General features: G+C 35.2%; 1 pseudogene; it reads right to left on the bottom strand.

Moving 5' to 3' along the window:
• Window positions 1–120,835: 120,835 nt before the first annotated feature.
• LOC118537375 (mth938 domain-containing protein pseudogene) lies at window positions 120,836–121,205 on the bottom strand (annotated as a pseudogene).
• Window positions 121,206–144,179: the final 22,974 nt, after the last annotated feature.

Below are 144,179 nucleotides of genomic sequence, written 5' to 3'. Positions count from 1 at the left end.
ACAAAACTAAGTTTTCCGATATATTTATAACACATTTCTTCATTTGTATAGGTCCTATTCAATTTCTCTTGGTATTTTTTTTTTTATATTTTCATGTAACAATGTTAAAAATAATTTTTTTACATTTATTCCTAAGTATTTTATTTTTTGATAGTATTGTAAATGGTACAATTCTTAAGTCTTTCTTTTCAAATCTTTGATTTTTGTATATTGGCCCTGTATCCAGCGAGAAAGGTAAAGTTCACTTTTTAACAGTTTTATACTATATTTCTTAGGAGTTTTCTACACAAACATGTCTGTCACTTGCCAATAGTAACAATGTTATTTACTCTTTTCTGGTTCTTTTGCCTTTTATTTTCTTTTTTTGCTCTAAGGCACAGTCTAGGACCTCCAGTGTAATGCGGAATAGAAGGTATGAGAATAAGCAAACTTGCCTTTTACCCAATTTAACAGTAAAAGAATTAAATATTTCACAACTAGTAAAAGGATAGCTATACAAGTTTCATTGCTACCATTTATCAGATGGAGAAAGCTACCATCCATTCCCAGTTGTCTGAGTGATTTTCCTATTAAATAATCATTTATTGTGTAATGAATTTAAGAATAAAGAAAAAAATATTATTATTTTTTTGTATTTAACCCACTACTTACTGTTTGGGTGACACTTCTTTCTATAGATCTGATGTTTCATTTTATGTCATTCCCCTTCATACTGAAAGATCCTCCCTTAGCATTTTTTATAGTGTAAGTCTGCTGGCTAAAATTCATTAATTTTTTATTTATTTAGAATGTCTAATGAATAATGGAACACTACATCAAAAACTAATGATGTAATGTATGGTGATTAACATAATAATAAAAAAGTAAAAAAAATAAATAAAATGCCTTTGTTTTGCTTTATGATTTAAAATATATTGCTACATGTAAAATTCTAAACTGATAGTTTTTTTAAAGAATCTTAAAGTTGTTATTCTATGTTCTTTTCTCCATTGTTTTGCTGAGAAGTCATCTTTTATATCATTGTCTTCCTTTATGTAATGTCTTTATTTTCCCCCTCTGTCTACATTCAAGATTTTTTTTTCTATTTTCATGGTTAGCATTTTGATTATGTCTAGATATAATTTTCTTTGTATTTATTCTGCTTGCATTTTGCAAAAAAAAAAAAAAACAATATTTGGTCATCGTTTCTTTATTTTTTTTAAAGATCTTATTTATTTATTTGAAAGAGAGAGCAGGAGCAGGGAGAGGGGGAGGGACAGAGGGAGAAGCCGACTCCACTCCTGCTCCATCCCAGGACCCCAAGATCAGGACCTGAGCCTAAGGCAGATGCTTAACTGACTGAGACACTCGGGCATCCCTGGCCATTGTTTCTTTAAAAGCTTTTAGCTATTCTCAGCTCATTCCAGTTAATTAATAACTGCATTGAAATTAGACTGAGAAAAATCACCAATAATTGTCTGGATGCTGTATCTATCTAATGCTCTTTTTTCCCCTTATTTTCTGAATCTTTGTGTGATAATTGCCACTGTTTCTTTCTTTCTGAAATCCCTTTTTACCTCTATGACTTGTGAGGGATCACTTTTTCCTGGTCCTCTTCCAACTGAACTCAGTCTCCACTATTTGATATGTTCTCACTATTAGCTTTAAATGACTGTGTTTCCTAAACATCATGCCTTTAGTAATCTTCATTTCTTATTACATACCTTTCCTAGATAATTTCTGTTAAATTTTGTCTTTGATCCTGACTTCTCCTTAAGATTTACTATCATATCCAACCTGCACTGAAATACTATAAGCAAATAAAAGCTGAACCTATTATTTGCACTTTCCATCTTTCTTCCTTTCTTTCTTTCTTTCTTTTTTTTTTTTTTTTGATGGCACTTCCATTTACCCAATCACCCAAGCCAATTATTTAGTGATCCTTCTAAATATATTCTCTTTCTCATTACTAACCCTACTCATCAACCATCAAGACCTGCCAATTCTAACCCCCATCCCTATTGCTATAATTGAATTCAGGTCCTCATTATTGTGACCTTAACCACTGTAAAAGAATTGGATTTCTATTTCTCTATTCTAGTTCTATTAATCAGCCTTCAAGAAAATGCACATATTCCAAAATACAAATTAAATCTTCTCTTTTCACATTTTTAAACCATTACATATTTCTGCATAATCTGAAAGATACTATCCAAGCTCTGGATAAATGTCCTTCCTAATATGCCCTTGTATATCTCTCCACTTTTGACTCTTAATGGTCTTACCACAACTTTATTATTGTCATATACCCCTAAACATGCTGTACTATCTTTCCCTTGTTTCCAGAATCTGCTTTCTTTACTTGTTTACCCAGTGACTTCCTATTCCTCCACCAAAGGAAGATGTCATATCACCCATTCTATGAAGCACCTTTGAACAAGTTATCACTCTCTTTTCTGTTTTACTTCACATTTGCATAGGATAGCACATATGTATTTACCAACCTGATAATATTAGTTCATTATATGTGCTCCTGTGTGTGCTCCTGTATTTTCTTCTTTTTATATGTGTCAACAGTGCTTTGTAGAATGCTTGGTTTATGATAAAAACTTCCATTGTTTCTGTAGTGTAGTGGTTATCACATTTGCTTCAAGATTAAAACTTGTATTGTTTTTCTTTTTTAACTTTCATTTACTCCTTTTTTTCTTTTTATTATTTTATTTATTTTAATTAATTAATTAATTAATTAATTTTGCTTTGCTTTGCTTTCCCTCCCACTATAATATTCCGATGGTAAGAAATTATTGAAAGATGTAAGAAATTACTGAAAGATATATTTACTTATATATGAAAATTACACATTCTAACTGAGTATTCTTTTATTTCTAAATTTGTAATTAGGTTAAGTTAAAATAGCTCTGGTTAATGGCCTAAATACTACCAAACAAACCACAGTATGGGATGTCTGTTATCACTTAATGCCCTTTTATTCAAGTGCCCCCTAATTTAATCTTGAAAATTTAATAAGAATTTGGTATTTTTATTCTTTGTCATTTTCAAAACTATTTCCAAAAATTTATGTTGAAGAAATAATGAACTTTTGTAAACCTACTGATTTTAGGATATTCAATGTGGTAAAAGTAGCTAATTAGCTAAAATATTATCAATATTCAGTATTTTCTATAGTATATATCTCAAAATTCTTCAGTTCTAAATTTATTATTTTAATTCATTGCTTCCTATAAAAATATTACAAAGGAATTAAAAGCTAATGGTAAGTATTACTACTCCACTGCCACCATTCAATATGAACAATGACTATTTATTTAAATGATGTGGAGTTTTAAAAGATATGCTAAAAATTAACCCAAACACCTGTATCTTAACAGTTTAGATAAGGATCAAGTTCTTGCAAAGAACATGACTTATTTTTTTCTTTAGAAAGGAAATACTCATTTTTCTCTATACTTCAGTTACTAAAAATATTTAAGCTTTAAAATTATAATGTTGTGGTACTTTTTCTTATCCACTTCCATAATAAGTGAAGATATAAATATACTCAATAAAATTTCATAAAGCTTTTATAAATACCATGTACATTTTTCTGATTAATCATTTTCCTTTCTGCATATGACATTTACATTAAGAAATATAGTTTTTCTACATATTTCCTTCAAGTCATAAAAATCTCAGTGATGACGCATTTTTTTTTGCCTTGTTCCAGTATTCTTTTTTTTAAGATTTTATTTATTTCTTGACAGAGAGAGAGACAGCGAGAGAGGGAACACAAGCAAGGGGAGTAAGAGGGAGAGAGGGAGAAGCAGACTTCCCGCAAAGCAGGGAGCCCAATGCAGGGCTTGATCCCAGGACCCTGGGATCATGACCTGAGCCGAAGGCAGGCACTTAAGGACTGAGCCACCCATGCACCCCTTGTTCCGGTATTCTTATGGAGATTTTTCTCCTCCAGACATAACTGAGTTAGTCAACAAAATGCTGCTTACGAATAAGCAAATCTTTTTCAGAAGGGAGATAGAAAAATATTAACAAAACTTATTATTTCCTGGAGGTAAGCACCTGACTCTTGGCTTTGGTTCAGCGCAGAATTTGCTTGAGATTCCCTCTCTCCCTCTCTCTTTCTGCCCCTCCCACTCATGTGCACACACTCTCTCTCTCTCTCAAATAAATAAATAAATCTTTAAAAAATATGATTTCCCAGAAAATTAAATGGATGAAAATCTGCTTCTTGTCAAAAAACATAAGGTTTATGGTTTTCTCCAATGTTTATTTCAAAAGGATGCTTCACAATTAAACTTATTAAAATTATTTCAAACTCATACAACTCAAAACTAAAAATGCAATAATCCAATTAAAAAATGGGCAGAGGACCTGAATAGACATTTGTTGTTCAAAGACATACAGACGGCCAACAGACATGTGAAAAGGAGATCAGCATCACCAATCACCAGGGAAATGCAAATCAAAAGCACAAAGAAATATCACCCACACCTGTCAGGTTGGCTAGTATCAAAAGGCAAGAAAGAGTAAGTGTTGGTGAGGATATGGATAAAGGGACCTTTATGCACTATTAGGGAGAATTTAAATTGGTACAGTCATTATGGAAAATAGTATGGAAGTTCCTCAAAAATTAAAAATAGACATACCATAAGATTTAGCCATTCCACTTCTGGGTATTACTCAAATAAATAAAGAAAACTAATTTGAATTCATTCATTGCAGCATTATTTATAATGGCCAAGATACGGAAACAACCTAAATGTTCATCAACAGATGAAGAGATAAAGAAGATATGGTGTATATATACAATGGAATATTATTCAGCCATAACAAAGAATGAAATAGTGCCATATTATGCCATATTATGTTAAGCGAACCCAAAGGGTATTATACTAAGTGACATAAGACAGAGAAAGATAAATACCATATGATTTCACTTATATGTGGAATCTAAAAAACAAAACATACAAACAAACAAAATAAAACAAAACCAGATTCTGGTTGCCAGAGGGGAGGTGTTAGGGGAATGGGCAAAATAGGTAAAGGAGATGAAGAGGTACAGACTTCCAGTTATAAAATAGGTAAGTCACAGGAATGGAAGTACAGCATAGGGAATAGTTAATAATACTGTAGCAACTCTGTATGATGACAAATAGTAACTACACTTACCATGGTGAGCATTTCATATTGTATATAAATGTCAAGTCACTCTTGTACACCTGAAACTAATGTAATATTGTATGTCAACTATACTTCAGTAAAAAATAAAGCAAAGAATCAAACAAAAACAAAAACAAAGTCATTTCAAACTTAATGATTATGAAAAGTAAGCCACAAACCTAGCAATATATTTCACATGAAATTACTGACATGTTTGTCAATAGGAATTTCTTGGAAATATACATTTAAAACTTCTCTCTAAATTCCTAGACAAATAACATATAGAAAATATTTCTAAAAGGAATAATGGTAAATATTTTCTATCAAGAAAGTAATAGACTATTATTGTAATTGACTATCTTTTAACAGATAAAATTATGTTACTGCAGAAAATCAAAATTATCTTTTCAGTAACTTCTAGAGGCTCAGCAAGAAGTAAGAACAGATAGCTTCGAAATTGGGATAAAAAATAAATACATATCCTTGTAAATGCAGAATAACTAACAGAAGACACAAACTCCATTTACTCAGCTTGAATACAAGTTTTCCCTCATACCTTTACAGGAAATTAATGAAAATCAATAAATATTATATTTTCCTATATCTGATTTGGTTTCTAAAACAAATATGGAATTTCTTAGGATAAATAAAAATTACTACAAGTCAGGTAAAATAAATTTTCAAGGAATGAAAATATCTTTTAACATCTTAATATTCAACTATGGAGTAAGTATTCCATTTCTTCATTATAATTCCTAGTATGTTAAAAATGAGAAGAAATGCTATTTGTTGTATTTCTCATGAAAACAATGCAACTGCATTGTTGCTAAGTCCTTAAAGTGAACCACTTTCAAAATCTTAGAAGGCTATAAATTCCCTGTTGAACACCTGCATTGTTTTCAAGGCCATCAATAGATCTTTGTGTATATCATTTACTAGAACGTGCAGTCATCAGTATTTTGATTAGTGTTGCCCTAGCTGACTGACATACTTCTGATTGATTAATTTCTAAGAAAGATTATTTAACTACTTTTGAACAGAGACAAGATAGACCATCTATGGGAATAATTTAAGAATTATTATATATAATGTGATGGTGAATTTATGTGTCAACATGGCTGGACCACAGTACCCAGGTATTTGGCTAAATATTATTCTAGACGTTTCTGTGAAGTTATATTTTTTTTTAGATTAAATTGACATTTACATCAGTAGACTCTCAATAAAGCAAATTATACCCCATTATATGGGTGGGCCTCAATCAATTTGGTGATAATAGTAAAAAAACTGACATTCCCCAAAGGAAAGGGATTCTGCCAAGCAGACTGCCTTTGGCTTTGAGCTGCAATTCAATTCTTCCATGGGTCTTCTGCCTGCCAACCTACTTTGCAGATCTTGGACGTGCCAGCCTCCATAGTCATGGAAGCCAATACCTTAAAATCTCTCTCTCTCTCTTTCTTGGTATATACAAATTTTATATACAAACATATAACATACAGTGTTGCTGAAATAACTGTAATATCAGGATTCTGAAATATATATATATATATGTACAAATATACAGATATATATGCACACAAACAATATACAATTATCATTATATCTGAATCATATATATATGTGTATATATATATATATACACATATCATATATATATATATATATATACAGAGAGAGGTGGTAGGGGAGGAGCGAAGGAGGGAGCGTGGAAGAGAGAGACAGAGAGAGAGAGATCTGTTTCTCTGGAGATCTGTTTCCCCAACTAATACACACGGTATATTTAGACTTGAAAAACTGCAATTGATTTTAAAATTAATGTTATTTGAATATGTCAAGGGTTTTATTTTTTATTGATACTTAACTTCAGTACCAATCATCCAGAATAAACATGGGGAAATGTGTGATTTTAACATTAGGCATATTTTCAGCTATGTTAATTGTCTAAACTCTATCACTGTCATAAAATTAGGGATATCTCAGTCTTTGAAAGTATTTGTTGGCAGTAATATTACTGGGAAATAATATTAATAACTTCCCTCCCTAAAGCTGTCATCTAATTTGGCTTCGCTTAAGACTTAATTGGGAGAGGGGAGCAAAAATTTATTTGCATTCTTTCCAATACGGAATTAACATTTATCTATTTCATAGTGAAAAAAAAAATAACATTTATTTAACCCAATTCTATTCTAGACGTGTATAAGTTAAAAGTAAAATCTATAGGTAATTATATTTCCAACACTTCTTCTCTCTGAATAGGAAAGGATACGTTTAATTTCAGATGTGAGGGCTGTTTGTTTTTTTTATATACCAAGGTTCTATGTTTATACTACTCCCATTATTTTCCCAGTTAAAGTTAGTTAAACAACAGAAATTTAGATCTCACAGCTTTGGATTCTGGAAGTCTGAGATCAGGTGCCAGCATGGCCGGTGAGGGCTCTCCTGCAGGTCACAGACTTCCCTTGGTGTCTGCACATAGTAGAAAAGCTAAGGAGCTTAGGTTGACTCTTTTATTAGAGAACTAATCCCATTCGTCAGGGCTCCACCCTCATGACCTAACCACCTCTTAAAGATCCCACGTACTAATATCATCACTTTGGGGGTGAGGATTTCAATATATGAATGTTGGAGGAGATACAAACACTCAGACCATAGCAAATGAGACTGGACAAACTTTTGCAGATTTCCTGTATGAATAACACTGGTTAAAGTCTTGTCTTTAGTACTTACTAGTTATGCAAACTTGGACCCTTTCGTAACTTCTCTAGTTCAATTCCTTCCTCTTTAACTATGGGCTTAAAGGTATCTAACACATGAACTGGTAAAGAATAAATGTGAAATGTTTAAAAGGCTCTTTGTAAATAAAGAAAGGCTCTATCAATATATTCAGTATTTTTTTGTGTGTGTGTATTTTTCTGGGGAGAGTGATGCTTTGAGACGACAATCTATTTCAATTTTTTTTTCAATTTCTTTTTCTTTTTCTCCTAAAACATCACCACTCACTAGCAGCTAGTTCTAAAAGTTGTCTACATGCAACAAAGTCCTACTTCAAGACTATTACATAAAGCCTACAACTTTGCCTCTTTCAGATGTTCCAAATTAGCTCTTCTCCCATACAGCAGAAAAAAAAAAAAATCTAACCTAAATTACACATATATGTAGTCTTTTCCCACCACAGAAATTTTAACATATTAAATACATTAAATGATTCCAGTTTTTAGTGGTTTCATTTTTAAGATATGCATTACTACTGGTGTCTACTTATAATCAACTTAACAAACTGTTTTCAACACTTGTTTACTGTCCCCTGCAATTTAGAACAACTCTGGGTCTAAACTGATGGTGAATTCATCTACCTTAAGAGCCCTAAACTAAACCGACTGACTCAGCTACTCAGTAGTAGCAGTATCTCACCTGATTTTTCCTTTTTGCCATACTCAGGATGCAAAAAATAAAAATAAAACATAATTCATATACACTGGCAGAATCATTTCCTAAAAACTGCTGTGCCTTTTTCCTTTCTTAAGCAGCACTAGCCTGGGCTGAGATCTTTCACTCTAAAATTCATATCAATTGCAAAGTATATTTTTGAAGATTGAATAAACTAGCACATGTAAAAATATTTAACACATGACCAAGAATGCACTATTTTCACGAAATTTGAATCTCTTCATTATTTCCCACTTTTCATCTCCAAGTCAAGGGATGTTTTTTTTAAGATTTTATTTATTTATTTGACAGAGACAGACACAGCGAGAGAGGGAACACAAGCTGGGGGAGTGGGAGAGGGAGAAGCAGGCTTCCCATGAGCAGGAAGCCCAGTGCGGGTCTCGATCCCAGGACTTTGGGATGAGGGCCACCCAGGCACCCTGTCAAGGGATTTTTCTTACCGATACCATTATTTCATATTTTCTTCATACATGTGCTATTCTGTTTAGATTATTTCAGTTAAATTGGAAAATTGTTGAGTTCTGCTAAAGGTAACTCTTTATTTATAATATACAGTATAATTCTTTTTTTTAAAGATTTTATTTATTTGTCAGAGAGAGAGACAGACAGCACAAGAAGGGAGAGGGGCAGAGAGAGAGTGAGAAGCAGACTCCCCACTGAGCAGGGAACCCAATGTGGGACTTGATCCCAGGACCCTGAGATCATGACCTGAGCAGAAGCAGCCACTTAACTGACTGAGCCACCCAGATGTCCCTATATAGTGTAATTCTATAACATTTATTTTTTACCTTTGTTATAGAAATGCCTGTGTTAAATAATGCACATTTTCACCTTAGTATATTCACTTCCCATAATTTGTCATGTAAGCCAATTGCCAAGGAAACAAGGACAGTGAAGAACTGAGATATGTCACCTGCCAGAGTTCTACTGGAAGTTGGTGACAGAGAATTAAAATTCACAACCTCAGAAATTCAATGTGGAGTTGAGCACATTCTCTTACAACCTCCATTCCACACCAGAATGGAGGATAGAAAGGAAAAAAAAAAAAGAACAAAAAATCTGTTGATTGTTTGCTGAGATCTAAATCATAGATTGCAGACTGCCACAATAAACTGCCCAACTCTGTCAATCCGAATGATGGAAGCTGATACTCTCAGAGTGGTTTTTCTGCCTCATGCCTCTTGGGAGAACCTCTTCTTCATCTCACCAGTGAGATCTACAGATGCCAAGAAAACATGTTGTCTGGAGGCATATCCTAATCCAGAGGAGTGACTTAGCCACTACTTTAGCTCAAAGCCTACTACCATGAAGCTTCCTTTGGGTAGGTTTCTGTCCTGGGACATAGGATTGGAGAAAACAAATAACAAGACAAATTTAGTTTCTCAGTTATGTGGCCACCACCCAGAGGACTGTATGGTTAAGATTAGAAAACCTAAGCAATACACCAAAGAAAAATTGAGGGAAGGAAAAAAATCAACCAAAGAGAAACCAGAAAAAGGTAGTATTCATTTTCTGTAGTTTAGACAAAAGCTACATTTTAAATAATATATCAGTAATGTAATAAAATCAATATTGGTTAGTAACCATTCCATGCTAGCCAGAAAAATGGGTGTCTCACATTGTCATTGAAAGGTACATTTCTTTATGTGTGAATATTACAGTTGAAAAGATAAGGTAAGGAAAGAATATGAAAAACTGTCATGTCTTTAAGTATATTGTACAATTCTCAGAAAACATCAACATACTATAAATCATAAGAAAAATAGTTTAAAATATAACTCAATTAACAAAAACAAACAAGCAAAGCCCTCTGCTATAAGGATTAGGACTCACTAATATAAACATTTGAACTCTTTCCAGCCAGATTGGTTTTCACTGAGTTTCCTAGGAGACAGGGAAGGAAAAGGGAAGAAAAATACTATGTTTTTGAGGAATGGTAAATTGCATAAGGGCAGCACCAGAGAGCAGTCTAAAAGATATTCATGTGAAGCAGCAGAGTCAGTGACCGAAACAATCTAATTAGAATGTAGGAACTCTCTCTCAATCACTTGGGTAGAGTTGACACAACTCATACTATGTAGCCTGTAACATATTAAATGAAAAGTGATAAACAATAAAAACAAATAGTATGTTTAATAGTGTTTTTAGGAAGTTCTATGTCATTATCAGCTTCTCTGTGACAGAGGAATTACTTTTAAAGTGGATCCAAAGCAAATCATTATTTAAACCCATACTAGAGCACAAGAACAAAAAAGCAGAAGCAGAAATTAGGGTTCTCAGAGAATGAAAATAAAAAACCACTTAGAGAAGTAAGATTTTTTTTAGTAACTATAAACACACATTTGAAAAAAATCACATCAGTGGAAAACAAATTACCACAGGAATTGGTTAATTATGTAAGCTATTATATATATAAATTTGAGTAAAGGTACATATAGCATGGAGGCAATATTTTCAAGAAGTAAGTTCCCTGACAAAAGGAAGTATAAAGACGCTATAATAGACAAATAGTATGGAACCCAGACCAGAATTTCAGCTGAAAAGAAAGCAAAATCTAAATGCAATCTGGACCAAAACTGCAACAATTTCCTCAGATAAATTTGGCCAAAGGTATGCTCAATCCCTAGAGATGAGCTATTACTAGTTTACTAACAGAACACTGTGAGTTTTTACTGTTTGATACATCCTTCCATTACTGTGTAACTCTTACTATTATGATTATTTTTCAGATAATCCTCCCACTGTTTTATCAAAGTTTCCATTTAGTTATGCAGTGATTGAATTAATCTTTACATTTTCTATTTCTACTAAGTCAGTAGGATCTGGTGATGGAGCATGCACATGAAAACTAAAAAAATTTCGGGCGCCTGGGTGGCTCAGTTGGTTAAGCGGCTGCCTTCGGCTCAGGTCATGATCCTGGAGTCCCGGGATCGAGTCCCGCATCGGGCTCCCTGCTCGGCAGGGAGTCTGCTTCTCCCTCTGACCCTCCTCCCTCTCATGCTCTCTGTCTCTCATTCTCTCTCTCTCAAATAAATAAATAAATAAAATAAAATAAAATAAAAAAAAAGAAAACTAAAAAAAAATTGAATTGGACACTGGCACATATTACAATTTGGGGCTTTTCTTCCTTTTGGAAATGAATACTTTTTTTGTAGAGGAAAACTTTTTCTTAAATAATACTACAGAAAAGAATAACCATTGTTTTTACATTTGCTTGACTTTCTCGGTACTAATCACTATCTTTCTTCAGGGTTCTTCAAAGAAATAGTAAAACCCTTGTTTCATGAGGCATACACATGAGGTAATAGTTTTGTCTTTGTTTTTTGGTATGGTGGTTAAGTAGGAAAACACACCTCCTGAGCCCCACTCTAGCTCCAATCTGTACTGATTATCCATTATACTGGAAATGATTTCTTACCATTTCCAGGATACATTGTTTCTTCCTCTTTTTTCCTTTCCTTTTCTTCTTTCTTTTTCTTTTTCTTTTTCTTTCTTTCTTTCTTTTCTATGAGCTTGCATTAATGTAAATGCTTTATTCTACCCTCATACTTGATGGATAATGTAGAAAGTTTGTGAACAATTATGTTAGAAATAAATATTCTTTAGATTTTGAAGGGTTTTCTTCACCTTTAGATTTTGAAGGTTGTTTTGATAAACTGACACCATTATTTAACATGATTTTCTTGGCATACACTAACTCTCACTGTTTCTTTCTGGAAGCTCTTTTTTTTTTTTTAATTTATTTATTTGAGAGAGAGAGAGAATGAGAGAGAGCACATGGGGGGGTGGTCAGAGGGAGAAGCAGACTCCCTGCCTAGCAGGGAGCCTGATGTGGGACTCCATCCAGGGACTCCAGGATCATGACCTGAGCTGAAGGCAGTCGCTTAACCAACTGAGCCACCCAGGCGCCCTTTCTGGAAGCTTTTAAGGTCATTAATTTTTCTCAGGATTTTCAAAACTGTGTGGCAATTATACCTTAATATGGGTAATTTAAAAATTCTTTGTCCAGGTATTCGGCGTGCTCTTTGAACTGGCAATTCCATGTCCCTCAAATTTTCTTCAATCATTATTTTATAATTTCCTCCTGACCAGGCTTGCAATCACCCTGGAACTCTCATCAGGAGGATTTTTAGATTCCCAGGATCTATCCTCAAGTTTCTTGAATAATTTTTTTCTTATTTTTATATCACCATTTATTTCTTTCTACTTTCAATGATTTCCCAAAATGTCTTTTTCACTATTTATATTTATATTTTAGCTAACAAACTTCAAATTTCAAAAAAAAAATACCTTCCCATATTCTGATTGTTTCTTTATCACTATTCTTGTTTTAAGAATTAGAGATTTCTGGGCGCCTGGGTGGCTCAGTCGTTAAGCGTCTGCCTTCGGCTCAGGTCATCATCCCAGGGTCCTGGGATCGAGCCCCACATCGGTCTCTCTGCTCCGCGGGAAGCCTGCTTCTCCCTCTCCCACTCCCCCTGCTTGTGTTCCTGCTCTCGCTGTGTCTCTCTCTGTCAAATAAATAAATAAAATCTTAAAAAAAAAAAAAAAAAGAATTAGAGATTTCTTCTGTTCTTTGTAGTCTTTGTTCCCTTCATATTCATTTCTGTTTGGTGTAGATTTCCTCAAATGTGTCATAATTCTTGGCTGTATTTTCATGATACACTGTGAGGCATAAAAACTGCTATCTGGAAGCTCTGTGAGCCTGTATGGGCATTGTGAGTGAATGACATTTGTTGCACAAAAGTTGAGTAGAGACCTCCAAATTTCAATGCTTATAAGTCTTTTCTCTTATAGCCTGCCATTGTCTCCAGAGAAGAATCCAGCATTCTCCTTCCTTGGGGATATAAGCTTATATACACTAGTGAACTGGGAGCTGAATATGCGGCAACAGGCTGCCCAGCTTTTTTATATATAGAATTTGACTTGATCTCTCTCCATCTTTAGTACACCCACCCTACAATGCCTTCATTGGGCTTGGAAGGCTCTAATCCACAGTCTCTCAGATTCATATCTCAAGAGCATACAACTATCATTTGTTCAAGGTGGACTGAGGTAGGGCTGATTTTCAACAGATCCTTGCTCTTCTGTTGCCTCACGCTCACACTCTGAAATTCTCCACATCTCCATTCCATGCACTTGTAAAAGTTCTGAGTGAGAGACTGACTTGTTCCACCGGGCTTCCTGGCCAACACTCAGGCTTCAGTGTAATTTGCACCAATAGGCCAATTACCAATGATCTGTTTTTGATTTTTTGTAATTTATTGACTTTCATGTTTTAGTATTTCTTAAGTTCACCTGCCCCTTCTCTCCTTCATCTTTATGGATTTATACCATTGTAAAATCTAGTTCAGTCATTTTAGTGTGTTTCTGTTTATTTTGCTTTTTTGTAGGAAACTGAGATAATCTCCTATGTTTAGTAAAAAATCCTGGTGATATATTTGAAATGGAAGAAAGTTTCAAGAAAATAAAATACAAAGGGTTGGGCAGGAAGTCAGCAATGGAAGAAATGTCCTTGAGTGGGAAGATGTAACACAAAGCAGTACAGCAATGAGGGTATGGATAAGGACACTTAAGGGGCTTTTAATTTGATTGGTGTTCTAGATAAGGGACATGACTGAACTAACCAACCCCATAAGTACAGGTCACCCCAAGATAAAGTCCCAATATCAAAAGCTCAATAATGAAAGTAGATTTCAATCTTTGAGCAGTATTCAAATACTACACTACTGAGGATAATTTTTGATACTTTTTTGACAACTTTGTCCTCAGATCAAGGTGACTGGATTGCTCAAGCTTTGTATGATGTAAAGCAGAAGTCCTGGGATGGCATTGGAGAAGTAGGTATTGGGGTTTTATGACCTCACTGTTAAAAAGCAATATATTAGGTATTGCTTTGATATTGATCTTAAAACTTCAAGTTTTCATAATAGCTAACTAGATAATCACCAACCTGGATGAATGTATCAGTCCTTTATTGGTCTTTGAATTCAACATTTTCCACTTTATCTTGTATTCTTTTTTTTTTTTTTTTTTTTTTTTATTTATTTATTTGACAGAGAGAGACACAGCGAGAGAGGGAACACAAGCAGGGGGAGTGGGAGAGGGAGAAGCAGGCTTGCCGCTGAGCAGAGAGCCCGATGCGGGGCTCGATCCCAGGACCCTGGGACCATGACCTGAGCTGAAGGCAGACGCTTAACGACTGAGCCACCCAGGCACCCAACATTTTCCACTTTAAATTATTCTATACTCTATAAGCTAGATCATCACCAATAAAGCAATGGTCCCCCCAAATTTAGAAAAATATGTAAACAGCCTCAATAAATGCATACTTTATTTCCTGAGCTGTAAACTGGGGAATAATTATAGTTCCGCTGGCTTCATGTGCATGTGACTTAAGCAATTACACAGAGCCCTACACGTAGAAGATTCTTGATTTAATGTTCAGTTTTTGCCATATTGAAATTATTAATAGTTTTTGGACAAAGGGCCCCACCTTTTCACTTTGCACTTGGACTTGCAAATTATGTAACTGGTTCTGTTCCCACCTCATACAGCTGTTATAAGAACTAAATGAAGCAGCACAGTGCCCTGCAGATATTAATCCTTCAATAATGCCAGCTGCCAGCCTTATTAGAATAATTGTTGTTGTTATTATTATTATTATTAGCAATAGTGTAGTAGTATTAAAAATAGCACTTTATTCAGTAGTACTCAATTACACCATACTCATTATTCACTCATTCTTCAACATAGAAGCATTCGTTATTTCTTATGTGTTAGATGCTGTTCTAAGGAATATATTAAAATCACCAGTTTATCTATATTCTCAATTAGACCATAACATTCTTTAAAAAAAAGAGAACGTATCGTGTTCATTTTAATAGCTCCATGCCTACCAAATATAGTTGCTCCACAATTATTTGTTGGAAAAATAAATGGCTAAGTGTTTTGAAAGTACCTTATAAGTTATTAAGCCATATACAATGAAAACTATTTTTATTATATCCATTCATTTTAACAATTTTATATTAGGTGCCTTCCAATTTAACTTTTAACTGGGTTCTGCCCACCTACTCACTCCCCTTGGCAAATATTGCTAAAAGCATGGTCCTTTTAAATATTATAAAGCATCACGCATACTACATCCATTAGGAACAAGGCAAAATTCTCAAAATTTGACACACTTAAAAGTCAAAGATTATAATGGAATAGGTCATTGATGCAACTGCATTGTCTTACAACATTCAAATCCCTTAATCATCATACTAGGAACACATCACTTCTACCAATAGCATGATGGTATGATGTCCAATGATATATAGTATTTAACTAATTATAAAACCCTTGCCACTACCATACAAATACCAAATCACAATTTTGTTCAGTCTTTTAAGAAGATGGTTCCTGTCACAGCAGGCAAAAAATAAGTCATTTGGCTATAAAGGCATTTTCTATTCAGAAGCTCAGTACTTATCTCCAAATACCTCCACTTAAAAAAAGAAAGGTCCAATTAAACTCAGTTCTTTTGAAAATCAGCCTAATTAGAGATACCGGGGGATTACTGCCAAGAAATCAGATTGTTTTACTTTCAAGTTTTATAGACTCCACATGCTTGATAGGTTATACAGTGCTGACATGTTTATAAGGTATTTCAGTTCTCTGAATTGCGTAAAAGATTGTAGCTTCATCATGTGGACTTTGCCACTTAAGTAATTCTAGTTTTCATGAAGATATCAATTACATGTTGCTGCACATGAACTGGTCTACTTGAAATGCTTGTTTCCTGCACAATTATGCCACAGGTTTAGTGATAATGTTGGTATAATGAAAATAACCATTGTTAAGTTCCACCTCTGTGGAAAGCCACTGAAAGTTCTGAAGCTAAGAAAACAAAGATAGTACAGTTGACCTTTGAACAATGTTGGGGTTAAAGCACTTACTCCATGCAGTCAAAAACCTGTGCATAACTTTTGAGTCCCCCCAAATTTAACTACTAATGGTCTACTGTTGACCAGAAGCCTTACCAATACCATTAAGTTGATTAACACATATTTTGTATATGTATTATATACTGTATCCTTACAATAAACCAAAGTAGAGAAAAGAAAACATTATTAAGAAAATCATAAGGAAAAGAAAATACATTTACAGCACTGTGCTATATTTATAAAAAAATTCAGGTATAAAAAAAATCGGGGAGAAGTAGACCTATGCAGTTCAAACCTGTGTTGTTCAAGGGTCAACTGTACATGCAAAGAATGTAACAACTGTTCTGAATCTATTTGACACATTTATAGATAAAAGGGTTAGAGATTTATAGGCACCATCTGACTGAGGTAAATAATAATTAATAATAATATTAACAGCTACCATTTACAAATGTCATGCTATGTACTCAGTGTTATATTCATTGTCAGTTGATTTTCACAATAGCTTTAAGAGACAACATGAATGTGCTTATAAAGATAGAGATGCTCTAAGATAGTTCGGACTTAAAGGCCATCCTGAGAAATGCCAGAATGAATGGAAGTTGCAGTCAAGTTACCAATCTGGTGAAACTGGATTGACATCTAAGAGAAGTGTGGCACATCTGTGATCATAATTTATTTGGCAAAGGATGCAAAGGGTAGATTTAGAAGAAAAGTCCATTTTATCTGTCTGGGGTTATAACGTGATAATACTTAGTTTATAGAGTTTTAACATTTTGTCCCCTTTTCAGTGAACCACAGTAAAAATATTCACTGACCATAAAAAAAATAACATGATAATACTAAAATTATTATAAATATTGTAGTCAAATGGTCAAGAAAATATAGAGGAAAATTGAACTGAGAATGTTAAACTCTTATTAATTCCAACATTTAATTATTAATGTTAATAGAGTATTTTTTTACTCATTTAAGATACATAACAGAATTGAAAACCATGAACTGTCTAAAAAGGTACATGTAAAAGAATAGTGGTAGCTAGTTATATTTTGTTTTTTAGGGTGGCAAGACCTAAATGTAGTGGCAGAAAAATTTACTGAGACTTTGAGCTACCAGTAGTGGTTAGCACTGACTTCATCTGTTGTCAACAGTGTATTGTAAGCGTATTAGTGTTTTGTAGGCATGTATTTATATATGTGTGTAAAAGATCATTTAATTCAAAACATATTTTACATAGTTTTTTCAATACTGACTGTTCTGATAATACAAGCTTCCCTATTTCTTCCTCATATTTCAGAAGTCAGTAACCCAATTTGAACTTCCTGCAAAGAACATGAGATGCTGAATTTCCAAAGAAAAACAGCAATTCTGGACTATTCACAGACTTCCATTTTGTATGAAATGAAAGATTTTCAATAACAATGAAATTCATTTCCTTGCAAAGAAAAATGGATGCAAGTATGAATTCATGAAGGAACACCACGGATGTCTCTATATAGGCCAAGCCACACAGTGTGTTTTCAGGGAAGTCTGTGACTATAAACTTCTTAATACCTTGGTTGATAATTTGTAAATACTATATTTTTAAAGTCAGTTTTGCTTTGAGTTACTACTTCAAATATAATCACAAAAAAATTTTAAGGGGTTGGGGGAGGGGCAGAAGGTGAGGGAGAGAGAGAAACCCAAGCAGGTTCCATGCCCAGTGTGGAGCCCAACACGGGGCATGATCTCACAACCTCGAGGTCCTGACGTGAGCAAAAACCAAGAGTCAGAGGCTTAACCAACTGAGCAACCCAGGCACCCACAAAATTCTTTTATTACTATCCAATTTGAACAATGCTAAAAATACCTGAACCAAAATATTCTCTTATATTTTGTCTGACCATGTGAGTAATAATGAAATAGCTGTTTCAGTTAGCTTTAGGGACAGGTAAAAAGTGTACATCATTTCCTCCTGAAGCAAACATCTCATCAGCAAAATGTACTAGTGGTAGCTTTCCATCTACAAAGGAAGAGAGGAATAATAATTTCCCATAATGACATGTCTTCAAACTCCAAATTACCAAAGTATTATAAAATGGCAATGATGTAATTCAGTGATATATATATAAATCAACTGTAAATTTATTTGTAGAAAGGTCTTCCTCGGAAAACAACTATGATATTTGTTCTAAAAGAATGACTAACATAACACAATAAAATTAAATTAAAAAAATAAAATAAAAGAATGACTAATTTCCTAATTAGTTAGCTCCATTTTAAAAGTACTTGTTTTGACATGTATACTGACCATATTTCTAAATTTCATGTGTCATTATTTTTTTTATTCTTAAATTATCAAGCAAATATTAGTTGAAAAACTCTAAACTGTGTATAAAATGTAAGGAAGTAACAATGAGTAAGACTTTGCTTCCTTCAATGGGCTTACTTTTGAAAGGAAAAATGCAGACTTGAAATACAGGTCAAGTACAACATGATAAAACCTTTAACAAAAAGCACACAGGTTTTGTCTCAATGGCACCAAGCAGTCAAGACTTAGTTGTGGATATTTTGCCTTTTCAGTTAAGCCCATGAATGGGCAGAAGAAAATATCAAGTAAATAGATATGACTCAGAAGGCTATTACAAGCAAGTAAATCATTCAGTAATCAGTTCAAGAGGGAAATATATGCCGTATTATGCTAAAAATTCATCTGTAATTTTCTTTTTTTTCAGTTTATTCAATCCATATTTATTATTATTTTTTTATTTAAATTTTTTATTGTTATGTTAATCCCCATACATTACATCATTAGTTTTAGATATAGTGTTCCATGATTCATTGTTTGTGCATAACACCCAGTGCTCCATGCAGAACGTGCCCTCCTCAATACCCATCACCAGGCTAACCCATCCTCCCAACCCCCTCCCCTCTAGAACCCTCAGTTTGTTTTTCAGAGTCTATTGTCTCTCATGGTTCTTCTCCCCCTCCGATTTCCCCCCCTTCATTCTTCCCCTCCTGCTACATTCTTCTTCTTCTTCTTTTCTTTCTTAACATATATTGCATTATTTGTTTCAGAGGTACAGATCTGAGATTCAACAGTCTTGCACAATTCACAGCGCTTACCAGAGGACATACCCTCCCCAGTGTCCATCATGTAATTTTCAATTAAAGTCATATTTTACTTAATTTATTTTGATTGAAATCCCTAGTTACCTTTGCTATCTCACAGCCTGTACCATGTAGGTATACACCTGTGCCTACCACATAGTTTTCCAAACAAATATCTGTTGAAAAATCTGTCATTGATACAATAGAATACCCCACTTTGAGAAAATATTTTCCCAAATGTTTCTTCATACTAAGGTTAACTATATGTACCAATATATTTTTGACAAGTTAGCATGGATAATCAAGAAAAGAAATATGATGCATTTATCTCATCCTATTAAATAAATACAACATATTAAGAGAAAAATCACTTTAAAAATAACACAAATGTTTAAGAAAAGCAATGTACAAATGAAAAATTATCTATTTGGCATGCTCACTTAGGAAACCATCTTTTCTAAAAGTATAGACCTATATATATAACCATTTTTGTTCTATTTATTGGTTTTAAATGGAACTTTTAAGAGGAAGACTAAAAGACACCTGCTATAGGGAAATACAGATTGGTTACTAATAATCATTAGTATCATTACTCTTATGTTCATAGAGAATATATAAAAATAACAAAAGTCTGATTGTCTTCTTATATAAATAGTATTTCTTGTTATAAATAGTATTTTAATGGCCATGGAATACTAATTTCCTCTCTCACAAGAAATAATAGTAAACATCCATTATCCCTTAGCACATTAGAAATACATTTCAGTTTGGAATATAATGTGAAGTTTTAAGTATAGATTGAAATATAATTGAAAGTATAAACTAAAATATTAAACTGGATGTAGTAAAGAATCATCATGTACCTGATGTAGTCCTTACAAACTGTAATTAGATAACTAGCATGCATGTTTATTTTGCTGAAAAAAAAAAATGAACCTCCCTATATAGGTATAACCTTGATAACAGAAAATAGATGGATAATATATTAACAATTACATAAAGTCTAAAGTAATAAGCTTGAAATATTATTTGCTTGAGCCTAATGAGTACAATTATTGGTGTAATCATTAAAATAGCTTTATGTTACACATTTTGGTTTATTCAATTTTTTAAGTGCAAATTACATGTCAGAAATTGCCATTATACTAAACTTCTCAAAAGTCCAATAATATGTGTTTATTCAGAATAAATAAGATTTCTAAAGTCAGAGAGAGAAAAACAAATACCAGATGATTTCACTTAGATGTGAAATCTAAAAAACAAAGCAAATGAAGCAGGAACAGACCCATAAATAGAAAACAAACTGATGTTTGCTAGATTATGGAGGGGTGAGGGGAATAAACAAAATGGGTGAAAGGAGTGGGAGGTACAGGATTCCAATTATGGAATGAATAAGTCATGGGGATAAAAGGTACAGTATAAGGAATATGGTATTATAATAGCATTGTATAGTGACAGATGGTAGCTACACTTGTGAGCATAGCATAGAGTTTTCAAATCACTATGATGTACACCTGAAACTAATGTAACATTGTATGTCAACTATACTTCCATTAAAAAAACAAAGTTTCCAAAATCATATATTAGATATCAGATCTTAGCATTATTAGTTGTAAATGCCAACAACACAATATTGTCATAACTGGGATTTTAATTTGGTGATTTATTCAGTGTTTCTTATACTAGGCATTAACAACAATCAGTTACAAGGTCTATCTAATTCTTCAGCAGTATTTACCTATTATCAAAGCATAACTGTGAACTGGAATATAGGGATTTAATCAAAGGGAAATGAGATTCTCCGCTTTTATGAGCTCTAATATGATGCTAGAAGCACAAATAAATTCAATAGGATTTAATTCACAAAACAGAATCACAAAGACTTACAGAAACAATACTCCTTTCTTCAATTAGCTAAAAATTAATACCCAGGAAGGACAGTGGCCTAACTCCTATGGTTCCCTTACAGTGTCAGAGTCCTGATTATATTAGGGCATTTTCATCCTGTCTTTTCATTCTCAAATCCCCCAAAGTAAAAGGAGGTCACTTAAAAACACCTTTCTTCATAGATTTAGCTTAGCATGCATTTTTCTAATGAGTTTAGCCATCATCTCAGCTACTTGAAATTGTATAGCCTAAACAATTGAGTTCGTTGGCACATACTTTGTGTATATTTTATATTCTGTAAATTGACACAAATAAAAAGATATAGAATTACATTTATTAACTCTAAAAACATAATGATATTATAAACATACAATCAAGTAATTACAATTAAGTCATCATACAATCAAGTAATCAAAAAATAAATGAACATTTTGGTAAAAATTTTAAAATAATAAGCAAGAAAAAAATCTGGTCATGGTCATAACAAAAGAAAAAAAAAGAACAAATCTTGACAAAATTTTCTGTATACTAATATACCTACAAGTAAGTCATTTATAAACTCACTAGACTTGCAAAATTTCACTGTCAGGTTTACATTTACCTTCCCTATCTTTTACTTTCCTATCTCCACTTCCCCACTCCCATTAACATTAGACAAATACCTATCTGCCTCAAATGATGTTTGACAAAGTCCATTCCTAAGCCCAAACTCTCTTAAAAAAATTTTAGAAAAATGAAAGAAAGAAAGAAAGAAAGAATTGATTCTGAAGAAATTATTGAATAGATTTCATTTCTTTTAGACCTTTATTTGAGTCTTATTAATGTTGACTCTTCTCTTCTAAGAGCACCTTAGTCAGCCACTGAAAAGATCTGGCTGATGCTTCAATAAAATGCATAAAAGTTCACTGTCACTTTCATCTGCAGGCAAAGAATCATGATATCCTGGGACACATGGGTGATAGCTTTCCTTATATAATTCTGATGAACTGCATCAAAGTTCCATTCAGTTTTGGTTGCCTCAGCAGCAGAGAAATGTAGACAGATTGGAAGTTCAGAGAAAAAAGCTCAAAATGACTAACGGAATCAAGTGGCATTATAAATAGATTAGATTAAAAGAAAAAAAAAAAAAAGGATGAATAGCTTGGTCCAGTGATAACTAAAAAGTTACATGAAAATATCCAGAAACATGGGGTGCCTAGCTGGCTCAGTTGTTAAGTGTCTGCCTTCGGCTCAGGTCATGATCCCAGGGTCCTGGGATCAAGTCCCTCATCGGACTCCCTGCTTGGCGGGAAGCCTGCTTCTCCCTCTCCCACTCCCCCTGCTTGTGTTCCCTCTCTCACTGTGTGTCTCCCTCTGTCAAATAAATAAATAAAATCTTAAAAAAAAAGAAAATATCCAGAAACTTGATATAAATATTATTTAAGAAAATAATAAAATAATTTGGTACTGAGATAAATAGTATAAATAGATATCAAAATTTTAACAAGTGATTTTATATATAGCCAGTTCTGAGAAGTTACTCAGCCTTACAAATATGTACAAAAGAACTTGCACACATTTTGCTAAACAAGAATATATTGACCCAAGAAACTGTTATTATGTTGAAATGCATTCAATCAATAATTATTCCAAACTGATTTTTAACAGTAAAAAGTAAATGACAGAAATGAGAGAATTTCCATATAGTAAATTGCGTAAAACAAGTATACTTACAACAATTATTTTAATGTACCATGCACTATACTAAGGACTTTATATACCCTGAATAACCTATTCTGTGAGATGATGATGATGATGATGATGATGACAATGATGATGATGATGATGACGATTCCTAGTTTACTGTTGATGGAACCAAGTAAATTAGGAGGAAAGATAACGTGCCAAGGTCACACAGCTTGTTAATGGGAGACTCAGCTGCTGTAGGTTCCGGTGTCTATGCTTGCATCCTGTGACTCTGCTGCATCTCTGAAGTCCTGTACCTATTTAAATGCATCGTCCACATCAACTCACTTCAAAGCAAGTATCCTCACACCTGAATATCAAGGTAGCGGGGTGCTGCAGATCTATGCCATACAGCATTGGAGGCCATAGCAACATGTGATTATTGAGTGCTTGAAATGTTTATTTCAAATTGAGATGTGCTGGAAATGTAAAATACATAATGATCAAAGATTTAGAAAAAAATACAAAATATCTCAGTTTTGATACTGTTATATGTTAAATGAAAAATTTTTTGATATATTGGGTTCAATGAAATATATTATTAATTGCACGTGTTCTCTTTGCTTTTTTAATGTAGCTATGGAAAATTTTAAATGTATATGTGATTCACCTGTGTGACTCATTATATTTCTATTGGACAGCACTCTGGATGAATTCCATGGTCTGTGCTATTTCAAGTGTCTACAATCCGGTGCAAATGCTGTAAAATAGGTTTTGGAAAACCTTTTAAACCAGGATTTTAATTATTATGACTGGTTCTGTTAATAAACTTGAAGAAAAAATGGGTTAATAAATGAATATCTATTTTAATTATCATAGCATTTCTTTTGTTAGTGTTCAGTATATTGCTATAAAAATTAAGTGAATTTTCTTTTAAAATTGACATGTTTTGAAATTTCATGTTCTAAAATGTAACAACAAAAGCTTTTTTTTATTTGCTATGCTAATTTTTGACCTAGCAATTAAAATACAATGTAAAATGAGTGTAATCCAAGAAAGCAGTTTAGAAATAAAGGCAAAAAGCCCAACAAAAGCCTAGTTAGGGTCTTCATGTAGCCTTGAATTTCTCCCACCTATTTTTATACTGATATTTACAATTGGAAAATGCCTCAAACTTAAAATCTGCAATATTTTAATATAATAATTTTACTCTGCAATGGTCAGTTTATGAATACCAAAGGATAACAGGAAATTGAACTTGTCAACCTAAAAACCATATCTAAACTTCATTAATTCTAGAAAATTGAGGATCAGGTTGAATCTATTTGTAATTGTCAGTGAATCTGACTTAAGGTGATGAATTTAAATATGTTGTTTTTGTTTCTAATCAACATACTATTTTACTTACCCTTAACTCTGAAATGCATCCTAATGTACCTTCAAAAACATCCTAGAACGCATATTAAGTACTATGTTTATGTTTACAAGTAAATCCCAACTTAAATTGGTATTTATGAGCCTTGAACAATGCAGTAATTGAGTTCTGTTTAATTTTTAAAGTCATATTTTCTATTAGATATTTTCTCATATGATGATATTTTAATCATGAACACTAAAACAATTATTTTTATTACAATGTTAAAGGAAAATAAAAGCCCAAGCTTAAACATAATGAAAATGAATACTACCAATAAATTATGTAGTGTGCTCTCTTTTTACTCATTTCACATATTAAATCAAAATTTATTCACGTCTAGCTATTCACCTTACAAAAGAAAATAAATCAAACATCATCAAAGTGACATAATGTTTTGATGAATATGACAGATGACATCTGATTCACTGTAGTTTATATCTAACAAGGGCACCCTACCTGTCAGTTATCTTTCATTCATGAGATATAATAATTTTCCATGGTTGCACTATGAAAAAAAAGAAAAGGGAATATTTGTTTGTTAGCAAAAATTACATTAAAGGTTTTATTTAATGTCGGCTAGATTTAAATTCAGCCAATCTTTGAAATATATTCTTTATTAGTTTGCCTAGATATGTAAAGTGAAATATAATAGAATTTTGGATTTAGTGTCAGAAACAGTATTACTTATATGTTTTTTAAACCTTAATTAAAAACTGGAAATACCGGGTGCCTGGGTGGCTCAGTCGTTAAGCGTCTGCCTTCGGCTCAGGTCATGGTCCCAGGGTCCTGGGATCGAGCCCCGCATCGGGCTCCTTGCTCAGCGGGGAGCTTGCTTCTCCCTCTCCCACTCCCCCTGCTTGTGTTCCCTCTCTCACTGTCTCTCTCTCTGTCAAATAAATAAATAAAATCTTTAAAAAAAAAAAAAACTGGAAATACCCTTGATGGTTGCCAAAGGAATGAGCGTGGGGGGGGGGGAGGCAAAATGGGTGAAGGGGAGTAGGAGACACAGGCTTCTATTTCTAGGATGATAACTTCCAACGACCTGAGAAGTTTTGGACTAGTGTTTGGTCTTTAAAAGGTTTTAAAAAACAGGAAATATACACGGACAATTTTAACACATTAAATTTTATCTTTAACCCCAATTACATTTATTGCTAGATCCTTTAATGTATAGATTTTCCTTTCTTTTTTCTCTTCATTACCAATTTATTTGTTGGTGACCTTGGGTCACTTTCTCACAGCATATTCTAAGGTCTGAATTTTGTTTTAAAATATCTTCATGGTGTTCTTATTATTTTGTTTTATATCTCCTTAAAAATGCGTGTTGAATCTAGATATTTGTTCAGATTCAGGTTTGAGATTTGGGACAAGAATACTTCATATGTATTGTTTTGTTATAAAAGTTTATCTTAAACTTTCTTTACTTCCTATGTTTAAATAATTATTCAGATCTCCAAAAGAAGTTAATATCCTGGTGATACTGGAATATCCTCTTAACATAAATAGGGACACTCTAAATACTATTTGTATCTACTTATTAAAATATGTACTACCAAGAATCCTATGAATAGGTGTACTTTTACCTTTATAAGATATGAAAGGCATTGATTACTTTAAACCAAGTTATTGTGATATAGTTTATGATATAGTTTCTGATAGTAGTTTGGGTGGTAGTTCCTGGTAAATAGAGGTCAGAGAAGAAAAAAAAAATGTATGGGAATAGACCACAAGTGGTATTTGATTAAAATACCTAGAAGCCTAGTATATTCATTTATATATTTGCTATGTTATTGGAATATTCCTTTTCATTTAACAGATATTAAATCTCTACAATGTTCAAGAGACAGTTCTGTGTATATAGGATACACCAGTGAACAGAATGATAAAAACCCCTAACATTAGTTAGACAATATATATATATATCTTTAAATTTAATCAGCAGGTTCTTCTAAATATTCTTCATTTATGGCTATGACCCTATTTCTAACAATATGGAAAATACTCGTATCTTAATTTATGCTTTTCTTTCATTCTTCTCAACCCTAACAGAGACACCAAGATGTATATGTGGGAAAAAAAAGCGGACCAATGAGACAGAAATCTTTTTTAGTCCCTTTGGTCAGAAAGAAGCTCTTAGGAGCTCTTAGGAGCCTGGGTGGCTCAGTTGGTTAAGCATCTGCCTTCGGCTTAGGTCATGATCTCAGGGTCCTGGGATTGAGCCCCACATGGTGTTCCCTGCTCAGCAGGGAGCCTGCTTCTCCCTCTCCTCCCCACTTGTGCTCTCTCTCGCTATCTCTATCTCTCAAATAAATAAACAAAATCTTGAAAAAAAAAAAAAAAGAAGGAAAGGAAGAAAGAAGCTCTTAGTAACTGGAAATATTTCTCCCATAGCATTGGTCTCCCAAGTAGAGGATTAACTAATTTTAAGAAATTATTCAAATTTTCAAAGTACATTAGTCTGGGCAAAACTTTAGCATATTCTAAAATACTTGCAATCTACAAATTTTTCCTAATGCTCTTATGAATGAAATGCAATAGAATCTATTAGAGGGTGAAGATGATAGATGTATTGAAATTGAACATGTTATGGACTTTCTTGTTTGGTGAATAATTTATATTTCAATTTTTAACTAAATTTTAATGGCTTGGAACCATCTTTCATGAGGTTTCATGATATATTGATTTAATATACTTGACTTTCACCTTTAGAGGTTTGGGTTTAATCTGGCTTTGACCTCAAACTGAATGAATTTAATGGCTTCAATTTAGCCCATTTGTCCACATCACTGGACTACAAATTTCTGGTAATAACACAAACTTGGAAGCCTTTGCTTAGGAGAACCCTGGGATTTGTACAGGGTTGCTAAACAGCAGGCTAATATTTGGCGGCCAACAGTACTATTAATTTCTTATTTTCATAAACAATTTTCCACAAAATTTACTATGAAAAAGAGGAAATATGTTTCTGTCAAAAATACTACTCATAAATCTAATGAAAGGAAGATCAGGATTATCCTGCCCATGTAGAGTAAGAAAATTACAATCTTACAAATAATTCAGACACAAAATGAGTCCAGGATAAACTTGCATGTAACTGAGATACCTGGGTTTTGCTTACATCATCTGGGTAATTTCTTCAGTTCTTCTCTTGAAAAAATTATAGTCATGGCCAACTGATCTTGAGGATACTTTTACATACCTGTTCATAATCATAGAGGTACTACTCAAAATTGTGTTACATCTTTCCTTCCTGTGCAACACCTCACTACAAATGAGTATAAAGAATATACATCTCATATGCAAAACATACTTCCATATAAAAAGGCAAAATCTGGCTTTTATTTTGGCAAAAAATGTTTTGCATATATTTGAAAATCTGGCCTTTATGACAAAAGGTTCTTATTTGTTACTCTTTTTTTTTTTTTAATCTGGAGCCATAAGAGAAAGAAAAAAATTCTCTAGAAGGTAACAAAAATGGAGATTTCTTGGAAGGAAAATTTCCAAACTCATTCTATGAGACCAGCATTACCTTGATTACAAAACCAGACAAAGACCCCACTAAAAAGGAGAATTATAGGCTGATATCTCTGATGAACATGGATGTAAAATTTTTCAAAAAGATACTAGCAAATCAAATCCAACAGTACATTAGAAAAATTATTCACCACAATCAAGTGGGATCTATTCCTGGGCTGCAAGGGTGATTCAATATTTACAAATCAATCAACATGATACACAATATTAATTAAAAAAATGATATGAAGCATATGATCCTTTCAACAAATGCAGACAAATACATTGACAAAGTACAGCATTCACTCACGATAAAAACCCTCAACAAAGTAGGGAAGAGGGGGAAATACTTCAACATCATAAAGGCCATATATGAAAGACCCACAGCTAATGTCATCTTCAATGGGGAAAAACTGAGAGCTTTCCTCTATGGTCAGAAACAAGATAAGGATGTCCACTCTCACCATTGTTATTTAACATAGTACTGGAAATCGTAGCCACAACAATCAGACAACAAAAAGAAATAAAAGGCATCCATACCAGCAAGGAATAAGTCAAACTTCCACTATTTGCAGATGACATGATACTCTATGTAGAAAACCAGAAAGACTACACCAAAAAAAGGCTAGAACTAATACACAAATTCAGCAGTTACAGGATACAAAATCAATGTAAAGAAATCTGTTGCATTTCTATTCAGCAATAATGAAGCAGCAGAAAGAGAAATCAAGGAATCAATCCCATTTACAACTGCACCAAAAACCATAAGATACCTAGGAATAAGCCTAACCAAAGAGGTAAAAGATCTCTACTCTGAAAACTATAAAACACTTTTGAAAGAAATTGAAGAGGACACAAAGAAATGGAAAAACATTCCATGCTCATGGGTTGGAAGAATAAATATTGTTAAAATGTCTATACCACCCAAAGCAATCTACACATTTAATGCAATCCTTATTAAAATACCACCAGCATTTTTCACAGAGCTAGAACAAACACTCCTAAAATTTGTATGGAACCACAAAAGACCCCAAATAGCCAAAGCAATCTCGAAAAAGAAAAGCAAAGCTAGAGGCGTCACAATCCCGGTCTTCAAGCTATTTTACAAAGTTGTAGTCATCCAGGCAGTCTGGTACTGGCATAAGAACAGACACAAATGGTGCTGGGAAAACTGGACAACCACATGCAGAAGAATGAAACTGGACCTCTTTCTTATACCATACACAAAAATAAATTCAAAATGGATGAAAGACCTTAATGTGAGACAGGAAACCATTAAAATCCTAGAGGAGAACACAGGCAGCAACCTCTTTGACATTGGCCACAGCAGCTTCTTACTAGACATGTCTCCAAAGGCCGGGAAACAAAAGCAAAAATGAACTATTGGGATTTTATCAAGATAAAAAGCTTTTGCACAATGAAGGAAACAATCAACAAAACTAAAAGGCAACCTACAGAAGGGGAGAAGGTATTTGCAAATGACATATCTGATAAAGGGTTAGTATACAAAATCCATAAAGAACTTATCAAACTCAACACCCAAAAAACAAACAATCCAGTTAAGAAATAGGCAGAAGACATGAATAGGCATTTTCCCAAAGAAGACATCCAAATGACCAACAGACACATGAAAAGATGCTCAATTTCACTCATCATCAGGGAACTACAAATCAAAACTATGATGAGATACCACCTCACAACTGTGAGAATGGCTAAAATTAACAACATAGGAAACAACAGATGCTGGCGAGGATGCAGAGAAAGGGGAACCCTTTTACACTGTTGGTGGGAATGCACACTGGTACGCCTCTTTGGAAATCAGTATGGAGTTTCCTCAAAAAGTTGAAAATGGAACTACACTACAACTCAGCAACTGCACTACTAAGTATTTACCCAAAGGATACAAACATACTGATTCAAAGGGGCACCTGCACCCCAATGTTTATAGTAGCATTATATACAATAGCCAAATTATGGAAAGAACCCAAACGTCCATCAACTGATGAATGGCTAAAAAGATGTGGTATGTACACACACACACACACACACACACACACACACACACACACACACAGGAATATTACTCAGCCACCAAAAAGAATGAATGAAATCTTGCCATTTGTGACCATGAGGATGGAGCTAGAGTGAATCATGCTAAGAGAAATAAGTCAGTCAGAGAAAGACAAATACCATATGATTTCATTCATATGTAGAATTTAAGAAATAAAACAGATGAACATAGGGGAATGAAAAAAAAAAAGAGAGAGAGAGAGGCAAACCATAAGAGACTCTTAACTATAGAGAACAAATTGAGACTTGCCAGAGGGGAGGTGAGTGGGGGAATGGGATAAATGGGTGATGGGTATTAAGGAGGGCACTTGTGATGAGCACTGGGTGCTATATTTAAGTAACGAATTACTAAATTCTACTCCTGAAAGCAGTATTACAGTAAATGTTAACTAACTAGAATCTAAATAAAAACTTGATAAAAAAATAAAATAAAACCAATGCAGGAAAAAAAAAACAAACAGAGATTTCTATGTAGCCTTGTTACAGTACCATTGCAAAAAAATCACATTGAATAACAATTTAGTATATTTTAATTGCCCATTTCATAATCAATTTTCTCTTTACAATAAATTATGTATGCATTTAAGATTTTTTTAGTGCTTAGAGTATGTGTCTTATAGACAGCTTAAAAATAATGAGCTGACCATACTTAAAATAACCATGTTATAATAAACAACTTGTGGGCCCATGGGTAGCTCAGTTGGTTAAGTGTCCTACTCTTCATTTCAGCTCACATCATATCAGGGTCGGGCTCCATGCCGGGTGTGGAGTCTGCTTAAGATTCTCTTTCTCCCTCTCCTTCTGCCCCACCCCCATCCCTGTACACTCTCTCTCTCTCTCTCAAATAAATAAATAAATTTTCAAAAATTAAAAAAAAAAATAAACTACTTGTTCCAGGATCTTAACAAGTATTAAGTTTGAATGTTATTAACAGAATGAAGACAAGGTTATGTGATGTTTAAATAATACTTAAGTACAATTTAAGATTAGATAATACATAATCTTTTCTCCATCTTTATTGATTTTCCAGTTTGAGGAAAACTGACAAGATATTTTACACCATCTTCATACCTGGTCTTATCCTATTACATGGAAATAACACCACGCACAAAGTGTTTTGTATGTAGAGTTAGACTGTCATTCTATAAGATCTATATACTGTAGATGCAGTTACTCTTTGTGTGTGCATATGTGTGTACATGTGCATGTATCTAGTTACTGTAAAGGATTCAAATAAGAAGACTCTTAGTCTAGCATAATTCTTTTATCTGTCCTCTTCAGGAATATCAGGTTGGTAATAAACAACAAAATCAGGTTAACAATATGCATTTAATTCTATTATTTCTACTATAAATCATTATCTTCTAAAACAATTATAACTTCACTTATGAATCAAAGACTTCACTTATGAAAATCTCTAGAACTATTACAGTCATTAACAAATAATCCATTAACTCAATAATATTAAGAAAGTGCTAGAAGTATTTAAGTATAATAATGATATTTTTTCATGTCATCTCTAAGAAATAAATTAGGTAACAGAAAGTATCACCACCAAAAGTTTTGTTGTAAGAAAGCAATCATCGAAGCAGAAATAAGAATTCTCTTAGAGACATTAAGCTTATCAACAACTCTAGAAGTGTACTCTGTTTTCTGAGCATCACCTAAACAATGGACCACAGTAGATCCTTGTGCTCTACAGGTAGCAGGCTCTGCCTGATTAATGATGATGCTGAACTAACATCAAGTACAATAGCCAGAAGACATTGTGTTTCAGTGTAAGATTGGCATAACTAGCAGCTGAGTGATAGCTGATGAACACAGACCTATGAGAAAGATCAAACATATCTGAAGCCTTTTACCACAACAGTGGAGCAAATATATCAGAGGGCTGATGAAACTTAGTCTTTTGTAAAGCAAACAAATTTATCAAAAATCCATAAATACATGCTCACTACATTAAAGAATATTTGTGTTCATGTGAGTTAAACTATAGCTTATATATGTCCAAACGTTCTCTATAGGTGCCATCTTTATGAAGTTTTCCATTCGAGTTACTATAATAGATTCCTTGTGTCAAATATTTCATCAGAAGAGGAAAAGACGAAGGGCAAAACAAAAAAGAAGGTAGTTAAGCAGTTATTTAAAAAGTAAACAGATAAACATTTTTTGCACAACCACTGAATGTGCCAGCAAACATCGATCAATATTTAATGGATAATATAATTGATCTAAATAATTTAAATAAGGTATGCAAGCAATTTTTATTTTCTCAGACAAAAAAATAAGCAAATACTTGAAATAAATAGCTTCGCTTTCTTTCAGTAAGAATGCTGCATATCCAGAATGGGTTCTTATAATCAACTTTTTATATGCCCTAAATATATGAACTAGAAATGCATGTGCCTCCGCTTCCTGAAATGAGGAATTCATATGTAATATATCCAGTCATAAAGACATTTTAATGAAGTTTTTTTTTCATTTCCCACAAAGATGAAACACAGTGTGTAAGAATCAGTCTTCAGTGTTGCAAATAGTAACTGCACTTAATTCACATACAAAAATGTTAATTTCAAGAAAGTTATTCTATGAATAAAAGATAGGAAACATAAACATCTATGAGTAGAAAAGCACAAAAAGTTCAAACTTCTTTATTTTATCCCAATATTCTGAATGTAGACTTTTGAAAGTGACTTCAAACTATACAATGGAGAAGACACAGAAATAAATAAAATAAGAAAATAGTGATACTTTAGAAAAATGGCATTTATTCTTCATGGGCAAATAAGACTACATTCAAGAATTTACAATTCTCTGAAATTTACTTCCTAAGTTCTAATTTTGTGGAAATCTTTAAAAATATTCTTGTGTAGTAAACATTATAAGAAAAGACAGTATTTTACTATGGTCAATATCTATGTAGCGTATACGTTGGAATTCAAAATCTCTAATAATATTTAGAGGTTAAGAAGTTCTGTCAATTCAACTCAAATATACCCCCAGGTATAGATAAAACAATACTTAAGAGTAAATACTGTAATTTTCAACTACTATGTGATCAATAATATTTGTCACATAAATGTTCCCAGATTAAATAAGATTTATCTACAGTATATGTTGAATATTCCAACATTGGACTTACATGAAAGGACAACTTAATTAGCCTTAATTATCAAGGACAGCCAGATCTGCCTGGTATTTGGACATTTGCCCAGTGGTCTGTTGAACTCAGGTGCATAACCCCAGTTGAGGGATCATGTCATGGCACCATCTGTTTCTGATTCTACCCAGATTTTTCTGTCCCTTGTGCTCAACTTGCTCAAATATTTCTGCTTGGTTTATGAATTTAGGGTCATTTTAAACAAAACTGTGAGGTGGATGATGTCTCTCCTTGGCAGTCTCACACTTCCCTCGTAACCTCCTGCAACTTCCTAAAAGTCCTATGACCCATTCCCCAGGTACTCCTAGGCTGTCCAGTCTTACGCCACAGCAAACCATCTAAAGCTTGCCACATGTAGCAGCTCCTCAACCTCAAAATTATTGCTCCAGCGCTGACTACTTCAGTCAGCATTTTTAGTTGTTAGCAAATATGACTATTCTAAGCAAAAGAATACTGAAAGGCAGGATAGTGAGTGTTCAAAACATTCAAGAGGAACTGGGAGGAGGAGTTGAGTTTTGGTTTGAATAAAAAGGCAACAAGGTAGCCAAAGGGTCTAGGCAGCAAGCTCACAGGCTGTTTTTAAAAAGTCTAAGATTGGGGCACCTGGGTGCCTCAGTTGATTAAGCGTGTGCCTTCAGCTCAGGTCATGGTCCCAGAGTCCTGGGACCAAGCCCCATGTTGGACTCTGCTCAGCGGGGAGACTGCTTCTGCCTCTCCCTCTCTCTCTCTGCTTGCTGCTCCCACTGCTTGTGCTCTCTCTCTTTCTCTGTGTCAAATAAATAAAATCTTTAAAAAAATTAAAAATTCTAAGCTCATTTCAACATAAACACTTTAGATATTTTATCTGAGGTCTGAATATCAAGAAGTCTAACAAAAAGAACTGGAAAAGACAAATACCAAAACTCTTCCCTCCAGCTACTTTTGTTGACAAATCTACTTGTTTATTATATAACATAAAGGTCATGATAGCTATTATGAAGTAACAGAATTGGAAACTTTATAAGAGAATTATCTATAAAAATCTCTGTAAAAGTGTTTCTCTGTAAAAGTGTTTCTCTTCGATTTGAGATAAGATCAAGCCTGATTCCATGGTAAATCCAGGTATCATGTGGCCAATATAATTCCAGAGTCTTTAAGTCATTCTTGACCACACAACCCACAGGATTCAAGGTTTCATGGCCAATAGCTGACAAGAGAGAAGGCCTTCAGGTATCAGTAGTGAACGTTTTTCTTGTTGTTGTTTTGTTTTTTGATTTTTTAGGACAAGAGGGAAAAAAAAGTGATAGTAATGGAGAGTTTATGGTACAAGAACATATGACAAAAAATATCAACAAAAAAAGTGGGAAAAGGAACCCTCATGCACTTTTAGTGGGAATGCAAACTGATGTAGCCACTGTGGAAAACAGTATGGAGGTTCTTCAAAAAATTAAAAATAGAACTACTCTATGATCGAGCAATTGCACTACTAGGTATTTACCCAAAGGATGCAAAAATACTAATTCAGAATGATATATGTACCCTTATATTTATTGCAGCATAATTTACAATAGACAAATTATGGAAGCAGCCCAAGTGCCCATCAATAGATGAATGGGTAAACAAGAGGTGGTGTGTGTGTGTGTGTGTGTGTGTGTGTGTGTGTGTGTGTGTGTGTATTGGAATATTATTCAGCCATAAAAAAGAATGAAATCTTGCCAGTTGCAACAATAAAGATGGAGCTAGAAAGTACACTAAGCAAAATTCAGTCAGAGAAAGACAAATACCATATGATTTCACTCATATGTGGAATTTGAGAAACAAAATAAATGAGCAAAAGGAAAAAAAAAAGAGAGAGAGACAAACCAAGAAACAGACTCTTTACTATAGAGAACAAATAGAGGGTTGCCAAAGGGGAGGTCTGTGGGGTGGTGGGTGAAATAGATGATGGGGATTAAAGAGCACACTTAGCATGATGAGCACTGAGCAGTGTATAGAATTGTTTAATAACTATACTGTACACCTGAAACTAATATAACACTATATGTTAACTATACTAGAATTAAAAATAAAAACTTAATAAAAAAAGAAAAAAGTGGTCAGTTTCCCTAATAACCACATAACTGCAAATTAGAGCACAATGAGTTTTCATTTAAACAATCAAATTTGTATAGGTTTGAAAAATAAAATTGCTCAGAGCTAACAGAATATGGAGAATTAGGCACGCCTGTGCAGGACTAAGTAGATGTACGGATGGCACAGCATTGTTGAGGATTATTTTAAAATGTAAAAATAATGAAACCCAACAACTTCTAAGTCTAGGAATTTATCAGAAAATCATCACAGATGTAAACAAAGATGTACACACAAGTTTATTATTGCAGCATCTTTTATAAAAAGGTAAAATTTGAAACACTTTAGCTATCCAACAATTGGAACACTATGTAGTTGTCAAAAGTGACAATACAGTTTGGAGGAAATGCTCAGAATGTGTTAAAGGAAAAAAGGCTGGTTATAAAAGCATAGTATATAATTTATGAAATAAACATGATACATGAGTTGTATTAGTTTTTTAGGGCTACCGGAATAAAGTACCCCAAAATGGGTGGCTTAAAGAACAGAAATTTATTTTCTCACAGTTTTGGAGGTTAGAAGTCCATGATAAGGCACCAGCAGGATCGGTTCCCTCTGAGAGTCCTGAGGGAAGTATCTGTTCCAGGCCTCTCACCATGGCTTGTTAGATGGCCATCTTTTCCCTGGTCTTCACATTGTCTTTCCTCTAGACATTTCTGTGTCCATATTCCCTCTTCTTATAAAGACACTAGTCATATTGGAAGAGCACCCACCTAATGACCTAATTTTAACATAATAACCTGTGTAACAACCCATCTCCAAACACATTCTGTGGTACTTGGGACTAGGACTTCAACAGGACTTCAACTAGGAATTGAGGGGAGTGACACAATTCAATAATATGAATATCCATATTTAAATATGTTTTTAAAGATATCAGTATGGCTATATGTGTGTAAACGTGTATATGTGGTATGTTCATGTGGGTATCTGTGGATATACATAAAACAAGAGAGAAGAGCAGGAACACATATACAATCATTTCTGCTGAAACACTATATGTGTCCCTGAAAAACCTTCATTCTACAAAATTACACACTAAAAATAATGGGATTTATGACAAAATTAGGGATAGGAGCAGTGTGCTTAAATCCTATGAAATTTTGTAACCAGAGCACCAACAAAAACAGTAAGAACCCTAATAAAAACACTTTAACAGTTAAATGTTTCTAGGCATTTTACCTAGTGTCATAGTAAGAAGATCCTTTGCAGTCTTAGAATTGGGGGTCTTGCTTCCTCTTTTGAAATAAAAATCCTGAAGGATATTTACTCTTTTTTTTTGTAACACTGGGTACATCTTTACAATTTATTTATTAGCACTTTCAGCTTCTCCAGACATCTTAACATATTTGAAAGTGTAGTATTTTTTTTTAGGTAGACTCCACACCCAGTGCAGAGTCCAATGTGGGGCTCGAACCCACGACCTGAGACCAAGACCCGAGCTGACATCAAGAGTCAGATGCTCAACCAACTGAGTCATCCAGGTGCCCCAAAAGCATAGTATTTTTTTGTCTCTAAACCAGTCACTACTTTTATGAATGGGCAGCAGTCCCATTTTATCTTTAGCTCCTATTTAAAAGTTATCTCTATATTGTTAAACCTCTGATTGTAAAATTTGCCTCTGATCTCTTCAAAACATTTAAGTGTTGGGAAATTTGGAGGCATGAACCAACAGGGCTTGATCTTTATACTATCACATCACTTCCTCTTTAAATAGATCACTTTTGAATTAATTTGAATTTTTTTAAATGTTATCTAGCACAAGGGACAGTACTTCAAGATGTTAAGAGTGTTTGTAGTAGACACCTATGGGATTTTCTTCCCCTACCACCGCTGTCTGAAACTCTTCCTCCAACTCCAGGGTTACTGTCAGCATCCGTAAGTGTGTGCAATGTGACAATGACTTGGACACAGTGTTCCAAATGCATGCATTTGAAATCTCACACTATCCCCATTCCTTGGCATTGTTGGATTTGATGACCTCATTCTTTTTCCTGTGGCTGAAACTAAAATATAACGTGTTTCCAGCCATATGAATCAGAGAAGCAGAAGTCGTCCAGTTATAGGGGGAAACACAGGGTGAAGCCATGTGTAGAAATGAGGATAAAAGACAGAGAGATCTAACTGTATTTGAGTGTCTGGTTTCATATACTCCAAAGATCCTGCGGTTTCTGATTTTGTTTCTCTAAAACATCACACCGTCTTTAAATAAATTCATTTTTTTCCCTGTGGTTATGCTGATTCAGATCAGATTTCTATCATTTACAACCAAATAATCCTAATCAATATGAGTAGTGAGATTATGTGTGACCTTGGTTTCCTCATTATATTTTTCTTTATTTTCAAAAACTCTATGATAAACATCTTTCCTTTTGTAAATAGACAAAATTATAAGTAGCTGTAAAGTGAGCAACAAATAAAAATGCTGTATATTGATCATTTTGTAATTTGTGCAGCTTTTAATAATGCAAAGTGTGGTTGACACTACACAGGGTTTTTTTAATCTTCATGATTTGCAATGACCACATTACCACCCTCTGTGACATTTACTGTCCCCCACAAATCTCCCTGAATTCAGAGGCCTTTGGTGATCTCTCACTAAAGAAAGCTATGGAATACAATTACATCTCTAATGCTTCTCTTACTTCCTTTCAGGAAGGGAAGTTACGGGATGCTTTACGTGGCAGTAAGCTTCTCCCTATTCCTCCAACCCCTTCTCTAAACTCCTCCTCCTCCTCCCCTTCTTTCTCTTAACTCCATGTGCTATGTGTTTGGTTTGTCCAAAGGAAACCCATAAGTTTTTGAAAATGTATTCATTTGTGTGAATTGCAATTAATCTTCCAAAAGGAAAAAAAAAAATCCTCTTTAGAAGATACTCATCTCCAGTGATATTTGAAAATGTTTTATACCAATAAATGAAATGTGGTGACCATAAAGGACTTAAATATTTCAAAGGAAAGTTGATATTTTGTTCAAAACAGGAACAAAGTTTCCCAGTATCTACAAAGACATAATATGCCTTTAATTAAGCTTCATGTTTAAGGTAAGGTTAAAATAAGGTGAACGTTAACTTTAATCACGGGTAAAATTCCTCTCATACTCTGATCAAGTGTAGATTTAATGACATTTCTGGTGTCTTAACATCAATATCCAAATTCAAAGGTAGGATCTAACATAATATCAAGGGCTTTTAAATGAAGATTAGACTTATATATTTTTTTTAGATTTTTATATCTTAAAGACATTTATCACATTAATCTTTATATATATTTATATAATTATAATATTTTACCTGTTGGTTTATAAATTATTTAAGGCAAAAGCTGGATCATCTCCATTTATTTATGGTTTGGTGTCTTGACCACTGTTGATGTTAAAAAAAAACAATGGAATTATCTGTGTAATCAAGGAGATTTGAAGTATAATCTGGAAGGGATCTGTTATTCCAATATACATCTAATACGTATCACTAATATGGTATACACAGTCACAAAGTTTCCTAGCTAGTCTCTACTGCTCTACTCTTTATTTGCCCTTCCTTTGTCCTCTCTCATCCACACACTGGCCCAGCTAAACAATCACCTGTTGAAATAAAAAATGTTCATCACCGTTAGCCATCAGGGAAATTCAAATCAAAATCACATTGAGATACCACCTTATACCAGTTAGAATGGCAAAAATTGACAAGGCAAGAAACAACAAATGTTGGAGAGGTTGTTGAGAAAGAGGAACCCTCTTACACTGTTGGTGGGAATGCAAGTTGGTACAGCCACTTTGGAAAACAGTGTGGAGGTTCCTCGAAAAATTAAAAATAGAGCTACCCTATAACCCAGCAATTGCACTACTGGGTATTTACCCCAAAGACACAGATGTAGTGAAAAGAAGGGCCATATGCACCCCAATGTTCATAGCAACAATGTCCACAATAGCCAAACTGTGGAAAGAGCCGAGATGCCCTTCAACAGATGAATGGATAAAGAAGTTGTGGTCCATATATACAATGGAATATTACTCAGCCATCAGAAAGGATGAATACCCAACTTTTACATCAACATGGATGGGACTGGAGGAGATTATGCTAAGTGCAATAAGTCAAGCAGAGAAAGTCATGGTTTCACTTATTTGTGGAACATAAGGAATAGCATGGAGGACATTAGGAGAAGGAAGGGAAAAATGAAGGAGGGGGAATAAAAGGGGGAGACAAACCATGAGAGACTATGGACGCTGAGAAACAAACTGAGGGTTTTAGAGGGGAGAGGGGTGGGAGGATGGGTTAGCCTGGTGATGGGTATTAAGGAGGGCACGTATTGCATGGAGCACTGGGTGTTATGTTAAAACAATGAATCATGGAACACTACATCAAAAACTAATGATGCATTGTGTGGTGACTAACATAACATAATAAAATTAAATTAAATTTAAAAAAAAGAAATATATTGCACCAAAAATCTGAATGACTCTTTCCTGGAGAATAATTTGCGTAAGAATTCTGACTGTGACCTGTTCAGATCATCAGTAAGCATTTGGTTTAGCAAGTATTGCCTCATAAAAGATAATACTTTGAGCAAGAGACAAAAACAAAAAGAAAAAAAAAGACAAAAAGAAGAAGAAAAATTTGAGAAAAAGTTTTGCTCACTTACTAATTTATCACACTAGTCCAGTGGTTGACTCTACTGCCAATATTTTTCTCTAAGCAATCTTTTTAGTCTCCACACATAGCATAGTACATATCACAAATAATGATAAATACCCCAAACAAATATTTTACAGAAACAGTTGCTAATAATTTCTTAATATCAATAATGACATGCACTGATTTGTTTTTTGCTAAAATATGAGTTTTGTGTAGTATGAACATATTCTTACCTATGAGCAAGCCTGGAGATATACACAAATTACAAAGAAATAATTGAATGCATTCCAATAATAAAGTGTTTCAGCAAATACCTGCAGCTAAATCTCTCTATTTGTAAAATGCTAACTTTACTTAAGATACTAAAATGTTTTTACTATCATTAATAACATGTAACTATAAAAATACAGAAGTGTAGCATCTATAACAGTTGAGATACACAATTGATCTAGTAGATCAATTACTTTGTGCTGAAGATTGACATAAAGAAGACTAAAAGTATGACTCTGTTAATTAAGCTAGTCACGTGCAGAAGGATGGAGTCGATTGCATTAATCTTAAAGGAGGTTGAAAAACTGATGAGACAGTAATGAACACTGTTGAATTTAAAGCTTTGGGAAGTCAGAATATGTTATAAGAATCTTCTCTTTTATTTAAAATAATATGCTCCTTGTATATAAAGGAACAATCATAATCCTCTTCTAGCTGTTGTGAACTGAGCTGAATTTTCAGGTTTCCTCTGTGTGCCAAATCAAATGCAGGGGCAGAAATAATATTGTTCAAAGTTTTGCCCAGTTTTACTAAACTTAGGGGACAGAAACGTAAGTATAATCTATTTTATTCTTTTAAAGAATAAAAGAGATTAGGACACTCTTTTTCAAGGAAAACTCAACTTGTAGCAGCATTACACTCCATTTCAATACAATCCTGCTGATCCAATTAAGAAGTGAAGTAACACAGGTGCATTATGTAGTTCACTTTGAAAGGAAAAGCAACAGACTTGATCAAAACATGTCTCCCCATGGCTGCATTGTCAGACAGGACCACTTTTAGGATACTAAGAGAAAATGTGAATGAGAATTGCTATTTCCCAGAATTGTTAAATGAGTATCTAATAATGGGTATCAGATGTTCTTTCCAATTTCTTCCTAGTCTAACTCTGTACAATTCAATAAAAGAATCAGTAATTTTGACTACAAACATATCTGGCTTCCTGCTACCACCTACCTAAGTTAATTCTGTTTGCATTTTATATATGTGTGTAGAAGCACTGAGTGTTCTCTTCCCAATGGTGCATTATGCAAAAGATTTAAAAGTATGATTTAAATAATATCTTCATTATGCCATAAAATAACTCCGACACTCTTTAAGTTGTTGCTGAATAAAGATATCTCTCCAATAAACAGAAAATGAGATATTAGTATAGTTTGCTAAAGAAACATTAATCATATTTATTTATTCAATTATTACTTATTGAGTACCTTCTATGTATCAGTCCATGTCCTGGGTGATTGAAATATAGCGATAAACAAAGAAAGACCAAAAAAATGGCCTACCCTCATTGCAGTCATATTCTAGTAGTGGTAGGAAAGCAACAGTCAAGTACGTAAGTGAATTAGTGTGTGTGGGTGGGGGTGGTGGTGATTGGTTTTGTGAAGAAAACAATGGAACACAAAAAAGTAAAGGGTATAAGATGAAAGAGTGTCATTTTTAACATATAATTATTTAAAAAGTCTGCTTTTAAAGGGTATTTGATCAGGACCAGAAAGAAGTGAGAGAGATGTGCAAGCTGACTTTTACGGGAAGAGCATTCCAGGCCCTGGAGGGAGCAAGCACAAGAGCACACAGCCTGGCGTCCATTTCAGGAACAACAGTAGGTACAACCGCAACAAATGGGTGAGGAGATGAGAGATACGGGATGAGTTCAGAGAAGTAACAGAGAAATAAATACATTGTGTAGTACCTGGTAGAGTGTTGTAAGGATTGTACTGTGATGGAGAGTTCTGAATGCGATGGGAAGCTGTTGCAGGGTTTAAAGCAGTCTTGGGGACAACTTCTCATGCTGGGTCCTGTGGAGAGAAAGGGTTGCTGGAGAACAAGCATGTAACCTGGCAGACCAGTTGCACTGTGGCCGGCTTCAAGGGGAGAGATGGTTATGCCTGGAACAGGGTAAGTCAAATGGTAAGTGGCCATAGTTTTAACATATATTGAGGACAAATCCAACAGGATTTGCTGTTGGATTGGACGTTTGGTAGAGAAAAAGAAATGTGTGAAGGGTGACTCCAAGGCTTTTTGGGAGAGGTCCTAAGTATACCAATTAAAAGAAAGTATATCAAAAAAGGAATAAGTGTAGAGAAAAAAGTGGATAGTTTAGAGAACTGAGAGTTGTGGAAGTACAATATTTAGTGGTTGAGAAGATAAAGAGAAATCAGGGGAAAAAAACTTACAAGAGTTGGTCCATGAAAAAGGAAGAAAATCACATTGTTATGATTCTTCACATTATATATATATATACATGTGATATATGTATATATATACTATACATTATCATGTGTTATTAATATATAATATTTATATATTTTAATCACTTAGTATAGTTCTTTATTCTATATTAAATACAATATTTTATACTACATATATCATGTATTGTATAATATGCAATACTATATACACTATAAATATATATATATGTATATATATATATAAAGACAATATTTTATACTGGACATTGTATATAAAAGAAACATAAAAACCAGTCCTGAAGTTGATGCTATTTCCTCGCCTTGAGAAGGCAGTGAGGGCAGGGCTGTCACCTCAGTTCAGTCAGGCATCAATCTGGACCAGCACTTGATTGCAGTTTTAGTTAGATTTAGCCAATGCTCTTTTCTAATGTCTCCATGACAAGATGTATTGTGTGTTTGCTACAGGTTATACCTGTAGTGAGACTTTGTCTCTGAAGTGCCGTCAGGCTAAAAGAGCTCAGCGTGTTTGTCTAGCCCAGCCCCCAGCCTTCCACTTCATCATCTCAGTACTTAGAAGTGTCCTACAGAGAAAACAGTCATGAATTTAGAGTTCCTCTAGATGTCAATCCAGTGTATCAGCCACATGGCCGTCATAAGTTTGGGTATTTTCTCTTCCCCCAACTGATTAATCTACCTAAATTAATCTACTTTATGCCTAAATTAAACCTAACCCTCACCATGCAACCAATGACCCTAGGTACAGAAAAGGTCTGACAATCTTAAGCTTACCTAAGAAGGGTTCTTTCCTCTGTTATTTTAGTTCATCTTGTCTTCTTCACTTCCAATGTTTTAAAAAAGAACACAAAATTTTAGTTCATCTTTTGTTTTTTCCTAGTCGTTGCTGTGGCAGCGATTTGCTCTTGATAGCTACTAAACCTCACTTCTATATAGAAGTCTAATTATTCATTATCTTTATACACATTTTGATAGTACGGGTTCCCCCCACTATCCGAAAGTACAGCATTCCTGTGAAAACTTTTGAAAAGCGAAATGGTGTTAAGCGAAGAAGCAATTAACCATTTCAAAAAAGCAAAAATCCTCTTTGATTTCTTTCAGTTAGCAAAAATAGGTACTAACATAGGTCTGTGATAAAAGCAAAGGGGTGTAAAACATAAAGTAAACTTTCAGACAGCAGGAGAAACCTGTCTTTGAGCATTTGACAAAGGCTAATGAGCGACAGGAACTTCAGCATAAGTGGTAGGAAAGTATCTATATAGTACAACAGTACATAGGACAGTGTTTTCCTAATGAGCAAGGAGATTTGGATGGGAAGAGAGGATTTTAGCAATTGCTACTGGTGTGACTTTAAGCAAGTTTAAAAGTTCTCCAAGCACCATGCCCTGATTAAAGACTCAATAAAGGGAGCTTTCCTTGGAAACAACCATTCTAACTCATTCTCAAGCCAGTCTGTATACACTTCAGTCCACCCCTGGCTTTAGGAATGGACACATCACCCAAAAAGCTGATCAGAACATGTTCTTCCCTAGCCAATAACACCCTTAACTAGGGCAAGAGGCACATTCTAATGGAAATAGCCACATTTGGCTTCATGGAGCCCAAGTCTCAGAGAACAGGAACTTAAAAAGTGCTATCAGAAAATTAATAAATTGCCACTAATCGAAATCATATTTACCATCTATGCTAACCTGTAAGAGGTTCACCATTCATCATTATTTTTAGTTTTACAACATAAATAGTGTAGTCCTCCATATCAAAAAGTTTAGGTCAAGAGTTATACTGAAAGATTTCCAAGATCTCTTTGGTGAATAAAATAACTCTTTTCACCATTTCTAGAATGAAAGACAGTATTTCTGCCAAGGGCAATTTCTTCAGTAATGTTGATTTTATGTTCTGAATATAGACATTTCATAGTTAAAGGTTGGAAACTGTAGATAAGATAGCACATCCTATTTATTATGTGCTTTTACAAAATTAGATCTGATTATACCTAACAGGTAAGAAAGCATAATGATCAAGAAGTTGGGGTCTGGAAAAAATTAAAAATATAAAAGAACTTGGGGTCTGGAGCAGGACTGCCAAAGTTCAGAGGACTTCTGCTCATTAGTAGCTGTGCAACACCAATGAGCTAATTATCTATGCCTCTGTTGTCTTTTCCATGAAATGGAGACCTAACTGCTTACTTGCACAAATGTGTGTTAATACAAAGTCCTTAGAAAATTGTGTGGCACAAAATGAGCCCTAGATAAATATTAACCTTGATTATAAGAGCTTCTTCTTTTTTTTTTTTTTTTTTCCAAATAAATAGCATTAGCTTCTCTGTCTTTTCTAGTTGTTATTTTGGTTTGACTGAGGGAAAAGCTACTCAAAAATATATTCTACACATAACACTTTTATTTTTAAATCTTATCATCTTTCCAAAGAAGTAAAATTCTTAAAAATAACTATTTTTCTTGGTTCAGAAAAAAATATTTTTAATATATTTATTCAAGCATTTCAAATATCATTCTTCTTTATCCCCCCTTAAAATACATAGTGAAGGGGTGCCTGGGTGGCTCAGTCCATTAAGTGGCTGCTTTCGGCTCAGGTCATGATCCTGGGGTCTTGGGATCGAGCCCCACATCCGGCTCCCTGCTCAGCGGAGAACCTGTTTCTCCCTCTCCATCTGCCTGTCACTCTGCCTACTTGTGCTCTCTCTCTGTCAAATAAATAAATAAAACCTTAAAAAAAAAAAAATGCATAGTGAAGTACTAACTGTCCTATAAGACACCAACAAGGTTGTAATAAGAGTCTGTATACCCTAAAATTTATGGGAGATGGGCATATGTAAATTAACTACTTATCAAGTCTATAATTCCTATAGAGTCATAGAGCTACAAAGAAAAACTACAAACTGGGCGCCTGGGTGGCTCTGTCGTTAAGCGTCTGCCTTCGGCTCAGGTCATGATCCCGGAGTCCCGGGATTGAGTCCCACATCGGGCTCGCTGCTCGGCGGGAAGCCTGCTTCTCCCTCTCCCACTCCCCCTGCTTGTGTTCCTGCTCTCGCTATCTCTCTCTCTGTCAAATAAATAAAATCTTTAAAAAAAAAAAAAAAAAAGAAAAACTACAAACTTACATGAGGAAAGGCCAGGGGGAGAAAGGCAGAGTTTAAGTATTAAGTATACATAATCTCAAATTTATAAACAAAATGAAAATGACACATAAGAATTGTACTACATTGGTACACCAAATATATATGGTTTTGCCTTCTCCTTGCAAACTGGAATTAATATATATTTTTAAATAACTCAAACTCATCGTGGCTTTTGTTTGCCCTGAGCTGATAGATGGCATCACATTACTTAAATTCATACATGTAGAAATATCCTCTGCCATTTCTTTAAACCAATTTTAGTGGTTACAAAGTCATTTAGAAATGAAAACCAGATAAGATATAAATCAATGTACATTCTGCAGAACAAAAATAATGGGAATGGATATAGAATAGTTTGTTTCTCTGGGGCACCTGGCTGGCTCAGTCACTGGAGCATGAGACTCTTGATCTCATGGTTGTGTTTGAACCACACACTGGGTGTGGAGATTACTTAAAAAAAAATAATTAAAAATTAATTTAAAAAGAATAGTTCATTTCTCATATATAATTATTTAATATAATTTTTTAATCTATATAGTCAGCTTTATTTTTTTAAATATTTCCTCATGGGGCACCTGGGTCGCTCAGTTGGTTAAGTGTCTGCCTTCAGTCAGGTCATGATCCCAGGGTACTGGGATCAAGCCCCACGTCTGGCTCCAGGGAGCCTGCTTCTCCCTCTCCCTCTGCTGCTCCCTCTGCTTGTGCTCTCTTGCTCTCTCTCTCTCTCAAATAATGAATAAATTAAAAAATCTCTAAAATATTTCCTCTTTTGGGATGCCCAGGTAGCTTAGTCTGTTAAACGTCTGACTCTTTTGATTTCAGCTCATGTCATGATCTCGGGGTTGTGAGATCAAGCCTTCCATTGGGCTCTGAGCTCAGCGCAGAGTCTGATTGAGATTCTCTCTCTCCCTCTCCTTCTGCCCCTCCCCCCCGCTTGCTTGCACTCTATAAATAAATAAATAAATAAATAATAAATAAAATCTTTAAAAAAAAAAAAAAAATATATATATATATATATATTTCCTCTTTTTGAAGATTCTCTGATTTAATGAATAATGTCTACTAAAATTGAAGGAACTAAACATTTCTACCAAGGCATAAAACTAAAATTTAGAATATAGTTTAAAAAATTAAGATGATGTAAAGAATGATAAGCCTTAATTGAGGAAGGTCATACTATTTGATGGAGGTGTCAAGTTCAAGATGGATTCACATGGAGTGGTCAGATCAAACAGGGATATAGTACCACCAGGTCCTTTGGAGCAGGATCAATTCCTGAGGGCATAACAGATGTAGGTCGATTACTCTCCAAATAATCTTTTCCTTTTTGCTTTACCCGTTTTGTGAACCCCAAATTATTTTCAAATTTCTACTATGGTTATAATGTTTTTATGAATCTTTGCCTGACTGTCCCAGAAGTTAGGTATGCCAATATTTCTTCATGATCTCCTAGGGCTCTGACCTTGCCACTGTCATCATGTTTTATTATATCTTATAATTATGTATTGCAATTTTTTAAACCAGATAAATCTTATCACCCTTGTGAACCAGTAGAATACACTGAGATCATGTTTTATTCACCATGTATCAACATAAATTAACATAGTTTAAAATACATAATATCCACTCAATACATATGTTCCTTGACTTAAATGAAACTTTCCATTTCAATTGTTTTAAATACGTAGTTCATAGTTTTTCTATAGAAATATATTTGTGTAAGAAACAGTCATCACTGTAGCTTTTTCACATCTCTGCAGGAAGTTTTTCACTCCACTTGGTCCTATTTTTCTTGTTCACCATGTTCTTCCCAGGGTCCCCTTTAGAGCACCAGCACTCATTAATCTTTTTAATATTATTATTCCTTTTTAACAGTTTTTCTAGATTTACCCAGTATCTCTCTTTTCTGTACCTTCGTCCAAAGTGCCTCTCATAGAGCTAACTAATCAAAGGTGGTTGCCTCACACAGGTAAAGCAATACATACTTTCAGTAATTTTGCTAGTGCTTTAATTAATCATACTTTAAATCATCTGTTGCAAAAACTTTTTAAATACTTAAGTTTTAAAACACATAGCTGACTTTTAAAAAATGGTTTAAACATGAAACCTTATTTCTCCTCTACAAAAATCATCAAACTTACGTTGTCATTTTCCAAGATAGTGACCACATGTTAGCATATGAAATAGATTTATTTCCCCCTTAGTCTCACCCTCTCATTCATCCCATCCATCATCGCACCTTTATATAATTCTAGAATTCAGTTCTATAAAAAAATCTGAATTCATTAATATATACTATATATATCTATATATACATTATATATATAGTCTCTATATATACTCTATATATACACTCTATTATATAGACACCCTTTTCTTTAGGGAGGAGTCTCATTGACCAAACATGAAAAGACTGATTGTTTGCACCATGTCTAAAATGTATAAGCTTATGATGAAATATAATCATAGGCCCAGCCTGGTTATATCCCTATGACAAATCTAAAATATTGAGTAGGAAATATGCAAGTGTATAATATTCTAAGTCAGTATATTCTTCCTTGTCTCTTACTGAAGGGGATACTCCCATGTCAATATTAGCTTATCTGACAACATTAATCCACAAAAACAAGATTTGATTGTTAAACAATCTACCTACCTCATTTCCAAATCTTTGAGAAGGTTTAAAGTAGACTTCTCTGCTAATTTTACAGCTTAACTTTCAGAGGAGGTTTTAAATATGTTCTATTTCAATATTATTTTAAGGAGGATAACACATAGTTTTCCCCTTATTACCACATATAATAAATATTAAATATTAAATGCATATTTTTCACAAAATTGTGAGGATAGAGAAAAGAAAACAATTTATTACCTACTAGTTCCATATGCTTTGAAAAATACCTCATAAATCTTCACAGTAACCATTTGATACACATTTATTAACTCCCTTTTTTTCAAATGAAGTAAGGCTCAAAAACATTATATAACTTATCCAGATTGCATGTAGGGCCAGGATGCAAACCTATATCTAACTCCACAGTGCACTTTCCATTATATGGCAAGCCATAATCAGAGAACCCTGCTATAAACAGCAATCCATTTTGGAGACTAAGGGACAAAGACAACAAAACAAATAAACAAACTTACTAAACCAACAAAAATTAATCTTATATGCATATAATAATATGCATAAGTGTTGCTGTCTTGCTCAGTATTTAAGATGTAAACAACTAAACATTTCAGTATATAGCTGTAGTTAATATTAAAATGTCAACTTATTTCTGAATCAGAACAATGGACACTCTTAGAACAGGAAGAAGTTCTAATGTCTTACTTAACTAATCTGAGTCCCCCTTAATCTTCTATTGAAAATGTTCTTCTGATTAAGTAGCACTTATGAAAGCAGGGTGGCCCACTAGGTAGTGTGTGTTACCCCAAAATTCTTTGTTTCAGAAAAATATCTTGCTGCTACTGAAAAATACCTCCCCTGTATTGCCAAAAATCTAAAAATGAATGGCATATATAGATCAACAAAATGGATAAAAGATCATTTCAGGTAGAAATGGCAAGGGAAAAATTATACAGTAGTTAGAGTTGGAATTGATGAAAAACAGAAGATAAAAAAGTCCAAGAAAAAGAAAACAAATTAGGCTCTCTCCAGCAGACCAAAACATAAAAGCATAAGTGTTCTCAGATTGACAACTAATAAACTGCTTTGCATAGTAGATTAATGGTAGGCAAGAAGAGAAACATAAAATCATCACCACAACTAAGAGAAGCGACATAGCCTACACCTCCCAAAGTTTCCTTGTGTCCCTGTTTTTTGCTTTCTTGGTTTTTGTTTTTGTTTTTGTTTTGTTTGTTTTTTGGCTTCTGGTTTTCTTTTGTTTTCTTTTGTCCAGAGATTCCTCAACTTCTGTAGCTGTCCACATATCAGCTGTCCTTTTTGATGTACGCAAATATTCTGCTGTTCCTGTTCTGCCAAGAGTTTGCTGATATTCAGGACAATAAGGATCTTTGTGGAGGGCTAACAAGGCTGTCTCATAACACTGCCAAACCTCCTCCACTAATATCAGAGCTGCTGCATTGCCTTCAAGAAGGTGGCGATTCATTTAGTTTAATTCTTAATTTGCTATTTTGTTGTTGTTCCTTAGGCTAAAAACTCAGGGATGAGCCTATGAAGATGGAACCAAAGCTCAATCTGAGAGACCATATCTTCTTTACCAACATTTTTGCTGACTCTTTCATTGATTTTGAATAAAATACTGGCATCGGGCTTCTCTTCTCTGTCAAAATGAGTCTTTCCCAGAAGGTTGTTCTTTATGTAAACATAAATCTAGAATGGTGATTGCCCAAACTTCCATGCCAAGACCCGCCTGATTTCTAGTGTAACTATAATTTGGGGTTAAAATACAACCCAGTTTAATCAACAAGAATTACTCAACAAAACACCTTACGGCATCATGATCCAACTGTGCCTTGCTGTTATCAAAAGTAGGTAGATTTTCCTTCCCCAAATCATAAAAGACAAGTAGGAGTCACATTAATTTTAAGATGAGAAAACTAGGGCCAAAAGGTTAAAGCAAACATTTGCTTAGGGTCTAACCAAGTACTAACAATTTTATTTAAATACAATAAACCAATTAAGAAAATGATAATGCAAAATGTCAAAATCTAATGTTTTATAAATATTATAACCAGTGAGAACTTAATCAATGTTTAGATAAACAAGATATTTCCTAACCATGAAAAAAATCAGAATAGGAGAGCTCTACTTTAATGTTGATAAAAGTATGCCCTCAAGAGAAGGATTCTAAGATATTTTCCAAAGAAGCTATCATACAAACATCATTACACCAGGGGAAATATTATAACTCTGGGTCACACTTTGTATGTTTTCTCTCAATGCTTCTGAATCCAAGGCTATAAAAAAATTTAGCTTTTACACTACCAGATTTAAATTTTGGACATAGTATAGCACTGGTATAAGAAAATGGTAACCTTATTAAACAACATGCTTAGCATTATTCAAAAAATGTTTCTTGTACAAATTTTATATACATGTAAACTTACTAGAAGAGTAAGTTAAAATAAAAGGCCCCACCAACAAATGTGAAAACAACATGATCTATGTAATCTGTCAGTAGTGTATTGGAATCTAAACTTTGGCATTTATTATCTGTGTGATAGTAGGCAAACTAATTAAATTTCATGAACTTCAGTCTCCTGATTTCTAAAATGAAGACAGATAATAGAGTAAAGATATATTTCATAGAAGTGAAATAATAATCAAAGTTTTAGCAGAATACCTGGAGCAAAGCAGATAATAAATGCCAATAACAATCTGATCTACAAAAGCCATAAAGTATTTACTGTGTTTACTATTACAGTATCTATAAAACATGTTTTTAAAATTTCTTTAATAATTATAATTTGTAGATAGTAAACTGTGTATCTAATTTCATTTGTTTTCAAAAAAATTACATAAGCAAGTCTAGAAAGTATTATAATCATTATATTGAGGAAACTGAGACCAAGAAAGGTTAAGTAACTTGCTCAGCCTCACAATATAATCAATAAGAAAGTCAAAGTAGGTCTTTTTTTATTCATTTATGTGTTCCTTTACCACCCTTTGCTGGCAGCAGAGGGAAACCCTGCCTCCCATTTCAACTCTGTGTCTCCGCACAGAGTTCCAAGCTCTCCATCTGACTTTATTCTAGATGGAGAAACTCCATTTCCTCTTTGCTCTTGAGGTACTCACAGTTCTGGTTTTCTTTTTGTTTCAAATCTCTTACAGTGGGGATTTTCTCTGACTATATATTTTACCATAGATATTGTTTTCTAAAGAGTTTCCTGCAAGTTGGTCCTACTTTAAGCCAAATTTCAAGAAGATCCACAAAGAGTAGCTAGAATAGAGAACAAGCAGTCAGGACAATCTAGCCTTAAGACAATGATTGGGGTTAAGAATGGTCACATGATATAATTCTGACCAATGAGATGTTAGAGGAAATGGGCTTATAGGGCTTCTCAGATACTGTCCTTGCTCTTAATAAATAACAAAAATGCATGCTATTCTCTTTTCCTGTCTGTATATTACTATCTAGATGTAACACTTGGATTTACAACAACCCATAAATCACCGAGATTAGCAGAGGAGCAAGGCGGAAGGACTTAATGCCACCACTAATGGGATGAATGAACTAAATCTTGAAGCACTCTATCTCTGGACTTTGTTAGGCAAAATAATAAATACCCTTATCGATCAAGTCAGTTTAAGTGCAGTTACACCTAATAGCTGCAGCATACACACCTCAAAGTGACACAGTTAAGATGAGCCTTTACTAGGATACTCTGATTCCTTGTCTGGTGCTTTTTAAAAGTTATATCGTACCGTGCCTGGGGAGACATACCTACTCATATTAATGTAAAAAACTGAGATTTTATTACTCCAAGGAAAACTCTTTTAAACAGTTTAGGGAAGATAGTATATATCAATCTAAAATGTAAATTCCTCTTAATCAGTCATCCACACTGCAGCCAAAATGATAACACATAAACTAAATTTCTTAAACTTATTTAAAATTCTTTTCAGACACCCTAAGCCTATTTCTTACAACAGTGTTTCTCACCCATGGCTGAACATTTTAGTAACTTGGAGAGATTTATAGAAATAATGATGCCTGAGTTCTCCACCTCCAGATATTCTGACATAGTAGATCTGGATATGGCCTGGGCATCATCATAATTAAATGTGAAGCCAAGGTTGAAAATCCCTGCCCTCTAGATTAAGTCAGTTGGTTTAGGGTGAGACCTGGACCATATGTCTCTAGGTGATTACAAATTAGCTAGGGTTGAGAAACACTAGCTCATGAGACAAAGCACAAATTCCTTACATGGGATACAATACATTTTATTATCTCCCTCCAAATATTTTCAAACTGCCTTCCTAAGCAAGGACTCCTCTCTTGTTCTGTGTTCCAGTTACTCTATATCAATTAAAATTTTACTTCACTCATATAACAGAAGAATTCAAAAATCAGTGGCTTAAATAGAATAAAAATGTATCCAAAAAAAAGTTTTAAGGTATACATTGATGTCTCTAAGGTGTTATGAGTCCCACACAACTGTATTTTACACCTCATTGGCTAGAACTTAACCATATGGACAAATCTAGCTACAAGGGAGACTGACCACATTGCCCTTATAAAAGTCAGTATTCTAAAATATGTGGGAAATGGAGAACAGGTATTGGTTGGCAACTAGCCTTTATGCCAAACTACATTAAATTGTTCCAAACATCATGCTTCTTTTGTCCCTATGTGCCTTTATGCAACTCTCAAGCAATTACTCATCTTTCAGGTCCCAGCTCAACTGTCAGATTTAGCGGCAGGACTCGCCATCCACCTAGTTCATGTAAAACTGATTAGTCCATCCACTTCTTTATAAAGGCATGCGTCATTTTATGACATTTCGTAGTTGGCAAATATTTCCATTTTTTACAAATTGAAGGTTCATGGCAATCCTGCATCAGGCAAATCTATCGGCACCATTTTTCTAACAGCATCTGCTCACTCGATGTCTCTGTGTCACATTGTGTTAATTTTCACAATATTCAAGCTTGTTCATTATAATTATATTTGTTATGGTGATTTGTGATCGGTGATTACAATTCACTGAAAGCTCAGATGGTGGTTAGCATTTTTTAGCAGTAAAGTATTTTTAATTAAGGTATTTACATTGTTTTTTCAAACATAATGCTATTGTACACTTAACAGACTACAGGATAGTGTAAACGTAACTTTTATGTGTACTGGGAAGCCAAAAACTCATTTCAGTCACTTTACTGCAATATTCACTTTATTGTGGCAGATTAGAACCAAACCTGCAATATCTCCATGGTATGCGTATACAGATTGATATCCTACAATCCAAGATATTGTATGGCACTTACATGTTTACATCATTCTCTCTCTTTTCAGACCTAGTAGCTCCTTGAGGACAAAGAAAGTTTTATGATATGAATATTTCTGGCATCTGAAGATATTGTATAGAATCATGGTTAAAGCACAGACCCCCATAACTATCATTTGGGCTCAAATGCTAGTTCTACAACATTTTCTCTATATGTAGAAATTAGAGAAGTCATTATATGACTCAGTACCTCAGTTTCCCTGTCTGTAATTTTACATTTGGGTTAAATAAATAGCACCCATTTGATAAAGTTATTATGAGGGTGAATGCATTAATAAACTTAAAACACTTAAGATAGTTTCTGGCACATGGTGAATGATATAGAAGGAGCAGTTAAAATTGTGGATCCATTGCCTAGCTCAAAATAATGTTACATTTATTGAATGAATGAATCATCCATGTATACTGACTTACAAGCTTTAAATTCTGAAGAGATTTATGTGAGAGGGACATAGAACCATGAGGCATTATCTTTACAATACAGAAGCAGAGACTATTGTTGAAATGAAAATGCTAGCATCTAATGTGATACTTTATATGAGTGAGGCCTCAAGTCCATGGAACACATTATAAATGATACCATTCAGAGGAAGTATAGTTCATTGACAGTAATTGAGAGTAATAAGGGGAAGCTTCATGAAGGAGGTATAGTTTGAGTTGGATTTTAAAGGATGCACAAAGAAGATGCCAGAGAAAAAGTAGTAGAGGAGATCTAGAAATGACAGTATCATCTGTTTTTGAAACAGTGTGCGTAGCATGACTGGAACAGAGCTTTCAGTCTGAGATGCAGATTTAACAAAAACAGATTTAGCAAGCATTTATTGCATCTGAGCAATGTTCCAGCCACAGTGCTACATGTTTTCCCGCAACTTTTAAGGAAAAATCTGGATAGATAGGACAAGACTATAGAAATAAGGAGTTCTAAAGAAAACTATAAAAATACAGATTTAATGTAGGTAAGGAATTTCATGAGGAACCTGGTGTATAAGAAGATTATGATGTGGTGATGTTCAGGAGCATTTGATGAAAGAATGGTCTAGAATCAAGAGGACAGCTAAGACATAATACCTTTAATAAAATGCACTAGAACACATAGCACACCAGGTGCATTTGTCCCAGAGCATTAGATTCCCTATGTAGACAAGTTCCTAAAATACAGCTGGGCTAGACAGTCTTTTCTAAGCACATTGTGGAATATCTGGGTTGGGGTAGAGGAGATACCTATTTTAATAACACATTTAGATTCATACTTTTAATTGACACGATGTGACATTATTTACTTTGAGATTATGAAGGGTGATCATGAAGGTGACAAACATCTCTTTCCCCATGTTGCTGAATATCTGAAGATTTATCTACATTGATCACCTTGTTTGAATTGAATAAAAGTGTGGGAGGAGTTCCTATTTGAGCTACCTCAGTATCAAACAGTTATTTTGTTTAAACTCATGCTTTAATACTTTGTTTTAGTAACAGTCTTTATATGGAAGCACATCCTTTTTTGGAGGCATTTTCTTTGCAATTTCCCCAAATTCCATGTAGCGGTTAAAAATATTCCAGCAACAAGAGATTAGATACAGTGATACCAGTAAGATGGGGAATAGGAAGCCCCAGACCCTCCTTGCACTCATGGAGACACTGATTCAACAATACATGCACCAATTTTCTTTGTGTGAAATCCATAAACCAGTTAAGAGTCTCTTATGCCCCAGGCAAGTGAAAAAACAGCCAAATCAAAGCTGGTAGGGAAAATTTTCTGTCCCCTCAGTACAATGCCACATGATCAGGAGAAAACTCCCAGCTCTTAGCTTCTTCCTGGGAAAGAGAAGACTGGACCATACAGCAAATGTACTGGCTTTTTCGGAAAATTCCTTGAGAGACTGGCTTCTGTCTTGTCTACCTCTGAGTACAGACAGGAACCAACATACTCTAGATGCCTGAAGGCCCCTGACAAAAGTATCAGGGGAGCATGCTGTTGTTCCTGAGGGCCCAATGAGACAAAAGCCAATATAGCTCACCGGCCTCCCCTCAGGAGAGACAGGGAAGAGTGGAGTGTACACATTCAATATTCTGGCTTTTCAGAGGGCTCTTTGAAGAATCAATCTGTGTTTAACCCAATTTTGGTTACTAAAGGAACCCACATACTCTAGATGGGAGGCTTTGAGAAGAAAAATAGTAGGGCAGCATGTTGCTGCTGCAGAGGACCCGTGGTACAGCAGATGGACACCAGAGGGAGCAAGAGATTATGATCTGTTAAAATAAAGAAACTGGCAAATCCCTCCAAGGAATCTACAGATCCAAAGAAGACACATCCATAGAAAAAGGTTTGAGGGGTGCCTGGGTGGCTCAGTTGATTAAGCATCGGATTCTTGGCTTCAGCTCAGGTCATGATCTCAGGGTCCTGAGATACAATGCTACATCAGGCTCAGCACAGAATCTGCTTGGGATTCTCTCTCTCCTTTCCCTCTGCCCCTCCCCCACCCACACTCAGTCTCTCCCTCTCTCTCTCTCTCAAATAAATAGATAAATAAATAAATAAAATCTTAAGGAAAGAAAGAGTTTGAAAGGCCCCCAGTATCTCCAGCTGGGCTGACTGGTAAAGGTCTTTCCTTTTAAGAAGTCCTTAAAGGCTAGGAAAGGTGGCTGGGATTTTTTGTTTGTTTGTTACGGGTTTTTTTTGTTTTTTTATTTTCCAAATATGTGGATACCAATACAAAGTTACAAGGAACACAAAGAAAAAAATAAATGTCTCAAAGGAACAAAATAAATACTCTAGAAACAGACCCTAAAGAAAAGAAGATATATAAATTACTAGACAAAAAGAAGATATGAATTACTGAACAAAATATTGAAAATAACAATCAAAAAGATGCTCAATGGGTTCAAGGAAGTGACACATGAACAAAATGAGAATTTCAATAAAGAGATAAAAAATATAAAAGAGAAACAAATTTGGACCTGAAAAATGAAATAAATGATCTGAAAAATTCAACAGACTTGAGCAAACAAAAGAATAAATGGTCATTTGAAATTTTCCAGTCAGAAAAGCAAAAAGAAAAAAAAAGAATGAAGAAAAAAGGATAGAAAAGCTAAAAGACTTTGTAGAATACTACCAAAAAGACCAATATACAATTTATGGGAGTTATCGAAGCAGAAGAGGGAAAAAAAGGGGAAGAAAGTTTATCTGAAGAAATAGTGGCTGAAATTTTCCCAAATCTAGGGAAGGAAATGGACATCCAGATTCAAGAAAACCAATGATCCAAACTATTGAATTGAAAGAGATTTATACTGTGTAAATCTCTTTTAATTTAGTGCAAAAATTAAAAAAACAAAAATGTTAAGAATAACTTAAATGATAAAAATTTGTTAATGGATCCATAATATAAAACAATGCAAACTATGACAAAAATAACATACAGTGTGGTGGAGCAGAGTAAAATTTTAGAGTTTTTGCATGTGATTAAACTTAAGTTGTTATCAGCTTAAAATACATTGGATAGAAATAAAAAGGATCAAAAGAGACTAGTATGAATAATTATACATCAACAAATTGATTTGTTAATGGATACCTAGCAGATATGGAAAAATTCCTAGAAACAAAAAACCTAACAAGATCGAATCATGAAGAAATAGAAAATATAAACAAATCACTAACAAAGAAAAAGATTAAATAAGTAATCCAAAATTTCCCAACAAAAAAAAGTCTAGGACCAGATGGTTGCACTGGTGAATACTACCAAACATTTAAGGAAGAATTAATTTTAATCCTTCTCAAACTCTTCAAAAAAAACTAAAGCAGAAGGAACATTTCCAAACTCATTTCAGGAGACCAGCACTACCCTGATACCAGAGCCAGATAAGGCCATTACAAGAAAAGAAAATCACAGGCCAATAACCCTGATAAATATAGATGCAAAAACCTAAACAAAGTACTAGCAAACCAAATGCACAGAGCATTAAAAGGATTATACATGACAACTGAGTCAGATTTAATCCCGGGGAGCAAAGATGGTTCAAAATACCCAAATCAATAAATGTGATATACCACATTAACACAATGAAGTTTAAAAAATCACATGATCATCTCAATATAGATGTAAAAAAGCATTTGACAAAATAAAACGTCCTTTCATGGAAAAAAAAAAAATCTCTCAACAAACAGTATAGAAGGAATGTACCTCAACATAATAAAGGCCATATATGACAAGCTTACAGTTTACATTATACTCAATGGTGCAAGAGAGCTTTTCCTCTAAGATCAGGAACAAAGTAATGATGCCCATTGTCACCACTTCTGTTCAACATATAGTACCAGAAGTCCTAATCATAGCAATTAGGGAAGAAAAAGAAATAAAAGGCATTCAAATGAGAAAGAAAGAAGTAAAATTGTCTCTATTTGTAAATGACATGATCTTATGTAGAGACAATACTAAAGACTCCACCAAAAAACTGCCAGAACTAATGAACAGATTCAGTAAAATTGCAGCATACAAAATTGGCATATAAAAAATCATTTGAAAACTGATTCCATTTATAATAGCATTAAAAAAATAACTTCAGAATAAACCTAACTAAAGAGAGGAAAGACTTGTCCACTGAAAACTATAATACATGGATGAAAGAAATTAAAGAAGACACACATAAAAGATATCCCATGTTCATGAATTGGAAGAGTTAATATTGTTAAAATGTCCATACCCAAAGAAATCTATATATTCAATACCTTACATCAAACTCCTAATGGTATATTTTACAGTAATAGAAAAAATAGTTCTAAAATTCATATGGAACCAGAGAACTATCCCAAATAGCCAAAACAATGTTGTAAAAGAACAAAGCTGGAGAAATCTCTTTCCTGATTGTAAAATACATATCAAAGCTTCCATGACTAAAACATAATGGTAATGGCATAAAAACAGACATATATACTAATGGAATAGAATAGAGAGCCTAAAATGAACTCACGTATACAGAACCAACTGATCTTCAACAAGAGTGACAAGAATACACAATGGAAAAAAGATAACCTCTTCAACAAAAGGTTTTCGAAAAACTGGACATCCACATACAAAAGAATGAAACTGGATTCTTAGCTTACACCATATAAAAATGGATTAAAGACTTAAATGTAAGTCCTGAAACTGTGAAACTTTTGATAGAAAACATAGGGAAAAACTTTCTGACATTGGTCTTAGCAATGATTTCTTGGGTATGACATCAAACACACAGACAATAAAAAGAAAATAGAAAAGTGAGGCTACATCAAACTAAATACTTCTGCACAGCAAAGGAAACAACCGACACAATGAAAAGACATTATGAGGGGCGCCTGGGTGGCTCAGTCATTAAGCATCTGCCTTTGGCTCAGGTCATGATCCCAGGGTCCTGGGATCGAGCCCCGCATCGGGCTCCCTGCTCTGCGGGAAGCCTGTTTCTCCCTCTGACTCTCCCCCTGCTTGTGATCCTGCTCTCACTGTGTCTCTCTCTGTCAAATAAATAAATAAAATCTTAAAAAAAAAAAAAAAAGAAAAGACATTATGAAAATAAACAAAGATAACAAATGTTGGCCAGGAGGTGGAGAAATTGGAAACTCTGCACACTGTTGGTGATGTAAAATGGTATAGCCATTATGGAAAACACTATGGAAATTCCTCAAAAAATTAAAACTAAGCTACTATGTGATCCAGCAACCTCATTTCTAGATATATATCCAAAAGAACTGAAATCTGAATCTCAAAGAGAAATTTGCATCCCCATGTTAACTGCATTATTCATAACAGCTATGAAGTAGAAACAACAACGTCCATCAACAGAGCAATGGATAAAGAAAATGTGCTATATGCATGCAATGGAATATTATTCAACCACAAAAAAAGGGGCGCCTGGGTGGCTCAGTCATTAAGCGTCTGCCTTCAGCTCAGGTCATGATCCCAGGGTCCTGGAATTGAGCCCCGCATCGGGCTCCCTGCTCTGCAGGAAGCCTGCTTCTCCCTCTTCTACTCCCCCTGCTTGTGTTCCCTCTCTCGCTGTGTCTCTCTCTGTCAAATAAATAAATAAAACCTTTAAAAAAAAAAAAAAAAGAAATCCTATCCCATACTACAAGAAAGATTAATCCGGAGGACACTATGCTAAGAAAGTAAGTCAGTCACTGAAAGACAAATACTATATGATTCCACTTACCTAAACTAGTCAAACTCACTGAAGCAGAAAATAGAATGTGGTTTCTAGGAGCTATGGGAAAAGGAAAATGAGAAGTTGCCATTAACAAAGTATACATTTTCAATCATTTAAGATAAAAAAAAAAGTTCTAGACATCTTCTCTACAACACTGTAATTATAATTAACAATACTTTACTATTCCCTTAAAAATTTGTTAGGCTAGATCTCATATTATGTGTTTTCTACCACAAAAAAAAAAAAAAAAAAAAAAAAGAGAGAGAGAGAAAATACTTGAGAGAAAACTAAAACCTTGAGGAAATTTATAATTGCAAATTTCCATCTCTCAAAGGCAAAAGAGCTAGTTCAACATCTTCCAGATAATATCAGTTATCCAGGTTTTAGGGTTTGGTTTGGTTTTGGTACTGCAATTCTGAACATACCGGTTTGGAATCTAGGTTGTGTCTTTAAGATTGCAGGACAGTATGACACTTTCAGGTATTAAATCCAGTTGTGGCATCTGGCTTGGGAAAGTCTCTGGTGGGTCTTTTTTATTTGAAAAGAAATCATTTTCCAGAGTGTACTCATCAGATTTCCAAAGTCTTATTTGCCAGTAGAGAACTATATGCCATATGCCTTTGCCCTAGCTTCAAGACTGGCTTGGACAGTGAGTACCTGGCAATTTCAGATTCTCTGCTGGTAGATAGTATCTTCAAGTCAATAAAATAAAATAAAATAATTAAAATTAAATAATTAATTAATTTCAAAAAGAAAAGAAAAAGGAAACAGGAGATTGGGCATAATGATTGGGTAGAATCGGCAACCAATTCTACTACATACTTCTTACCCTGTGCCATCTTCCACAAAGCAAAATTAAATATTTAGGATATACCATTTATTCTATGGGTTAAGTCTTCAAATTTACTCATACTAAAAATGTAAAAACAAAATGTGCTTTGCATATTTTTTATTAAAACATCTGATCTCTAAAGCTGCTATTGCATAAAGTAGCAAGGAAAATGAAACAAAATGTAAGATTCTGTCAACCCTGTTAAATTTAGCCTAAAGAAATAAACTTTCTTTTTAGGTGATTTCTGCTTGCTAACCTCAAGCACTTTCTCAGCATTTCAATTTTCCACCCATGCTTCATCATTTCTAAGTATATACATTCTTTAGTATATACATGGTAGAAATAATTACAAAGGTGGCTCTAGTGGGAAGGAAATGAATCTTATGGTTCTGGGACTCTCATTGCATGGACCCCAGGCAAGGATTTACAATTTTGGATTCTTTTTCTTAAAGAGTACCGCCAAAATTATATAAGTAGATCCAACACCTGGATCTCTCTCCCTCTCTCACTCTCTCTCCCTCTCAAATATATAAATAATTTAAAAAAAAAAAAGCAATGACTTTCAAACTTTTTCAAACTAGTGACCATAAAGGATAAACCAGAATAAATGTGTGTGTATGTGAGTGTGTGCATACGAATTTGAAACAATAGAGCAGCAAGGTGCATAATTTAGCTGTAATTAGAATACACTATCATATAATAGACCACCAGACCTAGGCTTTGATATGCTATATGAGGATTAGACAAGTCTTCAAAAAATCATTTTAAAAAAATCCTCAACACCTGGTGTTAACAGATATGATGTTGCTAAAAGAGGAAAAAAATAAAAGTATTGAGACTCAAAATATCTTTATCCCAAGTCAGAGGTCTACAGACTTTTTCTTAAAGTTCCAGCTAGTAAATATATTAGACTTTGTAAGCCATTCCTCGGTTCCAACTCCCAACTCTTCCCTTGTAGCATGAATGTAACCATAGATTATGGAAACAAATGATTGTTGCTGTGTCCTAACAAAACTTTATTTAACAAAACAGGCAGTAATTTGCCAATCCTTGTTCTAAATAGAAGTATCTTATTTGTTTTTCTCATGATAATATACTTTGAAGTTATTTATTTATTTGTGGATGTGCCTGTTTTTCATATGCTCTCCCTACTAAACTCCAAGCTCCATGAGAGTACAGGTCTCTTTTGCTTTTTATCTTTACATCCCCAGTGCCCAGCCAATATAAAGACTCAAATATTTACTATGTATGTTGTCAACTTCCAAAAAGGCTAGCAGAATAATCTGCTGATTAAGCAGAGTTAGGTTTATTTAATTTATATAATAAAGGACAACAACACACAGACAAGAGTCTTAGCAGTCCTTCCCATAGACATAAGGAGAGGATATTTATTTACAGGTTTTAATATTAAAAATAAAGCTGCTATGAACATCAATGTACAGGTTTTTGTAGGAACAGAGGTTTTCATTTCTCTGAGATAAATGTCCAAGAGTGCTATTTCTGGGTTGTATGGTTAATTTTATAAGGAACTTGCAAAATATTTTCAATAATGACTATGTCATTCTACAGTTCCATCAGCAGTTTACAAGAGACCTAGTCTCTTCACATCCTCTCCAGCAGTTGGTATTTTCATTATATTTTAGCATTTTTTAATTTGCATGTACCTAGTGGCTAATGAGGTTGAACATCTTTTCATGGGTCTTATAAAGTGCAGAATTGGTTAAGATTGAACAGATTATGACAGTATTTATAGCTTGGGATTGATGGACCCAACAAAGCCTGAATCTTGAAGCAGAATATTGATAAGGAAACATTTTAGTTAGTTCACAGTCTTGAATTTCATACACCCATTACAAAAAAGGCAAGAAAGTACTTTTCTTCTCAAACACTGGATCAGAAAAGCAGGCTCAGTATAGATACAGAAAAGAATGTTGTTATCAGTTCTAATTAATTGAATGAATATTTGAATGTCACTAATTATTTTTAGTCTTAACTTCTCTTACATACATATATGAAATTAGTTGCCTAAATTATACTAAATTCAACCATTTGCAAATTAAAGTAGTAAATAATGAAGATACATCTTATGCATGGTCCCTCAGAGGCAAAAAGGACAACATAAAAATCATTATTTTTCCTAATTTTTTAGTTTAGTTTGCTCTTGTGAATAGTGGGGCAAAAGTTCAAGCTACTCAAAGAATAAATATGATGATCAAATGAGATACTATATAAAATAACTTTCATATGTGAGTACTAAAACACCATTATGTTATCAGTAGTTTTTAGAAAGACTCCTTTTTGGTACAGCATAGTGGTCAACAAATATCACTAGAATTGAATTGACACAGGTTTTAAAACAAAGTTTCACCACTTACCACGTCTTAATCAAGAGTCTTCATCTAACTAAGCATCAGCTTCTTTGCTGTGAACAGTGATAACATTTCACTCAAAAAGGTTGCTCCAAGGAATCATAAGTTAGGACTTATTATAAGTGCTTCAAACAATGCTTGGCATTGTAACATAATAAATCTTAGTCATTATTAAATTACTAAGTCCTATTATTATGGATATCTCTTTAAAAACTATATTTTACTCTCCACTGTTTTGTTAGTAGCTTATACACTGAATCTTTCTGTGGATAATGAACTCTGAGGTACAGGGATCAAGACGTTCAACTTTGAACTCTGTTGGGGTCTAGCTCAATGACTCAATAGTATGGGATGTCCAACAGATGTTTGTTAGCAAATTAATACTATAATGAATCAATACTATAAGCTTAAGAAAGGATATAAAGTTTTATTTATTAGTATTTTTGTTAGTACTATGAATAATGTATAATGTATAATTCTGGGGACTTCAATCCTAATCTTCGTTAATTGCTTTAGGAAGAAGTTTCTTTCACACTGATATTTTCCATCCTTTACTTAAAGAAATTGGCAATTGAGGCTATTTGTTAATATGGTAACTATTTGCTCTATGGACCTGTATAGTAAAGAGAAAGCAGAATTTTTTTTTTTTTCTAAATAAAGCTTTGGGTATTTCATGGTCCCAGTTTTAGAAATGAGATCAAAATTCTTGAAAACTATGTCAGTGTAAATATATAGTTTTTGGACAGATTCAAGTAGTAATATTAGCTCTATCATTTTTTTGTTTGTTTGTTTCACTAAATTCAAATGTATTTCCAATCCTCAACTTGATCTTAGTTTGGTTTATTTTGTATATACCCATGATAATGGTATTTTACTAATTAGTTTTGCTGATCTTTGTTTTATGTTTTTGGACCTTCAGTTATAGGTTAGTGTAATAGCAAATAGCAAAATGAAATTCACAATCAAGAATGGAAACTTTCTGGTATATACTATTGCAATTTCAAATTTCTAAGTGAGAACTCAAGAAAAAAAAAAAGAATAAAAGGGCAATCACAAAATTTAAGGATTTATTATCCTTTGCTTCACCTTCATTGAAACCTCTCTCTTATTATCCATTAAGAGGGACAGATACCTACATTTAACCTTTGATAAGTTTCCCTCAATAAGAGGCAGGTGCACACCAACCCTTCCCAGACAATTATTAAAATAATTTTGTTTTTTTATAATACTTTGCCTTTGAGATGAGCAAAAATGAACACAAACCTAAGTAATATTCAAATGATCCATGTCAATTTTACTATTGCTGATTTAATACACTCTGCAATTACTGACACATAATGTAAAAACTATATCCTAAGCAGCATAAGTCAGATAATTTTTTTTTAAGATTTTATTTATTTATTTGACAGAGAGATAAAGAGAGAGCACAAGTAGGCAGAGAGGCAGGCAGAGGGAGAGGGAGAAGCAGACTCTCCACTGGGCAGGGAGCCCGACGCAGGGCTCGATCCCAGGACCCTGGGATCATGACCTGAGCCAAAGGCAGCCGCTTAACCGACTGAGCCACCCAGGTGCCCCAAGTCAGATAATTTTCCCTCATAGGGATTGTGGCATGGAAAAAGACTGAGAATATTTGTTATATAGAACTGTTTATTGGAGAAAATAAGAAAAGCAACATTACAAGTCCTGGAAATAATTTCATATAGAATCAGGATGCTGGATCTTATATAACCTCAGACCCCTTAAGGGAAATTTACTATAATGAAATTTTACCTGAATATAAATGGAAGGTACAACAAGGCCAAAGGACAAGATGATTGTGGATTGCTATCACACATATACAGACACAAAAACAACTTCCAACCCCTATCAGAAAGTTTAAGTCAATTACATAGTTATAAGATATTTTACTAAATCACTGACAAATTAGTTCAGAGCTACTAACAAATATCCTCTCTGTCTTGCCAGTTTGCCAGAAGGGCATGACCTCTCACTTCACCTGCCTAAAAATTACTTCCATCTCTCTGCCAACTCAATTGCCACCACATTTTTAGGATGCAAACAAACCTCACCTTTTTTTTTTGTTTTTATGGAAACATATTTGAATAATCCAGTCTGGAAGGATTTCTCTTTTTCTGAATATGATAGTATTAAAGGCTAAAGAACTCAATTTATCATTGGAATGTTTTCACTTTTTAAAGTTTCATTATTCTTCAGTGGTTTCAGGTAAGCTAATCTTGTCTCCCCATAGAGAAAGTAGGTTTTTAGACAAGGATCATATATTTTACTAGTTTTAAATCAACCCAAGATAGAGATATACAAGTACATGCAGTTGATCTCTTAGAGGCCATTTAGATAGCATTTAACACACTGAAAGGAACAATTTCTTAATATGATTATAGAAACTTAAGAGATCATGCCTGCTCTAAAACCAGAGACTTGTATTCTTACTACTAGGCATTAAAACAATGCCAGTTTTAAAGATTTCCTTTTTTTCCTTCCTCCTTCCCTCATTCTTTCCCTTCTTTCTCCCCTTCCTTCGTTCTTTACTTCCTTGCATTCGCTCTTTCCATCTTTCTTTCTTAGGATTGTACTGTTTTGCAATATTTCACTCCAACAATGACATGTGTAACGAGGGAGCCAAGACTAATTATGTGATTATAGAAGAGAATTCTGATGGTCAATCACTAAAATATTGAGTTGCTCTACAAGCAGTTTTTCCTTTTTGTTATCAACATTTCCTCACTATTTTCCTTAGTCAAAAGAACATTATTCCAGGAAGAAAAATTGATAAATGTAAAGTTATCTTATGAGCTCATTCACGAATGTGACATGCTATTTTTCAAAATGCTAACTTTATGTCAATCAATGAACATTATTGAACTCCTGAGAGAAGGCCTAGATGAATGAACAATGGCAATTACATTTTTAACATATTCTTCGGATCAAAGGATAGGCGTTAGCCATTTTGCATATTTTTGATATTCTAAATTTGGAAAAGAATAACAATTTTACAGTTGTACAGATGATATATTTCATACAACAGAATTGAATTAAACCATCAAAATAATTTCATTTATAATTTTAAAAAGTTAAACTAACAATTGTATTTGAAAATTTAGAGAAGATTCGCTTTTACATTATTGATAAAAAGTATATAAAAGCAAACATTTCCTTACTTAAGCTTTAACATATGTTTGATCTTAATTTTTGTTGATTGTTACTGATTTATCCAAGTTTAGTTACTATTTCACAATTAATTGCACTGTTTTAATTTGCATGAAAGTATATATAATATATTCAAAAATATATTTTCTTTTTATTCAATATTGCTCACTTATAATACCAAAAATCAATGTATTTATTTAATGGGATAGAGTGCAATTTGAATTTATTTTCTGTAACTGAAATTATTTGATTGAAAAGGGAGTTCAGTATAGTTTAGTGAAACATTTTCTAGCAAATTAAGGAAAATGTTTCTTTTTGCTTGTTTTGACTACCAAAAAAACCCCAAAACAAACAAACAAACAAAATGTTTAATTTTTCATTTGCTGGCTGTTACATTTAATGGCATATACTACAGGTCAGCTGAGTAATGTGAAAGGAAGAAATTATCACTGATATAGAATCAGTTAATATATAAATAATACGAGCAAAATACTTATTATATTTTATCTTAGTAGATGCTTCACAGTTTATAAAGTACATTCACACATGATCTTTCTGACCTTCTAAGTATGACTGGAAAGAAAAAAAAATGAATGGGGGGAAAATGTGAGTTAACAAGTACAGTGAATAGAATTTGCCAGTCGTGGTATGCAGAATAATGCCTCCAAGGATATCACGTCCTAAGCTGTGGAAACTATGAATTTGTTACGTTATATAGGAAAGCACCATTAAGGTTGAATCTGGAATTAAAGTGGCTAATCAGCCGAATTTAAGATAAGAGAGATTTTCTAGGATTATCTGGTTGAACTCAAAAAAGGTCTTTGAATGTGGAAGAAAGGAGGCAGAAGAAAAGGTCAGAATGATGTGATGTCGTAAGGACACAACCAGCCATTGTTGGCTTTAAAGACAGAGGAAAAGGGCCACAAACCAAGAAACTTAAGCTGCCTTTGGAACCTGGAAAAGACAAGAAAACAGATTCCCATCTAAAACCTCCAGAAAGAAATGCAGCCCTACTGATATCTTGATTTTAGCTTAGGAAGACCCCTATCAAACTTCTAACCAACAAAACTATAAGATAATAAATTTATTTATATTGGGAACTCCTGGGTGGCTCTGTCAGTTAAGCATCTGTCTGCCTTTGGCTCAGATCATGATCCCAGCGTCCTGGGATCAAGTCCCACCTTGGGCTCCTTGCTCAGCGGGAAGTCTGCTTCTCCCTCTGCCTGTGCTCCCCCTGCTTGTGCTCTCTCTCTCCCTCTCTCTGACAGATAAATAAATAAAATCTTTTTTTTTTTAATTTTTTTATTGTTATGTTAATCCCCATACATTACATCATTAGTTTTAGATATAGTGTTCCATGATTCATTGTTTGTGCATAACACCCAGTGCTCCATGCAGAACGTGCCCTCCTCAATACCCATCACCAGGCTAACCCATCCTCCCACCCTCCTCCCCTCTAGAACCCTCAGTTTGTTTTTCAGAGTCCATTGTCTCTCATGGTTCTTCTTCCCCTCCAATTTCCCCCCCTTCATTCTTCCCCTCCTGCTACATTCTTCTTCTTTTTTTCTTTCTTAACATATATTGCATTATTTGTTTCAGAGGTACGGATCTGAGATTCAACAGTCTTGCACAATTCACAGCGCTTACCAGAACACATACCCTCCCCAGTGTCCATCACCCAATCACCCCATCCCTCCCCCCCCACCCCCCACTCCAGCAACCCTCAGTTTGTTTCCTGAGATTAAGAATTCCTCATATCAGTGAGGTCATATGATACATGTCTTTCTCTGTTTGACTTATTTCGCTCAGCATAATACCCTCCAGTTCCATCCACGTCGTTGCAAATGGCAAGATCTTATTCCTTTTGATGGCTGCATAATATTCCATTGTAGATGTGGTATATATATAAATAAAATCTTTTAAAAAAAATAAGTTTATATTGCTTAAGCCACTAAGTTTCTGGTAATTTGTTATGACAGCAATAGGAAACTAATATGTCAGCATTCCACTTGTATTGGCTATGATCACATTTATTCTCCCAAGTTAGAATCTTTGTGCCTATTAAAAATAATTTTAAAATTATGTTCACTCTTGGGGTGCCTGGGTGGCTCAGTTGTTAAGCGTCTGCCTTCAGCTCAGGTCATGATCCCAGGGTCCTGGGATTGAGCCCTGCATTGGGCTCCCTGCTCAGCGGGAAGCCTGCTTCTCCCTCTCCCACTCCCCCTGCTTGTGTTCCCTCTCCTACTGTGTCTCTCTCTGTCAAATAAATACATAAAATCTAAATAAATAAATAAAATTATGTTCACTTCTTGATTTATTTGTGAATTTAGGGAGAACTGGAACTTTTATATTATTAAACATTGGAATCTTTAACATTTTAGTTATTTGCCATTTAGGAAAGATATGGCTTTATTTATTGAAGCCATTCTCACAACTCAGTTGAATTTTTCTTTCCATTTAGAAACTTCTACATTTCTTATTATATTTTATCTTCTATATTTTAATTTGTTGTTGTTGCTATAAGTGATGTTTTCTTCTATTATACTTTACCTGGTTTTAACTGGTGTTAACTTTTGTATATTCATGTTAAAATCAATAAAATATCTCATTTTTTGGTTTACTCTAAGTAATTTTTCAGTTGAATCTATTATAGCTTCAGGTTATAATAATATCCTTAACTAATGAAATTTTTCCTTCCTCCTTTAAAGTATATTTCTCATTTCTTTTATCTCTAATTGTATTGTCAATACTTCCAGAACAATGTTAAATAATGTTCAAGATCATGAGCATCTTCTTTTTTCCCTGACTTTAATGATACTATTTCTAAGATCTCATCATTAAGTATGATACTCAATACTTATCTGATAATTTTATTTTATTTTATTTTATTAAAAATTTTATTTATTTAAGAGAGAGAAAGTGAGTGAGAGAGAGAGAGCACGAGAGAGGGGAGGGTCAGAGGGAGAAGCAGGCTCCCCGCTGAGCAGGAAGCTCAACGCAGGACTTGATCCCGGGACCCCGGGACCATGACCTGAGCCTAAGGCAGCTGCTTAACCAACTGAGCCACCCAGGTGCCACTCATCTGATAATTTAATTGTATGGTCAAAACAAAACAAATATAGCTATATTCACTATGCAACTCTGCCTAAGAACTTCAGAAATGCAAACTATGTGAGATAGTGATCAGTTCATCTGATAAACATATTTTCTACCTATGTATAAGTATATTCCTACTTTGCATTACACACTGTGAATAGCAGAGCAGTGGGGTCACATATTGTTACAGATTATGGTGTCTATTGATAATCCTGGTAGGTAAAAGTGAATGGAGCAGATACATAAACTCAAAGAGCTTCTCAATGTAGAGGGAAAAAATAAAAATATGGAGGATTGAAGAAGAAAGTCTGCCTACAAAGTAGAGAGAGAAGGCAGATCTCAAGGTGGAAAATAAGTTTTTGAACAAGGTTCTCCCATTGGGGGACCACTGTGCAAGTTTTGTTCACATATTCCTCCACATCACATCTAGTTGCAGGCTATGATACAAAGGATGATTTTAGGAATTAATTTTTAACAGTCAGTTGATAATATTTTTGAAGACATTTTCCCTTAAATAATAATTCTCTTAAGATAATCCCCAAATTTCACAAAAGACTATTATTGCACATATAACCCTCTTACACTGGTGAACTATGGTGGATGATTCAGTTTGAGAACAGAATAGGAAAGCTTGGCATTGTCTTAAGTCACGCTTCTACTCAGGTCAGAGCAGTGGGAACAACATCATCTTGAAGGAGGATGGATATACTAGAATTCCAGACTATGATTAGCAAAAAGCAACAGGGAAATGAGACAATCTCTCATAGAAACTACATTTGACATTTATTAAAAACACAGATTCCTAGTGGGTCTGGATTGGGACCTGGAAACCCATATATTAGCCTAGATTCAATTTCTGATAAGGTTATTTTGTGAAAATCTGAATTACAGAATGTTTCCTCCTTAAAATAACAAGAATAAATCAATTACAAATCTTATTATTGTCATTGTTGTGTATGTATGTGGCCTGTATATTACAGTATAAAAGTGTTTCCATGTTGACATTTTCCTAAAATTTGCATTTGTTTGATATGCCAATTTTTTTAAAAGAAAACTTTATCTTTTCCACAGGCAAAACTTGATCCCCAGTGAAATAAAGTTTTAATATTGAGAAATTATATGTCTCTTATAATTAATTTTATCTGCATGAAATTTCTAGAACTCATCATCTCAAGAAATAAGTATAACCTGCTGTCTTAGTCCATTCAGACTGCTATAACAGAATAACAGACTGGGTGGCTTAAAAACAACAGAAACATTTCCACAGTTCTGAAGACTGGGAAGCCCAAGATCAAGATATTAGCAGATTTGGTGCCTGGTAAAAGCCTGATTTCTGGTTCGTAGATGGCTGTCTTCTTGCTATCACCTCACATGGTGGAAGCAGAGTGAGAGAGTTCTCTGGGGTCTCTTTTATAAAGACATTAATCTCATCCATAAGGGTTCTGCCTTCAAGACTTAATCACCTCTCAAGGGCCCCACCTCCAAATACCACCACATTGGGGGTTAGGATTTCAATATACGAATTTTGGGGAGACACACACATTCAGTCTAAAGAATCTGCCATTTCTGAATATATAAACTACAAACTTTGAGTAATATCTAAATATGTAATACAAGACAATTGGAGTTCCTCATTACTTAATTCTATTTTCAGATTGGTTAAAATACAACCTCACCTATTCATGGTTTTATTCATGATAATTCAGAATTTTTCAGAAGCAAACACTTGAAACATTTTATTTCAATAATTTCAAGTCTAAAATTCAAATCCATTATCAATCTTATATCTAAATAATCCAATTCATAACATTTAATTTATGAAGTTACATTTTAGTTTGCAAGTGAGTTCAAAAGAAGTCACTAGACTAAGGTCAATTATACTGCCTATGGGTCATTAGAATTTTTATCCTTTAAAAAAGCAACACAGCTCGAGCAATCCAACAAGCAGACTCACACTGGAGATGACTGTGCAGACTGTATTAAGGAGTGTCCTTGGAATCGATGACTGCAGGATGAAGGGGAAAGAAGCAGGGTTGTTCAGAGGGAACAATCCTAACAGCCAACACATGGCCATCTCTGGAACTAGTATGATCCATCAAAGTTATCCTATTCGGGGCCAAAAGAGCTAGGCTTTTTTTTCTCCGCCTATATAAGTCATTTGATATGGGCTGTGTGAGAAGAGTGTGACTTGGAAGGTGCAAACGCCTAGAGCCAGCAACCCCTGGAGGAGCTGGGTGTTGAAAATTACCTTCCAAGAGAACTCTCAGCCAAACTCCTCTCCTGCTTTCCATAGGAATCCAGGGTACATCATGGTTTCCACTAAAGTACATCCCTTGCACTGCTTGGACCCACTTCATGTACATGTTGGCAGCAGTTTTTCCAGGGTTCTAACATGCCTATGTTCATGGGGAATATGAGAAGTAGATTAGTAAGACAAATTATACCTCCCAATGTGTTAGTGTTGCAACAGATACTTGCCTCCTTTTTTCAATCCCTTTCCCCTCAGCTTGTAGAATGTGCTATGCCAGTCTTATACTATTCCCTGATGACATGACACAGGCCCTCAGGCCCAGGGCGGGTCACCATGCCTTTCTCAGGCAGAAGTTGATGTATTTATCCATTTTCCATCAAAACTGGGCAATAACGTACCAAAAGGCATTCAAGTGGGTTATCTGGGTACCAAATATATTCTTCCATGACTACACTGTAACAGCAGTTCTACCTCCTACTGATGATCAGGGTCAATTACCCCTGACAAATTGTTGGTTCTTTTGTTGCCTTTGGGTTCCTTGCATCAAGTCTGAGGTGCTCAGATATTGAGCTGTCAGGTGTCAACGTGGTCATAGGACAATTAGCCAAATTGAAAGTAACAATCAAGCCTTTATTCACTGGTTGGACAGTGTAAGCAAGGGAAAAAGTAGTCACTGGCTTCCCAATATTCCATTTCTCCCCAACAGAAGGGCACCAGGTGAGAATCAAGTACATCAGTGCAGATGGGGGAACTGTCTCACCGTCAAGGAATCCTGAACAAAACACCCTTGTAATTTTTGTAACCAGGGGTTACAAAACAGTAGAGGAAGAAGGAGTAGGCATACAAAATTACAGTCAGAGTGGAGAAAAGTGTCTTGTCAAGATCTCTTGATAAGGAGGTGAAGGAAAAGTGTCTCAGTTGAGGTCCCTGATTAGGAGGGTTCTGAATGGAGGTGACTAGTCTAGGAATATAGATATACAAGGCTGGCCTGGGGAAGGAGTGGAGTCCTTGAGAGTAACTCCCTCCAGAAAATTATAAGGCATGGCTGTGGTTTAGTTTAATGTGGGTAGGACTTTCTCCCATGAAGCTGGACAAGCAAAGCCTTTATAATTGCCTATGATTGGATCTGAAAAATCATACAGGATTTTTTTTTTTTTTGACAGAGAGAGAGAGAGAGAGACAGCGAGAGAGGGAACACGAGCAGGGGCAGAGGGAGAGGGAGAAGCAGGCTTCCCGCTGAGCAGGGAGCCCGACGTGGGGCTCAATCCCAGGACCCTGGGATCATGACCTGAGCCGAAGGCAGACACTTAACAACTGAGTCACCCAGGCACCCCAAAATCATACAGGATTTTAACCTGAACCCGCACTCTTCACCAAACAGTACCAGTTTCTCAGAGTTCAATAGAACTGTTGCCGTTTCCCTTGACTGAAACCTTTCCTCCATTGGGACCTAGAGTTTCTGATCTTACAGAACCCAGATTTGCAGGAATAGGAAGCAAATCTTCCTTAAGGCACCACTGGAAATTATGGTAAAGTTGGCCATTCTTTTTTCCCTGTAAAGGTCAGATCCATGAATTCCTCCATCAGGTACACATCCCATATAAACATCTTTGCTTTAAGATGTGTACTGCATCTTGGAGGATGATGCCTGATCCTCTTAAAGTTATTACATCTGAGTTCCAGTTTAGCTTTGCCATCATCAGACCATTCCAATCTTCTATCAGTCCAACAGCTTCCAGGTCATATGATAGATATGACCAGTTAATTCTACAGTGATGGCTCATTCCTACATATCCTTTTTAAATAAAAATTTTTAAAAGTGATATTTTATGGAACCCCATGCCATTGGATCAAATGCTCTGTAAGCTCCCTAATAGTAGTGTTCTGCAGTCAGGAAGGACAGAACTATACCCAGCATGTCTCTTTTCCTGTCTGAATGAATCACAGGCCCTTCCAGGGTACAATGGGACCAATGTCATCAACTTGTCAAAGTGGGAGCTTATTTATCTTCTTAGGGTTTGTGCCACATTGGGGGCTTAGCGTCTCTAACACTGACAGGTTGGGCACCAGCAATGGGAATAGCTAGATCAGCTTTGTTAAGTGGGAGCCCATGTATCAGGCCACTGAAACAGCATCTCTGCCACCATGGCCAAGTTTCATTTATTATCCACTGTATCGGGTGGCTGATATTAGAAACTCACTGGCATCAACAGGTGACTGAATCATCCTAACTGGTTGTATAATCTGACTCCTATGGCGGATGCTCTCTGGAATATGTTAATACGATACAAAGAACTTCACACATTCTGCCCACTCGCATATGTGCCTTTGCGTACTTTTTATCCAAGACTTCTCTGTCCTTAATCTTCCAGTCTTTCTCCAGGTCCCTGAGTAGTAGGTCAGGCTGTTAGTTATATTCACAGGCCAGTATATATTCTAACTTATAACCACTTCTAAACAAAGTAGATGACGAGCTATATTGCCTCGGGAAAATTTCCTTTACAAAACTTTTCATAGCCACCCATGAGTGAGGCTCTAGTGTAGCTGCTTTCCATTTTTGCCGTACATTCACATTCTAAGCTGACCTATCCAGGAACTAAGCTCAAGCTTCTTCCTACCTCAACAGCTGAATGTATAAAATTCTACATACCACAGGTGTGAGTTGAGAAAGGGGCAGTGATGCATAAGCTGTCAATGGCATGGGTTCTGGGCTACCAGTTCTTGAAGCATGTTCATGTCCTCTTTTCTGCTATGCTTAATTCCATTTATACCACTTCCAACTGACACTGGATTATTACTGAGCTTGATCAACTGTATGACTTGGTGAATCTCCCAGAACCCAGCTTGTTATGGACAGCTCCAGACACACATCACTTGTTTCATGACCATACACTCTGTCTCTTCCTGGGCTTACTTACTAGAGTTGTTTTCAGTAGATGTAAAATTCTCTATGGCAGATGGAATAAGCTGAAGTTAGAAACCCAGGAGATCATTTTTGATTCTCTCATGGGCACTTGCCATAAACTTCACTAATATATCTACCCAGAAATTGCCGGGTTGTTTGCTCCACGTTGCAGGACTGCTTGCAAAAGGATGCAAGATGCTTTTAGTTTGGATGGGATATTCTGCAAAACCTCTGGCCAGTGAACCCTAAAAAGTTTACTGATATAGTAAGTCCTTGAGATTTCATAGGGTTTACTCTCACTCTTAGAATATCCATGTCTTGCCAAGGCCTTCAATTTGTTAGCCACTTGTTCATCTAGCTCCTTTAATAAATTGTCATATATTCAATGGATCAAGTTCTACCGGACATCTGGATGGTCCAAATCTTTTGGGACTGTACCATTAATGGGCACAAGAGTTAACATAGACCTGAAGAAAACTGTATATACCAATGACAACCATACATGAATGCAAAATGTTTCTAAACCTTTTTTCAATATGGATAGAAAATAGCACATTTGTTAAATCTATGACTGCTTCATGTGCTGATGCCAGATTACCTCAGCTCTAGCACAGATACCATGTCTGGCCATTGCAGTTGCAATGGAGACTACTACAAGTTGAGTTTGTGATAATGTACTATCACCTTCAAGGATCCATCTGGTTTAGCAAAATATTGGTGAGTATTGGTGAACTTAATGGAGACATGAAGAGGACCAAGACTTTAAATCCTTAAAGGTGGTACTAATTTTTTCATCTTCTCCAGGTGGTGACACTTTTGCTGATAAACTATCTTGTGCCTGATGGGGGTTTCAGTTGCAGGAGCTTCTATTTGGTTTGCCCCACTATATAGTTCTCACTTCACAGGCCAAGTAGCCAGCAGGGGTTGCACTAACAATCAAGTATGTCTCTCCTAACTTTACATTAGGCAATTAGGATGGCTCTGTGAATTTAATATGAGCTGCATATTACCCAATGTTCTACTTATTAACTAGCCCTCATATGCCACTCAAAATAAAGGAGACACAGTGATGTTTTAAATCTGTGAATACCAAAGTACATTAGTCCTCAAAATTGTTCGAAAATTCTTTTTCCATTGTAAATTTATACTGACTAAATGGGAAAAGACTGAGTGAATAATTATCTTGCACATTGCCAATGTATTATAGAATCCTTTTGTCAAAGGACCTAACATTCTCTTTAACAAGTGGATCCTTAATCAAAATTGTCTGAAGTCCAGAAACTAGGAAAGAATTTTAAACATTTTTAATGACAACTTCTCTTAGCTTCCAAATCATCCATTTTTTAAATTTCTTCTGAGGGTACAAGTTGAGTAACTCCATTCTTGGGTGCTCACTTTGGCCATCACTTTTTCCATACTTCCAAAAGTTATTCCAATAGAGTTCACATCATCTCCCGAGATCCTCACAGGATCTTAAATCCTGCATCATGAGTGAATACTCCCAAACTAATAAACTCTCATTTATTTAGTCTGATATCCCAGCCCTCCTGATCAAGGAACCCAGAATTTAAGTTCATCCATCATGTCATGATCTACTAATTCTCTGTATTAAAAATCTTAGAAACTCTTGAAAAACTGAAAAATACTTATAGCTTGAAATGTTTTAACTAAAATGACTCTACTGAAGTTTATTAATATCTGTAATAGTTTCAGATTCTTATGTTTATATATATTAAATACCAATATTTTGAGTACTGGAAAGGGGATAATGCATCTATATCTTCTTTACATTTGAGACAGTTAGAGCATAAAATTCTCCCTTCATCTTTTTATGGACATGTTTAAGTTCATGGACATTCCCATAGCTGTTCTACACCAAAACATAATATTACCTGCACATTAGTAGCAGTGACTATAACTTAAATTTATCAAGGGAAAAACTACAGATAACTAAATATTATTTTATAAAATAGGCTCAGTTACTTCTCTCCCATTTTACTGTCCCAAATGGACCTTTTGGCATGGATGAGACATAACTGTGGTCTCTTCCACACTGCTATATACTGCTGAGTATATGGAAATTCTTCTAGAATGCTAAAAGAACCTCTGAGCTGTTGGCAACAATTCTCCATGGTGAAACTTGTGACAACAGTTGTCTTGGACTACTTTCTCAAGGAAAAAAGCAAACAGCCTTGGAAAATGAAGATTGTGTCTTCCTTGTGGTCACAGAACAAATCTGTTCACCATCCAGCATTATAAAGGTAATGGGTCTTTCTAAAGAGAAAGTTTAAGGAGGTTTGCTAGAAGTCTCTTATATGAGATTAGTTTCCTAATCTCAGGGTTCATCAGCTATGACAGGAACTCATTATGTGTGCACCATCTACCCAGGTCTGTTTCTGCATTGCTCCCATGGGACTTCAGCAGTGTTTTCTATACTAACATAACAAATCACAAATACAGTGGCCTAAAACAAATACAGTTATCTCACACTTTCCATGGGTCAAGGATCCAGGCACACCTTAACTTTATCCTTTGCTCAGGGTCTTAAAAGGCTGCAATCCAGGTGCCAGACAGGGTTCCTTGTCATCTAGAGACCTGACAGAAGAATCTGCTTCCACTTTCGTTCAGATTACTGGTAGTTACTTGTGGCTGTATGACTAAAAACCCGAGGTTTTACTTGCTGTTGACTGGATGCTTCCCACAGTTCATAAAGGCCATCTGTAGTTCCTTGACAAGTGGGTTCTCTAACTCGGTTGCTTGCTTCATCAAGCCTATAAACTGGATTAGTCTTCAGCTCCAATCTGCCAAGATAGAGTCTTACGTAAGGTAATGTAATTATAGGGGTGAGATGTCATCACCTTTGCCATATAGTGTAACCTAACCATAATGTAATAGGACATCTTATCACATTTATTATATTCTATTGGGTAAAAGCAAGTCATTGATCCCTCCCATACTCAAGGAGAGGGAATGACGCGTAAGTCTGAACATCAGAAGATGCGAATCATTGTTCAGGGGGAAAGGGTCACCTTACAGTCTATCCATCACAGGGTACATAGGAAACCAAGGAAAAATGAAACTCATGCTGCCTACTGGGTTGTGAGTAATAAAGTCCTTTTTCTCTGACTCAAGAGCTATCTTCTGCCAGCATCCATGAACCTGGACAATTTTTTAGCTAAAAGTATGGTAAAATCCCAGACTCTTGACAGTTTTTTTTTTTTTTTAAAGATTTATTTATTTATTTGAGAGAGGGAGAGAGAGGACAAGTCGGGGGAGGCAGAGGGAGACAGAGATGGGAAGCTGACTCCCCACTGAGCATGCAGCCAGACTCAAGGCTCCATCCCAGAAACCTGAGATCATGACCTGAGCCGAAACCAAGAATCCTACTCTTAACTGACTGAGCCAATCAGGCACCCCTCACAGTCTAACAGTTCGTAACATGATTTTTTTCTAATCTTGTCCTGAATATTGATAGGCTACTGGCAGTTTAGAGTAATATTATCCTGGCCCATTCCCTCCCTTAGTGGTGGAGGATTATCCAGAGAAAAGTTTTTGTTTTGTTTTGTTTTAAGATTTATTTATTTATTTGAAAGAGAGAGAGAGAGCACGTGCATGCATGCATGTGGGGAGAGGGGCAGAGGGAGAGAATCTTCAAGCAGAGTCCCCGCTAAGCACCGAGCCTTACACGGGGCTCAATCCCATGACCCATGAGATCACAACCGGAGCCAAAACCAAGAGTTGGACGCTCAACCAACTGAGCCACCCAGGTGCCTCCAGAGAAGAAGAGTTTTATATAACTACATAGTATCTCCATCCCCATTGTGTAGACATTCAGAAACTCTATACTTCTAAAGACAAGTACAGTTGGAAGCTGGTACTTGCATCCCAATCTTTACCTATGTAAAGGTTCTTCAATCTATGGCTTTACTGCTTAAACCAATTCATCTGGAGTATAGTTACATTACCAGTTTACTTAATTTGAATCTTTTTAGACCCCTAAAGTACAACCAAAATGACTGTGGAAAGGTAATATACCAGAACTCAGTCATGAAATTTATGGCCAGTGACCTGAATGGAATATAATCACTCCTTTCTAAACTTGACAGATTCTCATATCATTTTTTTTAAAAGTTTAACAATGTATAATGTCTTACTAGAACCAATAAATACACCATCAGGGTGGTTTTTGAAATGCAGATTGCTTTTAAAATTGTGCTAAAATGGCTTATTTTTCCACAGACTACTTAGCAATATGAGTTCAAAGATCACCAGTTGAATAGCCCATAAAATGTCCATTATGTCATTTTATACACATCTATCTGCCAAGCACTCAAGATCATAATAAGAAATTAAATAGTTCAAAGAAGATAAAGTTGTGAAAGTTAAGTGGCGAGACAATGCAATGCTCTACTGATAAAGAAGTTATTTCAACAGTTTATAAAGTGTTGACAGCTCTTTTCCAGCTTGGCTTAAGCACAGTCTTGTCAAATTGCCAAAGCAATACATTGCATAGTTCAACCAAGTATATTCTGTATCCATAATGAGAAGGGCCTCCATTCCTCTCCTCTAAATTCTCCTTCTATAAGCATTCCAGACTGACAATAGTAGACACTCATTACCATTATACTATAATAAAGCAAACAAATGTTTCCTTCCTCCTTCATGCTGTAGGAAGCATCTTGCTGGACCTGGGGAAAATTAAAAGTGACTCCCTTCCAGATTACCCTTTTTACTTTTCTTCATCCTCTGAAACTCCCCAGAACAAACAGGCACTGCATATGATTTTGAGGTCTTCCCTTTCTTTTCACTGCCTCTCTAGCAATCAATTTTAGGACTCCCCCTCAAAAAAGAAGAGCTTCTCATTGTTTCATGAATTATGCAAAATTACTAGTTTCCTGGTCACCAGTTTCATTCCTACTACAAATCATAAGAGTCAGAATCCTCAACAGTTTCCCATCATATGTTTGTCAATGCTTCCCAGGGTTTAGAGTATATAAATATTCCCTGGTGAACTTGTCAGAAATACAGACCTTCGGGCTTATGCCCATAGTGGCTTAGTCATTGTTTTGCATGTTTTTTGCATACATCCTAGTGTGTAATTCTATTAAAAACATTTTACTACCAAAGCAGTGGTGTCTTGGTACTCCCAACATGGCCTTTATCAAGCTAACAAAATAATATCATTGGAGATGATATTGGGAAAAGATGGACACAATTAGTTCTTGTGAGCCAGTAGGAATCAGTTCCAGCAGACCACTGTACCTATGTGATTTTACTTCTACTAACTGCTTGCACTCATATGATATTATTACTGCTAATATCTGTGCTTTACTTGCTCCCTCTCCCTGGTATGCAGAACTTTTCTTTCTCTCTGACTGATTATTTCCTACTAGGGATACTCATAATCCATCTGGGAAACTATTGTTCAAGTAGCAATCCCAGATGCTTCTATAGTTAAGGGTGAATATATTCTTTCATAGTATTCACCACATTTCATTGCAATTATCTGTTAAAATGTCTGTCTTGATCCTAAATTGAGTCATCAGAAACTAACTTCATTATCTTGGTATTACCAGAGTGTAACAAGATGTAGGAATTATATGCTTATAAAACTTATAATTCACAATATGAATTAATAGTAATGGAGCCAGCAATTTCAATATTGATTTAGTATTGATTTAATATTAAGACAACTGAAATGCACCAAAGAGAAGATAGAATAGGGAAGTGATGAGTGGAACAATGGGTTTTAAACAGATGGGTAACTAGGAAAATAAAGAATTAAAAGAAATGTAAGCAGTGCCTTGCTCAGAGAAGTCAACTGGTAAATTTTTGAGGTGGAAAAATCACTGGTTGGTTTTATAAACAGTATGATTATATTTTATTTCTACTAATCACATTTATAATTATACCAATCAAGAATAACGAGGGTAATCAAATTTCAAGCTTTAAAACATAAGCCTGAGATCAAGGAGAAGGTATTACCCCCTATGTAATTTTCTAAAAGCTACAGAAGCTAGTCAATACTAAAATCTAAATATAAAACTGAACAGAGTATAAGAAAAATATGATTATTGAACATGCTTTTATAGTAGACTCACTACAGACTATTCATTTTTCAGCTTTTATTCCATATTAACTCAGAAACCTATATTTCCCCATAGGATGTAATATTGTAAATGTTTCCCACCTTTAAATTCAGACTTTAGAACAGAGAAACTAACTCAATGGGTATTTCTTTGATACCAGGCACACTTCTAAGGACAACTTCATAAAGCAACAGCCTTAGTATTCCCCATTCACAGGAGATATGAATTGGAGTTATCCTGGCCATTCACAATGGGAAAACATGAACAAAATGAGAAATGAATCATATTTTAAATATACCTCTATTTTCAAAGGATACTAATGCACAGGAAGAATTGAGGGATAAGCTAGGTGAAATGAGAACATACTTTTTGAGAATATAAATACATTTTATTTAATGTTCATGCTTTCTGTCTCTATTTTTGTGGTTTAAGATATAAACAACTAGGTTCAGGGATAATAAAATGAGAGATCTGGAGAGAAACTTAGAAATTCTCCTCAAATCCTTCATTTTACTGATGAAGAAGATAAGGTTCAAAAAGAACCTTTTTTCTTGGGGAGGTGGGAGATTCACCACACTTTTATTAACAATACTCAGTGAGAAAGAGAAAAAAAAAAAGCTTGAGATACTACTTCTGTTTTCCTGTTTCTTAGTTTGTCCACTTTTCCTCTGTCCTTTCTTTTTCTTAATGAGAACAGCTTTTTTCCAAAAATAAACCTTTAGAATGTCCTTCTACATGTTTGAAGCAAAAATAAGTCTCTGCTTAGGTTTACTGACATTCTTCAAACTGGGATTTGAAATTTGTTTTATTTTTTCTTTATTAACAGAACACATAACTGAGTTTTCTTCCCATCACTTTAGAATCATTTCATTTCTGAGCAAGATGAATAGTATCTGTATGTTCAGAGCACATATAGAACCCTCTACCAAGTTCTGTAACTTGATCTGTCACATTCCTTATGGCCACAATACTCTCACAGTCCAAAATGTATTCCTTAACCACAGATTCTTCAACTTCATTAGGGAGATTCCCCACAAATACTGATCTCTTGTCCCTAGATGAGGTCTCAGATGCAAGATTAAGATCATGAATCCAGATTCATGCACCAAGTTTATGGTATATCAAAGTGTAATATCCATGTTTCTTTGGGCCAGTCTAATTTTCTACTTATTATCTTTTATTGTCTTGCTACTTATTGTCAGTTGGGAATTAAAAAAAATTGTATCTTTCATTAATTAGCTTTGTGGCTTGGTCAAGTCACTTTATCTTTCTTGTTCATATCTGCAGAAGGAGGCAACATGCCTTCCAGTAGTCATATTTTCTGTTTTTATGGCTCCCTGCTTATTAAAAAAATTAAGAAACGGTTTTAAATTAAAGCATGCAGAAGCATGTAAAGCACAGAAGTGAAGCATCACAACCATTTTTCAGTCTCCTGTAGAATGCAAATTCTGAATTGTGGATGATTTAAAAATTTTCTTTCTACAAGTCAAGCCACTAGAGAGCATAGTATGTGGCAGACTGGATAATTGCTCACCAAATCTATTTTCTTTTCCTCCAGGGCACATAAATAGAATTCATATCCCAGCTTCTTTTTTGAATTTAGGTATGACTAGGTACCAGTAGAATGTGACCAGAAAGGAAATGCCTGACCATAAAACCTTCCATCATAATTATCTATGCTTCTCCCCTTATGTTCACGACTGAAGTTCTGTAGGCGAGCAGGGTCAAAAAAAAAAAGGGGTGGGGGGACAATTAAAACAACAACATGGAAGGATAACCATATGTAGGAACATTGGCTTCCTGGTTTGGCCACCTTCACATGAATAAGAAATACAAGAAATAAATATCTATTTTGTTAGAGCATTGAGATTTCTGGGCTTTTCTCTTAAAGAGGTGACCACTGAGGACATTATCTTATCTAGCATTTGAAATTCTATGGTTCTGATATCCTAATTTGTCAAACCACATATCTATATTATAATAAATACAGTCTATATTAAAGTGGCACCAAAGGCAAACTTCCTGTTTCTATACATCAATAATTACATTTAATTCTAAATTAATATTGCTCAAAAATCTTGTTAATTTATCATTTTAATTGAAATTCCTTTTGAAGCTGTCAAAGAATTTAGCCATTTTAATTAATTACAATTTTTCTTTTTCCTTCAGGAAATTCGTGTATTTCCTTTTGCCTTAAAATTGTCATTCATATCCTGAGAGGGTAGAAATCCTTGAAGATAGCCTTAGAGAGCCCTATTTCTTAATTTCAAATAGATTAAAATATGAACACTTTTGAAGAGGTTTTAAAAGAACTCTTCTTTCCCGTATCACATTCATATCTGGAAAAGATTAGCATATGTTCTTGTGATAAACATTCTATTTTTACCTACTGAATTTTCTATTCAATAGACACATACTGAAAGTGAGAATGTAAACATTTCAACAAAGATTTAATATATTTGCTCTTTGGGGCGCCTGGGTAGCTCAGTCGTTAAGCGTCTGCCTTCAGGGGGCGGAGCAAGATGGCGGAGGAGTAGGAGACCTGGATTTCGTCTCCTCTCAGGAATTCAGCTGGATAGGGATCAAACCATTCTGAACACCTACAAACTCAACAGGAGATCGAAGAAAAGAATAGCAACAACTCTCTGAACAGAAAAGCGACCACTTTCTGGAAGGTAGGACGTGCGGAGAAGTGAATCCGAGGCGATATTCGGGAGGATAGACGGCGGGGGAGGGGCCTCCGTCGGCCGCTTCTGGCAAGTGATAGAGCCGCGGAGCACAAAATCGGAACTTTTAGAAGTCTGCTCCGCTGAGGGACGTCACTCTGGTGGCGAAGTGGGGGGTGGAACCCTCGCGGGACAGTGTGGTCTCAGGACCCTCGGGGTCACAGAAAGACCGGGGGTGCCTGAGTGTGGCAGAGCTCCCAGGTATCGGAGCGGGGAAGCCGGCTGCAGAGACGGAGCCCAGGCGCGGGCTCTCAGCTCGGGGTTGCTATAAACCGTGATCCGCGGCACAGTCGGGCCACTGCTCCTCCAGCAGGGACCCAACAAGCGGCAGATCCGGGGAGACTCACCTTCTTCCCCCAGGAGGAGAGGTGCGGGAGCGCACCGCGGGGATCTGCTGGGTTTGGAGACTCCACCCGGGGTCGGGTGCCAGATAGAAAGGCGCGGTCACAGGCCGGGTGAGCGCGGAGTGCGGCCGGAGACCGGGGAGACGGGAGTGACTGACGGCTTTTCTCTGGGGGCTCACTGAGGAGCGGGACCCCGAGTTCTCGGCTCCTCCGGGCGGAGACTGGGAGGCTGCCATTTTCACTCTCCGCCTCCAAAGCTGTACGGAAAGCTTGCAGGGAACAAAAGCTCCGGAGAGCAAACCCGAGCAGATTACTTAGCCCGGGACCGGCAAGGGCGGGGCAATTTTGCCTCCGGCAAAGACATTTGGGAACCACGGCAACAGGCCCCTCCCCCAGAAGATCAGCGAGAACAGCCAGCCAAGACCAGGTTTACCAATCAATGAGAACGGCAGAACTCCAGCGCTAGGGGAATACTGCACATAGAATTCATGGCTTTTTTACCATGATTCTTTAGTCTTTCAAAGTTAATTATTTTTTTTAACTTTTTTTCTTTTTTCCTTTTTTCTTTTTTTTTGAATTTTTCTTTTTCCCTTTTTCAACCAACATCTTATCAATCCCTTTTAAAAAAAAAAAAAAAAAAAAAAACATTTTTTTCATTTTTAAAGTCATATTCTATCCCTTCACAGTAGTTACCCATATTTTTGGCATATATATATAAGTTGTTCTCTCTTTAAAATCTTGAGATAGTTTCTTCTAACAGATCAAAATATACTCTAAATCTCTAGTGTATGGTTTTTTTCTACTCCCCTGCCTGATCACATTCCCTCCCTTTTTTCTTTCTTTTTTTTTTATCCTCTTTTCTTTTTTCAAACAACTTATCAAATCCTTTTTTAAAATTTTTTATAATTTCCAACTTTACAGTCATATTCCATCCCTTCATCATATCAACCCTTATTTTTGTACATATATAAGTTTTTCTTTCTTTAAAATTTTGGGAGGCACTTTCTTTTAACAGACCAAAATACACCCAAAATCTAGTGTGTGGCACTGATCTATAATCCAGCCTGATCATATTTGATCACATTCTGTTTTTGTTTTGTTTTGTTTTGTTCTGCTTTTGTTTGTTTTTATCTTTATCTTTTTCTTTTTGTTTTTTTCTTTCCTTTTCTTTTTTCTCTCTTTCCTTTTCTTTTCCCACTGCTTCAGGTCTTTTCTGATTTGTTTAGAGTATATTTTCTGGGGACGTTGTTACCCTGCTAGCATTTTGTTCTCTCATTAATCTATTCTCCTCTGCACAAAATGACAAGACGGAAAAAATCACCTCAACAAAAAGAACAAGAGGTAGTACCGACTGCCAGGGACCTACTCAATACGGACATTAATACGATGTCAGATCTAGAGTTCAGAATCATCACTTTAAAGATACTAGCTGGGCTTGAAAAAAACATGGAAGTTATTAGAGAAACCCTTTCTGGAGAAGTAAAAGAACTAAAATCTAACCAAGTAGAAATCAAAAAGGCTATCAATGAGGTGCAATCAAATATGGGGGCGCTAACTGCTAGGATAAATGAGGCAGAAGAAAGAATCAGTGAGATAGAAGACCAAATGATGGAAAATAAAGAAGCTGAGAAAAAGAGAGATAAACAACTACTGGATCACGAGGGCAGAATTCGAGAGATAAACGATACCATAAGACGAAACAACATTAGAATAATTGGGATCCCAGAAGAAGAAGAAAGAGAGAGGGGGGCAGAAGGTATAATGGAGCAAATTATAGCAGAGAACTTCCCTAATTTGGGGAACGAAACAGGCATCAAAATCCAGGAAGCACAGAGAACCCCTCTCAAAATCAATAAAAATAGGTCAACACCCCGACATCTAATAGTAAAACTTACAAGTCTCAGAGACAAAGAGAAAATCCTGAAAGCAGCTCGGGAGAAGAGATATGTAACCTACAATGGTAGAAACATTAGATTGGCAACAGACTTATCCACAGAGACCTGGCAGGCCAGAAAGGACTGGCAGGACATATTCAGAGCACTAAATGAGAAAAATATGCAGCCAAGAATACTATATCCAGCTAGGCTGTCATTGAAAATTGAAGGAGAGATAAAAAGCTTCCAGGACAAACAAAAACTAAAGGAATTTGCAAACACGAAACCAGCCCTACAACAAATATTGAAAGGGGTCCTCTAAGCAAAGAGAGAGCCTAAAAGCAACATACACCAGAAAGCAACACAAACAATATACAGTAACAGTCACTTTACAGGCAATACAATGGCACTGAATTCCTATCTTTCAATAGTTACCCTGAATGTAAATGGGCTAAATGCCCCAACCAAAAGACACAGGCTATCAGATTGGATTAAAAAACAAGACCCATCGATATGCTGTCTGCAAGAGACTCATTTTAGACCCAAAGACACCCCCAGATTGAAAGTGAGGGGGTGGAAAACCATTTACCATGCTAATGGACACCAAAAGAAAGCTGGGGTGGCAATCCTTATATCAGACAAATTAGATTTTAAACCAAAGACTGTAATAAGACATGAGGAAGGACACTATATCATACTTAAAGGGTCTATCCAACAAGAAGATCTAACAATTGTAAATATCTATGCCCCTAACATGGGAGCAGCCAATTATATAAGGCAATTAATAACAAAAGCAAAGAAACACATCGACAACAATACAATAATAGTGGGGGACTTTAACACCCCCCTCACTGAAATGGACAGATCGTCTAAGCAAAAGATCAACAAGGAAATAAAGACTTTAAATGACACACTGGACCAAATGGACTTCACAGACATCTTCAGAACATTCCATCCCAAAGCAACGGAATACACATTCTTCTCTAGTGCCCATGGAACATTCTCCAGAATAGATCACATCCTAGGTCACAAATCAGGTCTCAACCGGTACCAGAAGATTGGGATCATCCCCTGCCTATTTTCAGACCACAATGCTTTGAAACTAGAACTCAATCACAAGAGGAAAGTCGGAAAGAACTCAAATACATGGAGGCTAAAGAGCATCCTACTGAAGAATGAATGGGTCAACCAGGAAATTAAAGAAGAATTTAAAAAATTCATGGAAACCAATGAAAATGAAAACACAACTATTCAAAATCTTTGGGATACAGCAAAGGCGGTCCTAAGAGGAAAGTATATAGCAATACAAGCCTTTCTCAAGAAACAAGAAAGGTCTCAAGTACACAACCTAACCCTACACCTAAAGGAGCTGGAGAAAGAACAGCAAATAAAGCCTAAACCCAGCAGGAGAAGAGAAATAATAAAGATCAGAGCAGAAATCAATGAAATAGAAACCAAAAGAACAGTAGAACAGATCAACGAAACTAGGAGCTGGTTCTTTGAAAGAATTAACAAGATTGATAAGCCCCTGGCCAGACTTATCAAGAAGAAAAGAGAAATGACCCAAATCAACAAAATCATGAATGAAAGAGGAGAAATCACAACCAACACCAAAGAAATACAAACAATTATAAGAACATATTATGAGCAACTCTATGCCAGCAAATTAGATAACCTGGAAGTAATGGATGCATTCCTAGAGATGTATCAACTACCAAAACTGAACCAGGAAGAAATAGAACACCTGAACAGACCTATAACCACTAAGGAAATAGAAGCAGTCATCAAAAATCTCCCAAAACACAAAAGCCCAGGGCCAGATGGCTTCCCAGGGGAATTCTACCAAACATTTAAAGAAGAATTAATACCTATCCTTCTGAAACTGTTCCAAAAAATAGAAACGGAAGGAAAACTTCCAAACTCATTTTATGAGGCCAGCATTACCTTGATCCCAAAACCAGACAAAGACCCCATCAAAAAGGAGAATTACAGACCAATATCCCTGATGAACATGGATGCAAAAATTCTCACCAAAATACTAGCCAATAGGATCCAACAGTACATTAAAAGGATTATTCACCACGACCAAGTCGGATTTATCCCTGGGCTGCAAGGTTGGTTCAACATCCGCAAATCAATCAACGTGATACAATACATTAACAAAAGAAAGAACAAGAATCATATGATCCTCTCAATAGATGCAGAAAAAGCATTTGACAAAATACAGCATCCTTTCTTGATCAAAACTCTTCAGAGTATAGGGATCGAGGGTACATACCTCAATATCATAAAAGCCATCTATGAAAAACCTACAGCGAATATCATTCTCAATGGGGAAAAACTGAGAGCTTTCCCCCTAAGGTCAGGAACGCGGCAGGGATGTCCACTATCACCACTGCTATTCAACATAGTATTGGAAGTCCTAGCCACAGCAATCAGACAACAAAAAGAAATCAAAGGCATCCAAATTGGCAAAGAAGAAGTCAAACTCTCACTCTTTGCAGATGATATGATACTTTATGTGGAAAATCCCAAAGACTCCACCCCAAAACTGCTAGAACTCATACAGGAATTCAGTAAAGTGGCAGGATATAAAATCAATGCACAGAAGTCAGTGGCATTCCTATACACCAACAACAAGTCAGAAGAAAGAGAAATTAAGGAGTCGATCCCATTTACAATTGCACCCAAAACCATAAGATACCTAGGAATAAATCTAACCAAAGAGGCAAAGGATCTGTACTCAGAAAACTATAAAATACTCATGGAAGAAATTGAGGAAGACACAACGAAATGGAAAAACGTTCCATGCTCATGGATTGGAAGAACAAATATTGTGAAGATGTCAATGCTACCTAGAGCAATCTACACATTCAATGCAATCCCCATCAAAATACCATCCACTTTCTTCAAAGAAATGGAACAAATAATCCTAAAATTTGTATGGAACCAGAAAAGACCCCGCATAGCCAGAGGAATGTTGAAAAAGAAAAGCAAAGCTGGCGGCATCACAATTCCAGACTTCCAGCTCTACTACAAAGCTGTCATCATCAAGACAGTATGGTACTGGCACAAAAACAGACACATAGATCAATGGAACAGAATAGAGAGCCCAGAAATGGACCCTCAACTATATGGTCAACTCATCTTTGACAAAGCAGGAAAGAATGTCCAATGGAAAAAAGACAGTCTCTTCAACAAATGGTGTTGGGAAAATTGGACAGCCACATGCAGAAGAATGAAACTGGACCATTTCCTAACACCACACACAAAAATAGACTCCAAATGGTTGAAAGACCTCAATGTGAGACAGGAGTCCATCAAAATCCTAAAGGAGAACACAGGCAGCAACCTCTTCGACCTCAGCCGCAGCAACTTCTTCCTAGAAACATCGCCAAAGGCAAGGGAAGCAAGTGCAAAAATGAACTATTGGGACTTCATCAAGATAAAAAGCTTTTGCAAAGCAAAGGAAACAGTCAACAAAACCAAAAGACAACCGACAGAATGGGAGAAGATATTTGCAAATGACATATCAGATAAAGGGCTAGTATCCAAAATCTATAAAGAACTCATCAAACTCAACACCCAAAGAACAAAGAATCCAATCAAGAAATGGGCAGAAGACATGAACAGACATTTTTCCAAAGAAGACATCCAAATGGCCAACAGACACATGAAAAAGTGTTCAATATCGCTCGGCATCAGGGAAATCCAAATCAAAACCTCAATGAGATACCACCTCACACCAGTCAGAATGGCTAAAATTAACAAGTCAGGAAATGACAGATGTTGGCGGGGATGCGGAGAAAGGGGAACCCTCCTACACTGTTGGTGGGAATGCAAGCTGGTGCAGCCACTCTGGAAAACAGTATGGAGGTTCCTCAAAAAGTTGAAAATAGAGCTACCATATGATCCAGCAATTGCACTACTGGGTATTTACCCCAAAGATACAAAAGTAGGGACCCGAAAGGCTACGTGCACCCCAATGTTTATAGCAGCAATGTCCACAATAGCCAAACTGTGGAAAGAGCCAAGATGTCCATCAACAGATGAATGGATAAAGAAGATGTGGTATATATATACAATGGAATATTATGCAGCCATCAAAAGGAATAAGATCTTGCCATTTGCAACGACGTGGATGGAACTGGAGGGTATTATGCTGAGCGAAATAAGTCAAACAGAGAAAGACATGTATCATATGACCTCACTGATATGAGGAATTCTTAATCTCAGGAAACAAACTGAGGGTTGCTGGAGTGGGGGGTGGGGTGGGAGGGATGGGGTGACTGGGTGATGGACACTGGGGAGGGTATGTGTTCTGGTAAGTGCTGTGAATTGTGCAAGACTGTTGAATCTCAGATCTGTACCTCTGAAACAAATAATGCAATATATGTTAAGAAAGAAAAAAAGAAGAAGAAGAATGTAGCAGGAGGGGAAGAATGAAGGGGGGGAAATCGGAGGGGGAGAAGAACCATGAGAGACGATGGACTCTGAAAAACAAACTGAGGGTTCTAGAGGGGAGGGGGGTGGGAGGATGGGTTAGCCTGGTGATGGGTATTGAGGAGGGCACGTTCTGCATGGAGCACTGGGTGTTATGCACAAACAATGAATCATGGAACACTATATCTAAAACTAATGATGTAATGTATGGGGATTAACATAACAATAAAAAAATTAAAAAAAAAAAAAAGCGTCTGCCTTCAGCTCAGGTCATGATCCTGGGATTGAGTCCCACATCGGACTCCCTGCTCTGCGGGAGGCCTGCTTCTGCCTCTCCTACTCCCCCTGCTTGTGTTCCCTCTCTCGCTATCTCTCTCTCTGTCAAATAAATAAATAAAATATTTAATATATTTGCTCTTTTTTCTACTTCTTTGTATAATAGGAGCAAGCCCCCCCCAAAAAAAACACAAAAATGAAAAAAAAAAGTCTTATTTAGAAAACTAAGACAAAAATCAAAAGGTATTCATTCTAATAAAAGTTGATGAAACCCATATAAATACTGTGTGGGCTAAACAATCAACTGTACTAATAAGCAATATTTCCTATATTAGAATATTAATTTGCCAGAGACCACCTATCAAACTAAAATAGCTACTGCAGTGTAGCAACTAATACTTAAGGAAATAGTTTAAATAGTAGTCAGCAAACTTATTTTAGAATAGCAAGGAAAGAAAAATATCATAGTGCAGATGCCTTTGAATTTTATATTTGTTTTCTTTTATATAAGAAAAGTAAAGTAGTGGGATTTCCAGAATGGCAGTGGTAGGAGCTGGGCAAACACTGTTCTTAGATAAGCAATTGTTTCCTGGGGAACATTATAATAAGACAACCACTGAAATCTCTGTAAGGAATCCTAATGACACATAAGAAATAGATAAAACTTCAATAAAAAACAAAACCTAATAAATCTCTGTGAGTTTACAGCATTTGAGCCATGAGTCAGTCCCATCCCCAGGTCCAGAGCAGTATGACAGAAGCTCCACTCAGTAGATTCTATCACAAAGGTGGGGCTTCCTCTTCCCCCCAACTCCCAGTCTAGGACTAGAGTTTCACTGTAGGTGGGGTAGATGAGCAACATGTCTCATTTTACTCAGTTCCATTTTGCAAAAGAGTTGCTACAATATATTATCTAACAGCAACAAGAAGTCCTAGGGGTTTGGGGAAGGGTATCAATGTTATGAGTTGTATTGAAGTGTCCATTTTTCAACAAAAATGTGTGATTTGCAAAGAAACAGGTAAATGTGACTCACACACAGGGAAAACCAGAGCAGGCAATGTTGTTTGCATTTGAGGGAAACCCAAATACTGATTTAAGAGACAAAAATTACAAAGCAGATTTTATAAATATGTTCAAAATATAGAGAAAACCATGTTTAAAGAATTAAAAGAGGGCATTATGACAATGTCTCATCAAATAGAGAATAACAATAAAGTGGTGTAAATTTTAAAAAGGAATAAAATGGAAATTCTGGAGTTGAAAAGTACAAAAACTTAAATGAAAAATTTACTAAAGATGCTCCACTGAATAAAAAAAGAGTTGTGGCAGAAAAAAAGAATTCATGAACTTGATAGATCTATAAAGATTACACACTGAAAAACAAAGAGAAAAAGGAAATAAGAAAAATAAAAACAGCTGCAGAGAAATGTAGAAAACCACTAGCACATCAACATATTTGTAACGAGCACCAGAAGTACAGTAGAGAAAGGCACAGAAAAGATATATTTGAAGAAATAATAGTTGAATTCCAAATGTGATGAAAATGTTTAAATTACACATCTGAGAGACTCAACAAACTCCAAGTAGAATAAATTCAAAGAGATGTACACCCAGATACATCATAATAAAATGTCAATAAGTAAAAACAAACAGAAAATCTTGAAAGCAGCAAGAAAAAAAACAGCTTATCATTTACAATGGACCCCCTCCAATAGGATTTAAAGCTGACCTCTCATGAGGAACACAATCCAGAAGGCAGCAGGTAAAATAATCAATAATCACCCTACAGTGGAGGGAAAAAAAAAAAAAAAGCTGTCAAGCAAGAATGCTATATCCAGGAAAAGTATGTTTCAAAAATAAAGGTGAATTGAAGACACTTCCAAAAGCAAAAACTGAGATAGTTCCTTGTTAGCTGAGCCTTCTTCCAAGAAATACTAAAGGAAGTTCTTCAGGCAGAAAGCATATAAACCCTGACAGAAATCCAAATCCACATAAAAAAACAAAGACCACCAGTAAAGATAATTACGTAATTATAGAAGACAGTATAAATGCTTATTACTCCACCTGTTTTCTCTTAACTTATTTAAAAAGCAATTGTGTGTGTATGTATAGCTATATCTGTACATACACACAGCTGTAATATATATATTATTATATTGTTGGGCCTATAACATATAGAAATGTAATATATTTAGCACTAACAGCTTAAAGGAGGTGGGTGAAAATAAAGCTGTTTTGGAGTAAGAAAATGACACCGTATGGTTACTAAGTCCTCAGGAAGAAATGAAGAAATAAGAAATGGAAAATAAGTTTAATATAACAAAACATTAGAAATATACACTTGCTCTCCTTTCTTCTCTTAGCTTCTTCTTTTTTTTTTTTTTTTTTTTTTTTTTAGATTTTTATTTATTTGAGAAAGAGAGATGGAGATAGTAACAGTGAGCACCAGTGAGCATGAGCGGGGAGGAGAGGGAGAAGCAGGCTCCCCGCTGAGCAGGGAGCCCAACACAGGCTTGATCCCATGACCCTGGGATCATGACCTGAGCCGAAGGCAGGCACTTAACCAACTGAGCCACCCAGGCGCCCTTCTCTTGGCTTCTTTAAAGGACTAATATAAAAGCTAATACATAAAACAATGCATTAATGGGTTTCTAAAGTAATTGGATCTACCATGTATAATAATAACACAAAAAGGGGGAAAACAGAGTTATGTAGGAGCAACATTTCTATCTCTCTCTAGAATTAAGTTAGTATAAATTTGAAGTGGATTCTGATAAATTAAGATAAATATGGTAAGCCCTGGAGCAACCACTAATGACATAACTGAAAGAAACTACAGTGAAAATCACTAAAAAATTAAAATATTACATTAGAAAACATTCACTAATCCAAAGGAAAGCATTAAAAGAAGACTAGAGGAATGAATTAGATGAGATAAATTTTTTTATTTTTATTTTTTTTTTATTTTTTTATTTTTTTAAAGATTTTATTCATTTATTTGACAGAGAGATAGAGAGAGAACACAAGTAGGCAGAGAAGCAGGCAGAGGGAGAGGGAGAAGCAGGCTCCCCGCAGAGCAGGGAGCCCGATGCGGGACTCGATCCCAGGACCCTGGGATCATGACCTGAGCCGAAGGCAGCCGCTTAACCGACTGAGCCACCCAGGCGCCCCGAGATAAATTTTTTTAAAGTGAAAAGAAAAACATAAGTCCAACTATATCAATAATAAAATTAAATGTGACTAGATTAAGCAATCTGATCAAAAAACAGATGATCAGACTGGATTAAAAAAAAAAAAAGACCCAACTATATACTGTCTATGGGAGACATATTTTAGATGAAAATATAGAAACAGATTGAAAGGATTTTTAAAAAAAGATCATGAAAACAGCAATCATAAGAAAGCTGAAGTGTCTATACTGTTAGATAAACTCTAAAAATAAAAATGCTCCTACAGATGATGAGCACTATTTTATAATAATAAAATGTCAATCCATCAGGAAAATCATAAACAAGTATGTACCTCAAAATATATTAAAACAAAGGACAGAAATAAAAAAATAGACAACACAGTTATAGTAGTTGGAGACTTTAATGTCTCACTTTTAATAATGGATAGAACAAGAAGGCAGAAGATCAACATGGAAATAGAAGACTTAACCAACACTGTAAACCAACAAGACCTAACAGATATCCACAGGACACAATACCCCAAAACACCTAAATGCATTCTCATCTCAAAAGCACATGAAGTACTCTCTAGGATAAACAATATTTTAGACCATAAATGAACCTTAATAAATTTAAAAGGATTGAAAGAATACAAAGTATGTTGCTTAAACATAATAGAATAAAATTAGAAAACAAGAGCAGAAAAAAATTTAGAAAATTCACAAATATACGGAAATTAAGCAATAGAAGAGAAATTATGAAATACTTTAAGATGTATGAAAATGAAGGCATTTTCAAAACTAATAGATACAGCTAATGGATACATACCAAATTTATGGATGCAGCTCAATCAGTGCTTAAGGGGAAATTTATAGCTGTAAATGCCTATATCAAAAAAGTGGAAAGATGCCCAATGAACAACCTCAACTTGCACCTTCAGACACTTGGGGAAAAAAGAGCAATCAAACACAAAGATGGAAATAACAAAGATTATAACTGAAATAAATAAAATAGAGATAAAAGACAATTAAGAAAATTAATAAAACCAAAAGCTGATGCTTCAAAACAATTAACAAAATTGGCACACTTTTCACTATATTTAACAAGAAAGAAGACTTAAATAACTAAAATCAGAAATTAACGTGGGGACATTAATACTGACCTTACAGAAATAAAACAAATTATAAAGGAATACTATGAACAGTTGCATGACAATAAATTAGAAAATTTGACCAAATGGAAAAATTCCTGGAAAGATGCAAATGACTGAAACTGACTCAATTAGAGATAGACAAGTAGAGGAACTTCTTTAACCTGATAAAAGGTATCTACCAAAAAACCCACAGTTAACATCATACTTAATGTTAGTGAAAGAGTGAAAGTTTTCCCTGAAGTCTCTATTTACAGACTGCTTTCTATCTATACAGAAAACCTAATGGAATCTACAAAAAAAAAAGATACTAGAAAAAATAATTTATAAAGTATGCAGGATGGAAGACCAACATACAAAAACCAATGATATTTCTATAGACTAAAAAGGAATGCTTCAAAAGTGAATTAAGAAAAGAATTCATTTATAGCAGCAACAAAAGAATAAACTACTTAGGCATCCCTTGAACAAAAGTAGTACAAGACATACACTGAAAACTATAAAATATCGTTGAAAGAAATTAATGAAGATCTAAATAATGGAAAAACATTCCATTTTTCATGGACCAGAATACTCAATTTTGTTGAGATGGCAATAGTCTCCATATTGATATATGCATTTAACGCAATCCCTATCAAAATCCAACTGGCCTTTTTGCAGAAATTTACAAGCTGACCCTAAAATTAATATGGAATTACAAAGGATCCTATATAACAAAAATAATCTTGAAAATAGAAAACTGAATTAGAAGACTTAGCACATCCCATTTTCAAAATTTACTACACAACTACACTAGTCAAGAGAGCCTTTTACTTATATAAGATTAATACGTAGATCAGTGGAGTGAAATTGTGAATTCAGAAATAAACCACTACATTTAAGGTCAATTGATCTATTTTATTTTAATCCCAGTGTAGTTAACATACAGTATTATATTAATTTCAGGTGTACAATATAGTGATTCAACAATCCCAAATATTACTCAGTGCTCATTAAGATAAGTGTACTCTCAATCCCCTTCACCTATGTCACCCACCCCCGCACACACCTCCCTTCTGGTAACCATCTGTATGTTCTCTATGGTTAAGAGTCTGGTTTTTTGGTTTGTCTTTTTTTTTTTTTCTCTGTTCTCTTTGTTTTGTTTCTTAAATTCTACATATGAGTGAAATCATATGGTATTTGCCTTTCTCTGACTGGCTTATTTTGCTTAGCATTATACTCTCTAGATCCATCCATGTTGTTGAAAATGGCAAGATTTCATTCTCTTTTATGCTTGAATAATATATACATATATCACATCTTCTTTATCTGTTCATCTACCAATGGACACTTGGGCTGCTTCCATGATTTGGCTATTATACATAAAGCTGCAACAAACACAAGGGTGCATATATCCTTTCAAATTAGTGTTTTCGTATTCTTTGGGTAAATACCCAGTAGTGTGGTTACTGGATCATGTGATAGTTCTATTTTTCATTTATTGAGGAACCTCCATTCAACTGATTTTTTATAAGGATGCCAAGAACAACTTTTTCAACAAATGGTACCGGCCAACAAGATACACACATACAAAAAAGTGAAATGGGGTCCCTTCCTGATATCATACACTAAAATTAACACAAAAATGGATCATAGACATAACTCTGAGAGCTAAAATAGAAATATAGGAGTAAATCTTTGTAACCTTGGATTAGGCAATGGTTTCTTAATACAATACCAAAATACAAGCTACAGAAGAAAATAGATAAACCGCACTTCATCAAAAGAAAACTTTTATCCTTTTTAACTTACCCTTGAGAAAGTAAAAAATATATATATAACCTACAGAATGAGAGAAAATATTTGCAAATTTTATATCTGATAAGGGACTTGTATCCAGAACATATAATCAACTCAACTCAATAATCAAAAGATAAATAACCCAATACAAAATGGGCCAAAGATGTGAATAGACATTTCTCCAAAGTTATGTAAATGGCCAATAAGCACATGAAAAGATGCTCAGCATCCTTAGTCATTAGGGAAATGCAAATCAAAGCAACAAAGAAATTCCATCTCATAGCCACTATGATAGTACAATCAAAAAGACACTGACAAGTGATGGTAAAGATGTGGAGAAATTGGAACTCTTCATACATTGCTGGTGGGATTATAAAGTGGTGTAGCTTCTTTGGAAAACAGTTTTGCAGTTCCTCAAACTGTTAAAAATAGAATTACCAAATAAACTAACAATTCCACTATGTATATCCACAAAAAAAAAAAAATAAAAACCACATTGACACAAAAAATATATATATACAAATGTTCAAAGCAATGCTGTTGTCTAAGAAAGATACATGGTCTTTGTGCTCAGTTCCTGGCACAAAACTCCTAAAACCCTTGTAATTTCCTGAGCAATGAGGATAATAGGAATGTCTTTTGTTCTAATGAAGTGACTCTTGATGGGCCCCTAGACAGCTTCAGGATGGGGGCTGGCCACCAGAAACACTAACCCTTGATTAGAAGCTTGGAACTTTTAGTCCTAGTCCCCACCTCCAAGGAGAGGAAAGGGACTGGAGATTGAATTAATCACCAATGGCTAATGATTTAATTAATCTACCTACTCTACCTAATGCCTACCTAATGAAACCTCCATAAATGCCTCTAAGCAACTGGGTTTGGGAAGTTTGTGAGTTGGCAAACACATCCACATTCTGGGACAGTGATACACTCCAAATCCATGGGGATAGAAACTCCCATACTTGGAACCCCTCTGGACCTCACCCTATTTAATTTTCATCTGGCTGGTTATCTGTATCCTTTATAATAAACTGATAAACATTAAGTATAGTCCCTTCCAGAGTTCTGTGAGTTATTCTAGCAAATTACTGAACCAGACAAGGAAGTCATGGGAACCCCTGATTTACAGCCAGTCAGTTCAGGTGGCCAGAGACTTGCGAATGGCATCCTGATCCTGAAGTGCGGCAATCTGGTGTGACTGAGCCTTTTAACTTGTGGGATTGGAAGCTAACTCCAGATAGTGTTAGAACTGAACTGAGTTGTCGGACACCCAGTTGGTGTCAGAGAGTTGGACAAGTGGGATTGGAAAAGACACCCTGGAGTTGGGGTCAGAAGGTAATAAAAACCTCTCAAATACTAATTTTAATAACAAAAAGTTTAAATTCAAATATACATCAACCAATGAATGGCAAGTAAAATGTGGCAGATCCAGATTAGAATATTATTTGAAAATAAAAAGAAATAGAGTGCTATTACAAGTTGTAAGGTGGATGAACCTTGAAAAAATTTTACTAAGTGAAAAAGCCAGTCATAAAATACCACACACTGTATGATTCTATTTACATGATATTTCCAGAATAGCTAAATAAATAGAGATAGAAAGTAGATTAGTGGTTGCATAAAGCTTTTAGGATAGTGGAGGGAAATGGAAAATGACTGCTAATAAATATGGCCTTTTGGGCTTTCTTTCTGGATTATGAAATATTCTAAAATTGATAATGGTGATGGTTGCACAATGCTGAATATATTAAAAATCATTGACTCCCCAACATGGTCAGAAGACCTAGGTTGGTTCAGAATACCTGAAAAGGCTAGCCATTTTTTTGTTTGTTTACTTTTTGCAAAGAAGAGAAGGAAGAGAAAGTAGGGAGCCTCCCAGCCTTAGTTTTAATATTTAATTCAGCTTTTATCCGAACACTATATTGGTGATTATTAAAAGATTATCTGTCTAGTGATAAAATCTATTTAACTGTTGTTCCTTTAGCTGGCACCTCTTTGTTTTTTAATGCCTCACATGTTAATGGCTGTTAATAATTTCTGATTATTATATAAAAGGCTGTTTTTTCATATAATTAATATCTTCATCACTAATACTCATTTTTCTAAATTCAAGTTTAGTAAATTATTTTAAAATCATTTATACATGTATATTTAAAATATATGTAGATTAGATTAGCCTAACCTAAACATCTTGCACATACAGAGGAGTTACTTTATTATACTTATGTTGTAATGCTAACATGAAACGTATAGTCTACCTTTGCAACTACCTTCAAACATAATAATTTACTCATTTATTGGGTATCTTATCTCCTACAAAACAGTCTTGACCTACATAATGTGGAGTCAAAGAGTAATAAGTTTGGTTCTTGTTCTCAAAGAGCTTATAGTTTAACACAGAGACAGACACATAAATTCAAAACAGGATGACACATTCCATAAAACCAATATTTGTAAGACTGAACAACTACAGATAGGGAAGTAAAATTTGGTAAAAAGATTTTACTAGGTAGACAAAGGGAGATAGGAATTTTATTCTGTATACTCACTAGGTTGTACAGTACAGTAACCAACACAGTCATATATTTGACTAAGTGAAATACTAAAGTGGAATTTGGATGGGATTCCATTGTAAACATCTCCTAGCAAATCTTTATGAAAGGGAAAGGAGAAACGTCTAACAAATCTCACACTTAGAAAAATATCTTGAAAAGTATACACTTTCTGTTCTACTTTTGAAATACTTGTATGTCTTACTAGTTAGGTTAAGTAATAGATATCACAATAAAAAACTCAGAGATCTCAGTGGCTTTTACAATAAATATTTATTTCTCACCTACTCAGACATGTCAGAAGTCTTCTTCCAATTATGATGTCATGCTCAATGGATGTGCCCTCTAAAATTGCTATGGTAGAGAAAGAGAGGGATGAAGAAGGCACATCTTCATCTTGACTCTCTCAGACTATGTCAGACATATGTTACTTCAAATGGTCCATTAAGCAAAGTTAAGCAATCTCACTGCAAGGAAGCCTAAGAATTCTGAGAATCACATAAAATAACTGTAATCACTATCTCTACCACAATGAAACCTCTTTGAAAATTGTATATTCTCTATGTGTTGGGTAGTTTGCAAAAGAATGGCAACATTTTTTTTCCCCTTTTCAGGATCCCTACTCCTCTTGGAATGTGACTTCAAGGCTGTTTCCATTAAGAGATAAAATATATTTCCCCAACTCTTAAATCTAGACTGACCTTGTGACTTGCTTTGACCAATAGGATGTAGAAGAAATATTTGTGGTGGGTCTCAACCTAAGTCTCAAGGAAATGTGCATGCTCTATTTGCTCCTGGAAGTCTGCAGTTGCTTTGTGAACAAGCCTGGGCATGAGGAACTCATGCTATCCCTGGTAACCAGCCCACAGAAAGCCAGCCACTAGACATAGGAGTGAAGACTCCCCAGATGAGTCAGACCCCAGCAGAGCTGTCAGGTTACTGCAGACTCATGAGCCAGCCCAGATAAGATCAGATGAACCTGACTTCAATCTTGTAAGGAAAATTACAAATGAAAAGTAAGAAAAGAATTTAATTCTTCCTGAAGCAAAAAGAGAAAGAGCTCCCCCTTCCCCCTTTTTTTTACAGTATTTCCTTTAGAAACATTTAATTGTAAATTCTCTGTCCTTTGAGATGTATATAATTTTTTAAAAATACTAAATAAGTCTACTGCCAGTTTTACCACTCAAACATGCTTTTCTTAAGGACCTACAAGCCATCTCTTTGAAATATAATCATTAAGGAAAATAGTAGACCTATCTCCTAGTCTCCAATGAGAGATTGGATGGAAAGAGACTAACTAGCTTAACCTTTGCCCCAGGCTCCAAGTTTTAAAATTTACCTCCTGTCATCATCATCAAGATATGAGAAGTTTATTTTTCCCTTTGGATAAAGGCAATTAACTAACACAGATGGCCACTCCAATTACCCGGCAAATTTACAACACATGGGGCTCTTCCTTGGCCCTCTTTCTTGAGGACTAGTAATAGTTAACTTTGAGAACACATGTGTAATTAGGTGTATCTACCCGGCTATCTAAAAGGGCAAGATTTTTTTCTATCTTTGAAATCTTTTTAGCCAGTTGCCTGTGACGCACATCTCAGTCTGGTTTATTGCTTTTCTTTCTTTCTTTCCTGTATTTTGTGTAGAGGAATTTCTGGATTGGCAGAAGATCTTTTAATTGTTTTACCCCAATAATCAGCAGAATTACTCCTCTGACTTTAGACTCATGAACAATAACAAGGGGTGATTGTTTTAACTTACAAATTTTGGATTTTTTTGCCCAGAGTAAAACAGGTAAACTGTGCAACTTAAAGAAATTATTATGCAGAAATTCAAACATATATAGATGTACAAAAAAAAGGACATTGAATTCATGCACTCAGCACCCAGCTTCAAATACTAACAACTGATATTAACTCCAGCTTAATCAATATCTAAAACCACTTCTCTCTCATTTAATTTCCAAAGAAGCCAAGATATCTTATTTCATCCCCTGCTGTACAACATTTGTAACTGGTAAACATCAGTGAAACACAAAGTCAACTACTCACTAAATGTTTAGTCGATACAATAAAATATCCAAAATAAGCAAGAACATCTGAACAATATCACCCTTATAAATGCTTCAAAATTTCAGAGTTCTCTCCAACATTTTTTGACCGCAGCAAAAACAAAAACAAAACAAAACAAAAAACATGACCATGGGATTTTGTTATTGTTGTTCCAGGGCGGTTCTCTTTTTGTTGGAATGTGTTATGTTGAATGTGCATGATTATGGACCAGAGTCTCTAATGAGAGTATAAAGTTCAGAAAAGATGGTAGGTAAAATCTTGATTTTTTTTTCTTGTTGTTGTTGTTGTTGTTAATTTATCTCAATAAAAGCCAACTGAAACTCCAAAAAAAAAAAAAAAAAGAAGAAGAAGCCAGCCAAGATATGCCACCCCATGGCCTGTGGGTCACCTACCTTAAGGACAACTGCACCCACACCGTCTTCGTCTACCGAGGACCAGCAGATGGTGCGCTGGGTCAGTGCTCTCCGCAGGACCCCTTCCACAGCCTGCGGGTGGAGTTCCTCTCCCGGAACTACCTGCAGGAAGAACACACGCAGAAAACGCGGCCCAAGGCAAACGGAAGGCTTCCGGAAGCCCGGGTTTACCCAGGATGACCCACAGCTCTCGTACCTCCAAGACAATCCCTGGACGCTTTACGCCACCGGGAAGTCTTCACTGGCAGCAGGGAGCGCGGCTACGTGGTGCCCGACCGGCTGGCGCCGTCCACCCAGGGCCACCACTGGCCGCAAGGCACTGTCACCGTCATGCTGAGGCGCAGGTTCCTGCCAAACGTGGTCCAGCAGCAGGCGTGGCTGAAGGCTTTTCGGAAGATCACAGATGGCACCAGGCTACCCCAAATGGAAGCCCACTTCAGGCACACACCCTAGGAAGAGATGGTCCTGGGGGCCGAGTACTCGTCGCTGGACACGTCCAGCGAGGAGGCAGCGGCTGGATCTCGGGGCACCTGCACACGGAGGAAGCCAACTGCTCTGCCCCTGCCTCGCTCTCAGGGGCAGCCCTCGTCTTGAGCCGCCAGAACCTGTGGCTGTAGAACCTGAGTGTGGGCAAGCTGGACTTGGCATGACTTCTGACTCTGTCATGCTGCCGTCCCCCTGATGTGATACTCCTACCCCAGTGTTCCCATCCCTGCCCACTAGACCCCTCTCTCCGAGCCCCCTGCCTGGCTTCCCAGTTGAGGGCGGCCCAAAAGCTTCTCACTATCCAGCCCTTCCACCGCCCACTTGAGCAGGACCCAGCCTGTGGACTGGGAAGGCTGGGCTGTGGCTACAGCAGGCCGGCCTGGCCAAGGCGGCTTTGGGACCTGCCTACATGCCACCCTTCTTCTCCCTTCCCCACCCTATCCCAGACCTCCTCCCTTCTTCCCACCTCTTTTTTTCCCTCTTCCTTTTCCCTTCCTCTCCCGCTTCCCTCAACAAGAATTTACTGAGGAAAAAAAAATCTTTCTCCCTTCCTTCCTTCCTTCCTTCCTTCCTTCCATCCTTCCTTCCTTCCTTCCTTCCTTCCTTCCTTCCTTCCTTCCTTCCTTCCTTCCTCCCTCCCTCTCTCCTTTTTCTTTCTTTCTTTCTTTCTTTCTTTCTTTCTTTCTTTCTTTCTTTCTTTCTTTTTCTTTCTTGGCCTTCAAAGTATATTGCCACTCGAATGTAATTCAAAACTGAGTGAAGTCTCCTAAAAATAAAAATACAAACAATAAACATTGCCTTTACAGCATTTATCACAGTGAGATCTGACTTTGAATATGACATATCCACTTCAATTAACTTTTCTCTTTAATTTTCCTTTTCTTAACTATTTTTAAAGCAAGGAAAGTAATTGGAAATATTTAACGCAATATTAAAAAGAACTTTCTCATCAGATTTAGAAAATGCATTGTCTTCTTGCTTCAATGTTTTTTTCCATGCTAGGTAGTAAGACACTAATATAGCTGACTAATAGAGTACTAATTCTCCCATAGAGAGTTATAGAAGATTAAAAATTAAGCAAAAAACAAGCAAATGAATGAAATATGTTATGACATTTAAATAATTTATTTTTAAGATCTACTTTATAATTTTTATTATATGTAAAGTGATGTTTTTAATGTGCTTTATGAATTTGTAGAGTATATATTAATGAAATTTAAAAAGTGGTAAATATTTCTTGGCTGTGCAGTATACCACCAATTTGTATATGTTTGTGGGATAGTAAATAAGAGAATTTTGTTTGGGCTTCACATGGAGGGTATTTTCAGAACATAAGCATTCAAGCTAATAGTTCCCATAAGGGAAAATGAGGTTGGAAAAAAGTCTTTAATAGAAAAAATTACCGGTTTTTTAATATGTGTTACAAAGCAAGGGTCTCAAAAGGCAAATGAACTAGACTTCAGCATATACTTTAGACTTTTGGGGTCTCTTTGACTTTGGAATTTCAGTGACATATTTTTACCCCAAGCTCCTCATATCTATTTAATCAAAAATAAGAAATAGTCTTCTGCTTTCCCAAGTGTCCATGTGTATCTTTTTTTTTTTTTTTTTTAAGATTTTATTTATTTATTTGACAGAGAGACACAGTGAGACAGGGAACACACACAGGGGGAGTGGGAGAGGGAGAAGCAGGCTTCCCGCTGAGCAGGGAGCCCGATGTGGGCTTGATCCCAGGACTCTGGGATCATGACCCGAGCCCAAGGCAGACGCTTAACGACTGAGCCACCCAGGCGCCGCTGTCCATGTGTATCTTAATCTCCTACACACTGCTCTGTTGTTCATGTTTCTTCCTCTATAAAATGATGATGGAGAAAAGTATAAATACTTCTCTATCTCTTTCCCACTCCTACCAAAGAAACAGGGAATTTAAACTTTGCCAACAACAAATGCATGGAAATCAACACAGGGGACACACAATAAATCAATAATTTTAATGATAGCTAAGAATGACATTAACTAATATAATACCTTACTTCATATTTTAACTGTTACTCGATAGATTTCAAAGAATTTGAGAACTTGAGAAAATGGGATGGGAGTATTTGCTTCTGTCTTATCTGAGAGACTAATAAGCTGGGTTACCACAGGGCTTACTCATTCCAGAAAGTGAGAAGGATTTAATTCTTTACTCATAAATGAGAGGGAAAATTAGGCATTGTATAGAAATATAATAAATGTAGTATATAGTATTCTGGATTTTTATTACTGTACCAATTATTTAGTCCCTTCTCTGTAACATCTCAACCCCTCGCCATGTGATATCCAGTGCCTTCTGTGAGAAGAATCTTTCCTACCCCCTGGAGGTTTTACTTTGGCACATGACTTGATTTGGCCAATAAAATGTGGATGAAATGAAATTATATTTCAGAAGTTTCCAGTCTTTTCAGAGAAAGACAGATACCATATGATTTCACTTACATGTGGAATCTAAAAAGCAAATCATTAAACAAACAGACAAAAAGCAGAATCAGACCTATAAATACGGAGAACAAACTGATGGTTGCCAGAGGGGAGGAGAGTGAGAGGATGAGCAAAATGGGTGAAGGGAGTGAGAGATTCAGGCTTCCAGTTATGGAATGAATAAGTCAGGAGGATAAAAGGTACAGCATAGGGAATATAGTCAATGATATTGTAATAGTGTTGTATGGTGACAGGTGGTAGTTATACTTTTGGTGAGCATAGCATAACATAATATATTCAGATGTTGAATCACTATGTTGTACACCTGAAACTAATGTAACATTGTACGTCAACTATACTCAAATAAAAAGGTTTTAAAAAAGCAGTTACCAGTCTTTCTATAGTTTCATCGCAAGAACATCTTATCCTAATAAAGGTAGATTCTTCTTTTTTTTTTTTTTTTTTTTAAGATTTTATTTATTTATTTGACAGAGAGAGACACAGCGAGAGAGGGAACACAAGCAGGGGGAGAGGGAGAAGCAGGCTTCCGGCAGAGCAGGGAGCCCGATGCGGGGCTCGATCCCAGGACCCTGGGATCATGACCTGAGCCGAAGGCAGACGCTTAACGACTGAGCCACCCAGGCGCCCCAAAGGTAGATTCTTCTATATGAGCTGTGGTATAAAGAAGAACACACAAGGAATAGAGACACAGGGAACCTGTATCTGACAAGTTACTGTAAGCCACTGGGTTGTTTTTGTTTTTTTGTATTTTTTTTTTAACTGAAAATAGGAAGATCAAATTGCCTGTATTTGAAAATAATCATAAAACATGAAAAATAGGCCTTTTTGTATTTTTGGTAAGTGAGGACAAACAATGTCTCCCAACCACCTGCACTATATTTGCCCTCTGAGATGATTGATAGCACCAACATCTTACAAATGAAGACTTAGTTATTCCTAAGAAAAATAACTTCTTAATGATGCTGAGCTCTAAAACCTGAAATAAAAGTTGCAACAGAGATTTATGGTCTCATTTAAGCAAAAGTGCAAGCAAGACTATTAACCATCTGAGCTTTCTATTGGGAAAAATTTACAACAAAAAAAATAAGAAGGCCTCCCAAAAGAGCTAGAGGAATATGTGAAGAAATAATATGTGCAAAGAGAACTTGAGAACAGGAACACTAGCCAGGATCTGAACTATGTGATGTCAACAGCCAACGTACTGAAGCTGGGTTTATATGCCAAGAAGGGAGACAATGGGAGCTGTGAAACTCGGTCATGACTCATTTAGATGGCAGGGAGAATAGTGAACTTTGCAGCAAAAACAATCATCAACCAACTTACTCAATAAATTGCTAAAAATATTTCACAGGAAATCATTGTTAGCTCCTACTTTAGTGTGCTGAATCTTGCTGAATAAGTTGTATTTGATAGTTGACAGATATTTTTCCCACAGTGTTCTCTAATATCTTTGGAATAAACAGGTGGAAAGCCTATTAGACCCTAAAAGAAACTAGTAAATCAAATTTTAAAAAACTACATTAGTTTGTAAATTTAAGAGAAAAAAAATACAATGAACATACTTTAAGGAAAAATAAATTTATTTTCTTTCTGTATTAGTTTTCTATTGCTACAGTAACAAATTACCACAAACTGTGTGGATTAAAACATCACAAATTTATTGTCTTATCATTTTGTAGGTCAGATGGGTCTTACTTTACTAAAATCAAAATCTTAGCAGGGCTGTGTTCCTTTCTGGAGGCCCTAGGGGATAATATGTTTCCTGCTCATTTGAGTTAACAAAATTCAGTTCCCTGTGCTGTAAGTCTAAGGACGATCCCAGCTTCTAGGGGCCACCCACATTCCGTGGCTTCTGGCCCCTTTCTTCTACCTTCAAACTCAGCAAGGGAAGGTTGAATTTCTAACAGGATTTCTCCTTCTTCAGTCTCTTTACTCTAACCCAGTTGGGAAAGGTTCTTTGTTTCTAAGGAATCCTGTGATTGATTGAGCCTTCTTGGATAATCAGTGATCATCTTACCATTTCAAGGTCTTTAACCTTACTTACATCTACACATGCTATTTTGCCGTGAAACATAACCTATTCACAGATTCAGGTGATTAGACGTGGACATCCTTAGAGTGACATTATTCTGCCAACCATACCTACTAAATGGTCAATCCAACATTCATAAGCAAAAGAGAAAGAAAGGAAATGGATATAAATAAGAGAACGTTTAGAAGTAGGAATGGACACTTGCCTACATCACAGAGAACTTGAAACATGACATAAGGTCATGGTGATGGTTTGAAAAGTCAAAAACTCCCTAAATACCTGTGGCAAAGGGTAGAGATTGACAGCCCACCTCTATTTATCATCTACTTCCTCTGTTGCTGCTTCTTATATATAAGATCTAAAAGCCAAAAACTCATTTTCACATGACAGTACTCAGAATTTTGATTTTTTATCAGCCTCTATCCTAGTGTTCTATAAGTTTAATTTCTGGGTCACCTACAATAGAAAGGCTTAGAGTGATTGTTAGTAATACAGATCTCTGGTACTGTCCCCAACTACTAAATAAGAATTGGGGGGGGGGGGAGGCATGTATGGCCTGGTAAACTCTATTTTTAACAAGTTTCCAAAGTTATCATTATTCATAAAATTTGCAAACTGCTGCTACAGGAGATATAGTTGCCTTTAGAAATCAGATTTTTTTTGACAAATCATTAAAAAAAAAAAAGACATTGACTAAAATAGACCAGGAGAGAGCAAAATGCTACAAGGGGTAAGTATAAATTACGTTTACTAGTTATCTCTTTCTTTTTCTTAGTTCAATATCTAGTATACAAAAAACAAAATATATCCCAACAAAGGATTCCAACTATTTCTGTTTACCTTATACCTATCACTGAATATTTTACTTAGAGAAATTAAGTAGACTGGCCTAGTATACACTAAGATATAGTCAGTGCTCTTAAAACTGTTAATGGATAAAAGTCAAATGATTACTAATAATTTTAATTTATTCTTTTGAGTTAAAGGAATCTATTAATTTAATATTCATTTGGGGCAATCGTTAAATCTGTTTTTGGACATCTAGTGGGAATCTAATGCTTAAATTTTTACATTCATCTCATATCGATGCTTCTGATCCTAAATAAATAAATAATTTAAGGTATCTGTGGAAGGAACAATTGTTTTCATTCAGATTATTTTAAACTAGACCAAAATTACTCTTTCATAATTTCTTACGTTTGTAAAGTGAGAAGATTACATACATAAAGATGTTTTCAAATCACTTTTTTTCTTTGCTCTTTTAGTAATTAATGGTTATAACTAAAATCCCACTTTGGAAACAGCAAAAATATTCAAAACTATTAGATATTAGAGGCCTTTATTTTTCAAATGCAAGTAAAACCCCAAAGTATGATGAATTATTAGGTTTACAAAAGCAACATGAACTAAAATTAACTGCATGACAATTAACTTACTCATCTTTGTTCCACCTGCGCATACAAACAGGGAACAATTTTAAGGACATCAAAAGGCAGGAGCAAATTTCCAATATCATTTTTTTATGCTAATAGTTAAAAAAATCTAATTAATTCAGTCTTGCTGCAGAACCATCACAGAGAGATACTAAACAGGGTGTTAATAAACAAATGCCTAGCCTTGTAAAAAGTGTCAGTGTGATCTATATATACACACACATAGGAGGCACAGGAAAGCTGTGAAGAAGGCCACAGCCTGGGCCTTCAGTCACCCTGTAAATCATTCCTGCTTCATTCTCCAGATAATAATGGAACCAAAATGAATGAGTGGTAGCAGAACTCATGCAGGTTTGTGAAAGAAAGAGACAAATAAAAGAGCATAGCCTAACTATGTCAGAAACCATATGAAACAATAAATTTAACATCATACCTGGAACAAATAGCAAATATTAAAATGATAGTTTTCTAGGGGCAGGGGATGAGAAACCAGATAATATAATCAGAAAATGTTCTATATCAAATGGAGCCATTTTAAAACTTTTCAAGATCTTATGTTTGAAAGAGTAAGGGATGCTGTTCAAATAAATTTGTACAATGCCAAATCTGTTAAAGAGTCAATTTATCTTGGGACTAAAGTAAATAATTTAACCACTAGATTAAAAAAATGTATGTAAATCTTACCTAGTAACAAAAGTATGTCGCCTAAATTTCCCATTCACAATATATTAAAAACTTCATTAACCTGGTATCTTCTCTCTGTTGGGAATATGTGATTAGGAAGCACGGAATTATGAGAATCAGGACCCCATGTGAAAACCAGAAATTCTGGGAGGAAAAAAAATGTTTGAGGACAGAGACACTCCACAAACCCGGGGAGATAATCAGTGGTTTCTGAAACTAAGTTCTCAGTCCTGAGAATTCAAAACTTATGTTAGAATTTTTGTTTGTTTGTTAATGGCCAACATAGTGACATACCTCTTTGAGTTTGATGTACAGAGCTTTTGGTCTTAATAGTGTGCTTAATTAATATGCATAGCCCTTTCTTGCTACATATGGGCATAAATCACGTAGTCAAATACCCAAAAGGTATACTTTTAGGTAGTGTGAAAAAAACGGAGGACTCAGAATACTCTTGCTTTAATACTTGCCCCATTAGTTATGAAGCTGTGGTTGTGAGGAAATCACTATTCTCTCAATGTCTTAGATTCCCACCTATAAATGCAAATGGCACTGTTCTCTAATAGACACTTGTTGTTCCACACAGACCCTCAGATCCATTGTAGCATTTCTGTGTTCAATTCCTTGAGCTTTTGTGTAATTTTGCTTTTGCTTCCTTCTTATGGCTTACAGCCGTGAGTCTTTAGAGACCTGATCTGGGTCCCTCAGAGCCCAAAGATGTAGTCCATCATCCCTGGAAAATACAAGTCATCACCCCACAAGAACAATCACATCAGCCCTGAGCTAAGAGCTGATGAGTGTAGTAATATGAAAACCCAGTTTACTGGTTTTTGGTTGAGAGAGCCTCCAAGGCCTAATTTACATGTTAAAGTTTCTCTGATGGATCAGGCGTAAGCTGTGCTCTGTAAGGTATATCCTGAAATTGCACCATGTCTTCTTCCTTGGCTTCTTCTCTGTCTCTGTCCTGCTTCCTCCACTCCCATTGGATTTGGTTGGGATCACTTCCTTAATAAATCATTTGCACAGGAATACTTGCCCTAGGGTCTGCTTTTGGGGAGGCCAACCTAAGACACAACACTGATTTTTAAAATGACTATGTTTGAACATAGAAGTATTTAGTATTAGATGTGCCTCCCCAACTCAAGCACTCTTTATGTACTACTCACTCCAGATAAGGAATAAAATGTATGACTTTATACTACCTCTCTGAAAACTTGGTAAAATATTTTTACTTGTATTTGTTTGTTTTGTGGACTTTAATGAGCCCTCTATCACTTATAAGGTATATAAAAACTCTTCAAAATCTAAAGTGTAATTATAAAGTATGTCTTTTACTTAGTAATATGTATTTTAGGACCCTCCATGTCTTTTCATGGCTTGACAGCTCATTTCTCTATTAGCACTGAATAATAGTCCATTGTCTGGATGTACCACAGTTTATTTATCTATTTACCAGCTGAAGGGCATCTTGGCTGCTTCTATGTTTTGGCAATAAATAAAACTGCTATAAACATCTGTGTGCATTTTTTAATAGACATAAGTTTTCAGCTCCTTTGGTTAAATACCATTGAGTGCGATTGTAAGATTGAATTGTAAGAAACCAACCAATTGTCTTCCAAAGTGGCTATACTACTTTGCATTCCTACCAGCAATGAATAAAAGTTCCTGTAGCTCCATATTGTCACCAGTATTTGGTGTTGTCGTAGTCCAGATTTTGGTCAGTCTAATAGGTGTTTAGTGGTATCTCTTTGTTGTTTTAATTTACATTTTTCTGATGTTAAATGATGTGGAGCATCTTTTCACATATCATCTTTAATGAGGTGTCTGTTAAGGTCTTTGGCCAGTTTTTTAATTGGGTTATTTGTTTTCTTATTGTTGAGTTTTAAGAGGTCTTTATATATTTTGGATAGCAGTCCTTTATTAGATGTGTTTTTTGCAAATATTTTCTCCCAGTCTTCCCAGAGCAGAAGTTTTAATCTTAATGAAGTCTAGATTATCATTTCTTTTACAGATCATGCTTTTGATGTTGTATCTAAAAAGTCATCTCAATGTCCAAAGTCATCTATATTTTCTCTTATGTTGTCTTCTGGGAGTTTTATAGTTTTGCATCTGTAACCCATTTTGAGTTAATTTTTATAAACCAAAAAATGAACTGAAATAAAGAGGACTTTACATAAAAGTGCAAACACAAAAAAGAGAGCAGATGTTAGCTATTTTCTCAAAAAGTCCATAGAATAGAAGATGTCTTTTGGATTTCAAAACAGAACATTTAAAATATTAATTTTTATTTTAAAAATTCTAACAAATCTTTATTGATCTACAAGTGTCAAGTCCAGAAATAGTTGTTGGTTTTACAAAACAGTAAGCTATAGTTCTTTCCTCTGAAGATATCCTAATAATTAAGATATTTGAATAATTCTGTTACATATATACTGACCAAAAATAGTATGTACTAAGAACTATAAATTATTAAGAAAGAAGAAATTTATTATTCCTGATGAAAAGGAAGTTTAGAGAAACCTTCTTAGCAGTGGTAAAATATAAGCTTATGTTTGATTGATGAGTAGTATTGAGTCATCAGGAAGAGGAAGAGATTTTTCCGGAAAGAAGAGATAGCATAGGAAAAAAAAGAGGGAGAGGGAGAGAGAGAGAGAGTGAAACCTACAATGTATATGGGAAATATGTGTTTAAAACGTGGGAACATGAAAGAATGTGGTGAAACTTTAGAAAGGCAGATTATAAAAGGATATGTTTGATGTACTAAGGATTTTGACTTTATCATTTTGATAATTTGAATTATACTATATTATATATAAGAAAATTATGGAATCAAGCTTATGTTTTAGAAAAAAATTTAGAGAAGTAATTCCAGAAATATTTTATGAATTAATTAAAATGTAAAGATGCAGGAAGAAGGACACTTTAGTGAACCTCCTTAATGGGAAGCCATTTAGTAGTCCAGGCAAAAGATAGTAAGCATCTAAACTCTACTGTCACAAGTACATACAGATACCTAGTAAGTACTTGTTGACTCCACTGTTATGGAGCAAGGAGAGTGATTAAAGCCATTTCGTGGCCTTTAAGAATAAACAGGGTTTTAGAGGGGAGGGGGAAGGGGGGATTGGTTAACCCAGTGATGGGTATTAAGGAGGGCACGCACTGCATGGAGCACTGGGTGTTATATGAAAACAATGGATCGTGGATCACCACATCAAAAACCAATGATGTATTGTATGATGACTAATATAACATAATAAAATTAAAAAAAAAAAAGGAAAGAAAATGCCAGCATCTGTTTGTAGAAAATAAGGAAGAAGACAGATTTAAAGAGGGTTCCTAGTTACTTAGATTGATAAATTAATAATGTTACTACTTAGAAAGTGAAAAGGTGAAATGGTTTTGGCAAAAAAAGAGATGTAGCTTGGTGTGGACAGTTTGCCATAGAAAAGCATGTACTCTAAAATGAAGCCAATGTGTAAGTGTAGATCTATCTATCATTGAGAGGACAAAGTCAGAACTAGAGAAAACCTGCTGATCAATGAAGGGAAACTTCATAGATGTGGATGAGAGAAACTAGTGAATAATCTAGAGCAAGAAGAGTGGAGAACTGAAGAAAGAACCATGAAAAAATTTTGTAGAGAGGGGGGAAATGAGTTACCTCAAAGGTTGGAGAAGACTTAGAAAAGAGTTGTCTCAGTTACCAGGGGAAAGTAAATTCAAGAAGACTTAGAACCTGACAATTGAAGATTAGTCATCTTGGCGAAACATTTTTAAGAATCCAAATCACATAAATGTAAAGAGTGCACTAAAAGGCAAGAAATTGGTGATGATAATTTTAGACCCATCCTTAAAAAATTTTGTGTGGAACATAAAAGAGTGAATTAAACTTCAAGAGAGAAACAGGCCCAGAAGGTTGTTTTTTGTTTTTTTTTCCTACGTTTTCAGAATGACAGGACTTAATGTATGTTTGTAGACTAAATAGAAGGAGCCAATAGAGATGGAGAAATTTAAGTTATAAGGAGTGGAGTGGAGAAGATAGTATTGATGCCCTTGCCCCTGAAAAGAGAGAGTTTCAATAGCAGGAGCAAAGGGAGAGTACTGAGCATGAAAAAAAAGAGTATTCTTTTTTAAAATTTGGCTCTAAGAAAAAAGGAAAAAAAGTAAAGATGAGAAACAAACTGAGGGTTCTAGAGGGGAGGGGGGTGGGGCGATGGGTTGGCCTGGTGATGGGTATTAAAGAGGGCACGTACTGAATGGAGCACTGGGTGTTATACGCAAACAATGAATCATGGAACACTACATCAAAAACTAATGATGTAATGTATGGCGACTAACATAACATAATAAAATAAAAGAAATGCTTCATAAGTTTAGTAGTATTTTTGAAAAGATGTTCTGCAGAACCTTCCTACTATGATTAGGAATTACATGAAAAAGAAGCTCTATGAACAAACAAGTTTAGGAAATGCTAGATTAATGAAGGGTATGTAGTTTTCCTAATAACAGCAATACTCAACACCTCCAGTCTATCCATTAATAATCTCTGAATTAGACATCTTTTATGCAACATTTTCCAAAATTGGCAGGCCACAGAATACTGTTTTGATGAAGTACCTCATATGATTATAATTCCAAGAGTCTTTAATGTGGAACATGCTGATTTATATGCTATAACCTTGTCTTTTGTCCTCTATCTTCAGAGTCTATCAGTCACTTATATTATGCAGCATAAGTATTATATATCTAGGTAATGAGTAAGGAACTTTGGGCTCCTGAGAAAATATACAAGCCGTGGTTTCTGTAGCTAAATTGCTTACTCCAATAACTTTAGATATTTCCAAAATAAAATAGCGCAAGGAAGTTTGAGAATAAAGTCCTGAATTATATGATACAAATAATAATTCTGATAATTACTCAAAGACCATCAATAATGAGGCTTGTCATATCTGTTGACTAAGGAATTATACAGAGAATAGAGAACCAGTCTTCTCAAATTTTACTCAGTTCTGCCATTAAATGATTATAAAGGAACTTTTCACTTTCCAAAGCTTTGGGGTAAAAATTACTACAGTCCGTGAAGTTGTATGCAAAGAACTAAACCATTAAAAAAATGTACTTGGGATAAAAATGTACTATTACAGTCACCAATCTTAAAATAAAATTATTAAGACATGTTTAAAATGTATCATCAAATCAATGGACCCTATGTGGATAAAGGAAAAATTCTCCAAAAGTATAATATTGTCTCAAGTTATGATTGCTGGGTAATAGAAGTGTGGGATATATTTCTATTTGACTCCTAATGAATATTCCCAGTGATTTTTATAAAATGATACATGTGTTTTTCTTTTTGAAAATAAAATTGTTTTAGTAACCTTTCCAGATATAATGAGAGTTTCTGGAAATAGCATGCATCAATTTTTGGGGGGCTTTTAAAACAATTTCAAAGATTTTAAGTAAAGTTCTACGATGTGCTAATACTAACATCCAGTCATTGAGAGGGTGAAGGCAGAATCTTACAGCACAGAAATTAGATCGTTGTTTTATTAAATAAATCCTTTTAAAATGGGAATTAATTGAAAGGCAATTCAAATGAAATATTGCTAAATTACTAAACAAATAAGACTATAATTTGCCAACTGACCTAATTCTCCAAATAGAAGTACATATGACTACATCAAGAAAATGATTGGCTATGAGGAATACTGTTTCAGTGAATACAAAAAGTACATTTCTGGGCTTAGTCAGTTAAGATCTGACTCTTGATTTCCGCTCAGGTCATGATCTCAGGGTTTAGAGATGAAGCCCCACATCAGACTCTGCATTGGGTGTGGAGCCCACTTAAGATTCTCTCTCTCCCTCTCCCTCTGCCCCTTCCCTCTCTCCCACCGCACTCTGTCTCTCTCTTAAAAAAAAAAAAGAAAAAGTACACTTCCACCTAAATGAGATCTTTCATTTTGATTCTTTTTCTCTTTATATTTCAGTGAAATAGTGTAATGTTTATGCAAGTAAATTCAGTTAGTACACTATTACTCAAATGATCCTAATTAACACATCGTGTGACTTAGAATACACTGACAAGTCTGACTGAATTTTCTAGCTTTGTATGTTTAAGTTAGAACCCTCTCTAATTATTCTTATTATAATTTATGAAATTATCTAATAAAATATAAAAATAGAGCAAGAATTTTCTATTTAAAGATTATGAAAAACTTTCACATTTCAGCCAGCCATCATCATATATATGCATTCTAAAAAGAAAATAAAACTGTTGTCATTTGATGATTACTTGGAATAAGAATTATGCTTTAAGAAGAACACTAAGTCTTTTCAACTGACTAATACTAATACAATTCTGAGAAAACATGGAAAGTCACATGCCCTCCAAAAGTTACAATAAAGATGAATACATATAACATTCATAAATTTAATTAAAAATAAGAACCCCACAGTGTCTAACTACATAGGGCTTTGTTTGTAGGTACTAAATAATCAATTTTGCTTAGTTAAGAAAAGGAAAATAAATTTCAACTTCTAAAATAACGAAAAAATCATTGTACTTACCGGAAGATCGATTATTCCAAAAAGATTTCCCTGGCCCCATATTCACTTTTTTTCCATCATCCATAATGTCCTTATACAAGCTTTACTCAGAGTTCCATAAAGCATATAGAGCCCTAAATATGCTGGCCCTTATTCCTACAAGTCTCTTTTGTTTTACTTTGATTTTTGTTTATGCATCCCTTCTAGAAACGCAGTACTGACCAGTTTTGATTTGGTGGAAAAGTAGATAAAATGTGTAAAAATGGTGACTATAGATATACATCACCTGCTATATATTGCCCCAATCAAAAACAGCAATGAAGATTTTCTTGAGCCTCACTTCCCACTTCAGTATTTAGTTTTTGAAACTAAGGAGAGCTTACAGTTTCCACAATCTTCAGCTAAGGAAATAAGAAAGCAAATGCTTTGGGGGGTAAGGGGATGGGTCAGGTAGAAGATCACTCCAAACCATGCTCATGGACAGTACTTCATATCAGCAAATATTTGTAAATTATAACTGAACTAACAGAGGTGAGAGGAGGAGAAAACCTAACCTTGAGCGGAAAGCATAGTTATAGCCATAAATTTAAAAATTATTTATTCTCAGGGACAATGCCTTCTAAAACTTACTACATGACATTTATCCCTTTAACTGCCCTCCTCAATCTGACTGGCTTCTAAAGAGACCAAATTTATGTGGTTTCATGCAAGGCCTTTAATAAATAAATCTTAAGAATAGAGTAGTGTATGAATTGCATAGAAATGTCAGCCCTGAAGAGTGATCAGTGTCTGGGAGAATGGAATAATGAAGGGTATGAAGGCTAAATTTTGACATAACCTCAGTGCCACTATCCACTTCTATCTTTCATCCTTCAAGTATCTCTTTTAGGTGTGGAATTGTAGCTAATGAAGCAGTATATAAAATAATAATTATTTCAATTATCATTATTACTGCTCAATGAATCCATGTATCTCAAGTCACTTGCAACTACAATTATCCCATTCTTTAATGTTGTTAAACCTCTTATAGTTAATCTAGAGATAATTTACTATTTAACAATCTAATTCAAGACCCTAATTACTTTTGACTCTCAAAGTACAACTTTCCTAGAGGCAGTTTCCATGATTTATAAAGAGTTTTGTAGCTTCTATGGTACCTACAACACTTGAAAATAGTTTAGATGTTCAAAATAAAAAGTATTGGGATCATGACATAAATAAATGGCTCCCTTCATTCATTTGCCATATTTTAGCAAATAATAACCTAATTAAAATGTTTAATGTCTACACAGCAAAACAAAAATAATGTGTGCTTACGGACAGCATCTTCTGCCCATATACAATGTACATAAGGATATGCATACATTTTTTGTACCATGAAACCCTCAATATGACACCATGGAAGACCATCATATTGACTTTTAAGATCAGGGAAATAAAGATGAAAGAGGTGAAATAGTTAACTATTGAAACTCATGGTGCTGTTTGAGGCCAGTTTTGTCAAGTCTCCAAAGACAATTCTTTTCCCCAGACTCTGACTTAACAGTGACTTCTTCCTCTATTTCCATGATCTATACCTTTCTAATGTCCTCCTTCACACCTATATCACGTACTGCCTTCCATCATAACGAAGAGTGATCAAATTAGATGTAAGTATCTGACAACTTCCCCCTTGCATATAGTTCGTAATTACCAAAATATTGAAAGAATTTGAAAGCAGTGGATCATTAATGGAAAGGAGTGGATCATTAGAAGCATGAATAACCGCTCTGATTTGTAATTAAAAGTCCAGAAATGTTTTTTCCCCCAAATCACACAGATAGTGACAAAGCAGAAATTAGTGTGCTTGCTTCTCAACGTGCTGTTTTGAGGTCTTTCACTTACATTTTGTTGAGACATCTATCTTAAAATCAGTATAATTTTTGCTACTATGAAAGTACAAAATCACAGGGAATTGGGCTGACTGAAACTTTGAAGAAGTTTGCTATCTTTAAACTTGTTACATAAAATTATGTAAGCTCAGCCTGGTGTTGGTTACCACAGAAGTGATTTACTGCACTTTCCTTTAAATATTCCTTACCTTCTCTGTGTGCATGTATTATAGTTATTTTATAGTACCCTAAAGGGTAAACAAGGAATCCGAGAATTATTCCAATATGGTGAAGATACTATATTTTCATCTTTAACCAATATATGAGAAACAATATATTATATAACTATGTTTTAAAAAAAACAGCTACATAGCTACTAAGCTCACACTTGTGAATCAAATATAAATGTATGGATAAAATATATAATTTAGAATATGGCTCATTAAAATTTGCCTAAATTGAATTTCCTTAACACATTTTAGAGAAAGCTATTGAGAACTTGTCACAATAGCCTCTCAAAATTCCTGACAGTATGAAATGGTAGGCTGTATCCTTAAGCAGTTTTTATTACTTAGATATAATGAAAATATATCAAAATAAAACTTTCTATACGCAATTTTCTCACATCAGCAACTGATTCAGTAATCTATTTTGAAATTCTTTTGTAAGGCATGGATAATTTATCTTGTCCCTGAATCAAAGATAGAATTGGTTTTTGTTTGTAACTTTGAAAATATAGGATAGTTAGAAATGGATATGTTAACATTTTTTATGAGTTTATGAGTAATGAGGAAGATAACAAAAACAGTCCTTTGGAGCTCCAAGAAATAAAACCACTTTTTGTTACAACACTGTGTGAAGATTCTGTAACCTTTGTAATATAAGAGGGATTACATTTTCTCACAAATGAGCTATGTCTATACAATTTCTTCAAAATATAGCATTAAAATAACCACCTCTTTGAACTTATAGGCCTATTCTCCTACACTTACTTTTTTCCTGACATATTTTTGAAGGTAGTATTAGAGTGCATATAATTATCCTGTCATATTTCATTTTCTGTATACATTTTCTTAAAATTTTACCTCCAGATCTTCAAAATTTGGGGACAAACACTTTTATTGTCTACTATTTGTGTCTTCCATTCAGCAACAAGGAAAGATGACAGAAAATTCATAGCTGTTAGAACAATGGTAGTAAGAATACTTAAACTCAGGAGGCAGTTGTCTTCTGCAGAAAGTTAAAAAAAAGTTGGTTTATGTTATTGCTTGGGACTTGGCAAATCATAAAGTATGTGCAAAGTATTATCTCATTTAATTCTTATATCAGCCAAATGGCATATTTAATGTTACTTTTTTCTGTTTACTATATGAGAAAAATGAGCCTCACAGAAGTTAAATTGACCAAGGTCACGATAAGCTAATAAGTGAAAAAAGTAGCTTATCTTCACCTGCTTAAATTTTCATTCAGCCTTATCAAACAATTACAAGCTTCTCAAGGTCTATCTTCAATAATTTATATGCCAAAACAAATGTATGTATAACTTATTAGTGGCCATATTTAATATTATTCTAGTTTACTACATTCCAGAAAAAGGGAGTCAAGTGTATAAAGGAATTAGTGAAATAGAGTCAGATGCCTTTATTTACTAAATCATACATTTAATAAATATTGGTGGAGTTCCAAGCGTATGTCAAATACTTACTAAAAACTGAGTCTAAAGGAATAAACAAAGCAGAGGTGGTTCCTGTCCCCACTGAGCTTAAAATCTTACATAGACACATATGAATAAAAAGCATGTACAGAATTCTGTATTAGAATAACCTGATTCATGCTGGATTAACAAACATCTCTAACATTTTATTAGCTTAACCCAATAAAAATGATTTCTTTGTTCATTCCACATGTCCAATAGAATTTAGAGGTGAGACCCTGCTTGCTCATTGTAGTGGCTCAAGGATCCAAGCTGACAGATCCATTTTGTGTTATGGTTACATGATCACCAAGGCAAAGGGAAAGAAACAAGGTAAATCACTTGCTGGCTTTTAAATCTTCCATTCAGAAATGACACAATACCTTCCACTCACATTGCACTGGTCAGAGAAAGTCACATGACCATGACTAACTTTAAACAGGGCCAGAAAACACAAATTTATCATGTTTTAAGAAGCACCATGGGAATATATATGAATAGTTCTAGCGATTACCATTGGTCCTAAAGCAGCATGCATGCATAATAGAGTAACACAAAGTAAAAAAGAAGACTGGTACACAGACTCTAAATGTAGCCCTCATGGTCTCCACCTCCTGGTATTCATACCTGTGTAAATTCCCTCTCTTTGAGTATGGGTAGGACCTCGGTCTTGGTTCTAACCAAAATAATATTATAAAGGTAATTAGTCTGTGTGGGCTACTATAACAAAATGCCAAAGACTGGATGGCTTAAATAACAGAAGTCTATTTCTTACATTTTTAGAGGCTGACAAGTCCATGATCAGGATTCTGGCCATTGGTTTCTGATGAGGCTTCTCTTCCTGGCTCGTAGACGGCCTTCTTCTTGCTACATATTCACATGGCCTTTCTTCAGTGCGTGTGCACAGAGGGAAGATGCGAGCAAGCTCTCTGATTTCCTCTTCTTATGAAGAAGCTAATCCTATGGAATCAGAGCCTGCCCTTATGACTTCATTTAACTTTAATTACTTCTTAGTTGCTTCATCTCAGATATCATCACACTGGGGGTTATGGCTTCAACATGTGAACTAGTGGTGGGAAGAATACAAATATTTAGTCTCTAATGGTGACAGATATCAGTTCAGGGGTAACACTACATAAGATTGTAATTATCTGTTTAGCTGAGACTCTTTTCCTTGCTGTCTTTGAGGACAGAAGATGACATGTTGTGAGCTCTCCCAGGGAAAGGGCCACATAATAAGCAAATGAGTGTAACTTCTGGACAACAACAATTAAGAGACCAAGGTTCTCAGCCCAACAGCCTGAGAAGAACGGAATACTACCAACAGTCATATGAGCTTGGAAGCAGTTCTTTCCCCAGACTAGCAACAGATGAGATTATAGCTATGGTTAGTATCTTAATTTCAGCTTTATGTAATCCCGAAGCAAAGAATTCAGCTAAGCTGTACCCAAACTCCAGATTTACAAAAACTGTGAGACAGTAAATGTGTGTTGTTTCAAAACACCATGTTTGTGGTAATGTTGTTACATGCTAATAGATAATGATACACGTACGGATAATGGAGTAATTAATTTCTTAATAGGTGATATCACAGAGAGCTTCACAGATAGAGCCGAACCTAAGTCAGTTTTTGAGAATAAGTAGAAATATTTAAGAAAGCCAAGAATGGAAAAGAAGGGAGTTACAGGAAAGCACAGAAAAATGAAAGTATGGGGTGCCTGGGTGCCTCAGTGAGTTAAATATCAGACTCCTGATTTTGGCTCAGGTCATGATCTCAGGGTGGTGAGATCCAGCCCCGCATTAGGCTCCATGTTCAGCATGGAGTCTGCTTGTCCCTCTCCCTCCCTCTCTGCACAGCCCCCTCACACTATCTCATGCACATACTCTCTCTCTCTTTCTCTCTCACTGTCTCTCTAAAATAAATAATCTTAAAAAAAAGAAAAAATGAAAGAAGAAAGAAAATAGAAGTAATCAAAATTGCTAAAATAAAAGGAATCCATATAAGGAAATGTGAGAGGATCTGCCTAGAATTCAAGCTAAAGAGACATAGAAGGATTTGGAATAAATGTGTGATATAATTATGAGTTAAATATACAAAAGCCATTCTTTTACTCTGTTTCTTAAAAAAAAAAAACATATTTTTCCAGGTTTCATTTAATAGCAGGAATATTTTAAAACATTTAAGTCAACCATGTAAAAACTAAAAAACAATTCTTTACGTAGCTTTATTTTTTTTTTAATCATAGCTTAGTGATTTATTCTCCTAAGTCTCCATCAGCAGGTGGAATGGAAGACCCCTCCCATGCTGATGCCTTTGTCAGCCAAAGCATTATAGTCCTTTAATGCCTGCTCTCTCTGCAGGACCCGCACATCAATGCCTTGTTTCTCCGAACACTTTGCAGTCCCTGGAGGCACCTTCAAGGCCTCACTCGTCCCTCGGCCTATCACAAGGGTCTGCCTGCTCTTCTTGACAACTTCCTCCACATCTGCAGGATGCATACAAGGAGAATGCTCAGTTCCTATATCTCTCCAACCCCAAGCCTGATTTCCCCCTGACCACACTTTGCAGTATTTATAGGTTTTAGTAGAGCCTTGTACTTTCATTTGCCACCCATGATAGAGAAGCAATTTTAGGGGAGAGCATGAGGAACTTAACTGAACTCCAGTGCCCTCTCTTTATGGGAGTTGAGATCCCAAAGGGCTCCGAGGGTTACCTCTTTTTATATAGCTTTAAAAACAACTTGCCGACCCATAATACATATACTGATAACAACATGAAATAGATCAACAACCTTACTGAACAACCAAAATAAGCTATTCATTTCATTTTGTTTAAATAACAAATCCCTATAAATAAAGATCTTTTAAACTGTATCTATTTAATAGATGTTTCAATTATCTATTGTTGCATAACAAGTCACTCTAAAAGTTAATGTCTTGAAACAATATCAATTTGTTATTTCTGGACAATTCTATGAGCTGACTGGGCTTTCCTGGATGGCTCTTCTCCAAGAGGGATCAGCTGAGGTCACTCACTTGCTGCATAAAGCAGGCTGCCAGGCTGCGTTAAAGATCCGAGAGACCTTTACACATGTCTGGCACCTCAGTGTTTCTCCACAGGGGCTCCCTCTCCACATGACAGTTTTGGGCTTCCTTATGGCACAGTGGCCTCAGGGTGGTCATTCTTACAAGAGGCCTCATTTGCCCAGAAAACACAGTAAGGCAAGCTTCTGGGCCTCTTAAAAGCTAGGCACATATGGCCTTAAAACCATCATTTTTGACACGTTTTTTAGGTCAAAACAAGGCCAGCTCATATTCAAAGTTAGAACTAAAGATTCCACATCTGGATGGGAGGAAGAAAGGATTTATATTGGGTAAGTCTGGTCACTACCTACTACAATAAGTATATAATACACATAGCTTATTTTCAGTGAAAGTAAGAATCCTCCACTTCCATAGTTAAATATCAGAACTGAAGGATTAGAAAACTCTTTTTGAAAATTACTGATAGAACCATACAGGAGTTGTAGCAGCCACGGATAAGGTCATAAAAGTAGAGTTTGAATGTAGGATTAGGTTCACCCCAGTTAATGCTAGAAGGTACCATTCATACCCCTATTTGTTCAGCCTTTTTTTTTTTATGAAACTACTCCAATTAGATAGTCCATGAATTTATAATTTTGTGTTCAAATAGTTTTGAAAAATAATGAAAAGTATTTCTATTCTCCTTTTAAAGATTTGACAACATATATTAAAATAAGAACTTTCTAATTAAGGCTAAGTTTCCATCAGAAAGAAGCAATTTCTAGAACGGGGGTTCTTAGCCTTGGAGAGTCAGTAAATTTTTGACATTTATGCAAAATTTTGCTTATATACATTTTTCTGGGTTCATTTGACGGTTCATTAGCTCTCTTCTCAGTTTTGGTCGGCCCATCTTTTACATGTCTCAGTATGTAGAGTCAGAAGAGCTATATTTGAACCATGATCTGATCAACTTTAACCAAATGTTTCATTTGTCCAATGAAAATAATACTACCTCTTCTGCCTCAAAAATAATACTATGAATATGAGTTATCACTTGTAAACTAATTATTAAAATATTATTTTTAGAAACCATGGTTTTTAAATTATGATTTTTCTCATATGGGATCTAAGTAACTAAAAACCACTAATTAACCACTTGTCATGCGCTTCAAAATCTCTTAAGTGCTTTAAAAGTATCTTATTTGGTCCCCACAGCAACACTATGAAATAGGTTTCATGATTCCCACTTTACTTCTAGGAAAACTCAAGAGATAAAATTTTAGTTGTTGCTATATAGTCACCCAATAGAATGAACTGTAGTATTACTTCATTAACACTGAACCTCTCTCCTTAGAAGAAATATATATCTCCTTCTTGTGCAATTCAGATATGGTGATGTAATTTGGTTTATCCAGGTAGACATACCTGTCACTTCGGGGCATAAGCTTTCAGAACTAATGTAAAATTCACCATGTTCTCTTTCACCTGCTATGATCACAGAGGATGTGTCAAGTGAAAGCCTGGGTCAGGAGTGAGGAAGACATGGAAGACCAATAAACATAAATGAGGTATGAATGAGAGATAGACTTAGTTATCTTAAACCAAGAAAAATCTAGCATGTGTTTGCTACGACAGTCACACCTACCCTATCCTGACTGATATATACACCCTGTAAAAAGGGGAGCCAATCCAGTCTGGCTCCAAAGCCTGAACTTTAAACTGCTCTGCTCTTCTACCTCTCTTGATTTTACAAATAACTTTTTTTTTTTTTTAACTCCTGTTCATTCATCAACCTATTATGTTTTCTGAGGAAACATTTCATTGTACCCTTGAGAAGACATTTTGCCCTGCATGGTGCTGGTTTGCAGAGAACAATGATAGGATGTAAGCCTGCCAAACTTCACCAAAGAACTATTTTGAAGTTTGGGGTACCCTCCAATACTAGAATGGAAAATCTATTACAGATGCTAAAAATATATCTGCTAAGCTAATTGAGGGAAATAAGAAATAAATTTGAACATAGGCTGTTTAGATAATTGGGACCTCGACTGTTAAATTGATGCTACCCTATTAAAATAATTAGGAGTCTGGGTGGCTCAGTCCTTTGAGCGACTGACTTGATTTCAACTCAGGTCGTGATCTCAGAGTCCTGAGATCCAGCCCCAAGTCAGGCTCTGCGCTCAGCGGGGAGTCTGCTTGAGATTCTCTCCGTCTGCCCCTTGCCCCACTCTCTCTCTCTCTCTCAAAATAAATAAATATTTTAAAAAATAATTAAAATTTAGAAAAGCCTTAGTACATGAATTTTTATAAAGTTTTTGTAAAAGAACTTATATAAATGAAATTCTACTTGTACATTGCTAAGATACTCAAAAGAGCTGAGACGGTCAACAAGATCCTTTTCCTGAACTAACGTGGCTAAAAATTGCTTTGATGAAGATGAGGATGATTACAATGATGATAATGATGATGATAAAGATACCAGCTAACATTTATCAAGGGTTTACTGTGTGCCAGGCCATCTGCTAAGTGATTTTCCTTTTGCAGCCTTGTATGGTGTGTGTGATCACAACCTCCATTATATAAAGGGAAAGCTAGTATAACTAAAGAAATTGTGCTGAAATTGGACCCAAGCAAACTGAATTCAGAGCTCCCATGCTCAGTCACGCTGGTATATTTGCCCTGTGCAACTGAGATAATCTCTGTGTTTCTTTTCAGGTAAAGCTTTCCTAAGATGCTGGATCATAGACTGAGGTTCTTTATCAGAAACTCATTTGTATTACTTCTGACAAAAAAAAAGCAAACTTGCAATTAATAATGAGCAGAGTCAAGTGGTCCTCCAGTTAGGAGAAGATGCAAAATCTAGGGTCAACTTTCTTCATACCAAGGACTCAACACTTTTATATTTGGAGCAAAGATTGTATTTTTTAATTTGTGTGCTGTTATTTTACTTCTGTTGTAAACTGAGAATACTCCAGTATATAGTAGTCTCCAAAGTGTTCATTAACATATAATATAGAATATAATATTTCCAAAACTAAGCTGATTTGGGCTACTATTATATCAGAAATTAGCTTCATCTAAAATAGGGGTTGAATGGAGCAAAATATTGCTTTGAATTAGGTATAGGAGAAAAAAGGGACTAGAGAGAGGAGAAACATTTCTGTGAAATTCTACATCTTTGATTTATTTCCTTTCTTGGTTTTAGTTTTTTAAGTCTGAGTTTAAGGTCAATCAAGTATTTACTTAATTATGCAGAAATAACTAATGCAAGTTCAAACTATAGTTAATAGACACTTAAATTTTTTATTACTATACATAAGATTTTGTGTACAATATGCATTACTATTGGAAAATAAACAAAATCAACTGGAATTGTATTTGTTCAAAGCTTTATTTTGCTTTAGAAATTATTTGTGAAAACAGAATATTATGCAAGACTAAATTAGTGTATGTGGGTTTTTTTGTTCTTTTTTTCCCTCTAATTTCTCTCCCAGTCTTCTAGGGGGTGGGCTTATCTTTCAAAAAGAAGTATTAATTAAAAAGAAGTCCACACAAATGGATTTGAAAGCTTTAATTTAGGTAAATCAGGAAAATGCAAATATAGTATTTGTCATAGCAGAGTGGCTTAGCTTTGCTCTCTGATGCCTTTCATATATTTCTAGTTGCCATGGCTTCCTGCCTATCATGTTCATGCCAAGCATTCAAAGCAGAAATATTGTAGGGATTGCTTGTCTGAGAACACACATACTACTTAAGGCCTTTATTTCTGGCTCACTGACACTATTCACCTAAACATAAAAAGGGAGTGGCCAAACAGGCAATACTTATCTTTATTCTTGTTTTGTTACTGTCAGGACACTTTACCCTGGCATGTTTATTTTATAGAGTGGCTTTTCTTTGTGTTCCTTACCTGTTATCAGATCAGTGCCTCCTAGTGGTCAGTAAAGGTCATAACACCATTTCTTGCATTGTCTTCCTAAAGTACGCTTGGTGAGCCTTTCGAGTTTGGATCTGTATAGCTAATCTGGGATCCGCGATGTTTTACTAACTTTATAGTTTTTTGGGTATATGAGTCACTTTCCTGTTTCCATTGTAATTAAAATTTCTACATTTGTCTTAGAAAAGGTCTATACATGTGCTGTCCAATACAGTAGTCACAAGCCACATGTAGATTTTTAAATTAAAATAAAAAGTAATTAAATTAAGGCTAGAATAGCCAGAAAAATTATGTTGCACATTGTTGGTGTCTGAGACAAAGATAAAATCTGTAGAATATATATTAATGCAAGAACGTATTAATATTTTTACTTTTTATTAATATTTTAAATACTTCATATTACAATATGATCTCTATATTTATAAAACATTACTCTGCTTTAAAATAATATCTTGTTGCTTTCAAACATATTTTTAAGTTTGCAAACCCCGTGTCGTACTTTAAAAATCTGGTCACATGACTATAAGTAGACTTTTTTCTTTTTTTCCCCTAGCCTTTTTCCCGAAGGCATACAGTATTTTGACCCGGAAATAGCAAGTAGGTAGAACCATTTTTTATTATTGGAACTTCCCATTATAACCTATTATAACTAAAATAATCTTTGTTCTCATTCACCTGCCTCTAAGGCTATTTCTAAAATATGCATATCATAGAGTTTAATATTATGTATATTTATATTCCTTACTATCATACTTTTTCTTTGAAATTGATGATTATATATATATATATATATATATATATATATACACATATACATATATATCCTCTCTCTTATATGTACAGTTCTCCTTCCAGCTTGAATAGTAGTTTGGCTATCATAAAATGTTTACCTCTATATTTAAAAATGCAACTTATATTTCCTTTAATATCCTGTGCAATTAAAGTAATACTTGTCTTTATTAGTGTTTTATATTTATATAAAATCCCTAAGTATACATGCAGACATGTGATCCAAAGACATTTTTTATTATTGTTACTGTTTTATAAACAAGAAAGGAACAGCAAGAAATATAGTTAAATTGTAGTTATTCAACTTACATAATTTATAGTTTTGAAGATAGAATTCCACTAGATCTTGCTGCCTATAGTAAGCTATTACTTTTTCAATATGTGAAAGCCATTGTCCTTATTTTAAAGTCTAGACTTAAAATAATATACAATTGAGAAATTACCTTCCAACCATGACAACAGTATGGTAATATTTTCACAAATTTACTTTCATCTTGTTACATATTAGTCTAATATGAATCAGAGCTTTACCAGTAGAAGAGCTTTATTTATTTTTTAAAAGATTTTACTTATTTACTTGAGAGAGTGAGAGAGAGAGAGAACATGAGCGGGGGAGACTCAGAGGGAGAGGGACAAGCAGACTCTGCCCTGAGTGCAGAGCCTGATGCAGGGCTTGATCCCAAGATCCTGAGACCATGACCTGTGCCAAAACCAAGGGTCGGCCCCTTAACCAACTGAGCCACCCAGGCGCTCCTGAACTTTAAACAGACATTTTTTTTTTTTTAATCTGTCTATCTATACATGCAGTAGATGTGATGAGGTTGTTTTCTGGAGCATACATCTTAGCCCTAATTTTCTTTTAAGATTTTATTTTTAAGTGATTTCTACACCCAACATGGGGCTTGAACTTACAACCCCAAGATCAAGAGTCACATGCTCTACGGACTGAGACAACTAGGCACCCCAATGGAGCGTCCTGCTTTCTTACCTTCTCTTCCAAAAGTGGTGATCTTATGAACGCTTTCTAGGTAACTTCTTGCCTACTGATCTCTCCCAGAGCGTACTTTCTGAGGTACCTAAATTTCCTTGAAATTTGAAATTTAGACAGGTACTATCTTGTGTGAAGTTGGCTGGATGGCCTAACTTTGCCTCATTCAGCCTCAGTTTCCTGGTTCTTAGCATAGGCTATTAACCCTACTTCTGAACATAACTGGAAGGATTAAATGAAGAGGTTCATGTAAAATCATTCACCCAATTTCTGGTGACTAGAAAGCACTTAACAAATACTAATTGTTAGGGAAATCAGACAAGTTTTGACTCATCCTCCCACATGTAGAAAATAATATTTATGACTGAATTGTGCCATGTAAGTACAAGCTAAATAATTACCATGTAAATTGATCATTACCGGGTAAATTCTCTGTTCAATTAGGTTATTCAAATCTTATTGTAGAAAAATTAGAATCCCCATATACCTACTGTTGTGAATACACTTCAAGAACCATAGTACTACATGTTGAAATCTAAAAAAGCTGACATCTCCACCAATTAATTGACAATTGAAGAATCCTCAAGAAAAAAATGCTTAACAATCTGTAATTTACATTTCTCAGTGGAAACCAATATTATGTTTATATTATAGCACAGATAACATTATTAGCAGAATAATCGAGCCAAATGAATCATGACTGAAAATCTCATTACCAGAAGGCACCATGCTGATATCATAGACCTCACATACTTTCTTCTTTTATCAATGTGCAGTATCACATTTCTCCTGTTATTTAGTAGGTATGCTTTGGTCTCTGTCTCTGGTTTTTTATAACTATTGCTTTGATATTATAATACATTTCTTGTGAATGATGAGCCTTAAATTAATTTACTCTTTCAAAGGAGAATCTACAAACATGGACAACTGTTTCTAATAAATTTATTTACAACTAAAAATGTGCAATTTGTTGCTTGTCAGAACATTGGAAATTATGTTCTTATTTCATGTAAAATATAATTAGCCAATACTTTTAGTAGAATGTACAAGCAGAGGAAGTATTACCAAATTGAGACTCCATAATCTATGTTTAGTCTGTCTTTGATTTTAAAAAGAATTAAAGAAATCTTATCTTCTATTCAAATGAAATCAAATAAAATAATTTAGCACATTCTCTTCATGTCTGGCTGTATCATTTCTGATTTTATGACAAGCAGTGCAAACAAAATCTGTAAAAAAAAAAACTACTTGGAATCCACTAACTAATGAATCATAATATTCTATTCTGATATATATGTACATAGATATAATTTGGCTCAAACTCTAGTGTTTTTTAAAAAGAAAGCAGTTTATTTTAATATATTTTGTGTAATGGAAAACAAAAGTAAATGTACTCTAAAATCTTAGGGTGCAGATCTTTTCTTATATGTTCCAACTTTACCTATAGCTTTTGGTGCTTAGTTGATCTTCTAGTGTTCTTTTATTCACAAGGTCCTTTGATAAGCAACCAGAAGCATGAACAGTGTTAAAACAAAATTCCAAATTACATAACCATCAAAATATGATCAAAGTTTGGATTAACATCATCAGCTAGCATTTATTAAGCATCTACAGATATAGGTACAGTCCTACCATGCAGATTTTCTTCTTAGACATAAGATCTGCCTAGACATTACTCCTAGGTCATAAAGAAGATATTTTAAAAATAAGCACTCTGAAAAAATTTTACAATCAAAAAATCATTTTAACATAGAATAAAATACACAAAGAGTTTGGCTCTGTAATGCAGAGTGGAAGTGGTAACTTTGCAATAATTTAGGACAGTTCTATTCTGAGTGTATAGTTTCCATTCTTTATTGAGCTGAAGTCAAAGCAACTTCTGTGCTCTCTAGTATTTAGTAGATCCCCTTAATTATTTTCAATCCCTTTAAGTTTCTCCTCCTCTTCTATAATTTTCTCCACACATACCAAACAGTTCCTCTTTCTTCTGCCTTCTTTTCATCAATACTCTTCCTCCCATCTGGTAAATGAAGCCTTGTGTAAGCGTTCTCTGCTAGGCACTGTGTGCTGCTTTCAATATGGTAAGCTTCTTCTAGTCTCATTTCCCTACATCATCTTACCTAGAAGAGAACAAACTCCCATCATCTGCTCATTCTCATACTCAACTGGGATGAACAGAGGTGTAATATTGAGTTGACAGAATTTATTTACCTGGACTAAACAGGGCTTAACCACTTCTTGATGGGCCCATTACCAACTCAGGCAGCATGGTATAAGTAGAAACAGAACAGATTTAGAAACAAAACCCAACCACCACTTTGTTGTGAACCTAAACTAGTCACTTAACCTTTCAGACTTGCTTTTCTTTATATATAAAATAGTGTTGATGATACCATACAGATTCTGTGAAAGTCAAATAGTACATTGTATGCAAATGTCAGTGGTAGGGTAATATAGTAGGAACCCAGGCCCCCAAATCAGTCACACGCTATTTGAAACTTGTTATTTTCAAAATGCTTGTTAGTATATGAACTTAGCAAGTCATTCTAAATCTAGATTTATGCCTCTGAAGATGGGAATAATACTGACACTTAACACATAGAATAGTGATGATAATTAAACAAGATAATTAAAAAAAAAAAAAAGTACCAAAAGTGGGAGAGAAAGTAGGAAGAGATAGACGTGGTTCTATCTCATTCACTTACCTAGTATTTACCACTTTTTTCACCCCAGACATGCATTTGCTATCTCATGGAGGTTTCATTCTGGTGATAGTTTTGGAAGCTTGGAGGGTCCAGAAATGGATGTTCAATAACAAGTGTGAGACTTATTTTTGCCTATGAAATTGTGTGACCATAACAACATGATCCCATCAGAAAATGTTCTACAGGCCATTGCAAGAGAAGAGAACTCATGGAGAAGAGTACCCTGCATTGATATGCAACAATTTGAAAAATTTATACAAGTGCATCTTATATTTTTTTTCTGTTTTTCTATACATTTGAAATATTTTTTTAGTTAAAAATAATTTTGTAAACCTGATTATTCCTTGAGGAGCAGGAAATAATTAGATGGTCAAACTGAAGAGAGGATTCAAGTTGACATCACAATATGGCTCTTCCCACATGGGGCTCTGGAGAACAATCATTGAAGTCATGCTTGGTGCAGTCATATAATCATCTTTCAGGGTTGGGGGGAAAGGTAAGGAGCAGGGACAAAGGGAGACAGAACACAAGGGTGGCCAAAAGGAAGAACTTGGAGTTACCTTTAAAGGAAGGTACAGGATAGGAATTCCTCAGCAACTACAATGACTAGACGGATTTTTGTAGTATAGAAGGCCTTATCCAGAAGATAAGTACTGAGTAGAAGCAGAGACCTTGACTGACTCCTTGGCTCTGAACAAGTATCTGGTAGAATAGAAATTTTTGAGAAAGAAAAAGTTTCTACTGTGTGGACAAATAGAGGAAAGGTGCAAAACTCCCTTTTTTGAAAATCTATTCCTATAAAATTAAGTTTTACATAGAATAAAGGAAATTCAGTCAGTGGTGATGATGTAGAATGACTTGAGTCTTACCACGCAAGGAAAAAGAATGCTAATGGGCTCATGCGTGTTGACCAGCCTAAACTACTCAAGAGCCAAGAACTTAATACTTCCACCTGGGATTATTTCTATTTTTAAAATTTACTGTAATGAAAGAAGAAAAAAATAAGAGTATTAAGAAACAAAAAATGGCGTGTTTCTCTCTCTCCCTCTCTCTCTCATACACACACACACACACACACACACACACAGAGGCACACACATGTACACACATATACAGACTACATATAGCAATAACAACAGCATAGGATGACTGAAAGAGCATCTTACATCTGAGCTATAATGTCTTATAGACGCATTAGTAACAACTGGAATTGGATATTTTCAAGATTTTTTTGGGTTGACAGCAGATTTGCTGAGATTGATCTTGCCTGATGGCATATCAACTGAGTTTTGAAGAAAATGTAGTCATTCTGTGTGGCTTTTAGGAAATATGACTGCAGACTTTGGCAAAAGTCAGCCAAATCCCAGTAAACAATTGGGTCAATTCCAGTCAATGAAACTGAGGCACATCCAATAGAACTGCCCATTTCATGGCCTATCTCTTCAAGGCTAGAGAGATCACTGTTGTTGAACATATTCATAAAAAAAAAAAAAAGAAGAAGAAGACGAAGGAGAAGAAAGCCGTCCTTGGCAATGGACTTCAAGTAACAATAAATTTCAGTCCTTAATTTTACTAATGATTGATTTCCCCTGTGTCCCCACATTGCCCTTTTGGCCAAATTACTAATAGTTATGTATATCTTGCTAATCTTGTGATGACCACAAAGTTTCAGAAGGAAGTTGAGAGTCAAAAGTAAGCCTTAACTCTAAACCTGCTTGAATTCAAAACAGACAAGAGAGCAGTCTTCTACTTACTCCTGTATATGCCATTTGCTCACTCAAACTATCAGAAATAAAGAAGTTTTTGGAGAGGATTACAGAAGTCACAGTCAAAAGACTGGGAAAGAGACACCAGAGCTCCAAGTTTAGAAAGTTTTGATTTTGAAAATTCACTGATGCCAGAGAAATAAAAAGGGATGATGAAGGAAAAGCTGTGTACTAGGAACAAAGTGTTCTGTCTTCTGGAATGGGAAGCGAGAAGAACAGCATGGGATATTTGAAAGACATTTAGCAAACAATCCAGGAGACCTACAGGCCTGTGATCAATGATTTAAGAGACAATTTTAAGGAAACATTAGTTTATGGTGCTATATTCTCTTCTGAGAGTCTGTATGCATTTCTGATTGTGGCCTTGCTTAAAAACTCTGGAATATTAGAATTCATGTCAATTAAAAAATACTGAACAAAGATAGAGTAATATACTGGTCCCCAAATACAGAAAACTTTGAATTGCCAGTCAAAAATCAGAGTTAGATTTAAGGAAATGAGGACTAGCAGGCATTCTATTGTGGAGAAGAATAGGAGAAATCGTCTTCACTTGGCCAGTAGGGTCACTATATCAGAGAAAGTGCTTTGGGTCATCTGGTGGAAGGCATCATCTTCTAACAGTTGGGAAATGAACTATTTAGAGGCACTGAATGTAGACAATATTGTGTTTGAAAGGACTTAGGAGAGACAATAAACGACTGCTTAAGGTCATTATGAATCCAAAGGAGGCAAAGTTGAAACTCTCATTGGACACATGACAGTGTTTTCTGAATTAAGCATGTAGAACATAATATCTTCATCAAGGGATGAGCAGCAGGTATAAAAAGATGCTGATTTTTACCTATTGACCTTATCCTATCAACTTTGGAGTGTTAGGATTACTGCTATAAAGAAAAATAAAGGGAACAAATGGTGACAGAGAGTACCGCAGAAAACAGTGTGGTCAGGCAAAGCTTCATTGAAGAGGTGACATTTAAGCAGACACTTGAATACAGTGATGGATTGAGCTATTCATATTTTGGGAAGAAAAGCAAGCTAGACCCAGAAAACAGCAAATGCAATATCAGAAGATGCTTGCAGCAGGGAGTTCAGGGTGGCTTTATGAAATATTATACCTGTATAACCCAACCTTTATTAATGTGGTATAAATATATCCTTTCAGCACTAGATCAGCAGGGGGCTAGCCAGGAGTCGCAGTGAACGCAGGGAACATGATGTCTCTGGCCTTTAGCAGTGATCAGTGATAAATAGGGAAGCTTGCTTATAACCATTCAGAACTCAGGAAGGTCATCTGCATAATGCTTCCGTATTAAATGTTATGGATGGTAATGAGACTTTCAAACTATGGTTAGGTGTTTTCAGGGAAAGAAATCAGTGACTGTTGCCAGTTGAGCCTATCAGAATTCAATGCATATTACCCTGTTATTATACACAAGTATATGGTTCTGAAATAGGTTTCCATGAGAATGTGATAGGCTTCCTGGTGTGAGTTGATATGAATATATATATATATATATATATATATATATATATATATATATATATATATTATCAGACTGCACAGTGTGGCAGCTTTAGCCAGAAATAGAAAAAAAAAAAAGTAGTAAATCCACGAGTCACATAGACGAGCCCATTGCTGTTATTATTTAATAACCGCCTATGATAAGAACCAGCAATGATAAGGAAAGATGAAGGTTTTCTTTTTTTTTTTTTTTTTTTTTAATTAAAGATTTTATTTATTTATTTGACAGAGAGAGACCAGCGCGAGAGGGAACACAAGCAGGGGGATGGGGGGAGGGAGAAGCAGGCTTCCCGCTGAGCAGGGAGCCCGATGTGGGGCTCGATCCCAGGACCCTGGGATCATGACCTGAGCCGAAGGCAGACGCTTAACGACTGAGCCACCCAGGCGCCCCAAGATGAAGGTTTTCTATGAGCACAGAGCTTAAGCCACTTAGACAGTTACAGAGTTTCCTAGAAATAGCGATATCTGAAGGATTAGTTGAATCACAGGCATACTCTATCTCTACTTTTATCCTGGTTAACTCCTACTAATCCCTCAATTCTAAATTTAGCTGATAACTTTTTCAGATGCTGTTTTTTTCCTTCTTCTAATAAAAATTATTTACCCCTCCTAATTATATTTCATTGGATCCTATTTTTCATAAAATTTGTCATAAATTATAATTAGGTATCTACATGTGTGTCCTTCTTTCTTTCCTTCTTTATTACTTTGCCTCCACAGATAGAATATAAGTTCTGAAGTTTAGACACTAATTCTATTTTGATCAAAATAGCCCCGAATGAATATTGGTTGAATGAATTGAATAAGAACTAATGTGGATAAGGGGTCAAGGTAAATATGAAAAAGAAAAATATCAGGAAGAAGGTGTAAAAAAGCCACAAAAGAGAGTTTATTGCATTCGTGAAAGTAAAAGACATTGCATTTGGGTGAAAAGAAATGTGCAAACAGAGAATTGCTGGGAAACAGTTACAAAGTTGGACAACTATAAAAGGGCATGAAATGGAATTTGCTTGTGCACTAGAAAACCAGGAAAGACTTTTAAGGATCAAGGTAAAATGAGCAGATCAATTAGTTTGAAGCTAATTGAGAATGGACCGAAAGAGGCAAAACTGGAGCCTGAGAGAAGAATGGGGTAAATGAAATAGTTTAAACTGTTTTAATGGCCGAAAGGAAGGAGAGAAGTAGAGCAGTGCCCACCCCTCCTTACCTGTGGTTTTGCTTTCTATGGTTTCAGTTACCTATGGTCAACCACCACCAGAAGCAAGTGATCCTCTTTGTGGTTAGTGGTCAGAAGTTTAATAGCAGCCTAATGCAATGTCCCAGTGCCGACATCATTCACCTCACTTCATCTCATCACATAGGGGTTTTATTATCTTACATCATCACAAGAGGTAGGGTGAGTACAGTACAGTAGGATATTTTGAGAGAGAGAGGGACCACATTCAAATAACTTTTACTACAGTGTGTTGTTATAATTGTTCTACCATATTTATTTTTTGTTGTTAATTTTAATGTGCCTAATTTATAAACTAAATTTTAATAAGTAATGTTTATATGTGAAAAAATATAGTATATATAGGGTTTCGTACTATCTGCAAATTCAGGCATCCACTGAAGATCTTGAAATGTATCCCCCTCAGACGCAGTAGAACTACTGTAAAGGCACTTGAGCTAACCAAGAGCTATAATCAGCAACACTTGGTAAGAATTAAACTAAAAAAGGGGGCGCCTGGGTGGCTCAGATGGTTGAGCATCTGCCTGGGTGGCTCAGATGGTTGAGCAACTGCCTTCGGCTCAGGTCATGATCTTGGAGTCCTGGGATCGAGTCCCACGTCTGGTTCCCTGCTCGGCGGGGAGCCTGTTTCTCCTTCTCCCTCTGCCTGCACCCCCCCCGCCGCTTGTGCTCTTTCTGTCTCTCTCAAATGAATAAATAAAATCTTTTAAAATTTTTTAAAAAAGAATTGTGCTAAAAAAGAAAAAAAAACTAAAAATGAAATTACATTTTTATAAATTGTGAATGGAAAAAGGACTTAAATTTTTTGAGCTGATAGAAAATATCAGAAAGAAAAATATTGGCAGGTTTTACCATTACCCAATTTAAAACAATCAAACCGAACAAACTAAAAAGGCAAACAAAATTCAGAAAATATTCACAGTAAAAAAAAAAGAAAGAAAGTAAGAAAAAATATTCACAGTAAAAACAGCAGGGAAGAGTGTCCATTCCTATATAATATAAAAATTCCATCTAAATTTTACATATATCAGTAAAATCCAATTTGTAAATAGATAAATATGAGACAGCATATCACCAAAAAGGATCTACAAATATTTGATAAACATGAACAAATATTCAACATGTTATTATCAAAGACACATCTAAAATCACAATAAAATGTGAGTATTATCTTCTTTGGAATCATCGACCATTAATATGATAAAAATTCACCAAAATAAAAAGGATTTGTTACATGTAAGGTATGGTAAGAAATACTGATGAGAACATCCTAAACAATGAAATATTATAAATGTGATTCATTTTTATAAAACACATGCTGGTTCCTAGTGATTTTCTCTTTCAACTCTAAATTCCTATAAACATTATGCCTTTATAATACTGTTCCTATAAATAAGTATGATGTTCGTTTGAATTCTTCTTCTATAGCTTTTTTCTTTCACTTCTTTATGATGATAATGATGAAATATTTCAGATATACAAAAGTGTACATCCTTCATTTTTTATCTACTTCTTTCTTTAAAAAAAAAAGTACAAGTAGGGGGAGCGGCAGACAGAAGGAAAGAGAGAAGCAGACTCCCCGCTGAGCTGGGGGCCAGACTCCCAACTCAGGGCTTGATCCCAGGACCCCAGGATCATGACCTGAGCCAGGGCAGACACTTAAGCAACTGAGCCAACCAGGTGCCCCATAACTACTTATTTCTTATAAAGAATTTATAATGCAGGGGGATGGGTGGTTCAGTCTGTTAGGTGTCTTCCTTCAGCTCAGGTCATGATCCCAGAGTCCTGGGATCTGAGCCTTGTGTTGGGGTCCCTGCTCAGTGGGGAGTCTGCTTCTCCCTCTCCTTCTGCCCCTCCCACCCTTGCTCATGCTCTTTCTCTCTCTCTCAGATAAATAAATAAAAATCTTTAAAAAAAGAGTTTATAACACATATTTTTATACCGATAATATTAGTCATGGTTCATTATATTTTTAGAAAATAGAATATTTATAAATTTATTGACTAAAAAGATAAATAAAGCAAAATAAAAGTTACAGTGTAGTTTCTCATGTTTAAATTGAACAATTACGATAATTTAATTGCTACTTTGTGTATATGAAGAACATACTCTCTCCAGTGAAGATTAAGAAAATAAAAGCACTTTCACTTAAGTTATATTCCTTTCCATATGCTACTTTTACCTGAGATATACAGTTTATTTTTTAAAGATTTTTTAAATTTATTTGAGAAAGAGAGGGAGAGAGAGAGAGAGAGAGCACCAGTATGAGGGTCAGAGGAGAAGAGAGGGAGAAGCAGACTCCCTGCTGGGCAGGGAGCCCGATGCGGGGCTCAATCCCAGGACCCCGGGATCATGACCTGAGCCGAAGGCGGAAACTTAACCAACTGAGCAACCCGGGCACCCTGAAATTTACAGTTTAGCCAACCAAAACCCAACCTTTAATTACAATATAATTAGAATGTCAAATCAAACACATTTACTTGTTTGGATTTCCCTTAAAGACCTTGAGTGCAGCAGGTGATGATAAATGTTTTGCAGATGTTTACCAAGAGCAAACATTAAAACAATGGTCATCCATAATTAATCAAAATTATTCTAAAGAGGGTATTTTATTTGCTCATGGTTAAGATAAGACAAAGTAGGACCATCATCATTTTTAAAGGGGAAAAAAAAAGATCATTTCTTTGATATTCTTGCAGATTCTAATTCTTATATTTTTGTAACAATAGGATTATCAGAATGAAGTTTCCCAGTTATAAAACTGGGTGATTATTCAACCTTGTTCCACCAATTTCTGCTCCCCTTAGTCTATGAAGAGACAGATTGCATCATCTTCTTCATTACAAAATATCACAGAGATTATTAAAGACTTAATTTTGTGTGACACTGTAACAGAGAAGATATAAAACCCCAAATATTGACCTTTACATACTATCCTTGGTGCTTCTTTGCACAACCCAGCAGAAACACTGGACAAAACTCCTGTGGTTAACTCTCCTTTAAAAATTATTTTATAGTTCCAGGTGTGTGTGTCTGTCTGTCTGTCTGTCTGTGTGTCTGTGTGTGTGTGTGTGTGTGTGTGTGTGTGTATTTATTTAAGATAGAGACATCCTACTTTCTCTGAGAGTACAAGAAACTATGTTGATGATGAAACATTATAAGAAATGTCCTAGCTGGAAGAAAAGCATTATATTTCAAAATGATCAAAACAGTGAGAAGCCACGGAATGGCAAATATACTTCAGTACAATAGAACAAGCTAAACCTACAGATCAGGGATGCATTGAGGTGTAGAAATCCTAAGAAAGCTAATATAAAGTTTCACTGCACCAGTGGTTATCATTCAGTCCAACAAAAGCAATCTTCTGAATAATGGGAATAACATTAAGGAAAAGTCATAATTACATGGGTGGATACCTCACACTACAAATCCTACAGGACCATCTAGTTCTTCTGTGATTCATATTATATGCACTATGGAAGAATGTCTTCCTTACAAATAAATATACAACCAGAGTGCAGAAAAAGAAGACACAATGAACAGTATTGAAATATTCTGTCCTTCACTGCTCTGTATCTGGCAAGTGACTCGGATGCTTTAGGCAGCATTAAACACTTTAATGTTAGGAGGTGGCAATGGATGAATGTATCTGTGTTGAACCCATTCAATATGGTAATGAGAAATATATTGCTATAGATAACATCTGTGAAGTAATATAAAAGACCACAAAGTGGCTAAAAACAATGACAAAAAGTAGATTTATTCTTATTCCAAGATGACGAAGTTACTATTAAGCAGCCTCTTTGTCCCTCTACATAAAATTCAAATTAATGTCTATCATGAAAAGATATATGAAGACTGAGTTGGACAATTATTCCTAGTTATGGACCAAACAATGTTGTCATCCCATCAGCCCACCCAAATTACATAATTACAATGTGTTTTCTCAAGGAAATAAGAAATTACCACAACAGCTTAATAATGTTTTTTATGACCTACAAAATATAGATTAACCTAGAGTTATATTTTTTCCCACACTTACTACAGATCCAAATAACAACAAGAAAGTAAGAGCAAGGTGTAGACTTTAAAATAAGCACATATCAATTTAGGTTTATTTTATTTTATAATAAATCAAAGCAAGCATTAAATTGATGTTCATTAGCTACTTCCTTGATGTAAGAATAGATTCAAGTTTTACTTTCATTGGGAAAGTATATTTTCAGATTAATTTATGTATCACACTATCACTCTCTTCCCTGTTGTCATAAATTCCAGCTTCTTTGAATGAGTAATCTAAAATCAACTTCTGTCACTTCATGTTCGCTCCTTTTCTCTTCTACCTTCTGACATTTGATTTTCATTTCAACGCGTTCTGAAGGATCACCAGATGACTTATTTGATGTTTAGTCCACTGGCTCTTCTGTGAGTTTACCTGTTTGATATCCTCCACCCCTTACCAAGGCCCACCTTTTGCCTCTTTCCTGGTCTCTGTAGAGTAGATCTTGTAGTGTGTCTCCGAACTCCCCGTAAGCCTATGCTTGATTCCTTCAGTTAAGTCTTCTCTCTCCACTAACATGTTAAGTCTAGCTATGTCCAAGTTCACTCCTCAGTCCTCAAACTCTTCCACATCACTTTCATTCTGTCACATGGCTTCCATGCTCATGTCTTTGTAGGTGATTTCCAAATATGTGTGGTTTTGCTCCCAGACTCCATATTCCAATTACACAGAATATGCAGTTACCCTAATCTCAATATGTCCCAAAGAAAACTCAGCATTTTCCCCTGCTGACTTGAGTTCCACTTATTTGTTAATAGCGTTACATGAATTTCTCAATTGCTTAAATTTGAATATTTTACATTCTCAATAATCCTTCCCTTCTCATAACCCCAGTTCCCAGTACTTTAAATTTTATGCTTGTTATCTCTGTTCTGGATTGTACAGTAATTCCATAACTGGACCCCATAATTTCCCAACAATTCATTGTGTTTTTATCAACATTTTCTTTCTGAAACCTAAATCTGAAAGCATCATACCTCTACTAAAAAATTAAATTTAATACAGATTAAAGATGAAATTTCCAGATTTCCATCACCTGACTTCAGTTTGTATTACAGTTTTATCGCAAGGCATTGAACCCAATGCTCCTTGCTTTTTAGCATAGTTATGCTAAATATTGTTTTTTTCTGGAACACTTTTCGTTTCATATATAAATTCCTATTGAAGTTTTTCCCAAGGCTCAGCCTTTAAAGACCAGCTCATTAATATTGCCAAGGAAACCTCTGCAGAGAGGATTAATTAGATTAAATCCCTCTATTCCTATCTTTCTATATCCTTTTAAAAAATATATCTGATTTATAGCATCAATAAAATAATAGTATTAGAATATACAAATCTTATGAGTCTAATGGGTCTAAGTTCTCACGAAATTGTGACCTATCATTTATTGAGTAACTATGGATAGCAGATACTCAATAAATACTTTTAATTGTGTAAATGAATGAATGGGTTCCAGTATTAGTACTAGTGGCAGTTAAGAAACTAATAAGCCACAGAAAATATAATTTTTAAACATCCTCTTATTTCTGATATACCATAATACCCTACTACATATTAATTAGTACTGCTGTGTATACTTCCACTTTATTTAACTGACTCCCATCACTTTGCTCAATAGTATTTATTTCTTCAATGATTGTTCAATGTCTGTGAGGTTTGTGTTCAGCTCCATCCCCATCTTTGTTTTTATATGTGTGAGGAGTGATGCTAGCATGAATTTAATAAAATGTAAACTCAGACAACTAACATTCACATTACAGCACCTAAGAATATTATGCAGAAAAAAAAAAGAATATTATGCAGTGGAAATTTGGAGAAAATACAATTGTATTTCCAGTATGTCAGGGAAATAAGAAAAATTTCAGGTTGAAATGCTATATAGCCAATCTCTATGATTTAAACCATGTTTTATAATATTGCCTAGAAGTACAACTTTCTTCCAAAATGCGTATGTTGCCGTGTTCACCAGCTGAAATTTTAGGTACCTACCCTGAAAGAATAGAACTGTCATTATAGTGAATGGAATACCATGCGGCAACTCTACTTAGTGTTACCTATTCTTCTGCTACTTTTTTACCACGATGCATTGTTTTTTCTTCTGTAATTGTTCAGCATTTCAGCATGTAAGTCTGAGGTGTGGGAAAATGTCAGAGTGTGAACGTGTGGCTGTCTCTGTACATTATAAGTCTGCATCTATTACACAGATGTCGATCACCCTGTCATCCCACAGGGGCACGCCAACTGAAGATTTCCCTATGTTTCAATTTTTATGTAAGGAAAAGTGTATTATGCAAAATGAAGAACTGGCAGTCAAGAGGTAAATGCTGCTAAATGTCAATTGACAATATCATGAGCCCTTGCACATGGGAGAGAAACTATACATTTTTACCCTATGACAATGTATTAACTGGAAGAACAGCTTTCTGTACTTTGATTTCTAGGAAGCAAGATTTTTTTAGGGAGCAAAAATTGACTGCACGCAAATTTTTCTCACACTAGTTAGGGGAAGTTGTCTAAGTTTTAATAATATAACCCAAGACTATTACTAAATTATCACATTAATACATTTTGTAAGAAACATTCACATTTAGAAGAGTATATGAAATTTTTCGTGAAAAATATTAAACTATGATAATCACTGTGAGATATTTCAAAAGACAAATATGATTTCTGCCCATAAAGAATTTGCAGCTTAGAAAGTTCAAATGCATGAATAAATATGCTTTTTAAATAATTATGAAAATTCCAAGCTAATATCCAGTCACATTTTATTCTAGTTCTTTTGGGTTTCAGTTTTGTTCAATTTAGAAATGCTTATCACATGTACAGAGCTATACAGGATACTTTATGAAAGAATTATTCGCCAATGTCAAATTTTTCATAAAATACAATTATGTAAAATGAAATCACTTTCTGTATTTTTGGTTTAATTCTGTTGCTCTGGTTGTCTTTTATAGTACCAGTATCATACTCTCCTAAATTATTTCAAGTGTAGAATACATTTTATTATCCGGTCTTGTAGTTCTTCATTAATTTTCTTTTACAATATTTGGATTTCACATGAGTTTTTTTTACTTGGATGTCACATGATGTTTTTATGTAAGACCTTTCCATCAATTAAAAGAAATGGGATTTTATTGAAATTGCACAAAAATGAGATATTCATTCAAAGATAATTTTGTTCTGGTTACCAATTAAAGTATAACAAAATACCCCAAAACTTAGTGACTTAAAAAGACAAACATTTTATCATATTCTACGATTTAGGGGTGTCAAGAATGTGGACAGGGCTTGGCTGGGAAATTCTGCTCCATATAGATTTGACTAGGGTAACTTGGTGATATTTGACTCTGATTGGGCTGGTCTGAAGCTTCCAAGACAGTTTTATTTATATACCCAACGCCTATTAATACACATACCTAATAATTCACATACCCATAATTCCAACGTGGATGGCTGCTAAGCTCCTTCTCTAGTTAGTTTCTGGGCCTCTTCATATCATTTCTTTGTCAGGGTTTTCGAACCTCATGAGAGACATATCAGGGTCCAAGGGACCGAGGCTGAAACTTCCAGCTGCTGCTGCTTCTTCTTCTTGTAATACTTATTTATTTATTTTAGAGAAAGTGTGTGAGCAGGGGTAGGGGCAGAGGGAGAGGGAGAGAATCTCAAGTCAACGGCCTGCTGAGCAAGAACCCCCCCACACACACACACAAGACTCCATCCCACACCGCAAGATCATGACCTGAGCCATAAATCAATAGTTGGTGGCTGAAAGGACTGAGCCACCCAGGCGTGCCGAAACTTCCAGCTTCTTAAAGTCTGGACTGGCAAGGAGTCACTTTTGCTCTACTCTGTCAGTCAAAGTAGTCACAAGCCAGCCAAGATTCCAGGGGAATAAGGGAGATCCAACTGCCTCGAAAAAAAGTGGCAAAGATGTTGTGGCTATCTTTAATCCACCATAGTTGGCCCACTTCCCACAAATGATTTTCATTCCTCTAATATGTGAAGTACAATTACCGCCTCCCAAGACTTCCAACCTCCTATTCCATTAGAGCGTCACATTAAAATAGTGAAAAAGGGAATTCCCCCTTAAAAATATATGGTACCTAATATAGTATATAAGACAAGGCTGATTTTCAACCACTATATCATTTTTGGAGTAACAATGCATCTTAAATTACTAAAGCGCTTCCAAAAATGAACTGAACTATTTCACTATTCCTGCTTGGCAGACCTAGTCCCAGAACCGAGGTATGCAGTCTTGATTTTCACTATGCACATTCCTAGCACTGTTCCCACACCAGAGATCCTATGGCACAGAGAAGCTAGGTGTTCCCTAGCCCATATTCGGCTGCTAACTTGTAAATGTGTAATGTGGTGTGGGTGTGTTTTTTCCTGCTCTTTCCTATGGTGTGCTCTTGTCCTATGCCAAGTCTTCCGGCTGAATTTGGCCCCCCTCTTCTGAAACCTTGGCTATGACATGTACAAAATAGCTCCATGCCCCTCCATACTGTGAAAGAATGAAAAATCAGAGGACGGCATATTCTCCACTACTTTTCTACCTGTAAATTATCCCCCCAAAATCTTTATGCCTGTTCTCTGTGGCAGCAGAGGGGGGTCAGTGAGCCACCCTCCCTTATACAACCATACTATTCAACGAAAAAATAGATTAGCACTATTCAATCATTTTTGCATCCATTTAAAATAATACGGTTCTTTTGAAAATGGAGGATATAGCATGTTCCATGAAAAATTAGAATTTATAGACTTCCACAGAAATAATGCATATGTTCCACCAGTGGTACAAAGACTCAGACTTTGTTAAACTCACTGATCTTTCCATTAAAAATTTAAAAATCCAATAATGCATCTTGTTTACCAAAAAATCCTACCTTAAGTCTGATACAAAATAACTTTTCAGCTAAATCTATTCTGACAGAATCTGCAGAAAATCACAACAAAGAATAAATAATACCACTTTTGAAAATATGCATTTATGATCTGTTCACCTTAACTACAACTTAGTTTTTAACATTTCTACTTTAGTCTGTAAATCTGGAGTTTCTCTAGGCAAAAATTCAAAACCTATGTCCCTGGAAAACGTGTGACATTTTTTAGCAACATGAAGTAGCTTCTGACAGAGCCGTTTACCATCCATTAATTACAACCCACACCGCCCATGTCGTTATGTGAACTGAGCTGAAAGACCTGACCACCTGCTCATCTGTGCAGAGCGGATCACATCCGTGTCATTTACTGAGCACTTCTTTACATTATTCTTCCATTATTACAAACGTGGGACTTTAAAAGTGAACCATCTTTGGAAAAACCCATTTAAAAAAATTTCCAATGCCTGCATCCTACTAGGATTTAGATTTCTGGACAATCAATCGTTTTTAAATGTACACTTTTGGTTGTGAAAAAAGGGTCGTGTTCTATTACTCTACCTGACAAGTTATTGGAAAATATGGGGGAAATCATTGATTTCTAAATTCTTATTTTAAAACTATCCTATTAACTGATCTATCATTATTCCTAAGGGCATTTGAATCCATGTTTTGCCCTTTCTAGATAGAACATCTGATTTTTTAAA

The sequence above is a fragment of the Halichoerus grypus genome, chromosome 4 (genome assembly GCF_964656455.1).
Source record: "Halichoerus grypus chromosome 4, mHalGry1.hap1.1, whole genome shotgun sequence".
In the NCBI taxonomy this organism is placed as follows: domain Eukaryota; kingdom Metazoa; phylum Chordata; class Mammalia; order Carnivora; family Phocidae; genus Halichoerus; species Halichoerus grypus.
Note: the sequence above shows the minus strand (reverse complement) of the source record. Positions and strands in the feature narration are given on the sequence as shown.